Below are 137,458 nucleotides of genomic sequence, written 5' to 3'. Positions count from 1 at the left end.
TAACCCAGGGGTCCCCAAACTAGGACCCGTGCACGCATTTGGACCGGCCCTCTGAACAATGGCAGACTAAAAAATTATAATAATAATTAGTTCACACTGATTAATATGCTGAACTAAGTAAATGTTTTGATTTCATTAGCAATGAATATGATAAAAGGTAATTACAAGAACGATAGTAATAATGCTCTTTTAATAGGATATCCCTTGATATGTACGTATGTACGGTGCATAATCAAATGATAAACTAATCTATCATAATGAAAACATTTAAAATCATAATAAAATCTCCACAATAATACTGGTAGTCACCCCGGCCATGTAATGTTCTGTTACAGACCGACCCGGTCCCACATTAAAGAAAGGAAAAATTATCTGGCCCTCGCAGAAAAATGTTTGGAGACCCCTGGTCTAACCCCTCTCTCCCCCCCCCGCTCTTGTGTGCATCCTTGAGGGCTCATTCAACATTATATACAGATACAAAATACATAACGGTACACATACAGCGTATATATTAATGACCAACACATTTGTGGTTCTGCAGCTATTTTTAGCTTTCCACTCTGAAACAGATAAGGCTCTTCTGATCTCGGCTTCAGCCCAGCTCCCTCTACAACTCCCGGACACCGTTCTCCATCCCATCTCACCGGCAGAACCAACTGACATTCCATCATGCACTTGTCTAATGTTTCCCCCATTCCTCTTCCATCTCACACATCTGAGACCTGAGCCCCAGTCAGACAATACATCAGTCAGCCAGCAGGCCAGACAATCAGTCAGTAAACCAGTCAGTCAGTGATCCAGATTGTGGGTCAGTAGGTCAGATGGTAAACTAGTCAGTCAGTGAACCAGTCAGTCAGTGAGCCAGATGGTAAACCAGTCAGACAGTGATGGACAGCAGCAGACAGTAGGAACAATCCCAGCAGGACAGAAACAGGTCACAGGACGGAAGCACCTATGCATCTAGGAAGCATCACTTGTAGCCCAGCAGCGGTGATGATGATGACGGCGGTGAGGAAGGTGACCACGATGGTTCCTCCGATCAGTATCAGGTTCAGAAGGAGCTGGAGGGAGGGGCCAGTCGCCTGCCAATGTACACCCTGGGAAGACACCCCAAATCAAGGTCAAACACACACGGTTCTAGACATTATGGGGGGAGGCAGGGGAGTGTGGGGGAGGCAGGGGGGAGTATGGTAGGGTGAAGGGGGCGGGGCTCACCCCAGGCCGATGGCAAGGACGTGAGACAGGAGCAGGGAGGGCAGGAAGACCTTGACGAAGTCTGCTGAGAAGATCCCTCCTTTCTTCATCACACGCGTGTTCCTGATGCTCAGGGGCGTGGCGCGTTTAGGATGCTTCAACAGGAACTCTCTGGACACACACGCACACAGTACACCCAGAGACACACACACAGACACCCAGTCCACAGCACACATACAGGGTAAATATTTAAACCCACTCACACAACTGACAACACACTGGGCACAATGAACGAGAAATTGTTTGTTACTAAGCGACACTGACTTAGGTGGGAGATTTTCTGGCCGGCTGGACCAATCCCAGATCCAGTCTGCGTTCTTCTTCATCAGGTTCTCCACCTCACGCCTTCGGTCCAAGTAGTCTTCCTCAGACTGGAGCAGAAACACACTTGTTTAAAAGCAATCGAACTCCGAGGTGAGTGGTGTCTGTGTCTGTGTGTGTATGGGAAGGAGAGAGCAGCTCAGTGGTACAGCATTTGAAAGGTCACAGGTTCAAACCCCCCTGTACTGCTTGCCGCTCTGGATAAAAGTATCTTCTAGATAAATAGATTGGTATTATTATCATGTTTACCTGTGAGCTATTTTTCTCAGCAGAACTAGGCACCTCAGAGCCACGACGCAGGTGCAAAGGAGTCTGGGATCTTGGTGGACTGTTCATACATACATACATACATACATACTGGAACTTTCAGTAAATATACACACACAGGCCCACATTTCAATATATCGAGGTACCAACCAGTATATACACATACAGATGCACAGGCCTCTAAATCAAGATATTGAGGCAGTTTTAAGAGATACTGTACCTGTCACATGGCACACTACCCCTGGAGCTGCTCCGGCCAGACTCGTGCTGGGCTTCCAGCAACATCTTCTCCAGGTCCAGACCCTGGCTAGCAGCCTGGGTATCAGCCTGGTCCAACCCTGGAACCTGCTCTCCTCCCTGGATAGACCCAGAATCGTTTTCCCCGTCCAGTGTCAGGATAGACCCAGACGCTGGCTCCCCATCCAGGGGAGAACCAGGGACCCTCTCATCTGTTTCAGCAGACCCGGAGATGAGCTCCTCTCCCTGGGTAGACTCTGGAGCATCCTCCTTCTCTGCCTCCTGGCTGTTGGCTGGTTGTGTTGCGACGCCCCCGGCAGGGCTGCTGTTGAAGTGCAGCTCCACCCAGGAGCCTTCGGAGAGATGGGGAAGACACACACTGGACAGTTAGGGCTCCACTCTGACCAGAGCAAACAGCAGGTAGACAGACAGGGAGACAGATAGGGAGACAGACAGGGAGACAGACAGGGACACAGACAGGGAGACAGACAGGGAGACAGACAGGGAGACAGACAGGGAGACAGACAGGGACACAGACAGGGAGACAGATAGGGAGACAGATAGGGAGACAGACAGGGAGACAGACAGGGAGACAGACAGGGAGACAGACAGGGAGACAGACAGGGAGACAGATAGGGAGACAGATAGGGAGACAGACAGGGAGACAGATAGGGACACAGACAGGGAGACAGATAGGGAGACAGACAGGGAGACAGACAGGGAGACAGGCAGGTCGTCACAAAGAGAGAGGTAAAAGAGACAGACAGAATGACAGGTAGGAAAGTGGATAAACAGACAAACATGTAAACAAACAGTCCCATATGAATCTGCCTGAACCCAAATAAGTAGAATGACCGTATTATAGACCATGCAACCTAATCTTGTCAGTACGACACGTTTATGTGTGTGTGTGCGCGCGCGCACGTTCTTTGAATAGCAACTCTGACCAAGCTTGTCCTCTGTTCTTGGAAATGTATTTTTTCATGCAGTGAGAGTGTCCGCCCAATGAGAGAACGTGCTGCTTGGTCCCCTCCCCCTGTTGTGTTGCATAATATACCGAGCAGGAGCGCGCGTTCCGAAGCTTGTCTGGTCTCCTTATCATAACTGGAACGCTATAAATATACACAATGGGAAACATGCGTTTAGAGTTCTGAGGTATGACGGACCAAGGTCGGCTGTAGTGCACCGCGGCACCGTAGATGATTCATTGTTTAGACAGACTGGGCGGCCTGGCGTGGGACCCATTTCAGACCACTGGGTACTATCACCTACTAGGACAACCACTGTCACGTGAAAGTAGCTTTCCTAAAGTCTTGATTTGATAATACTGCATTTAAGCTACAATAATACTATAAGAATAGTACACCATGACCCAAAACATACGTCCATCTATCATAATAACCGACTACAATTACAACATTGAGACTTACCCTGTAAATTCTCCTCGCCACTTCTCTCTGACATGATCAGAGATGTAAACAACCAGAGATGGAGACCCACCCGCTAATGATCTGGGTCCAAATATGTGAAAGGTATAACGAGCACCGATTCATGTATAGGGTAACAATTGGAATCCAAAAGGTGTCGTTCCTCCCTGTTTTAGTTCTATTCCTAGTGGCGGACGGAAAATCCGCACTGTCGGCTATTTAAATTAAACACAAGGAAAAGGTTTGCATCTACAATAACCACGAGATACACAGTACGCAGACCAACAGTGTGATTTCTGTATCAAAACCTGGTCAGTGACGCGCTAGGATCTGTTGACCTAAAGTAACGTTGCGCGTGATTGGTCCAGCGCGATGCAGCTGAACAAAACAAGAGCACGCCGTCCTCCGGTTGCCGTGTTTCTTTGAAGCCTTTACGCCCGACCGTCTTGCTCGTTTCTACGTAAGGGAGGGGAAGGAAGGGCCAGTAGACTACAAGCGACTGCTCGTAGTCTACTGGCCCTCCCTTACTGTAATTTCACCCATACAGCTGGTGTCGCACTGAAGAACATCAAAAGGGAACAGCAATGGAAATATTGTAACTGGTATTAAATAGGCTACACAGCGTCAGTCTGTAATAGCCTACTATGAGTGCCATCACTACCTATGTAAACATTTCATCCAAGTGGCCAAACTTTCGCCGCGCAAGAAAATGTACAAAAATATACCCCAAATAACTACAGCCCACACGCACAGTGTAAGCGAAATGTTTTATTTATATTTACAAGGATATCAGAATATAAACAGTAGGCCTATACGGAGAACTGAAAAACCGATACTCTACTTAACGGCGGGGAACGGAGCTTGTCGAGCGGGGACCCCAAAGGGAAACGGAGGAGCAGACTGCCCGCTGACATGCAGGCACTAGGCACTGTGAAAGATGAGGCTGGTTGGAAAGTTTACAGCCCTCGGGTTATTTAGGGCATATCCTTAGTACATTAAGTCTGCTTAAATCAGGAGCTCATTTTAAATCTCAGTTGCTTTTCAATATCAATGGCCACGTTTAGACTCATACGGTGGCCAATATGTCTATGTGTCTGTCTCTGTGTTCAGTGTCCGTATTTTTGTTACTGTCCATCTGTCCGTCTGTGTCCGTAGTGTGTGTGCGCGCGCACGAGCGCGTGTGTGTATGACGCAGTATGAGGACATGCGTGGCTGGTAGTGTGTTCGTTTGTCCACTAGGGGAGCCCGTGCAGACAGCAGAGAGCCTCGCTGGGCGAACAGGGAGCAGCCGCGTCGCCTCACATCCGCACGCACGGCTCTTGACTCGGGGAAGCAGAGGCACGCACGCATGTGTGTGTGTCGTGTACGCGGGCTCATGCAGCGTCCTCCTCCTCCACCTCCTCCTCCTCCTCTGCTCCCTCTCTCCTGCCGGGCTTGATCCTGTCTTCAGCAGGGAGGGGGGTGTGTTCACGGTAAGCCCACCATCTCCTCCTCTCCTCCTCATCTCCTCTCCATCCCTCTTTTCCTCTCCGCTTCCCCATCCTTCCTTTTCGCGCTCGCTCCCATCCTTCCTGCTCTCTCCTTCCGTCTGCTCGCTGCTGTTTTGATGATTCATCCTGCCAGGCCTGCCGTTTCCCGGGCTAGTGGGTGCGTGCCGTGATGTTCCCAGCCAGGGCTGGGCGCAGCGGCAATGTTGTTACTTCAGGCTGAGGCTGCAGGAGCAGTATTACTGGGTAGGAGGAGGTGCACCAGGAGCAGTATTACTGGGTAGGAGGAGGTGCACCAGGAGCAGTATTACTGTGTTAGGAGGAGGTGCACCAGGAGCAGTATTACTGGGTTAGGAGGAGGTGCACCAGGAGCAGAATTACTGGGTTAGGAGGAGGTGCACCAGGAGCAGTATTACTGGGTTAGGAGGAGGTGCACCAGGAGCAGTATTACTGTGTTAGGAGGAGGTGCACCAGGAGCAGTATTACTGGGTTAGGAGGAGGTGCACCAGGAGCAGTATTACTGTGTTAGGAGGAGGTGCACCAGGAGCAGTATTAACAGTTTAGGAGGAGGTGCAGCAGGAGCAGTATTACCAGGTTAGGAGGAGGTGCAGTGAAGTATCTGTCTGGTGGGAGCTGCATTGTCAGTGGGAGCGTGGGGTGGGGGTGCGAGGAAGAGAGAAGGGGAGGATGTGAGGATGAGTGTGAGGATTGGAGGACATGTGGGTGGCAGGACGTGAGGAAGAGTTTGTGGATGGATACTGTTCAGCATAGAGCTGCACAGACAGACTGACAGGTTGGACCATGTTTACAAGGTTAGTGTTGTGTGTGGGTGGGTGGGGGGGTGGGTGGGGGGGTGGGTGGGGGGGTGGGTGGGTGGGGGGGTGGGTGGGTGGGTGGGGGGGTGGGTGGGTGGGTGGGAAGGTGGGTGGGTGGGTGGGTTCTGCAAAGACTGTATCGGTGTGTCCGACTACGGGAGCTGTTTATGGCCGCTAATCTGACTGGTGTGAAAGTTATTGAATAGACCTTTAGTCTGCTGACAAGTGTAATGTACGTGAGTGTGTGTGTGTGTGTGTGAGGGTTTAGCTGTAAGTTACGGTGGTCGATAGAAACAACAGCAGCTGCAGCACCTCTCGTCTAAACAACATGGAGTCAGTACTGCCTGTGTCTGCCTCCATACACACACACACACCATGATGTCAGTACTGGCCCGTGGAAGAACAAGCCTGTCATTTGTGTGCTAGCCTGGACCTACCACACTCTGAGACATCCACTGTGTACCAGTGTGCAGGGATGAGGTTCCTCTCTCTTGCAGTGATGATCCTGGAGACAGGTGGACATGTCCTCCAGAGTAGAGGCAGTGGGATATGTGTAGGACCAAGGTCATGAGGCAGTGGGAATTTACAGGAGAGGTAGGGTGTTTGTGAAGTCTTGAGGCAGTAGGACTAAGTACAGGAGAGGTCAAGTGTGTTATGTGGTCTTGAGGCAGTAGGACTAAGTACAGGAGAGGTAGGGTCTGTTATGTGGTCTTGAGGCAGTAGGACTAAGTACAGGAGAGGTAGGGTCTGTTATGTGGTCTTCAGGCAGTAGGACTAAGTACAGGAGAGGTAGGGTCTGTTATGTGGTCATGAGGCAGTGGGATATGTGTAGGACTATGTACGGTACAAAATGAAGTATTCGGTATGAGTAGAATGTTCCACGGTTTTCCTTGGAATGTAGGCTGAGCACCTGGTGGGCTGTCATTCGTCATTGCTGGTGAGGTTGGCGTGTGGTGATCCATATTGGTGACCAAAATTAGACCAATGAAGAGGCTTTGTGCATGTTTGTGTCTCTCGGTGTCTAAAGACGTCTAATAAAGGCCACTGGGACTGTGGGACATTGATCAGTTTGGGGACTGCTGTGAGTCCCTATTTACTACAACAACTATGGATTTATGGATCGGGAGCCCTTTTGGTAGATTCTGAAATCTATTCATTGGTTGATTACATTGCTGTGTCTTGTCATTCTTATGTTGTTGAAGAGCGTTGGGTTACTGTTGTTGATATTGCTTTGTGTTGGTATGTTATTTATTTTGTTGGTATGTTATTTATTTTGTCGACATTGCAGTGTGTTGTTACACTGTTGTTGTTGTTGTTTACGTTGTTGCATGTGTGTATGTTGTTGTTGACATTGTTGTATGTTCTCATTCTTATTGTTGTTGACGCTGCTGTGTGTTATTTAATGTTGTTGTTGTTGACATAACTGTGTTGTTATATTGTTGACGTTGCAGGTGTCAGAGGCGATGGAGCAGGAGCTGAGGTGGTGAAGGAGTACAAAGGCTGACACCAGTGAAGCTCAGGCTGTTCCCGTGGGGTTAGGGGTCAGGGGTCACCTCACCATGTCTAAGAAGGGACCCGGGGGTCGAGGCAGATCGGAGAAGGTTGACGCCATGGCAACACTCCAATCCGCTAACGAGGAGCTAAGGACTAAACTGACGGACATCCAGATTGAACTGCAGCAGGAGAAGACCAGGGCGAGTACACCACCTACACTACAGTACAGTAGAGACCACCTACTCTACAGTACAATAGAGACCACCTACACTACAGTACAGTAGAGACCACCTACACTACAGTACAGTAGAGACAACCTACACTACAGTACAATAGAGACCACCTACACTACAGTACAGTAGAGACCACCTACACTACAGTACAATAGAGACCACCTACACTACAGTACAGTAGAGACCACCTACACTACAGTACAGTAGAGATCACCTACACTAGAGTACAATAGAGACCACCTACACTAGAGTACAGTAGAGACCACCTACACTAGAGTACAATAGAGACCACCTACACTAGAGCACAGTAGAGACCACCTACACTAGAGTACAATAGAAACCACCCACACTAGAGCACAGTAGAGACCACCTACACTTAGAGTATAGTAATGCTTGCTGTAATTTGAAAGATACATAGAACAGTGCTAAGACCAGCACAACTCTAGATTCAATCACTGAAATCACAAAATGAAGTGTGTGTAACACAACATGTCCTGGTCCTGGTCCAGTCCTGGTCCAGTCCAGGTCAGGTCCAGTCCTGGTCTAACCCGGCTCTACCTGCCGTGGTCCCTGTCTTCCCCAGGTGAGCCGTCTGGAGCGTGAGAAGAGCCAGGAGGTGCGCCACGAGCAGAACCGCTCCACGGTCGCCGCCACGGAGCTGCGCGCCAAGCTCCACGAGGAGAAGCTCAAGGAGGTCCACGCCGTCCGCGAGTCCTTGCTGCGGCAACACGAGAGCGAGCTGCTGCGCGTCATCAAGGTGAAGGACGGAGAGATCGTGAGGCTGCAGGGGCTGGTGAGCGCGCTGCGCGACGGCGCCTCCGACAAGGAGAAGACGGCGCTGGTGCTGGAGGCGCGGGAGGAGGCGCGGAGGTGCTACGACGGGGAGAGGAGCCGGATGCAGCAGGAGCTCCTGGAGATGAAGGGGGCGCGGCGGCACATGGAGGAGGCCCTGGCCGTGGCCCTGCAGGCCGACAAGACCAAGGCGGCTGAGATCCGCAGCGTCCACCACTTCCACCAGGAGGAGATCACGCGCATCAAGAAGGAGTGTGAGAGGGAGATCCGCCGGCTGGTGAGACCCCCACGCTGCTGTCTCTCTCTCTGTCCCCCCCACGCGTCCCCCCCACGCCCCCCCCTTCAGGCCCACCCGGTCCACACACACACACACGTTACAACAAAATCACACGTTACGACATCGCACATAGGCACACACGCGTTACGTCGCGACAGTTTTGACACTCGCACACATGCCTTATTGTGTCAGGGTTTCGGTTTGAAAGCAGAGGAACAGGAAGGTGAGAGAGAGGAGGAGGAGGGGGAGAAGAGGAGGAGGGGGAGAAGAGGAGGAGGGGGGAGGAGAGGAGGAGGGGGGAGGAAGGGGGAGGTGGGGCGGGGTTGGGTGGATGGGTGGAGTGGGATGTGAGGAAGAGGACGGAACGACCGCATTGGAAATAACCCCTTTAGGGAAAGCACGCCAGGGAGACCATTCTGACGAGCTCATCGATAAGATGGGCGGGATTCACAGTTAGCCGGGTTTCCATGGTAACAAGGCAGCCGGGCAAGCGGACCTGTGCCCACACAGCAGTGTGTATCTCTGTGCGTGTGCGTGTGTGTGTATGTGTGTATGTGTCTCTTACTTGTGCGTCGCGTCCTTGCATCTGTGTTTGTCCCCTGCGTTTGCGTGCATGTGTGCGCGTGTGCGCGTGGGTGGTGTGTATGTGTGTCCTGTAGATGGATGAGATTAAGGTGAAAGACAGAGCAGTGTGTGTGCTGGACAAGGCGTTGGGGCTGCAGGCGGGCCACTCCCAGAGGCTCCAGCTGCAGAAGCAGGCGGTGGAGCAGCAGCTAGCCCAGCTCAGAGACACGGACAGGGGCCTGCAGAGCCCCAGAGCTGGCCAGGCCTCAGCAGAGCACCCCAACAGCCCTGTAAGAACATCTCCCTCCTCCTCCTGCCACAAATGATACAGAACTGTAGCTAGCTCCTAGTAGCCTACAGTTGCTTCTGCCTCCCTCCTTCCTTCCTTCCTCCCTCCTTTCTTTATTTCTCCCTGCCTCCCTCCCTCCATCTCTTCTTCCTTCCTCCTTCCATTCTCCTTCATCCCTCCCCTTCCTCCTCCCTCCCTGCCTCGTCTGCACTCCTCATCCTCCCACGTCCACAGTGCAGTCGCTTCTCCCTCTCTCCCTGAGTTTCTGCCTCCCTCCCTCCATTCTCCCTCCCTCCAACTTCCTTCCTGGCATTCTCCTCCCCCGCTTTCTCCATCCCTCGCTCCCTTCCTCCCTCTGCCCGACCAGGGAGGAAGTGGTAGTCAGGCGAGACAGGTGTAGCCAGAGGGCAGTGGTCTTTGCAGGTCACTGTTGTAGGATACGGCTGCTGTACAACCCCTGACTGTTGAGTTGCAATGTCTTTTTTGTTATGCACGCTGTTGGTTTTGGTCAAAACTGAGCATGACATGTTTTGCTTTGATGATGGGTGAGGCAGTGCCTGAAACCGCCCAATCACAGCCTGAGTTATATGTGTTTTCTCCAATCGCAGCCATTGGTGTTGGATGGTTTCTGTCTGCCTACTTTGTGTTCTGGCGTTGTGTGTGCCCTCTCTGTGGGACTAGTAGACTAGACCAGACCTGGAACCAGAGGAGACGTCTACCACGTAGCTATCCTCTCCTCTCAGCGCCACTCCACCCTCCTCCTAGAACGGGACACACACACAACCGTACCGACACACACAGACACACACACAGAACCATAAAGAACCCACACGCAAGACACTAGAGGACGGACACACACTGGAAAGTAGAGCAAATACACACACAGGAAGTGCAAGCCCACGCACATGCATGCATACACAAACACACCTGGCTCTCATTTGCATGGCACTCTATGAAATGAATGCTTTCGCGGTTATTTGTTAATTGTGAATGCGTCTGCTTGAATGTGCTGATATTCTTATGTATTTGAATAAAGTCTGCAATATCTTGGTACCTTAATTGGTAGGTCTCTGTGTATGTTGTGTATGAATCAGATCTAAACAGCCTCGGTCCTAAATAGGTCAGCAGTACAGAAGTTGTCACAGCTAATAATGCTAGGTCTATGGCAGTTGAATAGAAGGTGGTAGATTATAGTAATGTGTGGTAGGTCATGGTAACTGTGTGCCAGGCTATGGTAGGTTCCGGTAGGTTAAAGGAGGTGTGTGGTAGGTGTTTGGGAAGCAGCTCCCTGCTCATGTACGGATGGTTTGTGTTGGACCAGCAGTTGGATGAGAAGGACGTCCGGCGTTTCCAGCTGAAGATCGCCGAGCTCAGTGCCATCACACGCAAGCTGGAGGACCGCAACGCCCTGCTGTCTGAGGAACGCAACGAGCTGGTGAGGACTGCTGTGTCTGTGTGTGTGTGTGTGTGTGTACATTAAGGTTTGTTGTGTTTTTTTCTACTTGGACTATTTCCTCTTACTGCACCTAATTCCTCGGTTAATGACTTCAATAGACCACAGGAATTACCCTGCTGTTGTGAAAAACTCAGAGGACTGGCACACATTAGCTCAGTATTTCATTTCAAGTTGAGTTAGAAAATACAAAGTCAAAAGATTCATACAAATTCAAAAGGAGATAGAGATATCGAGGTCCAGTATTCTTTACTACATATCATTTTTAGACTCCATACTACAAGGCCCTCCCCAACCTCTTCGTCATGAGCACATGATTCTAGAACATTCTGTAATGTGTTTTGGAAAAACCCCACATCAGCATTTTCACTGTTACAGTAAGACCTCCCTTCTTCCCCAGGTACACTGTATCATTAATCCGAAGCCAGCCTTCCCTGTCTGCCAACAGAATACCCACTCCACCTCACAACTCTCTCCCCCCTCCACAGAATCACCTTCTGGTCTTTAACATTTCCTTGAGCGACCATGCTTCTACCCCAGCTTGCTCTGACTCTTGAGTTAGACTAACTAAAATCAGAATATTTCAGTTCCTTCTTAAGTCTTGGAGCCACTGTCAATCCTTTCTGACCCCGGTTGTGTGTGTGTGTGCATGTCTGTGTGTGTGTGTGTGCATGTCTATGTGTGTGTGTGTGCATGTCTCTGTGTGTGTGTGTGTGTGTGTGTGTGCGCCTGTCTGTGTGTGCATGTCTGTGTGTGTGTGTCTGTGTGTGCATGTCTGTCTGTGTGTGTGTGTACATGTATGTGTGTGTGCATGTCTGTGTGTGTGTGTGTGTGTGTGTGTGTGAGTGTGTGTGTGCATGTCTGTGTGTGTGTGTGTGCAGCTGAAGCGCCTGAGAGAGACAGAGAGCCAGTTCATGCCCCTGCTGGACAAGAACAAGAGACTGAGCAGGAAGAATGAGGAGCTGGCTCACGCCCTGCACCGCATGGAGAACAAGCTGCGCTTCGTCACCCAGGAGAACATGGAGATGGTACGACCCCTGACCCCTGACCCACCAACCCTCAGCCTGAACCAAAACAAAGTTTTGCCACCTGGGAAAAATACAAGTTAAATTGTAGAGGCCCTACACTATCAACCCTTTCATCGAGGCTGATTGGATTATATGTTTGGGTTTAACCCTTTAATCTCTTTACATGGTAGATTACAGGTTTATACAAATTTAACCCTTTAATTCCCAGACCGATTGAGTGCATACCTGTTTAACCCTTTAATACATAGACAGATTGAATGATATGTTCTCTGTGATTAACCCTTTCCTCTCTTGACTGTGTAGACATGTTTATACATGTTTAGCCATTCAATTCCTGGACAAATGATGGTCATGTGATTCCATGTTTAACCCTTTCCCCTCCAGAGGGAGAAGGCTGGGACCATTCGCAGACCCAGCTCTCTGAACGACCTGGACCAGAGCCAGGAGGAGAGGGAGATCGAGTTCCTCCGACTGCAGGTGCTGGAGCAGCAGAACATCATCGACGACCTGTCAAAGGTATCACCATCTCTCTCTCTCTCTCTCTCTCTCTCTCTCTCTCTCTCTCTCTCTCTCTCTCTCTCTCTCTCTCTCTCTGTTCCTCTCTCTCTCTGTCTCTGTTCCTCTCTCTCTCTCTCTCTCTCTCTCTCTGTCTCTGTTGCTCTCTCTCCCTCTCTCTCGCTCCCTTTCTGTCTCTGTCGATCACTTTCTGTCTGTCTCTCCCTTTCTCTGTCTCTCCCCCTCTCTGTCTCTCACTCTATGTCTCTTCTGTCACTCTCTCTTTGTCTATTTCTTTCTATCTCTCTCTGTCTCTTTCACTCTCACCCCCTCCTCCCCTCTCTCTTGATGTCTTAGTTGTTCACTGCCAGACAAACTCTCTCTCTGTTACTGATTGTTTCTCTCTGTCTTCTTGTCAGGTTCATTACTGTTATACAGGGCTGTATGGTTTGTGTGTTTGTGGATCTGATATGCCCCGTGTTTGTGATTGATTTCCAGGCACTGGAAACAGCTGGCTATGTGAAAAGTGTCATTGTAAGTTGGATCTCTTTGTCTCCATGCTCAGTGCAGAAACACACTCTCTGGAAAGTTCGACTTGAATTATGTATATGTAATGCATATGAACTGCTGCATTGATGAATATTCATGAGCTTATCTTTGTGTCCTCTTGTCATTCCACATATTCCCTTGTGGCTCCCTCCCTTTCTTTCTTTCTTTCTTTCTTTCTTCCTCTCTTCCTTCTTTTCTTCCTCCCTCTGTGCGGCTGTGCTCCAGGAGAGAGACATGTTATTGAGGTACAGACGGCAGGACTCTGGCCGCAGGAAGAAAGGCTTCCGAGCCTGTAAGGTGGGAGCTCACAGTAGACACACAGTAGAAACACAGTACAAAGCTGTAGAAACACAGGGACACTACATTAAAACCACAGGAGACCCCCAATAGAAACCTAGCAGAACCACAGGAGAAAGCCAGCAGAAACACAGTAGAAACAGAAGAGAAGACAGTAGAAAACACACATAGTGGAAAGAAACTATTCAACTAATATGAACAGGTGCTACAGAGTCAGGGGTGTGTCTGACCTGGGGTGTGTCTGACCAGGGGTGTGTCTGACCAGGGGTGTGTCTGACCAGGGGTGTGTCTAACCTGGGGTGTGTCTGACCTGGGGTGTGTCTGACCTGGGGTGTGTCTAACCTGGGGTGTGTCTAACCAGGGGTGTGTCTAACCTGGGGTGTGTCTAACCAGGGGTGTGTCTAACCTGGGGTGTGTCTGACCTGGGGTGTGTCTCCTAGCAGCCAGTGATCGAGACGTTCTTCGGTTATGACGAGGAAGCGTCTGTGGACTCTGACGGCTCGTCCGTCTCTGTCCACACCCCCTGCACCCCAGACGACGAGCCCGAGGAGGTGAGGAAGACGACCCCCTGACCTCTGACCTCCTGCCTCCATCACCCTCAAACCCCTCAACCCTGGTGCTGATGTGCATGTGTTTTTATGTGTGCGCGTGCGCCTGTGTGCGCATGCGTCTGTGCGTCTGTTTATGTGTGTGTGTGCCTGTGCGTTCCTCTGTGAGATGTGTCTGTGTGTGTGTGTGTATGTGTGTGTAAAGGTGTGTGTGTGTGCTGCAGGGTATGGTGCGTGAGGAGACCGAGCTGAGGTTCCGTCAGCTGACCATGGAGTACCAGGCTCTGCAGAGGGCCTACGCTCTACTGCAGGAGCAAGTCGGGGGAACCTTCGACGCCGAGAAGGAGCTGAAGGTGACGACCTGTCTGTCTGTTTATCTGTCTGTCTGTTTATCTGTCTGTCTGTCTCTGATCATGTCTCCTCTCTACTCCCCAGATCAGAGAACAGCTCCACGCACAGCTGCTGCGCTACCAAACCAGGATACAGGACATGGAATGTTCTCTCTCTCAGCAAGGCCTGGTCAGACCACACACACACACACACATAAACACACACATAAACACACACACGTAAACACACAGACACAGGCAAACACACCACAAACATACACACAAACCGCATGTACATACAGCTCACAGACAAACACAGGTCAAATATTCTAAGTTGTGTCTGCAGGATGTGAAATGGATCGAAGAGAAGCAGGCTTTGTATCAGAGGAACCAGGAACTGGTGGAGAAGGTGAGGAATGTAGATCTCTGGGAATGTAGATCTCTGCGTGAATGCATCTCCTAACACAAAGACGATTTGATTGGATACCGTAAGAGCCTTCGCTTTAACCATGGATACTGTTGCCACGTTGCGCAGGTCAAGCACATGGAGACGGAGGAGTCCCGGCTGAAGAACGACATCCAGGACGCCAGAGACCAGAACGAACTCTTAGAGTTCCGCATCCTGGAACTAGAAGTGACGTCTCCCTCCCCTTCACACACACACACACACACTCTTCAGACACCCCTCGCCCTCACACACCTCCCCACCCCCCCCCCCCCTCCCTCACACAGTGTGCGTATTGAAGTCAGTGTGTGAGTGTGTGTAGTGACGGTGGTGTGTGTTCTGCAGGAGAGAGAGCGCAGGTCTCCGGGCATCAGTTTCCAGCAGATCCACTTTCCTGAAGGCCTCAGTCCTCTGCAGCTCTACTGTGAGGCTGAGGGAGTCCATGTGAGTCCAGAGCTGCATCCAGCACACTAGACCACCAGACCACTACACACTGCATACTACACCCAGCACACTAGACCACCAGACCACTACACACTGCATACTACACCCAGCACACTAGACCACCAGACCACTACACACTGCATACTACACCCAGCACACTCGACCACTACACACTGCATACTACACCACTACACTCTACACCACTACCCTACCCTTGTCTCACCTCCTCCTCACTCTATCCCCCCCTCCTCCGCCTCTCTCTTTCTCCCCCCTCCTCCCCCTCTCCCCCCCTCCTCCCTCCCTCCCTCCCTCTCCTCCCCCCTCCTCCTCCAGGACATCATCATCTCTGAGCTGATGAAGAAGCTGGACATTCTGGGGGATAACGCCGTAAGTGTATGTTGCTTTTCCTAAGTACATGTGGCACCGTGTATGTGGACGTATGTGTATTAACATGTGTACATGTGGACACACTGATTCAAAAGACTGTCAAAGGAACCAAATCATCTCACATAAGAATCCTTCTGACTGAAGGTTACGGATAGACCTTAGAGTTCAGGTTGAAAAAACAAAACAATTAAGAGGTTCCAAATACAACCTTATGTATCTACAGGTTCCTAAATGGTTCCATGTGGAACCTCAGTGGTCAGTGTGTGTTTGATCCTGAACTCTGGTACTTTTCCCATGTGCCCTTGCACCAGAACCTGACCAATGACGAGCAAGTGGTGGTGATCCACGCCAGGACCGTGCTGACCCTGGCTGAGAAGGTAGCTCGCGGCAACATGTCACCATGCCAACCCTCCCCCTTGGCTCACGCTGTCCCTGCTTGTCGACACACTTACCGACAAATCTTCTCCTTTTAGTGGCTTATAAATAAACTATCTCCTCCTTTCAGTGGCTTATCGATAAAATATCTCCTCCTTTCAGTGGCTTGAGTCTATAGAAGTCACCAAGTCAGCTTTGCAACAGAAAATGCTGGACATTGAAAGTGAGAAGGTAATCTGGCTGTTGACTTCCTACAGCATGTGTTTACTTCCTGTTGGTGTTGCTACTTCCTTTATGTGGCTGAGCTCTTGTGCAGTCTCCTGATCTGTATTACACAGCCAGTAGAGGTCACATAACCCAGACATAACCGTAGTATGTGTGTGTGTGTCTTCACCAGCATCTATTTAGTAAGCAGAAAGGCTACTTGGATGAGGAACTGGACTACAGGAAACAGTCGATGGATCAAGCTCATAAGGTGTGACCCCCAACCCTTGACTCCTGACCCTTGACCCCTGAGCCTGATTACTCAAGAGGAGCTTTGACGACATAAAAAATCAATTTAAAATCCAGCTGGACAGAATATTTCTGCCCTCTGGTGGCAATACGAAGTAACTGGACTTTTTGCCACCCACTCATTCCTCATCCTCTCTTCCTCCTTCCACCTTCTGTACCAATCCTTTCCTCTTTCTTGATGCATTCTTATTCCACCCCACTTCCTCCCTATTGCCCTCCTCCTTTTCCTCTCTCCTCCTTTTTCCCCATCCTCCCATTCTCCTTCCTCTTCGTCCCCATCCTTCTTCCCCTTCCTCTTTTCCCTCCCTCCTCTTCCTCCCCATCCTTCTTCCCCTTCCTCTTCTCCCTCCCTCCTCTTCCTCCCCATCCTTCTTCCCCTTCCTCTTTCCCCCCCCTCCTCTTCCTCCCCATCCTTCTTCCCCTTCCTCTTCTCCCTCCCTCCTCTTCCATCCCATTCTTCCTTCCTCCCTCCCTCCTTCCATCCCTCCATCCATCATCTCCTTCCCTCCCCCTCCTCTCCCCTCCCTCCCCTCCCCTTCCTCTCCATCCTTCCCCCCCCCCCCCACCCCTCCGTCCCCTCCCAGAGGATCCTGGAGCTGGAGGCCATGCTGTTTGACGCCCTGCAGCATGACGCGGGGGCCAAGCTGGCCGCGGGCCTGTCGGAGGAGGAGAGGGAGGGTCTGCGCGGGGCCGTGGAGCAGTGGAAGAGGCAGGTGCTGAGCGAGCTGCGCGAGAAGGACTCCCAGATCCTCCGGGAGCGCATGGACCTGCTGCAGCACGCCCAGCAGGTGGGTCCTGGTCTGGATCACGCAGCCTCCATGGCTGCCTACCTGTCTGGAGCCTGGCCGCTGTCGATGATTTAGCTCTGTCTCTCTCTCTCTCTGTCTCTCTCTGTGTCTCTCTCTCTCTCCTGCTGTGTGTGTGGCTCTTTCTCTCTCTCTTTCTCCGTCTCTCTCATATCTCTCTTTCTTTCTCCTCTATCGCTCTGTGTGTCTGTATCTCTCTCTCTCTTTAGCTCTCTGTCACTCTTTAGCATTCTTTGTAGATCTCATTTAGCAGACGCTCTTATCCTCTCGGTGTATGTCTCTTCAATGGACTAATTTAATATGTGCTGATCCTTACAGAGAATCAAAGAGTTAGAGGAATGGATCGAAGCACAGAAGCGACAGATCAAAGAGCTGGAGGAGAAGGTACATCCTGACAGAACACAGTTTCCAGGCAGTGTGACACAGACGAGATGTTAAAGTCTCTACAGTGCTGCGATGTGAACCGAAAGCAATTGTGCTTGATCTGAACGCAATCCTGATGAAATCGCTCAGCCCTTTGACCGTTTTTTTTCTCTTTCTCTCTCTCATCATTTCTTTTTTGTTTCTGTCTCGGTTCAGTTTTTATTTTTATTTCTATTTTTCTCTCTAGCTTTTATCCTGTGGTCGTAGCTGTCCTTGTGAGTTCCTGTCAGGTGGGTGGGTTTAGGGCCTGTCAGCCTAGATACCTTCCAGTACTTTCTCTGAAGGTGTAACCAGCCATATCCCTCTCACTGTCATCCACAGCTCTCCAGAGATGTCTCGACACTTCCTCCCAGAAGACAGGATGTGACATCACTATTCTGCCAGCCATCGCCAGGACGACCAGCGATGGTGGCCGCCCGCTGGAGCGGGCTGATGTGTGTGTTTTTTTTCCTCCAAGACTGTGGACTGTGTTTCTACCACAGTGTGACCTCTGTGACCTCTGCCCGGCCTGTGTTGGAGTGGTGTGTGCGTGTGCGTGCGTGTGCGTGTGTGTCGCGTCTGTCTGTGGAAGACTTCCGTGGACGTTCAGGACATCAAAGTGTTTTTTTCTCCGTTTTCCCTGCTGAGCAGGTGGTGCTCTGCTTCCCTGTGGAAGCATGACGAACTGAGAGATAGACGTTTCCCCTCCCTTCCTCTCTTCCCCCTCTCCCTCCCTCCCTCCGTCCTGCCGATCCCCTTCCCTGACAGCAGGCGTCCGCTTCCTCCCTCCTTCTCCAGCCTTTCCCGCTCCCTCCCTCCCTCCCTCCTCCCTTCTTCTTCTTCTTCACTTCTGTCTTTGTCACTTTTCTCCCTCCCTCTCAATCTCTCCCTCCCTCTCAGCATTTCCCTTCTCTCTCAATCTCTCCCTCCCTCTCTGCATTTCCCTTCTCTCTCAATCTCTCCCTCCCTCTCAGCATTTCCCTTCTCTCTCAGTCTCTCCTTCGCTCTCAGTCTCTCACTCCCCCTCTCCTCACAGCCCTCTTCCCCCCCCCCCCCCCCCCCCTGAAGCCCCATGTCCCCCCGCCCCTCTCTCTCACCCGCTGGTGCTAACTCTGGCTGCCCGGGCTGTGACACACTACCCTAACCCTAACCCCCTATCTCCCGCTGCCCCATCTCCCCCTGGTGTTGACTCTGGCTGGCCAGGCTGTGGCCAGGCTGCAGGAACCACCAGCTCCCGACTGTTTCTCAACCCCACACAGCCGCCGACTCTGGCTTTACACTCGTCTTTTTGATGCAAAGGGGCAATATTTGGAATAAATGTTCTCAGAAGAGACATGCGGAGGATTGATCATTCTTTCTTTTCGTCGCCTTGTGCTTTTTGTGCCGGCCGCCGGAGGGCGAAGTGTGTTAGCGCAGCGCGCGCCGGTCATGCGTGACACGTTGGAAATAGATATGATGTGTGTTCATGGGTGCATGTGAACACGCCTGGTTTGTGGAAGGCTGGTTGCTTGTGGCCGTGTCCAGATCCAGGCCCTGGAGACAGGCCTGCACTGCTGGGTGAGGATGTGGTGGGTGTGACGGGATGTTTTCGCCAGCCAGACATGTCAGCCTGTCTCTTTGTTTACTTGTTGGAAGTACCAGTTTGGAACCCAGCCAAAGTGTATACTTCAGAAGGGTTGGGGAGGGTTAGATAGATTATACTTCCTAGGGCACTAAATGCTACTACACGACAATGTACCCTACATCCTAGGGCCCTACATGCTACTACACGACAATGTACCCTACATCCTAGGGCCCTACATGCTACTACACAACAATGTACCCTACATCCTAGGGCACTGCATGCTACTACACTACAATGTACCCTACATACTAGGGAACTACATGCTACTACACTACAATGTACCCTACATCCTACACATCTAAGGTTTTATACACTAAATCTATACACAAAGCCTTTCTGAGGATTTCCCACTAGAGAAAAGTGAAAGTTTCACCAGTGAAATGGGCACAAATCGCACCAGTCTAGTCAGGAGTGAAGACCTACTGTCAGGGTGGGGGTGGGGTAGTTCAATCTTGTGATAGTGACTGAAGGAAGCACATTTCATGCCAACGTGCACCCAGCCAGCCCCCGGGCCCCTGTCTCTCTCCGGTCCCTCTCCCTTTGCGAAGTCATGTGAAGGTTTCAGCACCACGCCCCACTGGACAGCTCCCGTTCACAGAACTGTCCTCGACTGAAGACCGAGGTCGACTTGGTTTGGAGAGCTGCCACCACGGAGATTAACTCAGTCTGAGGGTACGATAGTGCTTCTTAGGTTCGATTTAGGGTATTTTTTTATACATTTCTACATTTCTCACTGTCCTCTAAAAGAAGAACGTCTGGCGATGGCAGAGAGGAGACTGATGCCCCGTGATGATGACGAGGGTTCTTTGCTGTCCAAACTGGGGACCGATAGTCCAAAGCCCAGAGTCAAGTTCGGTGGAATGTTCTGTAACGTGGAGGGCGCCTACGAGAACAAAACATTAAATTTCGAGTCGTTCAGCCCAAACACCCAGAGACGGCATGTCCGGACTCGCCAGGAGGACAGGTGCCACTCGGACACTTTCAGCGACACCAGCAGCGTGAGCAACTTCTCGTCAGTCAGCGAGAAACCGAGTCGAGCATCCCGGTTCGACGCCGGCTCGTGTTCCCGGGGCCAGACCATCGTTTATCCCACTGGACACAACCGCACCCACAATGGCAAGCGAGAGGTAAATTGCATATGATGAAAGATTGTGTTTTCATTTTTTTATTAAAACTTTGTATATTCTAATAAAGTAGACATTTACAGCCCGTCAGATAATGACGTTTTGGGGGAATAAACTCATATTGAATGTTATTGATTTATTTTAACACCCGAGGCTGAAGCTTTGACAACAAAGAAGAGGATTAAAGAGTGTATTCACCCTCTAGAGTCCAAACAATACGGCTGAGTCTCCCTCCGGCGTGGATGGTGCGGGCTACTATCAAATCAGTGTTGAGAGCCCAGCCTTTTGAGTCGGTCCCGCCTCGCCCCCGGGACTCATGTAGAATATTAATGAGGCAGATGGTCAGCGGGGAGACACAACGGGAGGGAGGGGGCTCAGTAAGCGCGAGGACTGGTGGCACAGCGCATCCAAAATAAACGGAGAATACGGTAACGTTGTCTGTTGCTCTCGAGCTGAGTTCGCAATACTGTGAGAGACGTTTGACGTTAGCCGTAAATCCCACCACCAGCAGTGCACACGCGATACCGGGTAGCCATTCAATCTCGTGGCTCTAACGTTGGAAATCACAGGTTCCGCGCACCGGCCGGCATGTCTTTCCAAGGCAAGAAAAGCATCCCTCGATTGTCGGTAGGTAACCGTGCAACAGCTCATGTATGATTTAGAGGTTTCAGTGGTAGTGCAAATGGAGTGAATTATCAAACATCTCTGGCGGAATCTTTTGTCCCTATATCGAATAGGCTATTGCAACTGATCATGGCGGCACTCCTAAAAGAGCATTGTTCGTTCAGCGGCTCGTCAGTCATAGTCATTTGAATGGAATGCTTTTTTTTTTAAAACCTCTTTTAGCATATATGCTAGTCTAACATAGTGCAAACTGTAGTCGGAGGCTATTACAATGACACGCCTCTATTGAGTCTGAGCGACGCAGAGACAGCAGCACACACAGCGCTACTCCTCCAGCGTCTGAGTATCTCGTGGCCTAGACAGGCAGCACGGGGCCGTGCCGGCTATTAAGGGCTTGGCTAGTCTCGCAGACGCGCCGGTCCAGCCAAGCGGAGTACAGTAGTGTCTTGCCCGGGGACTGGGCGTAGTTATCACGGTGAGGCTCGTGAACCGATTCCCTTCCGCTCAATTTGGCACAGTGGCCTGCCCCGCTCATCTACCCGGGTGACCCACTTTCTTCTCTCCCGGAATAATTCTCTCTTTGTTCGTAGGACCGGGGTATATAGGCCTATTACCGTGCACTACCGAAACCACATCCGACCTACGTTGATGAAAAGGCCTAACCCCATCTTTAACCAATGAAAGAACTATAATGATGTGCAATGTAATTTAATGAATCTCTGGACGTTTTAAATCGTTGAATTTCAAATCCAGACATGTCCACTTAAAATTGTTCTCCAGAATACTTTGTTACAAAGTGAGCAAACCCCCAGAAATCCTGCTGTTGCACAGTGTGCAGACAGAGCTAAGCTAAGCTTCACCCATGCTTTAGAGCCCCCCCTGTAGCCCATCACATCACCCACCCACCCCCCCCCCCAGCTTCCAAAAACTGTCCGACCACATTCCTCCTGTTCTCCCTCTTCCGTGGGCGTCTGTCGCTCCTCCTCGCATCTTAACCCATCATCCTCTCATCCTCTCAGCATGGCCTCAGGAACCACAGCACAGCCCTGCCGCAGGACCACGGCCTTTTAAGGACTCAGCATCTTGCGCTGTCCGCAGCGAGTCCAGGAGAGAGCCTATACTCCTCTGATGGAGCAAACGGGTGTTTTACTGCATCGTCAACAGCCTCTTGTCTTTGCAGTGTGTCTCTTTATTAACACTACACATCTTCATGATCATGTGACCTCATACGGACACTCCCTCCCCCCCCGCCCAGGAATCACTCGCCACCAAGGGGATCAGCCTAGCTGTCGATCTCCATGACAACAGCCTCTCCTCTCCCCTGCTCCACCCTTCCTAACTCAGTCCAACTCTGTCCCCCCCCTCGCCCCCCCCTCTGTCTCCAGAACGATCGCCTCATCATTAAAGGAGGCAAGATCGTCAACGACGACCAGTCCTTCTACGCTGACATCTATGTGGAGGACGGTGTCATCAAGTAGGCGTCGCCCTTGTTTCACTCTCCAATCACGCTACACCTGGTGTTTACCTTCGCATACATACAAGAATACAGCTGTTGTAATAGACTCTAATACAACAGTTGTAATAGACTCTAATATGTCAGTTTTAATATACTATACATGAGTTGTAATATACTATAATACAACAGTTGCAATATACTTTAATACAGCAGTTGTAATAGACTCTATAACAGTAGTTGCAATAGACACAAATACGGCAGCTCTAATAAAATATAAGACAGCAATTACTACAGACTGTAACACAGCGGTGGTTCCACAGGCAGATAGGAGAGAACCTGATTGTCCCTGGGGGCGTGAAGACGGTCGATGCCTACGGACACATCGTCATCCCTGGTGGCATCGATGCCAACACCAGACTGCAGGCTCCACACCTGGGCATGAGCCCCGCGGACGACTTCTACCACGGCACCAAGGCAGCCCTGGCCGGAGGCACCACCATGATCCGTAAGACCCTACAGAGCCCTGACCTTGTGATAAAACCTAGCCATCAGCCTCGTCCCAGCATCCAACCTTATGGGTGTTCTAGGACTGTGTGGGTGACCATAGTGTACTTGAGCTTTGGGGTTGCTTGACCGGTGGTTCGACCGAGTTCGCATCAATGTACTAACTCGATCATTAGTGTGCTTGACCGGATTGTGTCCTCTCCTCTCTCCTGTCCTCTAGTCGATCACGTGCAGCCTGAGCCAGGCTCCAGCCTGCTGGTGGCCTACGACCAGTGTAGGGATATCGCTGACAAGAGGTCGTGCTGCGACTACTCCCTGCACATGGATATCACACGCTGGCACGAGGGGATGTTTGAGGAGTTGGAGAGTTTGGTCAAGGACCAAGGTGTGTGTGTGTATATGTGTGTATGCCTGTGTGTGTGTGCATGTGGGTATGCCTGTGTGTGTGTGCATGTTGGTACGCCTGTGTGTGTGCCTGTGTGTGTGGGTGTGCCTGTGTGTGTGTAGACGCAGGCTTCCCTGTGTGTAACGAGGGTGAGTGAGGCTGAAGGGACATCTCTGGGCCACACTAAAATGAAGCTCAGTCTCTCTAATCTACAGAGACAGGCTACCCAGCACAACATGGGCCGGCGTCTCTGCACCCTGGCCCTCATCTCTCCCTCTACCCTGCCTCCCTCGCTCTCTTTCTCTCTGCCACTCTCCCTTTCACTCCCTGCCTCCCTCGCTCTCTTTCTCTCTGCCACTCTCTCTCTTTCTCTCCCTGCCTCCCACTGTCTCTTTCTTACACTCTCTTTTTCTCTTTATTGTCCTTTCTCTTGCCCTATCTATCTTTCTCCCAGTGTGTTCCTCTTTCCCTCGCTTTCTCACTCTAATTGATCTATCTCTACTATCACGACCAGCAATAGCAGGGTTGTAGCATGTTATAGCAGTAAACAGAGCTTTAGGAACACACCCTGCAGCAATAACATTGATGACTAGCAAGGATTTTAAGGACCCACCTTTTTAGGAGGGACGGTTTTGAGACCTTGAAGAAGTGCATGCATCAAATAATACATTTCAGTGAAAAACATAACCTCCGTAAACCAACCGTAACCTCGGAACCATGATCTGTTGCAGGCGTCAATTCCTTCCTGGTCTTCATGACGTACAAGGACAAATACCAGAGCTCCGACTCCCAGGCAGGTTCAGCAAACACAACATAGACCTCTGTATGATACGACAGTAACGTACCATGTGATAAACAGCAGAGGACAATCGTCCTCACTGTTGCAGATGGAATAACAATAATATTTCATATTTAAACGGCACCATAGTCACACGCCCAAGGATGCTGTACAGAGGACTATAAAGAAAGGAAAGATGGATGATATGTTCAGCAGAATGACCTGTCCTCACTGTTGCAGATGTATGAGATGTTCAGCGTCATGCGTGATCTTGGTGCCATCGCTCAGGTCCACGCGGAGAACGGAGACATCGTTGATGAGGTGGGGATCAAGCTCCCCTATTATCTCACCCTTGACCCCAACACACTAGCTGCTGTCTGGATACAAAAGACTCTCTACAGTCTTTCCTCTAACCCATTTTCTCTCTCTCTCTCTCTCTCTCTCTCTCTCTCTCTCTCTCTCTCTCTCTCTCTCTCTCTCTCTCTCTCTCTCTCTCTCTCTCTCTCTCTCTCCACATAGGAGCAAAAGAAACTTCTGGAGCTGGGTATTACTGGGCCCGAGGGACACTCTCTGTCTCACCCAGAAGAGGTAAGAACACCCTGGCCACCCCTGACCCTTGAGTGCTTTACTTTGCCTCTAACTGATCCTGACGCTCTGATGATGCTGATATCCACTAGGTGGAGACAGAGGCTGTGTATCGTGCCATCACCATTGCCAAGCAGGCCAACTGCCCTCTCTACGTCACCAAGGTGATGAGCAAGAGTGCTGCTGATGTCATCGCCAAGGCCAGGAAGAAGGGTGAGACTGCTCGGCTGTTTATTACCCATAATCCACCTTGAGGTGTCAATGTGTGAAGTTCTTAGAATACCTAATCACCAAATTATAACTTTTAGTTTTGATCTCGTGTATTTCATTTGCTATGGAAATGAGCATTTGAGTATAACTTTGTTTGAGAAGGATTTGGAGTAATGAGAAGGTCTGCTCCCCTTGCCTTATTTCCAGGAATGGTTGTCTATGGGGAGCCAATCACAGCCAGTCTTGCAACAGACGGTTCTCACTATTGGTCTAAGAACTGGGCCAAAGCTGCTGCCTTTGTTATGTCCCCGCCCCTCAGTACTGACCCCAGCACCCCAGAATACCTCAATTCCCTCCTCTCCTGGTAAGAAACTCCACAACCCACAGTCTGTTGTTCATAACCCACAACCCTAACCTAAAACTCTGAGCCATACCCTTACCCTTGACCCACAACCCATTTCCCATAACCTACAACACTAACCCTAATCTACAATTCTAACACTAACCTATAACCCTAGCATCTACCCATAAACCTGTGTTTCTTTAACTTTTTACATCCAGCCCTTCTTTGAGAATGGAAACGAATCATCATGTCCCCTCCATTTACAGTCTAATCCGAGCCTCTGTCAATGCAAACTTTCCTTTCCACAGTTTGAGAACTACTTTCTCAACTTTCTAATTTCACCCTAACCTTCCACGAGCACATGGTGGACCAGCCCTGAGGCTGTGTCCTTGTGATGTCAGTCTGTAACCATGACATGACTGATAACACTTCCTGTGTGTCTGCTGGTTGCTAGCGGTGACCTCCAGGTGACGGCGAGCGCCCACAGCACCTTCTCCACGGCCCAGAAGGCCGTAGGCAAGGACAACTTCACCCTCATCCCGGAGGGAACCAACGGCATCGAGGAGAGACTGTCTGTGGTCTGGGACAAGGCTGTGGTATGCCGGCAGACACGCGCACGCACACCAAAACACACACACATACAGTTGTATCACTCAGTACTCACAAGTCAGTAGACATGTACAAATTGCTAGTAGTGACATGTGTTTCCTATCCAGGCAACAGGTAAAATGGATGAGAACGAGTTTGTGGCAGTGACGAGCACCAACGCCGCCAAGCTCTTCAACCTGTACCCCCGGAAGGGACGCATTGCTGTGGGCTCTGATGCCGACATCGTCATCTGGAACACCAAGGAGTCCAGGACCTTCTCTGCCACCACCCACAACCTGGTTAGTGTCTGGTTAGCCTAGCAGAACAACCTGGTTATTATAGCTTTTTTTTCTCTTCTTAGTAACCATTTTAGCTTTACTTCCATGTTGTTTTAGCAAGCAGTAGCTAGCACTTGGTTAGCTGAACAACCTGCTTTGTTTAACCTGCTTTTCAGATGAAGGTGAATCAATGTTATCATGACTCAAAGAAAATGATTACAAAAGTGTTTCGTGTTGTGTGTGTGTATTGAGCAGACGGTGGAGATGAATATCTTTGAGGGAATGGAGTGTCGGGGGGTGCCCGTGGTTGTCATCAGTGGGGGCCGGATTGTTCTGGAAGGTGGAAAGCTGAACGTCACTGAGGGCTATGGACGCTTCGTCCCCAGTAAGGCCTTCCCCGACTACGTTTACAAGAGGATCAAAGCCCGTAGCAAGGTACGACCTTCAACCCCTGACCCCTCACCATGACTCCTTCTCTGAAGTTGACCCTTTCACTGACTTCTAACCTTAACCCCTAAATCCTCATTCCTGATCTCTAAGTCTGACTCTTGTTGAACTTGACCCTTACCCCAAAACCCATACATTCTACCTCTGAACTTGACCCTGAACCTTGCTCCTCTCTCTTGACCCATGACCCTGAACCTCACTGCGAGTCTCCTCCACTCTGACCTGATGCCCTGTGTCTCTCTGACAGATGGCTGATGCCCGCGGTGTTCCCCGCGGTAACTACGATGGCCCGGTCCACGATGTCATCAGCATGACCAAGTCGGTGCCGCCCACCCCCACCACTAGGGGGCCCCAGGTCCCAGGGAAGGTCCCCACTGGCCCCAACAGGAACCTGCACCAGTCAGGGTTCACTCTATCTGGTAAGAGCTGCTGATTCTGAATGGCTTGGAGTGTTTATGAACTAAATATCTGTGCAAAATTCTTAGGCACCATATGATGGGCATTGATCATTCCCATATGAAGTGAATATTGTCTTGAATATTAATAATTTTTTGTCTTCTGTATTTGTGTGTATAAAAGTGAAAATGTTCTGTAGTTTATTAATTTCATAATTTATTAAAGCATTTTTGCTTATAAAATAGTGTGTATATAATATTATGAAAATATGTATTTTTAGTATGTAATTTTAGTTTATATACGCTCTTCATAGATGAGCCATGACCCTAGTTCTGAGCCTAACCTACTCTCATTCTGTCTCTGACCATAGCTCCAAATCTGTCCATAACCTTTGCCGTGACTTTAACTTTTTCATCCAGCTCCAATTTCCTGGCCTAACTCTTTGACTCCTCCTCTTCTTCTCATCTCCAGGAACTCAGATAGACGACCACATCCCACGGCGCTCCACCCAGCGCATCGTAGCTCCCCCTGGTGGCCGGTCCAACATCACGTCCCTGTCGTGAGTGGTGAACATGAGGGAGGCGAAGCAGAAACAGCCCTTCACACTTGGCTTCCTAAACCGTCCTCAAAGAAATGCAAAAAATCCCAGTTACACTCTAAAACTGTACATTCCAACAGGTTGAAAACATTAAAAAATAAATACAAATATGGTACTTTTCCGGCAAGTGATGGAAACATTACTATAACAATACCTACACCTATTGTACGCAGAACCCAAGTCCAACCAGATCTCATTGCAAAACAATAGATCCATCCACTAGATCCATTGAGTCCATCCTAAGACCATTCAACAGCTATAGTAGATCTCCATAGAGCTGTTCGACCTCCATATAACTGCTTGATGTACATTGCATGCAGCTTCAACCTCCAGAGTCCCCTCGTCCTCTGGTCATCTTGTGTCCAGCTTCAGTTACCTGGTGGTGACGATGAGCAGGAGATAGGAGGGTCGTCTTTAAGACCTCTGAATGCCTCTCACACTGTAGTAGTACTGCTTCCTGACTCTTTCTCCCTCTCTCTCTCTCTATCCTCTTCTGTTCTCTTCTCTCACTGTCTCTCTTCCACTTTCTCTCTCAATCTGTCTCTTTCACTTTCTCTCTTAATCTGTCTCTCCCTCACTTTCTCTCTCACTTCCTCTCCCTCTTTCCCATTCTTCTGGCACTTAGGCTGCCCCTCCCCCTCTGCCTCCCCTCCATGAATGTTCTCATTAGGTAGTACGAAGAACAACCATACTTGATAACCTCATACTTAAAGGACTTATGTCATTGCCACATGTGTATGTACCTTCCTGTTACCATAGAAACGTTAACCTGGAGAGAGACAGAGGCGTCATATGCTAGTGCTGTAACCTTGCCGTTGTCGTGTCAGTCAGAAGAAGAGTTTCATCAATGCTCCAACATGTCTGTAGAAATACTAGAGAGGCCTAAAACAGTGTTCTGGTCTTAGTCCCGATCCTGGGCCTTGACCCTAATCCTAGTTCTTAGTCCGAGTCATCGGCTTTTTCCCCACACTGTGTGTCTTAAACACCCAATCTCTGGTGCTCAGAACCCTCACGTTCTATCCAACCCCACCCCCTCTACCTAGTAACCACAGTGGACCACAGTGGTTCTAACACTTTTTTTAACAAGCTGTCTGTCTAGTTTGTAAGGATATCATTTGATAACATTTTCATGTTTGTACTTTGTACTTTTACCGGTTCAGAAAACGGCCATTATTTTGTAGCCCAGAAACCAACAGCATTAGTAGTGTACAGTTCTCCTGCAGTGTTGTTAGTGGAACCCTGTTTGAGTGTGTCTATAGTTATCACCTGAGACAAAATGGTCCAGTAACTGTCTTTTTCTATTGTCTCAGTGTAACATTGTAAATATTTAATTGTGTCCCGAAAGCATCATGAAGAGCATGTCCTGAATAAAGTTTGAGGGGAAATAAGTTCCTTGTCTTTATTGACGTTTAGTAATAACAAAACTGAATGGTGTTGCTCAACTTTTGGGGCCTGCAGTGTTTTGAAACGCTGCTAGTCTAGTTTCCTCCTAGCAGAGGGAGGGGCTAGGTGGAGGATATTGTTGGTCCCACAGGGATTGATAGCAGTGGGGGGGGGGGGGGGGGGGGGGGGTAGGGGTTGCTGGAAGGGCTGTTATTGAAAGGTTAAAAACACGTTTGCGTGCCAACATTCCATGGATCTAGAGGGAGGGAGGGAGGGAGGGAGGGGGAAAAGAGGAAGGGTATCTAGTTCCCTGGGGAAGGCCATGTGCTAAATGCAGTCTGGTGCAGATGGACAAATCGTTGACCAGAATGACAGTCAGAAAAGTGCATTTCAATGGGACTGCACATTTATTTATAGCGGTACATGAAATACAGTGTTTGAAACATTAGACATACAAAATCACAATTGATTCACTAAAGGAAAATATCTTCATGACTTTAAACTATTATGTACACAGCAAACGAGTAGCTCTGACCTCAAATCTGATTGGCTGACAGTCATGACATGAACTTATCAACAAATAAAACTTTCCCAGATCTGTATAAATATATCTCAGCCCCACCGGCTTGCTCGTTTGAATTCTAGTGCATGTTGTCTGTTACTAAGGCAGAGCTAGCTTGTAGAGATACCACATGCCTACATGTTTACAGGACATCTATACACATGAAACATCACTATAAGACACAGATTAATGGAAACAAATTGGATGAAAGCGTCTGCTAAATGCAAATGACAAATGCATTTATAATAATAATGGATTCATTTAGCAGACACTTTTATCCAAAGTCACATATAATACCGTTGGGTTTTTCTACTGTCCTTGGTATCTTTCCACATTTCTCCCAGGCACCCTGTCTGCTACTCTGCCGAGACGGACACCCTCCCAGCAGAGATGGTCAGAGGGTGTCGTCTGCAGCTGGTGGACAGGTAAGGGAACACCCTCCTGGTGAACCTGTGTTTGAACGAGTAGATGATGGAGTTATCGCTGGCGTCCGAGAAGGTGAGCCTGGCCCGTTCCCAGTCCAGATGCACCCTGACTCTCTGGGTCTTCCTCTTCAGGGTGAGGGGGGCGCCAGTAGGGCTGCAGGCCCGGTACTGCCCCCCGGTGAAGCAGACCACCCACAGGCCCTTCTCTGGGTCTGGGGGTAACCGCTCCTTCCTGGGGAAGTTGTCCTGGGCCACACCCAGGGCCCAGCAGCTGTTCTCCCCCACCTCCACCTCCCACTTGTGGGAGCCAGAGCTGTAGGCCTCGGAGCCCAGGACGCACTCGTGGTAGCGGAATCTCTCGCGGTTGTCTGGGAGATGGCGCCCCTCCTCCTCCTCCTCACTGTAGCGCACGCTGATCAGGTTGTCGGACACGCTCAGGCATGCGTCGGCTGTGTTCGGGTCCAGAGTCACCGGCGCTGGGGCATTGACAGAGAGGGAGTGAGGGAGGGATGGAGAAGGAGGAGCGAGGGAAAGAGAGGAGGGTGACAGAGTGTAGAGAGGGAGAAGCAGAGTGAGGGATAGAGACAAAGAAAGCAGACATGGTTTGTCAGAAAGAAAGAATAAAACAAGAATGAATAAACAAACAACCAATACTAGGAGAAATGACAACAGATGTCTATAAAATCAAATAAAAAGTAAACAAACAAGTGGCGTTGACGTAATCGTTCATCGCTGGGCCTGCACTTACTGTAGTGCACCAGGTTCTGCATGTTCTCCCAGGCATGGTACCGGATGTAGCCCAGGTGCTGGGCCAGGTCCAGCAGAGACCCAGACACCACCTCTGGTTCCTCCACGCTCAGCTGGGTCCTAGTGCACACAGGGTTAGTACGGCCAGCTTTAGTTCACACACCGTGGGTTAAGAATCATAGATAGCCTAGCTGACATGTCGGGTTGAAAGTAGTACTGAAAATGACTGTACACAGACAGGTTTTATCTCCAACTAGCTGAGTATGACTAGGTTTACATACAGAATAACCCAGAGATTGGCCTGAATGACACACCCACCTCTCAGAAGTCTTCTTGAAATTCTGTAAGGAAAAGAACATAATAGACAGTTGCAGGGTATCATTACAGGTAGACTGCTAACCCCTGTCTGGTTAGCATATCTCTCCCGATAACATGGGAGAGGTCATTGTACCTGTGAAGGTAGGGTACTATCCCTTTAAAAGGGGGACCACTGTCCCTTTAAAAGGGTGGGACTGTACCTTTAAGAAGATCACATCTTCAACAGCCATGGCCTCCTCTGTCACCCTGATGGCGTCTGTAAGACACGCGATGTCATCCATGATTCTCTCCATCCTCTCCTTCATCTTCCGGCTCTTCTCTTCCTCCTCCTCTTTTATCGAAGACATCAAAGCCGCCTCTTCGTCTCTGAGGAAATGGTGCAGCTTCTCAAACTCCTCCCCCACCACGCGCTCCGCATGCTCTGATTGGTTCTACAGGTGGGCGTGGAGACAAGGGGGAGTGGCACAGTATCCTAGGCGATCGAAACTGCCTCTGTGTGCCTAACCGCCAGGTGTGTTTTGGGAAGCCATCTTGTTTTCAGCAAATGGAAGGTGTTGTGTGATCCATGCCTTGAGGTACTGGGCTATGGTCTTGCTAGTGTGTGTTTACTCAGCTATTAAGAAACGTAACTGACCCATAACGTCCCAAACAGGCTGTGACATTCAGTACACTCTGTAAGACCTTAAGGAACGTTACAAATGTGTTAGGTACGTTTCTTGTACATCATGACATTTTATTTGAGGTCATCCTCATAACGTTACTTACAGAACCAATAGGGGATCTAAACGTGTGTACGTTCAGGCAACGTTTATAACATTACTAAAAGGACGACATTAGGACATTCAGAGGCCCCCACATATCTATGTCCTGAATAGACTTGGGGCGTAACTTTCACCAGCTGACACCACAGGTACGTAACCATGACTTTGTGGAGACTAAAATAACATACACGTCATGTCCTGGAACTTGATTTTTGTTAGCTGGGTAGTACCTTGATATGCTGGGCTATGGCCTGGCTGGTGTGCAGGGCAGTGTTCAGCGAATCCAGCTTGCTCTGGAGAGGCCTGAGAGATGACCGCAGCTCCCTCTGAGAAAAAAAGAAGAGAGGAGAGGGGATGACAGGAGAGGAGATGAGAGGAGATGAGGGGATGTAAGGAGAGGAGATGAGAGGAGATGAGGGGATGTAAGGAGAGGAGATGATGGGATGTAAGGAAAGGAGATGAGAGGAGATGATGGAATGTAAGGAGAGATGAGATGATGGGATGTAAGGAGAGATGAGATGAGAGGATGTAAGGAGAGGAGATGAGAGGAGATGATGGGATGTAAGGAGAGGAGATGACAGGAGAGGAGATGAGAGGAGCATGAGAGACAGGATTGAGAGGTCAAGACTGATCCTTTCGCTCATCCATCCATCCGTCTTTCTTTTCATCCATCCATCCACTGTCTTACCTTGCAGTCAAGTGCCGCCTCCTCTACAGAGCAGCATTCGTGCTCCTCGTGTTCCTCCCTCTGACACTCTGAGCACACCAGCTCCTCCTCCTCCATGCAGAACATGCTGAACATCTCCCCGTGCTCTGGACACTGCCCCCCAGCCTCCCCGGGCCCCCCGCCCCTCCCCGGCCTTCGGGACTGCCCCTGGAACAAGGAGTCCAGCAGGCGGTTGAGGACACAGTCCAGCAGGTTGCGTCCGTAGCACACGGTGCAGCCTCCCTGGCCTCCCAGCTCTCTCTGACACAGCTCCACGCAGACCTGGCAGAGACGGTGTCCGCAGGGGAGAACCAGGGCCCCTGCCGCCTGGCAGCCCGGGCACACGGACTCCGACACCTCCATCCCCTGCTCCTGGGGATCCAGCCCAGGCTCGGGCCCAATCTGCTCCCCTGGGTCAACATGCCCAGGCTGGGGCCCACTCTGCTCCCCTGGGTCAGCATGTCCAGGCTGGGGCCCACTCTGCTCCCCTGGGTCAGCATGTCCAGGCTGGGGCCCACTCTGCTCCCCTGGGTCAGCATGTCCAGGCTGGGGCCCACTCTGCTCCCCTGGGTCAGCATGTCCAGGCTGGGGCCCACTCTGCTCCCCTGGGTCAACATGCCCAGGCTGGGGCCCACTCTGCTCCTCTGGGTCAACATGCCCAGGCTGGGGCCCACTCTGCTCCTCTGGGTCAGCATGTCCAGGCTGGGGCCCACTCTGCTCCCCTGGGTCAGCATGTCCAGGCTGGGGCCCACTCTGCTCCCCTGGGTCAACATGCCCAGGCTGGGGCCCACTCTGCTCCTCTGGGTCAACATGCCCAGGCTCCTCACCGAGACCTCTCTGGTCTGCCTTCTCTGCCATGGACGCTGGATCTCTGGATTATGGAATTCTGAATTCTTAGTTCTGGAACTCTAAATTTCTGAATTCTGGATCTCTGTAATCTTGAAGTTTGATGCTGGATTCTACATCACTGGACCAAAATTAGTGGATAACCAACACAAATAATGATTAGATCACAGGCAATGGATTACCTCGTCTCTGGTGTGCCTGTCTTCTCACTTCTGTCAACTGGAGGTTAATTTCACAACCTCTAGTGCTGCCTGTCTGTCTATTTCTCTGCTAGCCTGTCTGCCTGTTTAAATGTCTGTCTGTCTGTCTGCCTCGATACAAGTCCGCCTGTGTTCCTGCCTGCCTGCCTGTCTGCCTGTCGGTCTGGCTCAATAAAAGCCTATTCTCCAACCTGCCTGTCTACAAGTCTGTCTGTCTAAATGTTTGCCTGTCTGCCTGTCTAAATGTTTGCCTATATGCCTGTCTAAACGTCTCCCTGCCTGTCTGCCTGGCAGCCTGACTGCTTTGCAAAGTCCCACCCTCTGCTGACTATTAATAGAAGTATGTTTACAGTCCAGCTCTGCTTGTACCTGCCAGAAAACAGGCTGAAAGTTGAGAGTTGATACTTACACACACTCGCACACACACACACACATTCATGGACAGTCTCATGGATACACACACAAAACCACAAGCACACACACACATGCCCTGAAAAATAAGAACAGGGACACAACGTTGTTTTGCACCACCGGGAATCAAACCGGCATCCTTCTGATTAATAGCATTCCCGATTCCATAACCACTCAGCCATCTGACTCCCTTTACATTATAGAAAACATACCTATCTGTTGGTGTTCTAACGGCTCATATCAGGTAAGACACTGCCAGTGCCTGACACAAATAGAGAGAAACACACACAGGAAAAGCTACTCTGAGTCATCCTCCTTGGAGATTCTTTCTCCTAGGGTGGGTGATTATGCTAGTTACCTAGCTGGTATCTCCAGGGGAGGTTTGCCAGGTCCTGGCCTCACATATGCCTCACCCTGCTGGGGCCCATGGCACTACCCGCTGCCTAGGACTACCTGGGCCTACAGGGACCACATTTGGTCTGCAGTCTCTATTTATAGAAAATCATAGTGATTTAGTGATATTCGTTAGCTTTTCCATAAATAAATACATACATAAATGTAAAATATATGTTTACTATACTATTGATTGACAATTGTGCATTAATTAATACATATATTCGTTTATTTCTGTCTAAGTGCATGGATGTGGACATTCATTTATTCATTTATTCATTTATTCATTTATTCATTCATTCATTCATTCATTGTTCCCAATATGATAATGAGAGGAGGCCAGTAGGCGTGGAAACTGACGTTCAGACATTGCAATCAATCCAGAGCCATAGATTCAATCTAGCTAACGCCTGGGACACACTGGCTGCGAAGCGGATATCGTTTTTATGGACAACATAGCCTACATGGCCAGGCTGGCCGACCTCGTTGAAAACAAAGATTTAATTCACCATATGATATTTGGATAAACAAACATGTTATAAAGAATTGACTACGTTAGTTGTGGGCTATCACTTAACACCCAACTTCACTACGCTGACCGGCCAACCATGTGTTTACCCCGATAAAAACGATATCCGATCAATTCTCAAAATGTAAACATTTAAAAATAAAAAATCCTTATTGTTGATTGTCAAACCAACATTTTTGTCCTGTGTGTAAGAGCGAGATAGACAATCTGTCATAGCCCCCAATCAAGCAGAAGATAAATTTGTGAAGATTGACGACACAAAGTTAATCATCAAAGATGAAATGTAGCTTAGTCCTACATGGAGTTGTATGCCCCACAGCACGTATTTTACAAAGACTACGGCAACAAAAGCCAAACATTGCCACGTTATGTTGGAAATGGGATGCTGTTGCGACGGTTGTTGGAGCAACAAGTGGCCTAATTAGCCTGTAGCCTATGCCATGTTTATGTACCATGTCAGCTTTACATGTATAAAAGGAAAGCTCAGAGAAGGTGAAAGGCTTGGTGAAAGGCTTGGTGAAAGGCTTGGTGACCGGCGTGGAGAAATGCGCGTCTAGTGTGAACAGCATCGCGTCATTCGTAGCAGATTGTGGCGCTTCAGGGCGCTTCTCAGCCAGTGTGTCCCAGGGGTTAGCTAGATTGAATCTATGGCTCTGGATTGATTGCAATGTCTGAACGTCAGTTTCCACGCCTACTGGCCTCCTCTCATTATCATATTGGGAACAATGAATGAATGAATGAATGAATAAATGAATAAATGAATACATAAATAAATAAATAAATAAATGAATGAATAAATGAATAAATAAATGAATAAATAAATGAATAAATAAAAGAATACAAAAATAAATACATACATAAATGTAAAATATATGTAACTATTGATTGACAATTGTGCATTAATTAGTACATATATTTGTTTATTTCTGTCTAAATGCATGGATGTGGACATTTATTTATTCATTCATTCATTTGTAAATATGGCAGGTTTGGTCCTCCATAGGTTTGGTCCTCCATAGTTTACGTGATACAAGCAACATAATTCATAAGCATATTTCTCTTCTGAACATGACCAAGGGTCACGTTCTCATGAGCTAATATAGCCGGGTATAGATCAAACATTGTTTATTTTATCCAGAACATTTAACACAATATAAAAGTAATAAAGTAATAATTTGTTGTAATCTTTAATTATTGTTAATTGATCATTGGTTAATGACAGACCTCTTCAACACACACAATGGAATGTAAAAACATAATAGACAAAAAAAATCTAACTTGTTTAATAACATCACTATAGTGTATGTCCAACAGTCAGCACACATAGGCAGACACTGTTTCTACAATGTAGAAATGGCAACATTATATATATATAAGGCAACATAAGGTGTACACACACTCTATCCACTGTATACATGCATACAGTTTATTCTTTACTACTGTATTGTTTTATATTTCTCTATGTTCTTACAAACAAGCAGACCTACAGTATAACAAGTCTTGTCAAATCAGGGAGCAATTAATAATTATAATTTCTTAATTGTATTTTATTTCACCTCACAGCCAAGGCAGTGACTCAGTCATTGTTTATAGTCCAGTCATTTTATGAAAAAAGGTAGGACAAATTGCAACAGAATCAAATTCAACTGATTTGTATCCTCAAAATGTCCTGAGTAAGGAAAAAAAAGCCCAGAAGAATCCCATTAGGGGAAAGTTTCGAAAAAGACCCAAATATAGCCTATTCATACACCTATTCATTTTCTCACATGAATAGGGTACACATTCAAACCTTTAGATATCACCATGAACATTACTGAGTTGATTACTTACATCAAGACAAACAAAAAATGTATTACAAGTTTTTTGAAATTCTTTGGTAACATGAGAAAACGGTGCATAATCTAATTAGATATGTACTAATTTGCACAAATACCACAACAGATCTAAACATTGGGTATAGCCAGGTGAAAATGTCTTGTTGAATCTTGTTGACAACAGTAGACTGACAGACATCTTGGTCTGATGGGGTCAAAATGCCACCCTTTTGAAAGTGACAACTTTGAAGCGTGTTCTGTATGATGATTACTGTATGAGTCTGTGTGTGTGCATGTGTAGAAGTGTATTCCCAAACAGAGCCCACTGTAGTTTACAGTGAGCGATCTGTCAAAGGCTACAGGCACTTGCATAATGGCAGAGAGTCCACAAGAAGACTTTTTGTGGAGAACGCACACTCCAGGAATGTAATTAGGAAAAGCTGTTCCTCCGCTCAATGCACAGCTCCTTCCACTACATGGAATATGCCGCATACATAACGACCTAAAATGTGTCTGTCTCCGACTGCACACCAGCTCTCTTTACCATTTCCTTATTTGATCCTGTGTTTTGGTTGCGTGTGAACTGTGTCATGTGAGACCTGTTGGTGTACTCAATGCCATGTTTACACAATGATTGAACAGGACAGGGTGGCGGTCGTGGATCCGTGTGTGCATGTGTGACACACTGTGCCCACATGGATGTTTAATGCTGTTTAAAGAAGACATGCTATATCAAGTTACAAGTAACATCTGTGGTGTTGTCGGTCAAATTTGACCGGGTAGTAATTATAGGTGGTTTAAGCAGGGAAATAAACAGTAAATGTTGCCAAATCATCATAAATAACTAAAAGGTCAACAACACATCAAAACTATGAATAAAAACCTAAAATAATAGTATATTAAATAGGGATGCACCGATACCCGATACCAAGCTCATATACTTGTATTAGTTCAGAGTTCCTGGTTCTTGTTGCTCCCGTGTTTTCTGTCTCCCTGGGTGTGTCCCTGGGTCTTGTCTTTCTCTCCCCTCGCTCCCTGCACCATCTGTGTCCCTTTTCTAATCACCCAGCTGTTGTCGCACAGCTGAATAGCAATTCAACATATATTTCCAACCAGATGCAAAATAAGGGAGTGAATGTGTCTTATTTCCCTATGAAAAACGATCTTAACTAGCATTAGGGTTAGCTTGTACAATTAATTGAACTATAATGCAGGTTATAATCAATATGTGTTGTCTCTAGCTGGTTGTACAATACCTTATCTTATCTTTTGCTGTACAAGTTCATAAAAAAACAGTGAGAACTACATGTCAACATGGTTCAACTGAGGACACATGGGGAGGGAGAATTATTGACTTATTAATATAATTTTATTTTATAAACACAGTCACTACACTTATATTTGAAACACTAATAAGGACCTATTCTTAATCTTTTTTAGTTTTCTGTTTCCTGCATAATTTGAAACAAAAAAAGCGGATAGATCCCACTGTAATGGTTGCCAACAGAAACAAAATAGCCAGTAGGAAACTGATCACATCAAGGGAATGATATGAGTACCAAGGCATCTTATAGGACTCTGTACGCAAGTGGGCAGCTCCTTTGTGCTTTATGACATATTCAATCCAATAGAGGGCAGTGTCTAAAGGATGCATAGGTTTATCCCGATGAAGACTAGAAAGACGCATCATGTTGTTCTTGTAGGAAGGGTCATGTTGGACATCTTGAATAGCTTCTAGAAAGTTCTGGCTAGTGAGCTTAGTGACTTCTAGCACCTTAGCAGCACCCCGTGTCTCCATTCTTAAGAGATTTTCAAACTGGTCAAACAGAAGTGGCAAGCCTACAATTGGTACTCCATGATACATGGATTCATAGACCCCATTGGTTCCACCGTGGGCCACAAAGACCTTGACCTTTGGGTGGCCCAGAAGGTCGTTTTGGGGAATCCACTTCATTAACATGGTGTTGTTACCTAATGTTGTCGGTCGCTCACCTTGATGCCTCCATATGACCTTCTGAGGAAGCTGGGCAAAAGCTGCAGCAATCTCATTGGTTATTTCCAAAGGCAAGCCTTTAACTAGTGTTCCCAGGGACATTAAGACAACCCCATGCTCACCTGAGCTCTGCACAAACTCCTCAAGTTCCTTTGGTAGAGGCTTGGAGTCCTTGCACTGAAAGCCACCGATGTACACTATATTAGGCATTGTAGGTCTGGGAAACTCAAAGACAAAGTCCAACCTCATGAGCCAGATGTCTGTGCCTTGCAGAAGATGGTAGAAGTTAGTTCCAGGCTCAAAGTACTTCTCCACCAGCCTATCATAATGAGGACTAACCACAAAACTATCGATGTACATGTTGAGGAAGTAGTGGAACATGTTCTTAACCCTCTGGCTGAAAGTCATTTTATCTGGGACTGCACATCCCGTGGTCGGCACATAGGATACTGGTGAGGGGGCCACCACAAAATGTCCCTCCCCACTAGTGATCCACCGCACATTAAAGACAGTGGGCAGCTTGAGCTTATGGGCTACTAGTACACCAATAGGTATACCAGGGTCCAAAAGAACCATATCATACTTGGTATCCCGAAGACTCTGCATCAGATCTTTGTTTTCAAACATCTGCACCACCAACTGGCTAGCTTCCTCATGCATCTTTGACAATGCAGTCAACATCTCAGAGTAGAAAGATAAGAACGCCGTCACTGATACTCCTTCCTTCTGGATCTCTAACATCTTAACCAGGAAGTTCACAAAGTAATCTTCCTTCTCAATGCTCATTGGTTCTGGCATGGCGATGGTGATGGAACTATAATGTGGTGAATCCTCATTGATGTACCAGCTAGTGGATGTGCGGACCACTGTGACCTTATGACCCCTGGCGTGAAGCACTTTAATCAGCAATTCCATGTTGATCCAGTGGCTACCATCCACAGGGAAGACCAGTATCTCACCTCCATGAACTCCAGGACCTCCCAGAAGAGCAAAGGTCACAGCCAGGACCACACAGGTTAGAGGAAGATACCTCATATTCCAACTCTAGAGAAATTATATACATGTCAATTAGTACGGAAATTATAAACTTTATTTGAAACCAATAATCGTTCACATACATTTGTTACTGACAGATTTTCTTAATACTTTTAATAAATAATTCAACTTAATTAAACCAACTTCTAGACATTAGAAAACTCCAGTTCCCTTCATCTTTCAATTAAAGAGGAATGTTTGGATGCATGGATTAGAACAGTTAAAAACTTCCCATTAAAATTCTAATCATTTATACTAAACACTAAATGTAGGTTAATCATTGCTGCAATTTTGCCTTGTCATTTCATCTGAAAGTCCAGAGACATGCATGGATCATGGCTCATCTCCAATAAAAAAGATTACTAAAAGTACTCTTGAAAGCATAGAGTCTGCTCTCAGTGTGAGAACACACACTTCAAACTACCACTGCCATTTGCATTAATTTCATGTAAATGCATGAATAAAAAAAACATATATTTAGGAAACATTTTCTGGACAGAGCTGTAACCAAACAACATTCCCAACTTCTCACATTCATACATAAAAACAAATGCTGCATTCACTTTCATGCAACATTGAAACCATTTAATGAATAGGAAAGGAACACAATTGTTTGTAGCGTTCTAATCTGTTCAATTTTGAGAGTTCTTGAAGCCTACCTCAAATCCCTGTGCAGCAACAAACTTTCAACAGACTGTGGTTTCCTAGAGTCTAGCTATTGAAGAATTAGAGTCCAAACTCCAAATCCAAGTGTTAGTCTTTATGTTGCATAATCTAGGAGAGGTTATTCAGAGTAAACGTTATGTTCAAATTGACAGCAGATGTGTGGGTATGTGTGTCTGCGTGATACAGAGAAAGAGACAGGAGTCAGGGTTGTAATCCAAACCTCTTGTTAGACTCTCTCCCCAGTACTGCCACAGCCCCTCACCCATTTTTAACTCCACCCCCTCAGTATTATTTTAAAACAAGGACTTTTCTCCAATCCTAGAGCACATACCGTAATTCTCATGCCTTCTTATTCACAACTTGGAGAACACTGAAGAAGTCTATTGTTTAGTCTTTAGATAGGGCTCCTAGATATGTCCTCGATGTTCCTTCTATTTTCCTCGTTCAAAGTTGCATGGCATTATACACTTTGGTAACATTTTGACCTTAGAGTTACTCTCTAGTGTCACAGACATTTCCTAGTTGCATCTTACAAAAAACAAACTTATGGCTATGCAGGCATAAGCAAGCTTCAGCAAACAGCAAGATGACAGTTTACGTGATACAAGTAACATAATTCTTAGATAGACATATTTCTTTTCTGAACATGACCAAGGGTTATGACCAAGGGTCAAGTTCTCATGAGCTAATATAGCAGGGTTTAGATCAAACATTGTTTATTATAATCAGAACATTCAAAACAGTATAAAAGTAATAAATCAATCATTTATTATAATCTTTAGTTATTCTGAATTGATCATTGGTTGATGACAGACCTCTTCAACACACACAATGGAATGCAAAGACATTATTGGTGAATGTAAAAAAAATTGAACTTGTCTAACAACATCCCTAGTGTATGTCCAACAGTCAGCACAAATAGGCAGAGACTGTTTCTACAATGTGCAAAGGCAACATTATATATACTGTATATATAAAAATATATATGATGCAACATAAAGTGTACACACACTGTATCCACTGTATACATGCATACAGTTTATTCTTTACTAATGTATTGTTTTATATTTCTATTTTTTCTTACAAACAAGCAGACCTACGGTATAACAATTCTTGTCAAATCAGGGAGCAATTCATAATTATAATTGCTTAATTGTATTTTATTTAACCTCACAGCCATGGCAGTGATCCAGTCATTGTTTAGTTCAGAGTTCCTGGTGTCTTTTACTGTATTAGCTAATAAAAAACCATAGAGAACTACATGTGAACATGGTTCAACTGAGGACACATGGGGAGGGAGGATTATTGACATACAGTAGCTTAATAAAATTTAATTTAATTTAATAAACACAGTCACTACAATTATATTTGAAACACTAATAATGCAACAAAGCATTTATGAATTCAAAGTCAAGTGTGCTTAATGTGAAAGTGAGAACTATCCAACTAAATTGTCTCATGACCCATTAAAAACATATTAACAAAGAATCTACCACATGAGGACGATTTAGTAGTGTTAAATAAGAACCTACTCTTAATCTTTTTTAGTTTTCTGTTTCCTGCATAATTTGAAACAAAAAAAGCGGATAGATCCCACTGTAATGGTTGCCAACAGAAACAAAATAGCCAGTAGGAAACTGATCACATCAAGGGAATGATATGAGTACCAAGGCATCTTATAGGACTCTGTACGCAAGTGGGCAGCTCCTTTGTGCTTTATGACATATTCAATCCAATAGAGGGCAGTGTCTAAAGGATGCATAGGTTTATCCCGATGAAGACTAGAAAGACGCATCATGTTGTTCTTGTAGGAAGGGTCATGTAGGACATCTTGAATAGCTTCTAGAAAGTTCTGGCTAGTGAGCTTAGTGACTTCTAGCACCTTAGCAGCACCCCGTGTCTCCATTCTTAAGAGATTTTCAAACTGGTCAAACAGAAGTGGCAAGCCTACAATTGGTACTCCATGATACATGGATTCATAGACCCCATTGGTTCCACCGTGGGCCACAAAGACCTTGACCTTTGGGTGGCCCAGAAGGTCGTTTTGGGGAATCCACTTCATTAACATGGTGTTGTTACCTAATGTCGTTGGTCGCTCACCTTGATGTCTCCATACGACCTTCTGAGGAAGCTGGGCAAAAGCTGCAGCAATCTCATTGGTTATTTCCAAAGGCAAGCCTTTAACTAGTGTTCCCAGGGACATTAAGACAACCCCATGCTCACCTGAGCTCTGCACAAACTCCTCAAGTTCCTTTGGTAGAGGCTTGGAGTCCTTGCACTGAAAGCCACCGATGTACACTATGTTAGGCATTGTAGGTCTGGGAAACTCAAAGACAAAGTCCATCCTCATGAGCCAGATGTCTGTGCCTTGCAGAAGATGGTAGAAGTTAGTTCCAGGCTCAAAGTACTTCTCCACCAGCCTATCATAATGAGGACTAACCACAAAACTATCAATGTACATGTTGAGGAAGTAGTGGAACATGTTCTTAGCCCTCTGGCTGAAAGTCATTTTATCTGGGACTGCACATCCCGAGGTCGGCACGTAGGATACTGGTGAGGGGGCCACCACAAAATGTCCCTCCCCACTAGTGATCCACCTCACATTAAAGACAGTGGGCAGCTTGAGCTCATGGGCTACTATTACCCCGACGGGTAAACCAGGGTCCAGAAGTACCACATCATACTGGGTATCCCGAAGACTCTGCATCAGATCTTTGTTTTCAAACATCTGCACCACCAACTGGCTAGCTTCCTCGTGCAACTTTGACAATCCAGTCAACATCTCAGAGTAGAAAGATAAGAACGCTGTCACTGATGCTCCTTCCTTCTGGATCTCTAACATCTTAACCAGGAAGGTCACAAAGAAGTCTTGCTTCTCAATGCTCATTGCTTCTGGCATGGTAATGGTGATGGAACTATAATGTGTTGAATCCTCATTGATGTACCAGCTAGTGGATGTGCGGATCACTGTGACATTGTGACCCCTGGCGTGAAGCCCCTCAATCAGCAGTTTCATGTTGACCCAGTGGCTACCCTCGACAGGGAAGACCAGTATCTCACCTCCATGAGCTCCAGGACCTCCCAGAAGAGCAAAGGTCACAGCCAGGACCACACAGGTTAGAGGAAGATACCTCATATTCAAACTCTAGAGAAATGACATACATGTCAGTTAGTACGGAAATTCTAAACTTCACTTGTTGGAAATAATAGTTCTCACTTCTATTAGAAAACATGAAACTAACACAAGGCATATTTCTAGTGTTACATTTCACCTTTCAGTTAAAGAGGAACGTTTTATGCTTGCATTAGAAGACTTCCCACCTAAATTCTAATCATTTAATCTACACACAAAATGTGGGTTATTCATTGCTGCAATTTTGTCTTATTTAATCTCAAAGTTCAGAGGAATGAATGAGACAAGGGTCATCTCCAAAAAAAACATAACAGAAACTGATCTATAGAGCATAGAGAATGCTCTCATGCATGTCCTCAGTGTGAGAACACAGACTTTTAACTACCACTGCCAGTTGCAATGATTTCATGTAAATACAGGACAACATTTCGATAATTATGTTAAAAGCAGGCTTTCCAAGTAACCAATACATGTTGTTAATATTTCCTCTTTGTTTACAGCGCTCTTACAAGAGCGCTGTAAACCAACACAATTCCCAAATTCTCACATTCATGCATAATAAACAAATGTTTTCATGCTAAATAGATCCATTCAACCATTTCGTTTTTGTGAATAGAAAAGCAAACACGTTAATAGTATTGTAATCTGTTCAAGTTTGAGATTTGTTGAAGCCTACCTCAAATCCCTGTGCAGCAACAAACGTTAAACCCACTGTGGTTTCCGAGAGTCTAGCTATTGAAGAAGTAGTCCAAACTCCAAATCCAAGTGTTAGTCTTGATGTTGCATAATCTAGGAGAGGTTATTCAGAGTAAACGTTATGTTCAAATTGACAGCAGATGTGTGGGTATGTGTGTCTGCGTGATACAGAGAAAGAGACAGGAGTCAGGGTTGTAATCCAAACCTCTTGTTAGACTCTCTCCCCAGTACTGCCACAGCCCCTCACCCATTTTTTAACTCCACCCCCTCAGTATTATTTCTATCTCAAAACAAAGAATTTCCTCCCACCCTAGAGCACAGAATTCTCATGCCTCCTCATTTATGACTTTTTAACTAACACAAAGACAAATGCCAGGACATTATGGATGAATATAACATTTGCTCAAATGTGTCTAGTAACATCACTATAGTGACATGTCAAACAGTCAATACAAATGAGCTTATACAAACTATTTATACAATGTATAAAAGGCAACAAACTATACATACATGTTACATAAAATGTACAAACACTTTATACATGCGTTCGTTTATTCTTTAATCACTGTATTCTTTTATTTTTCTATTTTTTCGTACAAACAAGCAGACCTCCTGGCCATTCATTTGATACTATATCTGGACAAAATGTCAGCCTTCTGGACACTGGCAATTCTTTTGATATGACAGCTCTGGGAAAAATTAAGAGAATACTGTATCTTTTTCTTTCCTTTCCAAAAACATTTAGAAGGAACATTTAGAGTGAAGAACAGAAGGGTTCAATTTAAAAGAGCCACTGCAAGTTGAACCCTTCTGCTCCTCACAAAGTTTGCTTTATTGGAAAGGAAAGAAGGTGCAAGGTAGTCTAACTTTTTCCAGAGCTGTATATCTGGACAAAATGTCAGCCTTCTGGACATGGCATATACACTGATTTTCAACTTCTACATCAAATGGGGTGGAAATGCCACTATGAGGCAAGCCTGTGTTATGAATATAAATCGTAGAAATAAAGTGGTAGTATTAAAAACAAATGTAGTTATACAAATGTCTGTATGTGCTTCATTAGATCATGGTTGAGGTTACATAAGGTTAGGTAAGGTTAGGAAAGGTTAGGTAAGGTTAAGGGTTCACATCTGGGTTAGGGTTGAATTATTAAAATAACCTGTATCCAGTCTGACAACCCGCCTTTACAACTCAGATCCTATATTCTTCTGTATTCTGGTGCCTCTAGTTCTTTGTTGTCTCTGAGTGGTTGATTTTGTCACCTCTTTGATTGTCCATATTTGTTATTTTAAACAGTTCAATAATCAACTGCGGTAGCACAAAACTACAGGACTAACCCTAACCTTAACTTTGCATATACACTGTAAATCTTGGGTCATCTTACGGTTAGGATATGTGGTGGAATTTTAGGACTTATAGGAATATCGTTACAATGTATGTGTTTTATAAGCAGTGATCTATAAGTTTCTTTGTTATAGACAGTGAATGTAGGATGTATGCTCTGTAGGATGGGTTTAGCAGTTGGTCTTAAGGTATTTATGATGCCTAACTAAGAAGCCAGAGGCATGAAGGTTGGGGGATTCTTGAGTTCCTGTGGCCTAAAGGGAGCTGACCTTTTGGCCAAGGAGATTGTGTCCTGTGTCCTGTTTGTGTTCCATTAACCATTTGTTTTAAGTTTATATAAGGTAGGGCTTTATGGTTGTTCTCCACCACTCTCTCGAACGACCTGTAGGTTACATCTGCATGTCTTTTGCTATGACGGGTCCAGAGTAGTCTGTTAATTCTTAAGTTGTACAAACTAAATAAATTGTATTGAAACCAAATGTTGACTATTCAGATCTACACAGTGCCACTTGAATTCTTCCATTACAGATATTATGTTGAGACAACCCTCACTCTGCTTATCATTCCTCTCTCAGTCCTCACTCCCTACATTCCTTTTCCTGTTGCCAACACAAGTTTGATAAACATATTTAACAGTGCATGTGCTACATTTAGCAGACGCTGTTATCCAGAGCGACTTACAGTAAGTACAGGGACATTCCCCCGAAGCAAGTAGGGTGAAGTGCCTTGCCCAAGGACACAACGTCATTTGGCACAGCCAAAATCGAACTGGCAACCTTCAGATTACTAGCCCGATTCCCTAACCGCTCAGCCACCTGATTTTTTGGGATAACCTAGAGCTTTCAATATTTTGATCCCAGTTTGGATTCCTTGTTTTTGTTCTCTCAGAGACCTGATTAAAATAACTCTTATTTTTGACATCCTCTGCATGTGAATCCTTCACTTTTTCTGTTGTGTTAAATGTAGACTTCTTATGTTTTCTTGAAACTCAGATTGAAAGACGGCAAACTTCCTCTTTCACTGAGAGTCACATGCCTTTAATAAGGAAGCAAAAGTAAAAGCAACAACAAAAAAACTTTGCGTCACAAGTGTCGTTCCTTCAATCTACATTGTGGCAGCGACAACATGCATCCTCGCTAAGTTACTACTGTAGTTCAGCATTAGATGGTTCATTGGACCTTGTGTCTTGAAAGTAGGGGAAAAATAAGGACCACACCATGGGTTTTACCCTTTTGACTTTGACATGTTTCTGGTCCTTGTGCCTAGCTGACGTTGGTGAGTTTACTCCATGTTTGCAGTTCTTCTACAAGTCCTGGCCACCAAAAGGGCTACAGGGGACCCCTATCTGCCAGCGCTATGAGAACATCTATCACTTTGCCACGCTGTACAGCCGACCACGCCGCTCACCTTGGTTCTCTGGCTACGTCTTCACCCAACCATATGGAAAGAGGCCTTCATCAAACTGGAAGTTTGAGCCGCAGGTAAGGAAAGCAAAACTGCTCAGCTCTATCGTAGCAAGATGTGGTAGCTTATATGACATGAGTAACATTACATCCAAACTAGCATTTTAACAAGCTGTAAAGCTGAACCTTATGATGGCAAATCCCTAATAACATTCTGCACCAAAGAACTTGTATATTACATTTTGTACAAAAGTACATATTGTACTTTTGTTTCAAGTAGTCCACTAGTAGTTGTAGTGTATGCTCATTACTGTAGTAGTAGTTAACGTGACTGTTTACTGTTGAATATTAACAACAAATTATTGCAATGGCGCAGTGGAGTTTATGTCATTATAATGGGGAAAAAAGTTTAAACTTCTTTTCAGCTGAAAAGAGGAAGTGTGCTTTAGAAAGAGACTAAAGAATAGTCAGCATGTTAACAACTCATTCAGATAATAAATGGAAATGGAAATAAAATAGTCGAGAACTATATATAGTATGTAGTACATATTCTGTATATTCATTGAAGAATTATATTATTACTTTATATTTGTCATGTAAGTGTGTTACATTTCACATTCGGAACTACAAGACATCGTACAGGTGTAGGATTTTACAGGTCCAACATTTCTCAGATTAAGATAAAGTCCAAAGACTGTTCAACTGAATTGGACATTGAGTTTACTGTTGACAAGCTTTGGGACCTGTTTATGATATCACTGAGTCCTCTCTCTGTTTAACCCCCTCAGCTAGCCTACAGTAAAGACAACGGTAACATGATACCCTTTCCTCCTGGGCCACTGGACCAGAACGTGGTGGAGAGCCAGGCGGTCGAGCATGACTACATCAATTCAAGTTACACACGTGGTCACCTCAACCCCTCCCTCCACCACCACGATCACGAGGACCGCTCTTCCACCTTCACCCTGACCAACACTGTACCACAGACCCACGGCTCCAACAGTGGGCCTTGGGCGGACCTGGAGAAACACGTCAACCATACAATGAGCTCCTACTGCCTGGGCGAGGCCTTCATCGTGACGGGCATCATCCCGTATCAGAAGGAGGAGCACTGGCTCAAGGATCATCGGGTGGCTGTGCCAGAGTACCTCTGGTCTGCCTACTGCTGCCTCGACTCCAGCAAAAGTCTGCCCGGGAACCTCACCGAGATGTTTCCGACCTATGCTGCCATTGGACGGAATGACCCGAACAGCACAGAGGAGATTGTGCCTGTCGATAGGGGAGCTCACAAAGACATATTGGGATATGATGTGAGGAGAATGCCATTGGATACATTGGAGATGTACTTGAAGGAAAGGTTTGGTTCTGTTGTGAGTGTCTTCTATGAGAAGTGTTCCAAGTTACATTTAGTCATTTAGCAGACGCTCTTATCCAGAGCGACTTACAGTAAGTACAGGGACATTCCCCCCGAGGCAAGTAGGGTGAAGTGCCTTGCCCAAGGACACAGTGTCATTTCTGCACGGCCGGGAATCGAACTGGCAACCTTCTGATTACTAGCCCGACTCCCTCACCGCTCAGCCACCTGACTCCCACCTGCCACCTGACTTGGAATGAAAATGTTCATATACTCAATATATTGTATTTAACTGAGGATTAATATTCCATACAGTTAAATTAAACTTAATTCAATTAAATTCACTTTATTATTAATATGTTCATTTTTATTTAGCGTTTTCTTTGTAAAATCATACACAAATGCATGTCAACTTATTCAATTGCTCAGACTCTATACTGTTGTTCACCACTAGAGTGCATCCTTCTGTTGTGCATGTAAAGGAAATTATACAGGATCTAAAAATGCACGTTTCACTTTCATCGTTCCTTTAATTTGTTGAGGAACGACTCAGAAAACAGAAGGAACTTAAAATGTAATCATTTGAAGAAGTACTGTCTAGTTTTTGATCCTTTTTTTACACATTTATATTGCACATTTTTCAGATGTTTTGTGTCACATTAGTATTCCAGATCTTATAATTTTTGTCCTAGATATTATTATACTCACTTTAATTTTTGTTTTTTGTCTTAAAATGAATGCCCAAAAACATTGTAATGTAAGACCATCTCTTTTTATTGTCAGTATGTTTGAAATTTAGACAAAAATAACAAATGAATCTCATCTTTCAGATTATGCAATAAAATATTCTTAACATTAGTGTCATAAGCGGTGCTTTTACATTGATGGTAATGTTTAAAGCGATTGCATTTAATACCAGTGATTAGTATTGTTGATTAAGTGAAGGGGTGAAGAGCTTGTCCCACACTTCCACCTTCATCATTGCTCTGCCCATAGGAGACATGGTGGCTTTGATGTCCAAGTAGTTGCCTTCATAGGTGATGCTTGAGCCTCGCGCCTCCTCCCTGACAAAGCCCTTCTGCTCCTTGTTGTAGTACATCTCTTTGTACAGAGCCTCGTTGCACTCTTTGCCTTTTCCGAAAATGCCGACGGCAAACCAGTTCTTGTACATGTTATAGTCGTAGGGCACGGAGAACATGATAGCCACGGTCTCGATGTAACCGTTCTGTGTCTTCTCAAAGAGGTCATAGGTCAGGACCCCCACGCTGCCTGTGGCCTTGGCACTGTCCTTGCTGAAGCTGCACACCTCGGTCTTCAGCGGTCGCACTGTGGGCTGTGGTGGGCTGTGAGTGCATCCATTCTCCAAGAAAACTCTTTTGGTAACAGGAAATACTTTTTGGATTAATAAGGGAATTCAATTGCCACGGGTGTTTGTTTGCACATTTCAAGTTATTTTTAGCTGAAGACTATGCAATTGTAAGACAAAATGCATTCCTAAACAATAGTTAACGATCATGGAAACGCAAAACAGGCTTCTACAAGAGAAAACTGGTTTATAAAAATGATTTTATCATCCCAGTATTTACTGTAGAAGTATTCACACAGTATTTCACAATGAGGCTGTGCTTACTTTGGGTTGAGCAGACAGTAGTTGTTGGTGAGGTTGGTAATTTCGATGGTAATGTTCCTGCGACTGGTCATATTGACAGCCACAGACTCCGCTGATTCACTCATGTTTGTAAGGAAGAGAGGACTAGGACGTGAAAGAAAGGGCACACAAATGAGCTTTCAACCTGCAGTAGAACAGCTTTGCTATGAACGCTATAAGATCTTGCTGTCTATTCTGACGTACAATGCTATAATGAATAGTCTGTTAAAACATAATTTGAAGTCCTGTAAAAGCCTGTAAAAGTTGCCCAGGTCAAAACACTGTTATTTAAACTGGAAAGTTGATTAACAGAGGTTAAACTCACCTGATCAGCCTTATTGGTATACTGCTCCCTGTTATACCGCTTTGAAATAGAGGAATCACTCCTCAAGTCAAGTATGATTTTCATTCCAAAACACCCAAAACACGCCTTCTCATCCTCTGCTACCCCTCCCTCCATTGCATAAGTACATACCTGTCACGCAGGTATGTCATTGTTTCTTTTGCATCAACCCACACACCACACCCAAACGTTTTTTGTTAGAAACCTCACGTAATAACAGATACATTGAGAATGGATGCCCATTACACACAAACTTAAACTCCAGAAATGAAGGCTTTGTTTGATTATTATTAGTCTAATTTTATTTTTTAAGCAAGAAATGATGTAAAATATATGATTTTATATGTACACATATACATAGGTACATATGCAACACATGCCATGTGGTAGAGTCATGAACTGAGATAAATATCATATACTTGTTTGTGCACAACATGAGGGCGTCATTTTTTTAATGTTATTTATGAATAGCTTTAAATGCTGCAAATACTTCTGGTTTGTGCAGGATTTCTACAGTAACGTTTATGGAGTAATTGAAACTTATGCAGCTTGTCTGTGTATTTTGGACTTTATTCAGATTTATTTGTCAAAACACAAGAAAACAAAGAATAAGATCACACAGGCATATGTTAGTTCCACCATATTTTTATTTGGAATACACAGAATTTTGACAGAATTAAGCAAAGTGCAATGCATTTGACAATCTAGCAAGACAAAACTTCTTGGCAACCCTGTAGGTCTGTATAACAAAATCTGTGTTGTTCAACATAATGATGACATCTGTGACATATTGTTTCTCACACCATTCACCTATTAACCCATCTTGTCGTACAGCTCCAGCTTGATGATAGCCTTGCCTATGTTGGACATGGTTGCCCTCATGTCCACCATCCTCCCTGCGTAGTGCACGCCCGAGCCAATGGCCTCGTAACGCTTGAAGTTGGTGAAGTCCTTCTCATAGTACATGTGTTTGTAGAGCTTCTCGTCACAGGCGCGCGTGTGCTCGAAGAAGCCCAAGCCCAGCCAGTTCTTGTAGATGTTGTAATCGTAGGGCACCGAAAACATGACGGACACAATCTCGTTGCAGCTGCGGGTGCGCATGTCGAACAGCTCGTAGGTGAGCACGCCCACGGCGCCGGTCGCTGTGTCGTCGTCCTTGGTGAAGGAGCAGACCTCGGTCTTCATGGTCCGAACGGTGGGCTGAGGGGGGTTGAAGGTGTAGCCACTGGACATGTAGACCCTGTGTGTGTGTGTGTGTGTGTGTGTGTGCGCGAAAGAGAGAGAGAGAGAGAGAGAGAGAGAGAGAGAGAGAGAGAGAGAGAGAGAGAGAGAGAGAGAGAGAGAGAGAGAGAGAGAGGGGGGGGGGGAATGACAGAAAGAGAAGGAAAAGTTACCAACATATTAACAACACTTACATTCACTGAAGCTAGTGAAGGAGAATAATAACAGAGATTATATTGAATCATAACTGTAAAATAGGTATGTCTTTTCCTTAAAGTAAGCATCATAGTCATACATTAAGCAGAAATGAGCTCTTACTTAGGGTTCACCAGACAGTAGCTTGAGCTAACATTGGTGATCTCAATGGTGCAGTTGCGGTTGGTGGTTAAAGTAGCAGAATGGGACTCTGCAGTTTCAGGCATGATGGTAGCAGTTGGTGTATGTAGCTACTGTGGACACATGCACACACACTTGTATATCAACCAAATGGTAAGGTCAAGATAAAGGAATTTACCACAATACTGAACTAGGCTGTCTATCAGCCTGGTGAAAGTAGCAAATACTGTACATAATGTTGTATTTATAGTAGTTTACCGTATGGGTGACAATCAGACAAAGATACATAATATATTAAACAACAACTAAATTATTCATGTTGGTTTGTGCCATTCAGCTTGAGAATGTTATCTTTAAATCTGTACATCAGTACACAGTACTTGCAGTATTATACATTACCACATATTTATTGTTAAATTGTTTCACAATGTCCAACAAACTGTTCTAAAATATTGTGGTTAAGCCACTGCAACAATCCAAAATGTCATAAAACAATCGCTAACACATCTACAAGAGACTTACCTTGCCAAAAATGTCTCTGAGATAATGCAGTCCTCTGAAAATATCCACAGGCGAGACCAACTCGTCAAGTCTACAGTCACACCCACACTTACAGAACACACCTATAACTGTGCTTCAACAGACATTTTAGATTTTAGAAGCCCACATACATACAGAATTCTATCTCGAATGCATTTTACAAGGTTACTACAGAAGTAAAGGTTCCTTGTTGCAATTGTCAGAAATTGTCTATTTTTATGTACTTTCCCTCAAAACCAACACATAAAACACATATACACATAAACAACAGTATATTTCTTTATTTCCTTAGCTCAAGGATGAACAATTCCATCAATAACAGTTTATTGGTTTGATTTGAGTATGCATATGGATTTTTACTGTAATTAATGAAGAGCTTCCCTCCAAATACTTGTTGTATGTTTTACAAATTCATAGTTCCAGGTAGTTGCAGAAGGAAGAGGCAAAACCTTTTAAGCAAGTATAAATTACCAAAATGTGAGACATTTTAAAAGTTATGCAATAAAGTGGAAAAATACTGCACCCAACCACAGACATGATGGATCTAGTGTATTGCAATGGTTGCCAGGGGATAAACCTGAAAACCTAGTTGCATATTTGTCCATTGCTTAACAAAACAAAAACGTGTTTTGTCAAGATAGGTTGTGGTCACTGTAGATTCCCTTGAGGGTGGGAAAATGAACCAGCCTTCATTCATCTAATGTGCTCGAAATAAAGGAACTGTTCTGAGAGGAGAAAAGTGTATGGTGTCGCCACATAATAGAAATGACACACACCTAACAGAGTGTGGTGTGTGTACTTTGGAGACAGTGGTAGTATCCACCCATAATTAAACGTTTTGAACAACAGTCCTGACTTAGCTGGTCCCTGTTCATGTTGTTTTCAGATCAACGAATTGCTAAGCAGGAAATAATCAGTTTAGCACCCTGTTAGGATACTCTGTGAAATGCAACATTTTGTAAAGTAAGTCACTTTAAGAGATTGACTGTCTCCCTGTGCTGTTCTCTTGAATTACTACAATAGAAATCTGCCTCTTACTCAACCGTAAACCCCGTCATCAGACAGCTGTCTTTCACTGCCCAACTGCCCTAAACATCCAAAAGAATAATCTCACACAGATGTAAGCATGCAGGATATAAACCTATCTTGATTGTTTGTGGGTGGGGTGGGGTGTTTGCTTAGGGACTACGTTATCCTTCTGGAATCCTCCTATCAACTCCCACGCGTCTCTGAGTCTCGTCAGGCCACCGTGTTGAGTCAACCACCGCTAGCTCCTCGCTGGGTCTCAAACTCCCTCCAGCGGCTGACACAGCCTTGCTTTTTGGTCCCGGAGCTGCAGAAACCAAGTCACTGTTTCTTTACTTACACAGCTAAGAGAAGTGAGAGATATGTCTAATCAAAGATGTGTCACACGAGATGACAGCATTTTGAGTTGGTTGTGTTGGTTTTGATTTTTACTGATGTTTCAGTCTCTGTGTGGCTTTTTGTCTTTTTGATGCATTTGAGATGTATATTGTTTGAACAGGATCTTTAGTATGCTATTACTATTATGAAATTACTTTCCCCTTTTGGGAGGCTCCCTAAAGGTTTAGTTAGGCTTTTCTTTGTCTACAAACCTCCTTTCCTCCTTTGGACATTGGCATTTATCTTGTTTCCTCTTTAATTCAGTCGGCCCTTTTGCCCCTCTCAGGCCTATTTATCAATCACTCACTCACTCACTCACTCACTCACTCACTCACTCACTCACTCTCTCTCTCTCTCTCTCTCTCTCTCTCTCTCTCTCTCTCTCTCTCTCTCTCTCTCTCACTGGTCATCCCACATTTGTCTTTAAGTTCCCTCACATAGCCAAAAACATGCAGGGTGTAAAGACATCTTCTTTTGTTTTTTTCTTCTGTAGATCGTTACTTTGCTGTCCTTACTTGGGTTAGTAAATACGGTCTTCTCCTCTTTCAAGAGCGGTTCCATTACATTTGGAGCACACTAGATGATTGAATGGTGGTTGGATACAAAAACCTAAAAAGGGAGTCTTCTGAGACTAACACCTCCCTCACTAAATATCCTTGTTCTATTATGCAACAAACACATATGTTTCCAGTCTTATCCCCTTTCTTGCCTGTGTATTCTCATTATCTCTCTCCTCCCCTCTAGCATGATGCTTCCTCCCTCCTTCCTCTCTCCTTCCTCCCTCCTTCCTCCCTCCTTCCCTCCCTCCAGTTGATGGTATTGTGCTCCCTTTCCCTTATCCTACAGATACCTTATGTTCTCCACTACATCAATATATTAAAGATATGTTTCATTGTAGTTGAAAATTATTTCGAATTCATTTTGGCCAATTTCCTTTTCATTGGAATATAAAACATGCAATGGCTAAATGTAATGGTATTTTTTACAAGCTGTACTAATGCACATACTAAGGCGATTCTAAGGCTTTAAAAACCTTCTTCAGGGAGAGGCAGTTTTAAATACAGAGCATTGTATTTCATTCAAAATCTGTACAGGACACACCAGTGTACTGGCTTGTTATACTGGGGGTTGGGTTTTGGACAGCATTGAAGGTTCCAGAAGGTTGCAGCTATGAGACAGACCACTGATCTCTGGCATTGCTCCAGTATAGTCTCACCCCAAATGTGCCCAATAACATGCAGCCCTTGACCTTGACCTCACTTAGAAACTTATTACAAAATGTGGTAACACTTTATTAGACTGCCCAGTTTTTGATTGTAATTACCAGCTATATAGATATGAATGGATAGTATTTATTGAATCATAATGATTACGTAAGTACTGAATAAGAGATAGGTATTTACTTGTACCTGTACTCCAAAAATAAATGTACTCTTGTACTGTGGATTTAGATCATAATTTTAATCTAAATCTAAAACAAAGCAAGCACTCGACACCTGATCCTTGAGTCTGGTAAACCAGAATGACTCCAATTCCAGCAGTGACTTTAAACTCATACTTCAGTATCTATCCTATTGACTGTGGATAGTCGTTCTTTGATTTGAATGTAGTAGACATAATAGAACAAAACCTGAGAAAAATAAAATCTTTATAAATTGCATGTCATTTCAAGAAGATGAGACAAAAAAAATCAAATAGCTACAAAAATGCTTACATCAGTTTGAAATGCGGTATGTCCCTGACACCCTATCAGTTTGAATGATGTCATTTGAACAGTGAAGGGTCACTTTACCCTGCTTGATTGGCTCCTTTTGATGATCGCATTTCAAATGTCTCCCCCTTCTCTCACTCTCTCTCTCTCTCTCTCTCTCTCTCTCTATTTCTTTCTCTCCCTCCCCGTCTTTCCTCACTCTCTCTTTTTCTTGCTTTCCCCCCATTCCTGAGTCATATGCATTCGAGTGAGGCAATAGTGCGAGCGCATGTTAGTCCTTCTCTCTTCTCTTGCATACTTCCTTTTTCTCTCTCTCTCTTGCTCACTCCACCACTCACCCACCCCCTCTCTCTCTCCTTCTGATCACTGTCTTCCCTGCCTTCCCTCCCTCTTTGCTCGTCTTCCACTTCCACACACACACATACAAACAAGCCCTGCACCCACTCACTCCATCACACAGCGCCCGCTCCTCTCTCTCTCCCCGCGTCTCTCCAGGCTCCTTTCGCGTGTCTCCTGATCACAGGTGGACATTGCAGCCACCCACTCCCAGCAGTCACCATTTCCGCCCCGGAGAGCTCCACGCTGGCAGCACAGCCCCTTCCCCGGCTGAGCATTGGGAGGAAGACCCTGGTGGCGGCCGCCGTGGGGGTCATGCTGGTCCTGATCCTTGTGGTCCTCATCCCGGTGTTGGTCAGCTCCGTGGGGACTGGCGTCGCTGATGCCAGCCACTATGAGATGTTGGGCACCTGCCGTATGGTCTGTGACCCCTTTCTGGACACAGGTACGGGGACCGGCACAGGTGCAGGAACCGCCACGGCCACCACAGACCTCCAGACTGAGAAGGCAGACAACAACGCCCTCGGCGACCACAGCATCGGACCTCCGTTGCCTACCTATGGAGCCAATGGGCCGCAGGGGAAGCCAGGACTACCGGGGAAACCAGGACCCCCAGGACCACCTGGAGAGCCAGGACCACCTGGACCCAAGGGCCCGCCAGGGGACGAGGTCAGGAAGGGGATACTCGGCCTAGGGGGCAAGGGGGCCATCAGCACAGCCACTTACAGCAACACGCCCCGGGTGGCGTTTTTTGCCGGACTGCGTAACCCGCAGGAAGGCTACGACGTCCTGCGCTTCGACGACGTGGTCACTAATCTGGGGGATAACTTTGTGGGCTCGACAGGCAAGTTCACCTGCAAGATTCCTGGCACCTACTTTTTCATCTACAATGTGCTAATGCGAGGAGGAGATGGCACCAGCATGTGGGCGGACCTGATAAAGAACGGCCTGGTGGGTGATATGTTCACTACAATGCACACATTTTATACTTGCGTTAAATTTGTTATCAAGCATTGATGTGTATCATTTTTTCACTTTTGTTTTGCACAAAAATGTACTTACAGAGCCAGACTACAGACATTACATATCCTAATTGAATCTATTAACCTTTAGTCAGTGCCATAGAAAACTTCTGACACAAGCTATTATATTAGGTCATGAGTCTGGTATCTCTACATTCTGGTTTGTGGATCAATTTCCTTTCCTTTCAATCAAGTCAAGAGGTTACCTAATTTGAATTCAGGTTATGAGTGGAAATCATGCTCCCTGGCCTTTCCCTCAACCTAATTTGAAAAAAACAATTATCTAATATGATTACCTATATTAGAAGTGACCTTCACCCTGAAACCCCTATTGAAAAGAATCAAAGCATTTGACAAGTACTGTATAATATTGTGGAATAGTGGCACTTTTCACATTCATCGGGTCGTAAACAAAACCATCCATGTCATGCTTCCGAGCTTGCCCGGAACTCCCTTACAGTTACATGCAATGACAGTGCACAGCGGCAAGCTGCCAACTCTCGCATCTCGATGTGTTTACACATGGATGAAGCTCACTAGTCACCATGAAGTGAATATCAACAGAGCGCTACTATCTCAGCTCCACACACATCAGAGAACCCCCCCAAGCACAGTTCAGTTCAGAGCAGGTGCTCTTTGAAATGAACCATAGTCAGCTGCACAAGCTGTTAAGGATTTGACCCGTGTCTTATAATATTTGCAACCTTTGATTTCCAGCCAGTGTGGTTCTCATCTTCCTCCACGAGTGCTCCTGAGTCGGCTACTGTACTCACAGACCTTGTGACTTTAAGACAGTCAGCTGTATGTAACCTGTATGATAATCACCTGACATTATAGTTAATTAACCATTGTGCACACAATGTCTCTTGTAAGTCACTTGTAAGGTAGGCTATTAGCCTACTGCAATTTCAGTCACAGCGTCGGGTTCAAAGGCAGTAGACAACCACAGAGGCAGGGGAAGTTGAGGCATCCCTCTTATCCCTCTGACATCCATCATCATCCATCATCATCCATCATCATCCATCATCATCCATCATCATCCATCATCATCCAGTCATCCTGACAACAGCCCCCTTAGCCCTCCAGGCCATGTGACATTTTACTTTCTTACTCACCCGGCACTAATTAAAATCCCATGCCGCCATTTTGCTTCTCACTTTGATGACACCCTAAGACTCTGGCTTGAGGGTAAATAACAGCTTCCTAAGAGTCCTGTGAAGTTACAATGTGGGACTTCTTAAAACCTGGAAGCCTAAATATTGCATTAGCCCAGACTTATGGATACTAGGTCTTTCGGTGCCTCTCTGGCTGGTTCAAGCTCCCTTCCAGTCAAAGTGTCACTTTTGTAGTCTCAAATGTGTGAAAGCAGTTAAGGCTCCCAGCTCTGGATTTAGCCTAGCTGTGATTTGAACTAATTAGACTACTTTTACACGTTCTCCTTCGTGTCAAAGTCGTTTTTTTCTCCTTCCAGATTTCCTAAGTTCAACCTTGAGACGTCTGACTGTAAGGAAACAGGATTAAGCAGAGGGGGCAAGTCCAATACAGCGGTCTGACTCAGTCTTGCGTTTTCAGTTGAGTCATAGGCATTATTCACCATGGAAGAAAAACATGGGATTTGCCATAGGGGACAGTTTTACACAAATATCCTTGTGCTTCAACTACATGTTCAGTCCACAACCCCCCAAAAATGGTTTATGCCAACAACAAAAAAATGCCATGCAAATGTGAGGGGTTGGTCATAAGAATGTAAGCAAACTGAACGATTATATTAGTGCTGAAGTTTCAAATTGCTTACTGCACGCATCATGCTTTTAAAACTGTTGCCATGTTTGATTGTATTCTTATTATTTGGATACTTTCCTTTTAAGGGTCTAAAAATGTTGCTTTACGTTGTGAATATCAACATAATAGAATAGGTTGTGGCTTTTTGTGTCTCGCCACCACCCCCCCACCCCCCCACCCCCCCAACCCGCAACCTTATCGCTCATCTCTTTTTTTCCAGGTCAGGGCCAGCGCCATTGCCCAAGACCAGGACCAGAGTTATGACTACGCCAGCAACAGTGTCATCCTGCATTTGGACGCCGGAGATGAGGTCTTCATCAAACTGGACGGGGGCAAAGCCCATGGGGGCAACAGCAACAAATACAGCACCTTCTCAGGGTTCATCCTCTTCGCTGACTGAAGACAGGAGGATGTGGGGGTCAAGGGTCAGGGCTGGAGGGCATTCACTTCCTGTCTCTCAGTTGTCGCCATCATGGGACAGGTAGATGTTGCCCCTAAGCACTGATACAGGGTCAGATTTATTTCAAACCACTACATGGATAAGATTAGGTAACTGGTCCTAGATCTGTGGTTAAAGGCAACCTCCTACCTCAAGCCAGTGTTATTTTTCTTCCATAACTGCATTTTGGAATGGGTCTGCATATTGTCATTGTGATGAATCAGGGATTCACTTAAGGAGGATGGTGTAATACTTATACCATATGTTGGCTGACATGACATTGCAAAGTGTAAAGAAGTACATGTTTTTGAAAGTTATGACGGAGGTCACTGCATTGTCTACCTGCCAGATGCTACTCTACAGTGTACATAATATTTCAACCTTGGCCGTTTTTTTAAGGTGATGTGCTTCAAGAACTCTAGACACAGTTTTTTGATTTGCCAATGTAGTGCTAAGTATGTTGTTTTTATCACTTGGAAAGAAAGACTTGATTTGAATCCGAGCCTGTTAATCCTATGTTGTCTGATGAATTTGAAATGTTGTTACATCCCATAGTACTTGGCTCATTATTAGTGTATAACCTTGTAAATTGAATATTTAATGTGGAAACACCATAAAAGCAATGTCTGTCTGTATGTTACTTGTTCAGTGTATATTGAAACTATAGCCATCAAGATATTGACGTACTAAGATGTTGTCACAAGTGAGTGAACCAAATTGATGTTCAAGCGATCCATCTCAAAAGCTTGTGATTGGCCCATGCATGTATGTTTATTTTCATCAGTGTTGTGCATCTCAACTATGTTGATGTCAGTAAATGAACAACCAATAGATGGTAGCAAGCGTCAAGGGGCATTTCTGTTTGTTTTTATAACTCGTGCTTTAATTGTCCATGCCTTTTGGCAATAAATCTGATTGGATTTTCATTTGTTAGCTAGTCCTCTCATGTGGCCGAGTTAATGTCACTCCTTTCATTCATGTGGTCCGACTTATCAATTCGTCGGACGGTCTCGTCGCTCAACCTCTGTGGTTGGCATTCACTCACTCACAACGAGGGGGATGATAAGAAAGCACAGCAAGGGGCAATCAAACTAAGAAATGGAGAGAGGAGAGAGGGAGCCTCACAGCTGTGTTAAATGCCAAATGACTAAAGAGATAATTGCTTCTCACAATCAAAGGGGAGGGTGTTTTTTGCTCTTAATAGCTGTGGAGAATACGTGTTGAGATGCAAGGAGTGAGACAGAGGGAGGGACGGTGGTTAACAAACATTATGGCACAGCTTAGATCCTCATTTATGTTATCTGAGATGGCAAATTAGACAGTGATACAACCTCGGAAATAATAGTTGAAGACAGGGGAGCTGCCTAAAGGCTCCAGTTGTAAACTATAATCTTTGGTGCTGTTCCATGGGCACTTTGCTTTCTGTGCCTTAGTGACAACTATAACTTGAAAGTGAGTGAACTCACACCATAGGTACAGTATATCAAGTATTGTTTGCCACATCCATTCAATGGGATGTGCAGTATTTCACTAATCCAGCTATTATCATGTGCACTTGTTTAAGTTTCATAATTTCAATCATTGTCACTTTACTCGTTCTAATACTAAAACTAAACTAAAATCGTAGGAAATCTCCATTCAAGTCTGAATGCAAAAACAAATTCTTAGAAAGAGAGTATAAGCATTCCATTTAAGACTAAGGCTCTGTTTGAATACTACATACATACTGCAGTATGAAGAGAGAGGCTAATCAGCCTCCAGCTCCAAGCTGCATCCTCAAAGTCTAAAGACAGCAGAATTCCTCTGGACACAATTAGGGCCGAGGTCCTTTTTCCATTGGAGAGGTCACATAACCCATAGGGGGACCCAAGACTGCAGAGACCTCTATCTTCTCACAGGGCATATGAGCACATCGTCAAATTAAAGACTTCATGTCACAATGTCAAAGGCAAATGCCCTGGGTCTGCCAGAGTAGCTTTTATCCCTGAAAGCATCAGAGCTGAACATTGGTGGCAAGCTGGCAACATCTGTACTTTTATGACTGCCTGCAGAACTTTGCTGATTCCACTACTCCAAACTGTGGGCTATTGTCAGAGAACGAATATGTCCAGCTACTTCACTATGCACACACACTATACATGTCACAGATTATCAATACAACAGACTACTGGCAGGTCTAACAGTAATAGAATGTTGTACGTAATCATAACACTGCAGTCTCCTCTTGCTGGCCCCGTACAGTAATTAGCAAGGTTACCAACAGCCTTAGCAGTTGCTGCAAAGTCTTTGCAACACTGTGACCAAGTCTGACTAATATGCCTGAGAGAGAGGAGAGAGCAGACAAATGTAATTCCCTTGGCAGGCACCATCTTGGTCTCCCCTCGCCAAAAAGGAGGATATTTAATTCTGACTGGCAATTGTTGATTACACAGCAAAAAGCTTCCCCTGAGCTTTTAGTGATTTTGGTCTGTAACATAGCTAAACCTACCCAAAGGCCATAGTTAAATTTATAATTAAACAAATCATGTTTGCGGTGGTTGAACTTTTGACTTTTATTTACTGTTTTAAAGTGTATCTAAATTGCCACCTGGTCCAGACCAATCGGCTTGCCAAAATTGGTTCATTGTTGAGTTGCTTTGTCCATGTAGTCATGGTTAAAACGATGAAATTGTTATTTGTTGGAGAATCTTCCTCCTTCCATAATCCATGCGAGATTAGGATGCTTAAATGTAATTCCCTCATTGAATGCAGGTAATCTCCTTTTACATGGAACGACACTAGTTAGATAGGAAACAGACATTTGTTCATTCCCACCCACTCCTTGTGTCTTTGGATGGGAATGGTTGGAGTTGACATTTACAACAGCAAAAAAGTCAAGCTTTGAGTCTTATCAGTATCAGCCAGACCCTGAAGTGTTAGTGGGGCTTCGTTTCCAGAAGGCAACTGGGTGCTGCGCTTGAAATCGTTCTGTTGCCATGTTAATAACCCCTTTTTGTGATACTATCTTTAGCATCCCTACTTAGCACACTAGGGGAGGAGGAATCACTGTTAAATGCAGATGTCTTCAACTCTCTCGTTTTTTGTCTCCCTCCCTCAACCTCACACAGATACAGATACTGTACATCGGCCCCCTGCTCAAACTCATATCCACAGCTGGGTGCACAGAGGACCATGCATGTGCACACACGTGCATGCATGCACATACAAACATCCGCGGAAACAGGAGCACACACATTCTTCCTTTATCTCAATCCCACTCTTCCCACCTGACACATGCACAACTTGATAGATACATACTTGAATAACAAACATCCCACACATCCCACCATCATACATGGTCTAGCATCTCTCCAGTGTGTCGGTGACTCAATAAAAACAGACCCCCCACATACACACACACATACACACACGCGTACATACAGCTGACTGATACCACGCTAACAGGCAAAGACAGGTTGAGTCATGCAGTGGGACTGTCTGCCATGTTGGCTGTCTTTTCACCTCTGCATAGTCTTGTGTATGCGGTCTGACAAAGGGCCTCCACACACTGCCTTTCACCCCTCCAACCTCCTTTCCTAAATGTTACATAACAGAAGCCTTAAAAAGACAACTTGGGGTTTCTAGTAGAGGTTGTTTCCGTAGTTCATTTGTTGTATCGCAGGTGCCCACTATTACAAGGACGTAAAAATGCTGCAAACATTATTCACCCCAGGAATCCAAAGTATGCAAAATATGAACTTAATCGTACCAGCTCATTTTTATAACCTTTACTTGCAATTAATTCCAGAAACGTGAGGTATATGCTACCGTCTGTCTTTGTTATTCCGAACAGCGTTACCTCCTCTGAGTACAGCGGGAGGCAGACGGATGAGAAACCACTCGGACGGGAGACTACAACATGTCTGTGCACTGTGCTGCCCATAGGCTACACTTTCAGAACAAGCTGCTGTGACTATCTAACTCCTTGCCCCCTGCTAGGATACAATTATCTGGTTTACTCGGAAATAGCCTGGCTGTGTGTGTGTGTGCGTGTGTGTGTGTGTGGCCCCTCTATGTACAGTACGGGTGTCTGGGTAATGTGAGTGTCTGCTTTGGTGTCACTCCCTCCAGGAAGTTTACCGGGGGGGGGGGGGGGGGGGGGGGGGAGATGCAGAGAAAATATGGCTAATTATACAAAAACAAATACTTTTATTTCCCTTGACTTCTAACAGGTTCACACTTTATAATCCATATATCATTCTCAGTCTGAACGTTGAGCATATCAAGTTACTGTTTCATAAACAGAAAGAAATGAAAAAGAGACACTTGGAATTTCTTCTAACCAGCTGGCTGGTCAGTACTGTCAGTAGGATGCCCTCTGGTTCGAGCTGAAAAAAATCATTACGAATAGACAGTTCCTTCCCATGGCAGCGGGCAATGAACAGCTCAGAGGTGATTTTGTGTTACAGTGTGTGAATGTGAGAAAAGATTGTGCATTATACATGTGTGTGACTGTGAGTAGCCAGCGTTCGTTAACTGCCCTCTGGCCCCCTTCACTCCACATTAATTCTGCAGTTTCTTGATAAAAGAGGAACTCGTACCAGCAGCTCCTTTGGACAGAGCCATGCAGGCCACCCCAGGTCTGCATGCCCAGGAAAATAGCAGCACGGTGCAGTTGTTCTCTGGTGCCACTCCCGCCAGCCCGAATCCTGCCAAGGAACTCCCACACAAAATGACAAGGGATCGCAAGATCATGCAATAAGGAGGGCACTCTCACAAGGCTGTGTCTCAAAAGTCAATCACAGCCGGGAAATGGCAATAAAGATCTGGAGATGGTTCCTTCATAAAATATTTCTCATGTGATGTGATTAGAAAAACGTCGCAACATACAGTATTGGAAGGCTGATCTGTGTTGGTAATACAAACAAAAACATGTAGTGTAGGGTGTAATTATTTTAATAAAAAACCGTTAATGTTCCATGTGACATATTGCAATTGTGTTGGATGACAAGTGAAATAGCAGCTGATCTAACAAGTAAACCGTTTTTTCCTCACGTACAGACCTTTAAAAAACTAGTTTTATTATTTACAGAAAACGGCTTCAAGTGTAAGAAAAGACACAGTGGCATGTTCAACATCTTCACATCAACATTCTGACAGCATGTAAGCTAACTTTTGTGTAAATTAGCATTGCTTGTGTGTTTAAAGTGGATTGTCAAATACGTTTCTTTACTAGATTCAACAGTGGCAAAATCCACCAAATCTAAAACATGAATAAAAGAGTAGAGATATTTAGTCTTTAGATATTCTACCAAAATTACAAATTCTGACTGTATTATGAATAGTACAGTTCCACCTAACCAACAAAATGATTTAAAACCATAGCAGTGTTTTTCTTTTTTGTAAATATAATTGCGATACTTTTTGCATTTTAAAATACTAATAATATATTTGTTTGCTATGATGTCAATACATTCATGAATTCTTCCAAATGTATCTGTTAGCTAGAGTATAATAAAATATATTTAAATTATAATTCAAACGTGATTGTGCCCAACACACATCAGATTTGTCCTATTCTTCTTCATTTAAATCACACAAACCAAGTTTAGTGATTTGGGGAAAATACTCTCACACTGTCAGTATCAGCAGATCAGAACACCTTCAGGTATGAACATTCTCTAAGTGCTAAGTCTTTCTCTTCACTGAAAGTGAATTAAAGTGAATTACAACAAGTAGTAAGCAGATATATCCCCTTCAATTCACTGTAAAATAAGGATAAAAAGTACTCTTTTTGTAGTACAAAATATTACAGTGAAGTACAAGTGGCAACTTTTTTTTAACTATTGTTATTTGTTAGCTTTGACTGCATAGAAAGCTGTTGGTATATATTGTCAACCGTTTGTTTTTAAACCAAAGTGGGGATCTAACCATTGGTAGACAATGGTAGACCACGCTGTCAGTGCAAATTGCCAGCGTCAAATTTGTAGCATCAAAAGTTATGAACATATTAACCAGAGCACATCTAACCACACTCTTATTGTAGCTGACCTGTGGTGCAATGATATCAATCTTCCATTTACTCAAACCCCCACAGCTCCTAGTGTTTCTCCTGCATGGGTTATGAAATCAACAGCTTAGTGGCGTAGAGAAGAAATCCACCGAAGCCGGCGGTGGCTGCTATGGCAATGACCCTGACCAGCAGGAACTCCATGGAGTCCTCCAGCTTCGTGTGCAGCCGCAGGACCTGTCTGTGGGTGTCCTCACGGCTGCCCGAGTTCTCGATGACGTGATTAGCCAGGCCGCGCTTCTCGTTGAGGGGCATCTGGGCGGCGATGCGCTGCTCGGCCTGCTCCTGGGTCAGCCCGTCCCTGTGCATCAGGCGGGAGAGCTGAGTGGCGGGGTCGCTGGAGAGGAACAGACAAAGGGAGCATAACGCTTATTTGGAGTCTTGGAAATGTTAAAAATAACCGTCTAGGAATAAACGGTTTGTCTTATTACACTTCAGAGAGGTGATGATAGGGGTGGAGCACGAGGGATAATCTATTTCTTTTGTTCGCCTTTAATTTGTTGAGGCATATCTCTACAAACAAAAAACACAGACAGGCATGCTGAAGACAAAAAAAGCTAATAACACAGGCTGCAAAACAGACAAGAAGCTGGAATTTCATTCAGAGAGGGTGACGAATGTGTGCGGGTCAGAGCCTTTACCAGTAGACAACCACGGTGTGGTTGAGGAAGCGTGTCAGGCGCCGGGTCTCAAAGAGCAGGGGCACGTCTAGCACCACGTAGCGATACCCTGGAGGGAAAAGAAGAACTGCACTCGAAAATAGAGTACCATCACTTTTGACTTTCGGTCGAGTTAAAAACAGTGTTAAAGGGATTTCAGTATACGAGTTTTCTTCACATCGGCCCTGTTGAGTTTATCCTCCAGAAACAAAACTACAGTTATTCTTGAGATTTAACCCTGGAAACGTAGGCCAATGGATTCACAGGTAGACTTGTCTTAAAGTGGCTAAAAACTTTTAAAATATATATTCAAATGAAATGCGCGATATAAATAGCACAATATCAAAACGTTTGATTTTATTTAATTCTAACAACTGTCAATAGAGAGGTTCATACACTGTGCTGATATGAAAGTAAGTGCATAGGTGTGTAAGCCCAATAGGCATACAGTACAGTGCTGAAACTGTACTGTATGTTCTCAAATTATAACAGAGGGAAACAGTTCACATGCAAATATGAATAATTAGTGTGAATAGTGATGCTTTACTGGGGGTTACACCAGTATTAATGTTGAACATAAATATATGTGATATACTAGGACAGAAAATAGAGGACAGTATTAAAAAGACATGCCAAAGCAGGGAACTGACTATTTGTTCTGATGAAAATAACAAGCCAACAGAACATCAATAGGCAACAGTGAGCTATTCTATGCAGAACTGGACCCAAAGGACTGACCCAATAACCGAGTCTCTAACCTCTGAGGAAGTAGAAGAGGATCTGTTTGAGCATAGCTTTGTGGATCTCAGGGTGGGTGATGGAATTAAGCAGTCGGCGCTTCTCCTCACTTGCGAAGATGAGCTGGCCCAGCTTCTGCCTGTCAATCTCCCCATTCTCTAGCAGGATCTCTGGCCCAAAATGGCGTACTATCTTGCAAAAGGCCGGACTGTGGGGCTCCACCACTGCAATAGAAATGGAATTTACAAATTAAGCAATGCAGTACCTTATTCATTTGTTCTCATTCTTATACCACACATATTATTGGTGAGTATAGTAACGCACATAGGCTAGGACTTCTTTATTCTAGGTTTGGATTATTTATTAGTGCTTTAGGCTACTAGTGTGGAAGAAGAGTTATGTCCGTCGCACACCAGGGATTCTCTTGTGGAGTAGGACCAAATAATAATGATAATACAAATAGCAATAGACTAAACAAATAAAATCTACCTCATGTTGAAAGTATATATCACCAGTATGCTGTTAAAGAGAAGGAAATCAAGGGAGAAAGATAATGATAAATAGAGCAGACCATTGTTGACCTCCCCATGTCAAACCCACATGCTGGAAGCCCACCTTTTCTAGCCACCACATCAGCATCGATGATAGGGCAGCCGAGCTCTCGCAGGATGGAAGACACAGTGCTCTTGCCTGAGGCGATTCCTCCAGTAAGTCCCACAAGAAACATTCTAGTCACAGAACAGAGTTGGTCAGTGTGGACTTGATTTGCCCTTCATTTTCATTCATTTATTTTGTTACATTGTCTTGAGTACAGTCAAAACAAATTCCATACCAAATTGTAAGCTGCAATACCAGTGCTCATCTGCATAACATATTTAATTGTATATGCTAGCCTACATGTCCTTCTGGGCATAACCAGTTATGAATTTGAATATATATTTTAGATTTTTGTATCAGCAATTTCTTCCTGTAAATTGAGTAGTCCATCTATATGTCAACGTAAGATCCGTAATATGTGATTTCAGTGTTATTGTTTTAAACGCCACTCCCCCTACTCCACGCACACAGAAACTGATGAAGCATGCAGCTGATGTTTCACCTTAAATGACAAAACATCTTACACGAACATTAGTTACACATTTATTGGCTATATGACATTAGCCACATGACATTAGCAAGCTGATGGCATAGCAATATACAGTGGCTTTAGGCGAAGGCTGACTACCTAGCTAGTATAGTACTTTCAACAATAACAATACATACACGGAAACATGTTGTCATCGTCATTCATACAAAAACATGTACTTAAACTAGCAAGTTAGTTAATGGGATATATACACGTCATCCTATACCTTTGTTTGGTTCAGTCAATTAAGTTCAGTCGACTAGATCTGACCCAAGAAAGATCACAACTACTAGCTTATCTGTGGGAAAGCTAGCGGGCCAGTAGCAAGCCTAACGTTGCAGTTAGAAATTGATCCCAGATATTTGCTAAAAGTACAAAGCAAAGCCAATGTTATCTAAGTCACAAACATTATGCATATATAATTAAGTGACTAACACAGTGCAGTGAAATTGCACATCCAAATACGTTATGTTATTGTCATTTAGCTAGCCAACTAGCTAAGAACTGACAAGTGCATCAAGAACAACCTTCCGGCAGACCTTCGTGATGGAAAAACGTTCCACATCAAGTTTAAATGCTTTACTCGTTAAAATTCTTAGGGAAGTACTGATTCCATAAGAACATCTTAAAATATAACCCTAACTATCAGATTAAAATAAAGAGAAAGTTCCAAATGACATCTTAAAATATATTTTTTAATTCAAAACAAAATGCTCTATAACACAAAAGCAAGGATAGTAATTAAGGCTTATTAAAGTATAATTTCCCTGGAAATTAATCCCGTTTGTCATTTGTGTCACCATTGGATGACACTTCCTTGACAACTGACATATGAGGGGAGTTGTGGGAAAGCTTTGACCTTTTGCCCCTGTGCACCAGTTCACCTCCATTTTCCCCTTCCTCGCGTTCAAGCCTGCCTCGTTTAACAAAATGTTCTATCCTGGACTCTAAGCTCTCGCAGCATGGACGTTCCAGTAAAGGTTTGTAATTCTTCTGTCTAGTCCCCTCCATCAGCCAGCAATGGGTAGATGGAACGCCCCCTGTGGATGGAGACAAAATGAGAGGACATGAGAGGTCAACAGCCATTACAGATTCTTACCCAATGCGAGTGTAGCAGAAGGATTGCAGATCCTAGAGAGATTTATTCCAGGCATGTGGGTACAGCAAGAAATGTACCCTCCGATCAATTTTGATTAGTTGCTAGTACTAGTGACACAGTGAGTCAACTCTTCTGACTTCCTTACCTGAGTGTCCAAGGCCTTGGACCATGCCATAGAGGACTTGGGTCTTAACGGCACTCTGTGTCCAGTGATGCTGCAAAGTCCCCAAGGTATGGCTCACCTCTTCAGCCTCATGAAGCCAGCTCAGACCCTCAAAATGGCAGTCATATAGCACCAGGGGGAAGTCCACTGCCATGCTGGAGGAGTAGCACAGGTAGGGATCATTCATAACTGCAGTACATCAGTACGACAGGAATGCCGTTGTGACATTTCATATTAATAGTAAATGTATCTGTGATATCCACCCAGATTTTAATTTTTTATAGAAAACATTTCTAGCAACTTCCCTGTAGATTTTTCTTCTGTTGAATTTGTTCTCGTCTGTTAAGACTGACCTGTACTGTGGTTTCCTGGGATTATTGTCAACATCCATGAGTTGATCTATTATATCTGGGTTCTCCAACTTTTGTCCAATCAGGAGCAGGATAGCCATCATACAACGCACCTGTTGGAGATCAATTCACCACCTAAGTTTAAAGCCACTTCTCAATTACCTATGCAGGCTGTTTCACAGCCACATTCTATCAAATCATCTTTGATTCAAAAATCTAACTTGTCTGTCACAAAGTGTAATTTAACACATAATTCCTTTTTTTAATTTTTATTAAACCCTATGATTAATACTCACAGATGGCTAAACTAATCAACCCTGGGCTTGATTCTGACAAAGGATTGTTTGGTGGTAAATCCTGGGTTTTATAGCCCCTAGTGGCCAACATTTTTAAAGAACTTTGTGACATATGAGTGCCTTTCCGAGGTATTCTGACATCACAAGGAGGAGTTAATTGGCCCATTGAAATGTGAAGAGGTGGGATAAGGCTGAAATTGGCAGGTTTAGTTCCACTTTAACTTACTGTAGAATGTGTGGTATTCAAATTTGATTTCTAGTGCCCTTATATTGTAAGCGCTACAACTCAAACCATCAAGATTCAACGTTCAGAAATGGTATCAAGTATTGCCACACCTGGTGATAGAGAAAGGCCAGCCCTTTGACCTCAAACACATAGAGGTCATGTGACCCGGTGCTGGACACACTGTGTGGCTGTACAGGCTGGATAGTTGCAGACAGGATGGTCCTTTGGAACTGCAGGACTCCGTTACCAACATCCATCTTGCAGATGTTGCGGAAGTCATGGGTACCCTCATAGCTGTGGGGTAAGGGGAGAGATTCAGTTAAACAGTTACTCTCACGGTGAAGCTAAAAATATTGACTGATTTACGCTTTACAATGTGTTGAGAATTCAAAGCAGTTTTTCTCTAATGTGGCAGAGTTCAGAGTACATAAACTCACCATTTGGCTGCCTCTGACATCAACGACACATTCAGAGCGCCGCAGGGAAAGTAGTACCGGTAAGTTCTTGATCGACAGTCAAAGCGTGCACTGAATTCCGCCGCCACAGGTGCCCAGTCAAGGATTCTGATGTCTTGAGGAAGGACTCTGTTCAGCATCTTTACATAAGGGAGTTCCACTGCATCTTCTTTGATCTTGGCACCAACACGAACATTAGCTGGGAGGGTCACCCCAAAGCCTCCACAAAACTGATTGGATCTCAAATCTATAGATATGACCTTGAGAAAAAACACAAATGGGGAAGGATGTGCGTGAATGTCTTATAACTGGTCCACCGTTTTCATGCTCCAATATTTTCATAGTGAAAATCCAAATTAAAGTATTTGAACATGGCGTGGAAAGACAAATCAGGGGGCGATTACTGCTTCTATATTTGAATATTTGTTTTGAATAACAGCAGTGTCAAAACTGACTTGAGAAAAGGCGCTGACTCCCTTGTCAGTGCGTCCACACCGGTGATAGTTGGAACTCTGGCGATCTTGGATCAACTTGGTCTTAAGAAAAGCCTCAAACAGCCTGGCTTCAACTGTGTTGTCTGTGTTCTCCTGGACAGCAAAGCCCTGATAGGACCAACCAAGGTAAGCCAAGCGTAGGGCTACATGGCGTCGAGGATGAGTGGAAAAGTCAAATGGTCTATCTTGACCCTTTTTCTTTCCCTTCTTCGTGCCCCCAGTAGTATCAGGGTGGTTTACTTTCTCAACCAGACTGGATTTGGTTGTGCCCTCCATCTTATTTGCAGGCATATCCTTCTCTCCAAGCTGTGTCTTCAGTCTCTGAACCTCAGCCTCCAGGTCCCTGACTCGCTGTAACAAATCCTCTGACATAGCTAACGAAGTTAGAGCATTGACGACGAAGACTGCTGGAAAACGTATCTGGGGATTTAGGAAAACAATCACCAAAATAGTTTAGAGTGATTCATTTTGACTGTGGAATACATCCAGCAAAGTGAATGATAATATTGATGTATTTCTGCATTATTCATTAAGAAACTATATGCACACAATTTGCTACCTAGCTTATAGCACCCATTGGGCGTCCGTGTCTAGCTAGCTAAACAATGTCTGATACACAGCTAGCGCTTTAGGTGCCACATTTCAGTAGTCACAAATGGGACTGCAACCCACATGTCAGTGTATCTTGCAGGTCCGTAGACTAGGCTCACCTTTGCTTTGACGTGTCTTGTAGGCGCAAACCAAAACTGCATTCCCAACTTCAGACTCAAAACTGTGTAGCTACATCTGACATGCTTGTTTTCTAGATTTTCAAAATAAAAGCACATAAAAACGATCAAACGTAACTTGGAATATCTTCCACGCTCTATTTGTTGAGTTGTAAGTGACATTTGTATAGTAATAATAATAATAATAATAAAATAATTAAAAAAACATTTTAAATAAAATTAATGCCAAGCACTTAATACAATGTACAGGTAAACCTGGCTGTGGAGATGTAAAAGGGATATTGAAATTTGTTTATAGTGATTAGCAAATTTAAGCTACACGTAAAATTAACTTGATATCCCTCTCTACTCGTAGAAATCCATTATTTATTTTTTACATTTATCAGCCAGTTTGTTCAGTGCTGTAGCGATGACACGGTGCGGTGGATGCATGTAGGATGCAATTTCAAGAGGAAACTATTGAAATTGTGATCTATAGAATGTGCACTGTGAAATACGACAGGACTTGCTATGCATTCATTGTTCATTCTTTAGAACACGTATTAGACCACTTTCAAACAAATGCAAACAGAATGTTTTTCAAATAGTTAAAACACCTTTATTTGGAAAAACTAAGCATAACCCGGAAGTATGTCCTAACTGTTCCTGTCAATTTGTGTGTCACGGTTTAATCTGACCGGGCTAACGCGCAATAGTTGGTTGCGCTGTGCAGAGTTCTTCAATGCCTGGATGGGCATAAAGACATGGGCTTTATCATTGTATTCAGATCGTATAATAGACGCACACACGGTGTTTGTAACAAACCGGATATCGCCACCGACACTGCAAGCATGGCCGACAAGACACCCACGGAGAAATCTGAGGCTGCTTTCGCGAAAAGGATAGATCCAACGAAAGACGACCTTTCAAATGAACAAACTTTCTTTATGAGACAAGTCGAACTTGCACAGTGGAAGAAGAAAACGACACATCTAAGAGGCCGAAATGTTGCAACGGGACTTGCTATTGGAGCTATAGTGATGGGCATATGTATCCTTACTTAACCTAAGCTAGTAGTACAGTGTCGCAAGGTGAACTATGTAATGTTAGCCACTTAGCTTGCAAGGTTTTAGCGGAAAGCCAGCGAAGTTTAAGCAGTCATTGCAATGTAAGGATAGCTGTAATAGACGGGATTGTAAGTGTTTTACAAATGCATTTGTCTATTTTTCATCGTTCACAATTTTTGTCGGGAATACCACACATATTTAGCTGGTTAGGTAGGTTACTAGCAAGATAATTGCATTTTTTAGCTGTGTTTCAGAATCATCCAGCTCCTGTAACCTTACGTTTGCCTTGACCTTAGTTCCTAGATGGCTACACATTTTACTCGGTGTCACAGGAGAAGATCATGGACGAGTTGGACGAAGAAGCCAAAGTTGCGCGACTGAAAAGGCCAAAGACGGGGGCTAACTGAAATGGACTTAAATGCTGGAGTGATGTTCCTCTTAGCCTGACTTGTCACTTGAACTGGAAAGGTACTCTTTCCTGACAATTATGGCACTATCATATTCCACAGCTAGCTACTATTGCTATAGATGCACTGTTGGACAGTCTAGAATTGGTTGTGTTTTGTGTTGCTGACAAAATTGTCCATATTATGATTGTCAGTGGAATGAGTGATCCATTGTTGCCCAAAACTGGCAAGTTTCAGTAAGCATTATACCATAATATTGCCATTAAAAAGGCACTGGTTCCAGTGTGTAAAATAATTTAACAGTATCATGGAAAATCCAGAAGATGAAGAGAAGTAATTCAACTACTTTATAACTCATTCTTTTTACAGTGGCCTTACTTGGCGTTATAAATAATAAAAATACATAAAAACGAATACATTATGAAACGTAAACAATTTATGATAGAATATTGAGTTGTACACAGTATTCTTTTTTCTTTTTAATACAAATTAAATCAATGTGAGGCATATATGTATCATTTGAGTCATGTAGATCAAATGTAAAATATGGATATTTATTGATAGTAAATGACCAAAAAAGGAATGAATCTGAATTTTATTATAATTTGTATTTATTGCATTTTTCAAAATAAGAATTACAGAGTGAGGGAATGTACAATGAAGCAACATAATGTAGCCCTATAGAGTAAAAATAGCAAATAAGACATTAGAAGGAAAAGGCACAGATTCACAGAGGAAGGACAGCAGCTTCATAAAGAAACAATCATATACATTCATACATTTTGGATTGTACTCACATTTTTATCAATATATTACACATTTGAACTTGTCATACATGAGTATCAATTTCTAGAGAATTCAGTGTGCATATATAAGGCAACTACTAAAGGTTCACAGTTTATTGATTCATAACACCATCCAGAGGAAATAACATCCTACTGTAGTTTACACTGTTAATGGTTGTGTGCAAATGTATAAAGCTCAGAGAAGGAGATTAACTTAAATATATAATTTCTTAGATGTGATCGATTGACAATTACTCTGCCAATGACAGACACCATTTATGGAGTATTGCATTTTTCAATGGTGAAAGAGCAAATAGTGTCAAATATGTCAACAGAATTTTCAAAGAGGAACTTACTGTTATTTTGTATTCCAAAATGAGTACTTAGGTAGACTTAACTAAAGTGCAGAGGGTGCCTAATTAGCGTCATAGAATATTACTTAAGTTTGCATATGATGAGTTGAGTTGCCAAAACAACATACTTGACTATCTGTAAACATCTAATGGTAAATGTAAATATTTACACATTTACAATAAAAGTTAAAGCCACTCAGTCAACTGTATAAAAAAGGTGTGAAATAATTAACCAGAAGTTTTTCAAAATCTAATGTGGCTGACCTTTTGGCAATACCTAACATACCACCAAAGTAGCTTGTGAAAGTGAATAATCCTACTGGTTTGTTTTTGTTCCCCACTTTCTGTTTGTACCTGTGTTATCATTTATGTTATGCAATTGACCAATAGTAATGATATGGCCACTCTGCAGATTGACATGGTTTAGTCAACAGGTGGGAGATACAGTGCAGAAGTAAATGAAAACAAGAACTGTCTAAGAAATACAAACATGAAGAAAACCCTGTTAACTTTCTGACATCTGTTGTCCCTCATGATGCCGGGTTCATTTACAGAAATATACATTTGAAAACAAGCATACAATAACTATGACAACACCTTTGGACTTCTGTAGTCATAGTGTGGAGGGCAGTGAATAGATATGTATCATGACCAGGGTTCTGACACATCAACACATGGCAGACATTGTGCAAATGAGTGACCAGTAGGAAATGCTGTCTCGTAAGTAGTACAAAACCAATAGATAAAGGTCACTTTTTTTTCCCTCCATGATATTATGACTGATCTGGCCCTCTGGCTATGAGGCTAGACCTAAGCACATCTCCGGAGTTATATTTAGGGCACTGCATAGCAGGGATTGGTGCAGTACTGTACCATCAACTATATGAACACTCTTCCCGGTGTATGATGTAACTTCCTCCAAAAGAACGGGCACGACCCACAGTCACACTTGAAATGAGGTAGTCTGGATGTTCAGCAAACATAGCTGAAGATTATTACTGTAAGACATAAAACAATACGTAATGTAAAAATAAGACTAACTTCTGAGAATGTTATCAGGGAGGATTGTAATGAGTTTATGTTGAGCGTGTGCAGGGTAACTCACCATTCTACTGTCCGTGGAAAACGTCACACCCTTGCTGCGCTTCTCCTGAGAGCTGCTGCTGCTGCCGCCCAGAGAGCTCCTCCGTATGATACCTGGAGTGGAAACCAAACGCACCCTTGTAGTTAGTTGCATTGTCAGCATTCACACTATGGACACAGCATCAGGGTTGGTACGACCCCGGTGGAGAGGTCTGTTTGGATCTTGCCACTTGAGGGCACCCTTGAGGTATGAAAAAGACTTCACCGCACTCAAATTGTTAGCTGATATTAGCATTTGTAATACAAAAAGTATTATGCTAGAATTTATTTTTTAAGCTGGACTCATTTTATGGATTATTATTTAGACACATATAGCATGATCAGTTGATGTACCATATGGTTCAAACTAACTTCTCTTAGAATTATGCATGGATAAAGAAAATTACCTTTGCAGCTGACACTTAAAATAATCATGTATCAATATGTATTTTTTTGCCCACATTAAATGTCTCCCTATTTGAGAGGTGCCACCTATGGCAAAAGACAGTGACGTCTCATAATGACACTGCGAGGTGTTCTCCATACCTTGGGGTGGCGCCATGTCCAGGCACTGCAGGCTGTTTCGGCGGGAGGAGCTGTAGCCCCCCCCTTTTGAGAGGCGGCGCTGACGGTTGGACAGCATGGCGGCTGGAGAGACGATGCCGGGAGGAGGAGCTTTACCCATCTTCTCATACAGCTCTTCTATCTCCTTCTTCTGAGTGTCTTGGAGACTCTGCACCTCTGTCATGTGTCTGAGTGAACAAGAGAGGCCTTTAGTCGGGAGGGAAGCACTTAACACGTACGCTTATGTGCTCCTGCATGTATTCTTTGAACGTTTTTTCATACGCCATCAACCTACCAGGGACTACAGGTGAAAATTGGCCCTTTATGGCTAAATAAGTCTATTTACATGATGGACCCAAGTGCTCATGTTAATTAAAGTTCATTGTCCCTTCTTAAATAAACATAATACAACCCAAGCTCCCCATGTATTTTCCTCCAAAAGCTGAAATTCTACGAACAAAAGTGGTCGCTCACTTCTCCCTCAGCTCCTGAAGCTCCTCCAGCATGTCCTCATCCTCGCCCTCTGATTCGTCGGTGCTAATGTAGGAGGAGCTACGGGTGTAGCTCATCATCCACAGGTGGTGGAGAGTGGAGCCGTACTGGGCGCCCGCCGACTGGGCTCCTTCCCGCAGCCTCACCTCTGGCCCGGCCGCCGTCACAGAGAGGCCGCCGTCCGCTGACGCCCCCACGATGCTGAGGCTGCACATTCGCCTCCGGATCCTCCTCCTCGCTCTCTCCTCCTTCCCTTTCTCCGACCCCTCTCCCTCCTCATTTTCCTGCTGAGTGTCCGGGTCTTGGAGGGCCCCCGCAGGAGGACCGTGGGGGAGGGGTGGGGACACGGCGAGGGAGGGGTTGCCCAGGCCGGCCTCCGACTCGGCCTGCTCCTGCTCCTCCGTGCTACTCTCCGAGGAGGTGCTGCTGCAGGACCCAGGCTTAGCCACGGTGGGCACCGGGATCTCCATGCTGGGTGTCACCTGGAAGCGTCCAACGGTGTGGGTGGAAGGGTGGGGCTCTGAGGAGAGATGTGTTTCAATGTCAAAATCACAACAACCACGCATGTAGCCGGAGCCAAACCCTGACAAACTAGGTACAGTCATCTTCCAACTTCAAATGTGTTTAGCTAGGCTGGAGTCTCCAGTCTTCAGTAGGCTACACTTAGTAGACTTACTAATGACATCTTTGTGTGGGCCTACTTATGGAGGCATGAGAGAGTGATCAATTAATCAGGGAACAACAGTACTCCAATCTACGGTTTATAGGATCTACAGCCCATCAATCTGATGGAATCTAGTGATTAATCAAAGAAAACCCAATCATCCCATTCATTCAGCTCAACAGGAACAGAGTTAGAAGCCCCTGCTCTATGGGCAGGGAGAACCCCTATGCTGCTCCGGAGCTTGTCCCACACAGTCGGTCTGCAATATGGAGCTTTCAGTGATGGGTGTGCAAGGGCCTAATCATGCAAGAATGTTTATGTCTCTTTTCAATAAAACAATAGAACCAGATTTGACATTATACAAAGGCTCCCATCCCGAGGCACTAAACATGGGTGAAAATGGCAGCCAAAACCAAGTTTGGTAAGAATCCAAAGTGAACTGAGACCGTTTTGATGAAGGCCAAGGGCATAACAAAACAAAGCATGGCTTTGTACGGTGTCTGTCTGTCTGTCAGAAATGTGTTTAGAAAGAACTCCCTCTGCAGAGCAACATTAATGTCTCTCTGTCCAGCCCACTGCAAATAAAAAGGAACAGCGGAATTCAAAACGCTTACCGGTGGAAGGTATATTCATCTTGGCAGAGCTGGAAGTCATCTCTGGCATCATGGGGCGTACCCTTGGTGAGCCGAATGATGACAGCTATTGGAAAGGTGAGACAACTGTGTCATTTTCATCATCAATCATGTTATTTACACATTACGACTAGCCGGGTATGTTTCGTGACTGTGGGATATTTATTATGAATGAATCGGTTCGCAACTGTTCAGGAGACTGTTGATGACTCACTGTGCTTTCCGGCGTGTCTGGGGGTGAGGGGGACAGCTCTGAGGACGGGCTGGAGCTGTATGATCGCTCACAGGCCTGGGAAGGGTAGCCATGAGACCGCTCCTGTGGTAGGCTGGGAGGACGGAAGGAGCCCGTCTGCTGGGTGGTCGTCTGGTGGCTCCGTGGAGGAGTAGAGGTCATCACAGGCAGAGGCATGTTGGAGGCGTGTTGGTGAGGCCAGCTGTGATGGTACCCGGATCCAGCCCCATCCCTCTGCATCTGGGATGGGCTTTCTGGGCTGTGGTAGAGGCTGTGCTGCCCAGGCATCCCCTCTGGGGAGTAGGAGCCATCCACTGGCTGGTATTGGGGGGAGTAGATGGAGGGGTAGCCTCCTGGGGGGACTAACTGGGGGTGGAAGCCAGCCATGGAAGCCATTCCCTGGGAGGCCAGGCTATTGGCTGGGATGAAGGAGTGGGCCATGCTCATCGCCATGGAGATGACGTTGGCCAGGGAGAAGAGAGGCTGGGTGTGGTGGGGCCACATGCCAGGGTGCTGGTTTGCAGGGGGGGACAGTGGGTGGCCCTCGCCGTTGCCTGGGCAGGGGGGATCCGTGTAGGGATTGGGGGAGCCTGGGGCTGGGGAGGGTACGGAGGGGAAAATAGGGGTGCTGGCCACTCGTGTTAGGGGTGGGTGTGTCCCAGCTGGTTTAGGGGAAGCAGGGTTGACCGGGTAAGGGAAGGGGAAGTGGGTGTGGCCCATGTAGGAAGGCAGGTGGTGGTAGTGCTGGGCATGGGGGGGCTTAGCCATCCGGGGGTCAGAGGCGTTCACCGAGACAGAGGGATGCTGCTGGTGGAAGTAGGGAGGCCCTGAGAGAGAAACAGGACAAAACATGTTTACACTTTGAAGAAATCTGAACTGACACTTACATGTCCAGTTTTTTGTTAATAGCAAAAATGCTCTACTGTAATTTCTGATGTCAACTGGTATGTCTGTAACATCAATACTGTGCTCATATATCTCAATATATGAACAAAATGCATATTATAAACTCCCATATTGGTTCCTAAGCTAACTATGAATATAATACTGAGGTAAAACATGTTCTTGGATAAAAGTAAATCAAGTAATTTAACAGTATGTAAGCAAAGGGGGGGAAAAATGGATGGAAATTTCAGACGTAATTGGAAGGTTTTACTCTAATCGGACTTATTTTACAGACAGGTAATTCCATCCCTTCTGAGCAATAAAAGACTGATAAATAGGCTGATGAGACAATCACATCACAACTCCCTGCTGGATTCTGAATTAACGTGAACATAAATCCCTCAGAAGAACAGCATGGTACACTAGGATGAAGTAATCATATAACCAATTGTGATAGCTGCCAAAGACAAGCAAAGCAAGTCCTGCTCAGGATTTAACCTCAATGGAGCAAGGAAGACTTTGTTTTCAAACTCAAAATAGCAGAAAATATGTGTTTTCAGAGTCCCCACTGTACGTGTTTCAAACGAGCGTTGTTGATAACTACTCAGGGAATAGCCAAAGACGACATAGCCCTACCCCTTCCACTGATTTGACGTTTCACTTAACAATGGGTCTACAGTTATAAACCAACACGCCTCCTGTCGATGAGGTAAACCAGCTACTTCCATTTCAGTGCAGATGGAAATATAGGCTGGGCAACACAAAAAAAGAGGCAGTGGGCCAAGAAGTACTGCGAAAGAAGCTGTCCTGTGCGTCTGTGTGTGTGCGGCAGAGATCAGAAAGAAGGGGAGGGGTTTGAGATGGCTAGCGATGTCTTCTAGCTTGGGGGAGGGGGGAGTCTGTAGGGGTGTGGTGTGTTTGTGTATGTGCGGGGGGGGGGGGGGGGGATTTCTTGGAAAGAGTTTGAGAATGCTGGCAAACAGATGTTGGAGAATTTTGAAAGTGCCTATGAGAAGTGTCTACGCTTGACAGTGACAGCATTCACGCCCCTGAAAAAGGTAGAATGTGTCCTTCAGGTGAGGTAATTACCCAAGAGGCCCTGTAGCAAGGCCAACACAGACCAGGGCTTTGAGGGACTGGAAAGGTGCTTGGCGCCACGCAAATTCCCTGACAATACTTAGAAAGAAGAAATGGGAAGGGGCGGGAAGGGGGTCCTCTGGGTTTTATGGGGTTTTGAGGTCGATAATGAGTTTTCTTCTCTGCCAAAAGACTGTACCGGTTTGCTGTGGTAGACAGTGAATGATACTAGTGTACAGTCGTTCTCAGTTTACTCTGTGAGAATGGGGAGGGGGGGCGTTGCATTTACCTGCGCCGCTGTGGAAAGACTGGGAGCGTAATAGAGGTCGCTCAGCTGAAGTAACGTCTGCGTTGAACCAGTCTTCTGTGAGGCCTGGGGGAAAGGCTTGCGTCCCCGCACCGGGCCCTGGCATACTGACGTCTGAGACACACAAACCAAGTCAGGCTCGGCATAGATGGACACAGGATGACGCATGCTGAGATAGTAGCCGACAGGGCGTGTTTACAGTATGAAATGCGGCAGGAACAGTAAGTGTATTTGCAATACAAACATGACAACAGTAACTTAAGATGAAGCCTAAAGGTGATTTGTAGTAGAGATGTCTTACCAGGAAGTGAAGAGGAAGAGTGTGTCCGAGCCAGGTTATGACTGTGGAGATTAGACTGTAAAAGAGACACATAGTACAGCTTGGTTTTATGGAGGCATTGTTTCAAAATAATGTGCTTGTTACAACTGAAGGTTGGTTTTATGGTGGTAACAAAACAGGCTTATTAGACTTGGAATACTGTACATTTGCTGATCTAGGACTTATGCTGCAATCAAGACCATTCACTGCAACCTATCTCAGTGTGTGAGTAACAGCCCAGGATGAGTTAGACCACTCCTGCTTCCAAAAGGGAGCAAAATATCAACATCTATCGACACACAAACAATTCATAGAACCAGCACAAGTCACAAGTAACAGGAACTGATAGGACACAGTGCCGTGGTCGCGTTCTTCCAGACTTCCCTCATTAGAAGCCTTTGAAAAGGGAAATAAATATAGCCAGAAAGCATAGCCATCGGGTGTCTTAGAGATGAGGTCGGCCGCCTGGTTTCAATTGATTCCTGATGTGTGTGCGGGGAGGGAGAGACAGATGCCTGCAGCAGCCTGAGGTAATTACGTACCTCGGGGAGAGCAGGCAGGAGGTACGAGAAGGGGGTGAGGAGGGGGATTTTGGGGCCTGGTTTAGTTTTCCGGTCTCCCATCCCACATGAAACAACACATTGTTCTAAGCCCTCGTATTCATGGCCATCTAAAGTCCTTTTCCTGGAGGGGAGCAGGAGATTGTGCTCTGTGGTGTGGTGTGGAACTGAATGGTTTACCCCCCTGCTCCCCCATCTGAATGGACTGAACCTCGACTGTGTGATTATTGGGCCATCTCTGTAGCTACTTTAGGGTTAGGGTGAGGAGAGAAGGACAAGTAGGATTGTGGGGTTATACAGGCAAGCGGTTTAGTACCGTTCTGCCCTATCTCTGCGCTCAAGTCTTTTTCCATGTGGTCTAAAGGCAAGGTTACCCTGTTTCCCCTATCTACTGTCAACCCCACCTTTCAGACTGACATATGAGCTGAACTCGGTAAGCACAGCCAGCCAGGGTTTTATTTACATGACTTCCGTCTGACTTGAAAACATGGTTGGGTGTTCAAGAGGAAATGTCTGGCATTTTAAGACATATTTCCCTGCTGTCCCGATGGACACTTGAAGCTGGTAGTGTGGCGGGTCTGGAAAGCGTGGCGTGACGACCAACCTGTGAGGCAGACATTGTGCTGGCGGCGCTGTGGTAGGCTGTCCTCGGGAGGCCCTGGCCCCCAGCATGGACGGAGGGCTCCTTTCCCATCAGAGCCTCAGCCCGCTTGATGATGTCACTCAGGCGGTGGATGAAGCCCTCCTTCTCTGACGGCAGGATGAACTCATTGTGCACCTGGGAAAAACACGACTCGTTAATATCTGTTCAATACGTGTCTGCATGCACAGGATGTTTGACTGTCCGACTAGCCATCTGTTCATCCATCCATCTTTCCATCAATCCATCCATCCATAATTTTCAACATATTACCCTTATTTATTGCTGAGTACTTTGCTTACTGTTTCAGAAATTGGACATCAAAAATATTAAACGATGGTTGCTTGTGCAACATATTCAGTATGATAATTTGTTGGGGAGGCTCGACTTGAGTACATATTCAGGCGGTTTCTGGGCTGTGAATTGGGTTTGGGTGGGTCTCCTTTCAGCATGTTTTAATTCAGCTCACATATTGCATTAATAACAACAGGGGCACTTATGAGAGTGAGGCCCCTACTGTGCCAAAACTGGATAAACAAAAGCCCACTGTATTTCACTGGTGAAATAAACAGCACACGCTCAATGAACGAAAACTGCACCCCGGAAAGCGGTACAAAATACAGCGCAACATCTCGTCTGCCGCCCGCCAGCTGTCCATATCCCTCTGAAGCACACACGTTTGTGAAGAACGCCACATGAGGTGCATGGAAACTTATCTGCATACACCACTTTCTGATAACTGTGATAAAAGGTCTATGAGACGTAGAAATGACAAACACATTTGTCACTGTATCTAGGACGCATAGTCTGTACTGCTGGGTAAGATAGGAGAGTCTGTGTGAAGATAAGTTGTAAGACCTCTATTGAGAGACCCCAAGCTCCTCAGAATGTTCTATGCCAGCACTGATAATGAATGCATATAAGCACGGGTTAAATAATGTCAACATAGTTAGATAAATACAACATATTTTCCATATGCATGCACAATTCCAGGAATTCAAAGACAGACTATCACTGTAAAACGTTCCTTAATTGATCAACCATGTGGGAGCAATGAGTGTTCAAGGTGACAAGTTACCATGACAGCAGAAATGTCCTCAGGGTTATCTCCATCCAGGTCAAACTTGAAAGTCACCATCTTGTCATTGTGAGTCTGCAGTTGACACTCCACCACGCGGTCAACTTTATCAGAGAGCTGCAGAGACAAAGTACATAAGCGTGCTGCAGACTAGGCCCAGTAACAGAACAGGGACATGACATTGGCCAGTTAACACAACAGGGACAAAAAACGTGTGTGTGTGTGCGCTCCTGTGTGCTCGTAGTGTGTGTGTTTGTGTGGGTGTAGTGTCTTGTACTTTCTGAGTGCATGTGGGTAAACACGGCCTGTTTGCTTCTGCTTCCAGTCTATACACACTCATTGCCGTGCAATGCCACGGTGTTCTGAACTCAAAGGAAGGAGGTTGGTATGGAAACATCATCCCACCTGTATGGACACTAATTAGTGGGTGTAACAAATCCCTATACTGAGAGACGTGTTTTACCCCAGTGATGCGCAGTCTTGAGCGAGTCCTTCTCCTGAACAGCTTCCCTGTCGTACGCCTGACGGGCGACTTGCCGCTCTTCTCTGATAGGCCCTCGTAGCCGTCACTCAAACCCGAGGTCACGTCAGAGGCGTAGCTGTGAAAATGAATAAACTGTCACAAAATCAGGGTCAAACTGTCAGGAAACAACCAATGTTGTTTGATTGGCAGGAAGAGCGCCAGTAACAGAAGGAAATGACAAACAGCTCAGGAGCTATTCCAACCCACTTACAAAGGCTTCATTATACGCCTGCTAACATTTGTGCTGAAATACATGTGAAGTCGTTGAGCAGCGATCCAAATCACCAGCTAAATAAATGGATACATAACCGCAGAAAGTAAACAGCATATCCATGTGATCAGCTCCGTTTGTCCACATGAGAATTGGCCAGATCCAAAGGTTAGGAAAGCATGCAGTACATTTATAAAAGCTCTGACTTGAGCTCTTTAAGCCTAATTTTTTGTGCCGTGGTCACATCAGCTTCTCCTTCGGGGCCAGCAAACATTTACAAGCCGTCTACCGGTTGGCAGTGTTGACTGTGTTTCCATGGTCTCCTTACCAATCTCAAAAGTAACTTTGTGTCACAGTAAAGCTTGTTTTTCTGTACTAGCAGGACATAAAAAGAATAACCAGGACAACCAGAATATATAAATAAGGCAACAATTTTGTTGTTTAGCTTGCTGTTTATCATATAACAGATAGGCATGTTTTTATTTGAATGTTTCTAGTGTCCACCACCCTGTGAAAGCTCCTCTAAGGATAGCGTGTTCTGTGTTGGAGATATTTGTTGGTTACAGGATGGTTCCGATGACTGGATCCGACACACCGGCCACCAACGCCTCCCCCACAGAGAGCAAAGCCATTCCCTTCACGTGCCACTGCATGGAAAACACAGCCTCTACCACATCTGATGCTTCAGGGTCCAGAGACCGAGAACCAGAGATCCGGCAATCTGAACGTTTCAAGTAATGGCTAGTCCCTCTTGGGCCACTCAGACAAATACACAACACAAAGAGGGGAGATTGGAGTATATTTTCAACAGTACTGGTCGACAGTCGATCGGGTTTGAGAGAGCAAAACCTCATTTTTGACCCGAGAGACAACATTGTGTCTCAATTCTCGTTGGAGCCCGACAGACAGGTGGAGTAGAGCTGAAGAGAGTTACCTGTCCACTGGAGAGTTAAACCCACTAGGAGATCCAGAGTGGTTGCCTTGCTCGGTGCTACTCGACACGGCAATACTCTGAAAAGATGAAACAGGTCTCTGCATGAGTACAGCAGGTCACCGCGAGACACATCAGCGCAGTTAGACATTCATCCTCAAGGTAGCCCATTTGCTGTGCTCCTCCGCTTCACGTTAACAACATCTGCAAGTCGGTTAGGCAGAACCCCCCACTGACTCACTGAAGGGAAGCGGAGGGCTGGGATGGGGAGGCTGTTGGTGGCTGGGTTGTGGGCGCGTGGGTTGGGAGGGCTGGAAGGCCCGCTGGGGGTGAGCCCCTCCAGGGTCTCCTGCATCCCAGAGGAGCTGAGATAGCCGTCCATCTCACAGTCAGCTGTTACAACAAAAAAGACGAGAGGCTTTAAACATGTGACTGACCCCAGACGGGCTGACTGACACACAGACACACAGAGAGCTTTCCATTGGATTAGCTCTGTGGGGCCAACGGGTGAGGAATTCAGCTTTGTGTATTTATAGAAGATTGATAGGAATTATTGGGATTTACATAGGCTCTTCATAGTCTCGCCTTGCGGTTACTAATAAACAAACATGCATTCACACCCAAACACACACATAGGGATCACCAGGAACTGAATTATTCAGTTCTCATGAGTTTCACATTTCACTGTTAGGCTTCTCTGTATTTTCCAGTCCTAACAGAGCCATTCCTTACCAATGGTTCTTATGAAACCAGCAAACATTTCCATGCACTGCATAGCTATGTTTTAGGAGTAAGTGGAAATGTCACACACTAAGCTCTCAATCTGACTGCAGTTTGCTTGAAGTTACCCAGAACCCTCACCCTATAAACGCGGCCATATGTTACAAACGACATTAGCGAGTTACTGTGGAAGGCTCACAGTTAACAGAAGAGCAGCTGGTGTGTCGGATGTGGAAGTGCTGGTGTTGGTCTGCTTCTGGCTCCTCCGGCTCAGCAGGGAAGCTGGCGTTGATGCCCGAGTCTATGGAAGTGTTTACGGGGGACAGGACCGGGCCTGGGGGGGGCTGCGGGGGCTGGGTGGGAATGGCGGCCGACACCCATGCTGCGTCATCGACCTTGGGAGAGGACGGGCCAACTGGCTCTTCCTCCACAGCTTCCACTTCCTCCTTCTTCTTCTTCTGCTGCTCCTCCGCTTGCCGCCGCAGCTTCTCTCGCTGGCGCTTGATGGCCGTCACCCTGTCCCGGATGGCCTTGGCCACCAGCTTGAAGTCGGCCTCGCAGACAAAACCCAGCACAACCTGGGTCGGAGCACAAAGTCATCCAGTCAAAGTGTGGCCTAATACAAACTGGTCAGCAGAACTGCAAACAAAAACCATAGTTAATGACATCATACTTATTACTAGGTTTACTGTGGCCAATTGATACTTATGCATTGACCGACTGCAGCGTGAGGGGTAAAGGTCTGACACAGTTAGAATATGGCGTTCCAGTCTGAAACAGTTAGAACATGGTGTTCTAGTCTGACACGGTAGAACATAGCCAGGAGTTACCCACATTCTAATCATTCTCTCAGCACATATTCGGCTTACTGGAAATAACCCAGACGAGATGTCCTGAGGATGATAAAAACATTTTTTTTAAGCCAGACGAGATGTCCTGTAGATGATAAATTTGATGGTGACGAAAAGGAGGTGGGAACAGGTAGAGGAATGCAGGAGAGATCTCTCATTAAAAGTGACCTCTGATGGGGCAGTCGGGGGCAATAGAGATCTGAGAGGGCCTTGAGAGACTACAGACTATAGATTCCTGCTGGACTTTGCCGTCCCTTTTCACCACCGACAATTCAAAGTTAAGTCCTGTCACTTTGCTTCCGTTTATAGTGCTGAGCATTTGCCGGTGTCCACGCTTCCAATGAAATCCTAAATTCTGTTCTCTAGGGGGGGACAGAGGGGGGTCAAGAGAGAGCCCCCCTCCTTCCCCCTCCACGTACAAACGCACAAACAGAAATGTTTTATGAACTTCAAGAAACATTGTCCCAACTAAATAAGTAGACAGTTTAGAGGGGCCAACGTGAAGTATGTATGCAAGCCACCCTTGCCAGCAAATAGCTAGCTTTTTGTTGGTGTAGCTGGTAAGGAGTGGCACTTGCAAGTCAGAGGTGCGGAGTTCGAGTACCAGTGAGGGGTGAGATGGGCAGGGCTCACGAGCAGGGAGACTCCTCCCCCTCCCCCCCGTCCCCCCCCCCCCCCCCCATTACATCCACAGCACACAGGCCTACCATTTCCTGGGCCACCTCCTCCGGCACGTCCTTGTACAGCTCGAACAGGAACTCGATGGCGTTGTTGTCCTTGTACTTCCCGTGCAGCTTCTTGGTGTCGTCCATGCGCAGCCACAGCTTCAGGCCCGACTTGACCGTGTCGTCCTCCTCGGCCAGCTCCACGTGGACGCCGCTGTTCTCCTGGAAGAAGGTGTGCTCCAGCAGGTCCCGGATGGTGTACCTGGACAGCATTTAGGGCTAAGGTTAGGAAGTCGGAACGTTTAGGAAAGGAGTATGATGGAAGGAAGTGTGCTGTTGAGGAGATGATATCAGGATGTGTTTTTGTGAAGGAAAAGGGTTGATTGAGGGGAAATGCACTGTTCAGGAAAGGAGATGATGGAAGAAGGAAGTGTATTGTTTAGGCACTTATACTTGTTTTCATGCGCAATGCCACCGATACCTTTCATCCTTATCCATCCGTATGCATCCTTCAATGATCTCTTTGAGCTCCGGAACTTTGACTTTGTAGAAGCTGTCTGGTTTCATCCCCTGGGAACAAAACATGATAGCAGATGAGCAGCTTTCACTGGAGCTGTCCTTTCAAGCCAAAATCCTGAAAGAGAAGCGTCTCGTGTCTAGTCGGCTTGTTTGACGACCACACATCTGAGGCTAGACAGACGGGCGTCTGATTGGAGGTGATCGCGCAGTGTGCTTTCCCATCTCCAGCACGACAGATCCATGGTCAACACTGAAACGCTCCGCCCATAACCTAAGTGTCAACGGAACCCATAACAGCCCTCCTCGGGGGTGGTGGAGTCTTGTGGCGACAGGTGACGTCTGCCGTCAGCCTGCATAGCACAGGGGCTCAGAGTCCACATCAACACAGGCGAAAGAACGCACAGGCAATGGAAAATACCAAGTCAACATTTGAAAGCACGGGTGGCTGTTTCCAAAGGAGCTGATTTGGGTCTTCGCTGTTCTCGTGTACTGTAACCCCCCTGTAACCCCCCCCCCCCACCTAACCTGTCCCCTATCCTGTCGCGCTACCGCTGTTGCTGAAGTAAGAGCTGGTCACGGTGCTAATACTCTCAACACTAATGGTACATTCGTCATTGATCATTTATGGCAGTATGTACTGTGAAGGAAAATATAAACATTCACCCTATTAAGATTCTTCCGTCCAACTTTGCAGGTGAACGTAGTGTTTCAACTACGTAGTGTTTCAACAGCGTAGAGTGTACTCTGTACTGCAAATCAAAACATATTTTTCTAATTGTCTTTTAATAGAAGTGCGCTCAAAAGACCTATTTACTTGCGTACGTTCTCTTGGCTTCAATATCTGTTGGTAAATATAATATCCCATTATTTCGGAGACACTTTATGAACAACAGCAGTGCCAGGTACAGGCCCAAGACAGCCTTAACTAACGAGGCCCCTTAAGCTCTAAATGGAACATTGACTTTATTGATGGCTTCTGATCTGAGACACGTATGCCAGTGTTCCCAGTGCGAGCTGGTGAGTCATCCACACCAAAACTCCCTGGTTTGGCTTTGCCCCTGTGCTTCACTCTACAGCCCCTTAGAAGCCCTCTGTTTTCTTTCTGTCTGTCTCTCCGGGGCAAAAGCAGCGGGCACTGTTTGGGGACTAGAGGGACGTCATTTCGAAAACACATAACTCTACCATCGCCTGGCCATGCCCGCAGTGGCGTCATCGCTCCTCTACAGCCCAAAGGCAGAAAACACAGGTCTCAATGTGGTGGCACCAGCCTTTTACTGGAATCGACTGGGTTGCTTCACTCTGGTCAGACTCTGGCCTGTACATTCTGTGAGGCTTACTCTAGATTTCTTATGATAAGGGTGTTCAAGGAAAAGTGATCTTATCCTGCTATCAAGTTCTTGGCTTTAAACTGAACTCTTACCACTAGATGTACAAAGAAGAGTGTCCTGTGTGGAAGGGAGAGGTCTCTTATGCCCAAGAACAGTGCATCTGTTTACAAATTTAACTGGGATTAAGTTAACTGTATACAGGAATGACCTGAAATTAGGGTGAATTTGTGAGCAATTTAGAAGGACATTTACAAAACGTCCCCTCTTTAATCTAACTAATTTTAAAAAGCCCATTGCCTTGCCTGGAGAATGTGGGAGCCTTCCAATAGATCTCAATCCAACCATGATCTTACAGAGGATGGGCCACAAGAATGACCAATCACTGAGTCAATCATCCCTTGAGATCATGTTGTGGCATGCATCTTGTAAAAAGACTGCAACTACAAAATAGTTTCCAATTTTATGCTTGAGATTTGATGTTATAGTTTCACGGACCTATCATCCTAACCACGTGAAATTGTAGTCGAAATTATGTTTTTGCTGCACCGTGTCTGATGAAAGTACATCACCGTTCCTTAGCACTAACCCTTGAAACACTTCTGTGAACCTCTAATTGACGAGATGGACTTTTAATCACATACAGGTGGCTCTCAGCTTCTTCCTCATTACATGACAGGAAGGAAAACACATGCTGACCATTACATGAAACCCAGGAAACGGAAGAGCACTCACACTGGTGACTTTGCGGTAGATCTGGGCTGCGTTTTGGCACTCGGAGTAGGGGTACTCCGAGGTGGCCATCTCCAGGATGCACATGCCGAAGGCGTAGACGTCCACCGCCTCGTCGTACTTCTCCTCGTACATCTCCGGGGCCATGAACTCTGGCGTCCCTGTCACACAGACACAGGGAAGGGGACAGTCAGACCCACGCACATATGACACTGGGGAAAATAACTAAAGTCACACATCTAATAGCAATTCAGTGCCGTAGCATCGGTATGAATGGGGTCTTTGGTGCGCTCCGTTAGATATGGGTTGGTCTCAGTACCCATGTATGCCAGTCTGTGGAAGCCTAAGAGAAGTCAAGACTATTTTCAACCATAAAGCCATTGGTTCACCTCCATGTCTGTCTTCTACGCCCAACCTACCCAACACAAGTGACTGAGTCTCACCCCTCCACTTTCCACCTCAGTGTTCATAATTTGATCGGATAAAGGCGGAATATGCTGGAATATGTGTATCATAATATATGTCATTTCGAATGAATGGGTTGTTATCAAGCGCTGTGGATGCCGGGTAATGACCATTCATTTGAATCAGGTGTGCTGGAGCAGGGAAACATCTAAAACATGCAGGAAAGCGGCCCTTGAGGACCAGGATTGGAGAACCCTGTCATATAGTATGAAGTCTTGTGTCCTACGGAGGTTTGCTGGCCCTGTTTCCTTGTATGCCCACACCCTTGCATTCCCGATTAGCCAGTTATGTTGACCTTTAACAATGCATCTGTCGCAAATGTTGTGTTTCTCCTTCCTGTTGTTGCACTATTCACCAGATTCCACTATGGGAGCTAGCCATGGGCAGTGTCTAGGTATCCTTCATGACACAACAAAAGTTGTTGAAACTTACTTTCCGAGCACTCATGGATTATACTAACAGGGGAACCGTAACCAAATGGTCAAATCTAGATGACAAGAGAAGGACACACAGTCACCTACCAATGACACTTTTTGCAAAGGAGGCACTTTTGAGCGTGGCCAGGCCCAGGTCCCCTATCTTGACAGATCCGGTGGGGCCAGTGATAAAGATGTTGTCGCACTTGAGGTCCCTGTGAATGATAGGAGGGGTGCGCGTGTGCAGGAAGTGGAGGCCTTTGAGGATCTGATGACTCCAGCGCTGGAGCAGTTTCAGCTTCATCTCCTTGAACCTCTTCAGGTACCTGGAAGCAAAAGGACACGACGATGAAATGAGGAAACCTGTGCGGGTTTCTCGGTATGTCAAAGTTAACCCCATCTATATGTTCAAACTGCAGATATGGTTCACGGGCAATGCAGGACGAGGGCAGCTGACTCACGCCCGACGACAACAACTCACGTTTTGAGGGTGCCCGAGGTCATGAGCTCAGTGACCAGGAGGATACACTTGTGTCCCTTCACCGTGGACTTCCAGGAGTCGTAGAAGCGGACGATGTTGGGGTGCTGCAAGCCTTTCAGCATCTCCACCTCCTCACTGAAGCGCTGCCGCTCCACTTTGGTCAGCTTGAGGGTCTGCGGGAACGAATAAACACGCAGTCAAACTGCTGCTGAAACAAATGGAAGCGTGACCAAACGCAGTGTCTGTGCAAGTGTTTCAGCAAAGAGTAATAGGGAAATGAGGTTCTCAATTTAATTTCTTTGTTTTTGTATCGTTTCTTGGCTAATAGAAGGAAACCACAGGGTCATCTCTGCGACCCAACGTTACATAAGCACATCTTTCCGTGGAGCGGAGCTGTGACTTGACACCTTCGTAAAGGAGGTTTCCGAAAGCTGTGCGAAATCGAACTACTGGTACACACAGCAATTACGTTGGGTGGACAAAGCCATTTCTGTGCTGCATGCAGCATGAATGTCTGGATTTATCCTCAGTCTCAGTAGCCTGGCGTGTTGTGGGTGGTGGGTGGAAAAGTCCCGGGAGACCTTCTAACCATGAATCATGCATTGAGGTCTTTCTGGGGGAAAAAGCACTGTGGATATGTTGATGTTTACAACTGGCTGACCACTACTCCTTCCCCTTTCTCCTGCTTTGCCCCTAGGCCATATCCACAAGGGGCGGGGAGTGTGTGTGTCTGTCTGTGTGTGTGTGTGTGTGTGTGTGTGTATCGGGAGGGGGGGGGTATAATGACGGTAAGGATGATTTATGTAAAGAATTGGAGTGAGAGAGATCAATTACAAGAGAGGCTTCACCCATATGTAGTTTTGCATTACGGCTATTGAAAGTCTTTGAAAGTCAGGTCTCGATAAATAACAATGCTGCTTTTATCTGATGTGGTGCATCCACAGACCTGTGCTTCACTAGCCTTTACTTCGAGCTACATGAGATAAAACACAGCAATAACGTACTGCACTGTGACTAGGGATGGGGATCGATACCCGGTTCTGTAAGGACCCGGTTCCAAATTTCTCAAAACACGGAGATCCGAAGTCCGAGCTTATCGATACCGCTATCGAGACTAGGTAGGCTAATATAATGTAACTTATGTCTCGAGAGATAAGTCATGTAATTTAAATCAAATCACTGGTGCACAAACATACATCGATTGTCTAATAGAATTACTAAATTTAATTTAATGGCCTGCCAACGTTTATGTGAATACTAGCCTCCCTCGCCCCGCTGCTGATCGATCAAAACATAGTCACCCGGAGCATGTCTCTGTGGGCTGCTTAAGCATCTTGTTAAACAATAACAGAGACAGAACAAAATAGGGATGAGATAAGGAAAGTTTGAGTTTGGTTAGCTGGTCATTTAGCTATATCAGGTGCCTTTTGTTGAAACGTGTTTAACTTTTAATAAAGTCTTGAACAATGACGGCTTGTCAATGTCACTTTTTGTCAACCAACCAATCACAGTGATTTATACTAGTTACTCATCCAGGTTGTGGATAGTACATCTGTAGTGGACAATTGTAGATTTAGCCAGAGCCAGGATCCATTGTGCCAATATGTGCTCCTTTTATCCAGCCTCCTCCTGAGAGCAACACGTTCCACTTGTTTTATTTGACATCTGTTTTACTTAAGTTATTGTTATAAAAGTTGTTCAGTAATCTTGTTTACATAAAGTGTGGCGTGGGTTGTGTGGGTGCTGCTATATGTTTAACATTTGCCAAATTCATTCATTCAGATGGTGGTTAGCTCAAGCTCACCCCAGAAAAGTATCGATAGTGGTATCAATAAAGACTCGGATCGAGTCTTTATTGTCTGGAAGTCTCGAAAATGGTATCGATAAAAATTAACGATCCCCATCCCTATCTAACTGCGACCATAACAGATTGCTGCACAGGCTAAATAAATAAAAATAAATAACAAAAATATGTTTGTGTGTGTGTGTTAGTGAGTGTGTGTGTGTGTGTGTGTGTTTTGAGGCATGTCTCTAATCAGAGCCCCCTGTGAGGGCCCATCCCTCCTGATAGAGGATCTGACAGGGCTGGTTCTGAGCAGGCCGTTAGCAGCAGAGGACAGGACATGCTTCTGGCTTCTGGCATGGCTCTCACCCATGGCAGGACACCCCCATTTAACATTTACATTGTTAAATGAGAGGTTGTGTGAACGTACTGCACAGAGAACTGACCAATACAGACATGACTGGACCAGTAAAAGTGAGAATACAATGTGAGGCTTCCAAAAGCTTTCTCCAAAGTGTGGCTGATATAAGTTAACTAAGGTTGACCATTTCAAGTCTGCATTATATAAAGTGCTACGGTTGGGTAATTCATTCAGGAATGCAATGCAGGGCTGATTTGAGAATTATTAACATAGTAGGTTGACAAATATCCAACATTACAATTGCTTTCTTGTGATACGTGTCAATTTTATCTGAGGGTGATTTAATGTATCTAACCATATACATTTAAGTTGTGGCTAATTTCTGTGATGATTTTTAAGTACATGAACGGATGGGGCATTCTTAATAAACCTTTTCTACTCATCTTTACTGTAGACTGGCAAAGTCATCACTGGTAAATGATCACATGCAGCATGTTATTTAGTAATGCACAACCTTGGCCAGTGTCACTCTCGTGTAGCCTCTGGAATTTCCTTGGGAAAGATTACAGCATTGAAAGAGAATCTCCATGGTCTTGTTTGCCATTCCAGTACGTGTTTAAACAAACCTTCACTCATTTAACAGAGACAAACCGTTAGCAAAACACTTTGGACAAGAAATAAAAAAGTTTCAAAAGGTTTTGTCTGTTTCCTCCTTTCTTCCACTCCTGAATACTAGTAACACCAAACAAGCATATAGCACATATCCCAATTGAACGCATTGTTGCACCACTTCACTGTAAATGTGTCTGTTTTGACATGGTAGAGGACTTCATTCCTTCCTGCACATCACCCTCTCCTATTTTTAGGCACTGGAAGATTAGGGGATCTGCAAAGCCTATCTGAATTATATTGGGCCCGGTGCCACAGATGAGGAGTTGCATAAACAGTGTTGAGGGTAGGAGCGCTGATATTAAGTACTGCCTGTCAGCACCCCTATTATGACAACAGGGAGACGGACAAGGCGTGCCGGACTACATAACAAGCCACGTGGCTTTGCTTAGGGTGAGTTCTGTAACCCTTATACCGCCAGATCCATGTAGCAACCAGACAAAAACATTTCTGTTACACTTTTGTTATGATCCTCGAGCCATATTGTGGAAGTGGTGAAAATAGAGATATCGAGCCTGGGGTAGCAGAGAACATTATTCCCAAATCATGCACTGACCTTGTGCTTAATAAGGTTAAAACAATTCTTGATTTGTCTACCGGTCAACAATGATGTGATTACTGGGGAAAGAAGAAGGATGAATCACCATGTCTGTGGAAAAGAGCAGAGTATGACAGTGGGTTAGTGGGGGTTAAATGTTGCTCTATTGTATATCTGAAACAGTGACGTCAAGGATGGTAGATATAACGATTTGTGTAAAAAAAAGAAAGAAAAAGAAGCAGTTTGACCTCAGGTTCCGTGCCTCTGATGCCAGTTCAGGCTGAGTTCAGATCAAGTAGTGAAAGTCTCCAAACATACACTTAGTAAACATATGCAGCAGAACACACGCACACACAGTACAAAAACACACATATACACTTACACACAGCATAGCATTCAGGCTCAGAGTTCAGAACTAAGGTATTAGTGTGCCCATTCCAAGAAAAACCTTGGTCTCTAAACATGGTAGCGTGTAGAGGTTAGCCAGTCATCTAATAAGGAACCACCAGTGAAGCCACCCTCTCAGGCTGCTAGCATTCTGACCAACGCCTGGCGCCTATGTCATTAACTGCACCAGCAGTTTATTTTGTAATTTCACTATACCTTTGAGTTACATTTCATGAAAGAACATCTTAATCTTTTCTGGACAATCCTTTGGAAAGACTGCATGTGTAGAATCCTGGTTGTCCTTGGAACTGAATTGAGTTGTTTCTAAAAAAGAAAGACATGTATCAGCTCAACTCTTTCCCTGAGCCATGCCACCTGAGCCATGCCACTAGAGACACGGCTATTTCTGCTTTCATTCTGGAGCAACACTGATTGTACGGTGTCACGTGGATCATGTCAACATTTTATGCAAAACGCAACCGCGCAAAAAGTGGTTTCTCAAAAACGTACCTGTCATTTATCCACGCTGGTTAACTTAGACATTCTTTGTTTCACATTGCAAAGTAAAGTATACTGTGATGTAGCAACCTATTCTCTGTAAGAGTATTTCAAGACACTGATAATGCTGACCACTCTTCAGACAGCAGGTCAGACCCAAGGTTATCTCTGGCAGGACGTGAAATGACATTCTGCCTTTCATCGAGGTCCGATAGCACATACAAGTGAGGAAGTCCCACAAGTAAAATCCATCTGATTTATCCCCAGAAGACAGCAGGTTTCCATTACAAACAGTCATGCATTTTATGAGTCGACACAGTGCATGTGTTGTGCTGCAGCACTCAGAACAGGTATCAATGTTCAAGTAAAGTTGGAACTGGCTTGTTTTCTCAAAGTTTGAGAGAATATGGGAGATAAAAAAGCACAAAACAGAGGTTTTAAGATGCTGAGAATACCTACAGCCAGCAGAGGCTTCCTTCAAAAAGAATTGGTTGCGGTTCAGAAATAAATGTTGTGTGCTCCAAATCAAACTTAATTAACCAAAACTTAAATATAACATTAATTCATTAAGTGCATTTCAGGCTCAAAAAGTGAGTTTCGTCTCCAGCTTTCCTGTACTGAGGAGTGCTACTCAAAGTTCTGAAATCTGACATGAGTCAATACTTGGCCAAACGGGAGGAAAATTCAAGCAAATAAACTATTTTACAACCCTAATATCCATTGTGTGCGACTTATGGTTGGTAAAATATTTCCACTTGCCTGAATAACACATTTAATGAAGCAAATGTGTCGCAAACAAGTAGTGTGTCAGTAATATGTAATGTGTTATAGTATAAGGTGTACGGCACGCTGCCAAGGAACACTTAACACGTTGTCATGTTTCTTTGGCGGTAATGTGAGTTTTAAAGGACTCTACAGGCCTGTACTGGCCAAGTACACTTACACACAGGTTCTTTTTTCAAATGCAGTTTATTTCTGTCCATACTGTATTATGGAGAATAATTCTTACTAACATTATGTAATACACCCGTATTCCTCAGATTGTGATCATTTGATTATCATGTGATCATCATTATGCATTCATTTAAAAAACATGCTTCAACAGCCTTTTAGTCAGACCCCAAAGTAATAGTTTTTTAGAATGTCCAAAGAGCAATGCAAACAGAAGCCTTCGTGTGCATCAGGGTAATAAGAACCAATTAGAATGTCCAACTGTCTTCCTGGAAATCAATGTCTTATCATGTCTTATCTCCAGCTCACTACTGATTCAGACAAACATGTCTCGGGAGCTACAATATGCACTACTCAACAACAATCTTCAAGGTATTTGTCAATGTCCCTCTAATCTTCTGCACTACACTGGCTGCCTGTGCCATTTCGGCCAAATTATACTCTTGACTTTTCAAGCAGTGCATGATCAGATCCTTTTGACGAGGCACACGCCATTTCAGAACCAGAGCGGTGCTCTGTTGTCAGGGAGTTGGTGTAAAGAACCTGAGAGTGGAGCATTCTCTGGTCATGCTCCCCTGTTGAAGAACTAATGGTTCTGTCCGGCGAGAGGAACCAACCGAAAAACAGTTGTACAACTTTGTACACCTAAGACGTTTAAAGGTCTTTTGAAAAACAACAAAAAACAGTATACTGTATATATATTTGTTAACACTGTTAAGCAACACATACACATTATATTAAGATGTCAAGTCATATCTGGGACAAACGTAATGTCAGCCACACCAAAGAGCAATACATGGATAGATTTACATGGCTACTTAAAGCCTATTTACAGTCCCAACACCTTCAATTTGCTTCCCCTACAAAACATCCATCCAGAACCAAGGGTTAAATAACAGCCTTGTGTTATGCCTTACTCTGTTCTGGCCGTGTGGCCTCAACATCAAGGATCATTGGGTTTGTTAAGGAAGTGATACCTCCAAAATGACCAATCAGTTCTGCCAAAAGACACATTGTAAATTAATTATAATTCCAAATTGATTTGTACACTCATGACCAATGGAAGAATGGACACAGGATTAGATTTATTAGATAACATAACTTGCAAAGTGATTGTTTAAAAATTAATAAAATAACAAAACCTTGCTTTCCAGAGCTCTCAAGCATGAACTAAGACACATTTGAAAATTAGCAGTATTAATCACTCAATAAAATGTAAGTGACTGAAAGACACTATTCTAATACAATTATAGGCTGGAAGCCAATGGAGTCCTGGCATGTTTAGTAAAACCTCTCACAAAACGTTTTTATACAGTTTCCTGTAATGGAAGTGAGTCTTGGGACATAACTATGCCAATGGAACAGTGTGTAAAGTATGATACTGTAGCTCAATACTTGCAACTGGCAGATGGAGATTTCTGAACTGTTATTTCCATTAATTAATGCATCCTGCTCTGTGTGGTTGTGCTGGCATGAATGAGGCTCTATCTTCAAGGGAGAAGCATTACACCAACATGTGGGATTAGATCAGTAAGTTCACAGCATGGTTTCTCCATTTTCTTGTTCTATTAAACAGAACTGGAAAACTTAGCATTCAAGACTACATAATGAATCATTCAAAAATGCTTTAATGGGATATGAGCTATTATTTACTTTTCACAGTTGTATAATTAAAAAATGTATACCATGAGAAGAGGGTGTTTCCGATTAGCAGCAGCAATGAAACAGCAAATAATTGTTCAATCGAATACATTGAAAAAAATATATATAAACCAACAGCATATATCTTCATGGCTAAATGCTAAAAAAATATATTGCCCAAAAAGTCTGAGACAGTAAATATTCTACTCTATAGCAAGTGAGCATGTCGGCTCATGCACCCTACCCTCTCAACCGCTTAAAAGGAACAAATAACAAACAAGGTGGCCCCACATTATCATGACATGCTGAAATCTGCTGTGTGGCCTATCACTGAGGGCCCCTACACTTTCCCCTGAGAGGGAATGCATCCATGAGGCTGTGGCTGATAAGCTTGGTCCAGCAGGAGTGTGGGCTTTCAGAAGAAAACCAGTGTGGATGTTGGCAGCACAGAAACCACTATGAGAACTGTATCTTGTGTTTGGACACTGAGGTTAGTTAAAGAATATGGGATTTTGGTGCCGACTTTGTCTAATGTTGAAAAGGCTTTAGGAAACTGACCTCTTTGGGCCCCTCCCCAACAATGTTTTTGAACCCTTCACTATTGAGTCCAGCACAGGTGACGTAAGCCCTTCTCCTCATTGCTCAACACACTCATTTGCTTCAATTGAAATAAAACAATGTAATGGTACACACATCCATGTTAACACACACAAGTCTATTTGCAATCAAGTATTAATTAAAACCCACTTAAAAAAAGGTTTTAAGATTCAGAACTGCCTGTGTTTCTAAAGCATAACAAATGAGCTGGTGTGCTGGTTCCAGATAAAGGTGCAACAGGAGAGCACAGCTGTTACCATTATCAATTTATAATGAAGGTGGGGTGGAACTCTACTCTAAAATAAAAAAAATACTTCAAAAGTGTGTTATTCAAGCCCATGTTTTAAAAAAGAAAATTGCATCTGAATAACTGTTATTATTATTATTATTAAAAGGCACACCACAGTTAAAAAAATGCCAAAGTTATATAACTTCTTTGAACCACTTCAACTTCTTTGTTATTACTGTCAACAAAATGAAAAAATGTACAATATATTTAGCTATAGAGTATTTGGATAACTGTATAGCATCCAAACAGACTCTTTGTAAATTATGTTGCAACACACTGGTTAACCATTTCCTGAAGCAATGAAAGGGGATCATACCGGAAGTCCTTCATTATTAACAACACAGACAATTCCTCACATACTCACTTCACAATAGCATAATCTAGTCTACTTGTAGCGGAAAGCTGTATCCCTCCCCCTCCCCCCAATGCAATTTCCTCCAACAGAACAGTGTTTCCAAACACAAACCTTTGACATTTTGTTATGTAGGCAATTGGTGTTTGTCAGTATAACCTCATAGATTACACTTTCACATTTCGTATTTATGCTCTAGATGAAATGTGGTCTTTGTTTGTGAGTTAAAGAACAAGGCCATGGCCTGAAACAAGGTGCAGGCTGGGTCGCAATGCAACACGGGAAGTCCACAACAGTGCCATTAGAACACAACCGACCTTCCTGGCTAGTGCCACGTTAAAGACGTTTTGGAAATAGCCTCGCAAGATCTAGTCTGGCTGACCAGCTGCCATTTGAATCCTCCTCACGTTCTGTGCAATGGTTCTTAACAGCCTCCAGATTACAGCTCAGGTCCTATAATACATAGTTAATTGGATTTAGTATTCTCTGTCTGGATTTCTAATGATGCTGCATCAAGGGATTTTTGTTGCCTATTATCGGCTTCGTACTATTAAGCTACGAGGAGCTACATTTGCAAAAAAGAACAGAAAAAGATAGTTACTGATGAACTGCAGCAAGATAAAAACCTGACAGTGTTTAACATCAGCCTGACTGAGTCTGAGGTCAGTAACCACATCAACCACTTTTTAAGCTCATTAAAGGGCGATTAAAAGACTTAAAGCCCATGAAACCAGTGACAGAAAGCCAAGGAGGGGTAACAGCACTCTGGCCTTCTAACCTAGATATAGGCCTGTTAGTACTTAAGCAGGAATCGGTCAAAACTCTTTAGAGCTCATCACGGAACCAGGTAAAACGAGTGTGTAGGCTGTAATGACCGGGGTTAGTACAGGGGTCAATGTGACATCAGGGTCTCTCAGAGCCTTAGAGAACCAGAGTTTCTGTGTCCCCCGACGGGACACCTGTCGTGGATCGACAGCTGGAAGCCAGTGTCACACCTGCTGCTAGAGCTTGGGGGTAGATTCACTTCTCCCAGGTAATCCTTTCTCTTTTGCTGGGGTTCTCAGAAAGCCACACAGGCACTGCTCAGATCTGAGGATGATCTTTCATTGTGTGGTGCGACACAGAGGATGGCTGCTACCCTGGCTGGTTAACAACAGCTAGATCAGAGGAGAATAAAATGTTAAGGATGGATTATTGTCCAAAAAGGTGGAAATGTTCATTAGGCAGCCATAGCAATAGTTTAAGGCTTCTGCAAGTCATCGTTGCAGGCACTGCCCACGGGACGTGGTGCCAAAGGGAATCCACTGTCCTCTCAGTTTTAATCCCAGAGTTTCCAGTGACACCTATGGCATGTGTGTAGCTACTCCAATGTGACATCATACAAGTTCACGTAAGTGCTCACTAAGTCCCTCAAAGACAATGATTCAAGACCTTTATACTGTATAATTCTTGCATATCATTTAGTACAGTTTAGTTTAGTTAACTCAACTTCAAGTTGAGTAAACATCCATTGGAGGAGTTGCCTTTAATTTATTGGTTAACAGTAACAACCACTGGTTGAAAGTGAAAGAGTATATAGGGCACACAGACTCTTGGTCACAAGATGACCCCACACACTGGGCCTGACACAATCCATGTCAAGGTCAAAAAAAGTAAGGACAGCCAACTTCACAAGAGTGTGACTAAAGCCAGAGGTGGATAGGTATAGGTGTAAGTTTAATCAGGCTTAGAAATTCAAACACACTGAATAAGCCTTCTCTTGACTGAAGGTTTTGTACTTGACTGCCATTGAGAACAAGCCACAGCTGTTGAGATACTATGGTTATCGAGAATCAAATGATCAAACTCACAATAATCCACATGCAGAGGTATCCACTTTTAGGCAGTCAACACACATATTGCTATCAGAAGTAACCTTAGAACCACTTCCAAAAGATAACAATGGTCTTTGATCCTGGATATTTATAGAGGATCAACAGTAAAAACATTGCATACATCTGTTTGATTTGTTTGACCTTTCCCTACTCAACATTTGATCTGAGAAAATTAAGTGTGCGAGGAGGTCTTACGGTGTTAAGTACAGTACGATTAGGCCTATTTGTGTGAGAATAAATACAAGCTGACTGAAAGGCAACGAACTCACCTGTAGCTCGCACCATGCCACCTCAACGGTCGTTTCTGTATCCAGTCCTTTGTAAACAGTCTTGAACGACCCTCTCCCAATCTCGATGTTGAATTTCAGATATCTTCCATCAGGGGAAGTTGCCACAGCTTTCGTCTCAATGTCCTCTTTCTCCTCCTGTTCCCATTTGCTTTCAAATGGAATGCGTGACAACACTTTGTGCTGCTTAGTTTGAACCTGTTCATTTTCGGAGTCCGAGCTGGCATCCTGTGTGTTTGGGACAGTGCCCCACTTCTGTGTTGGAGAAGCTGGTTCTGCGTCTTGGGTGCATGGGGACGTGTTGGTGCTTGAGCCAGGGCTTGAGACGGGAGATGGAGACGACGGAGAGTAGGTTTTCTCCTCCTCAACAGATAAACTTAAAATATTCTCAGCGGACCACGATAAAGCCTTTGAAATTGTTCCACTGTAAAGCTGTGTGTCAATACCCATATTAATCTTATGAAGTCCATAGGAGTTTCTTCTTGCACTCAAGGTATTGGTTCGCAACATAGATGGAACATGAGGAGATAAGCAGTCATCGTCCATAGGAAGACCTGGAAAGCCGCGTCCAGCTATTTCCACTTCTGCGTTTGACATCATGTAGTCTGTTTAGTCTTGGATTGGAAAACTAAAATGTATTAAATTAAAACGCTTTCACAACTTTGATTGCCATGCTTTGACATGCCTCGTAGCTGTTGTGTTCAAAAGGAACTGGCATGAATAGGTGTACAAATTGCATTATTAAATACAACTTGAAAGAATAGCACTTTATGCCACAAACGCAAATGTACAGAAAGTAGCCTTTTTCAGCTTTTACCTCAAAAAGTGTTCCAAAAAAGCATAGTGCTGCTGCAGTAGTACTTGTGCACGTTCCTCGAGCTAGGTGGTCAGTATGAAAGTCGCCAGCGATAGCCTCTAGTGGGCAGAAGCAAATAGTCCATAATAGACTGCATTCTGTGGGTGCGCTCATTTACTGCGTGCTTCTAACTCCGCCCCACACTCCCTACTGTAGGTTACAACTGATTTGAAAATAACTAGATTGTTTTAACAACGTTTTTCCATGCCTGATCTGCTGTAGTCTAAATGATAGAGTAGAAAAGAAGTAACAGAACATTTCCCTTCTACGGATTGATTGCCCATCAACACTTAACATGGTGTTGTATAGTGTAGATAGGTAGGTACTTAGTGTTCTTTAGTAGCCATAATAATGTGCGTAACCAATGAAACACAACTGTGGAAATAATCCATCAGGGAAGATAATGTCACAGGGACACAACACAATTTCCCAGAAAAACATTAACTGGATTTTTCCCATGTTCTATCATTGTTCAGTCCGGCACAATCTGAAATTGATGTATTGGCAAAAACAAGTGAAATGCCAGTATTTTTATGAAAATTCTACATTTGTGTTCATGTTTTGTAATATATTAGTCCTTATGCAATGCTGTAATTGAAGAGGGCAGTGCCTGCTCTAGGTACGTAGCGTTAGACATTCTTGTGCAGAGGTCAAGGCAGCAAAGTGGGGACCTCTAGAGGGCACATTTCTGCCACAAGCTGACGCAGAATGCTTGTTATCTCCAAGGCCACAGTCAGCCCCACCTCACTTACTCACCTCACATACTCACTGCCAGTTATCAGCTGGCTGCACTAGCCCTGCAAAGACGTGCCACATGTTTAGTGTGTAAACTATCAGCTCATCGTACCACATGATTAGTTAGTAAACTAGCAGCTCATTATCCAGGTTTGCGTATGAACCTCATTCGCCCAGCTGCATACTGTAACTAGGTCACACACCATTATCCCAAATAGCATGCCTGGGGATTCTAAGAAAAGAGGCACTACTAATACTGCTACTGCATCTCTCTCCTACTGTCTTCCCATCGCCCATCATACATCGATTGAACTGTCTGAACAGAACTGAGGCATTTACACAAGACTGCAATGTGTCCAAGGGACCACAACTACATTATGTTGGTTAACAAGCATACAACTGAATACTGAATAATACAATTGGGAGTACATTTTTTCCAAATGGACTCAAACTGCATAAAGGCTGTTCAAGTACTCAAAAGGAAAAGACAAAATAGGTAGCAAATTTCTCTCCGTTTATTCTTTTTTCACTGGTAAAAAAAAGGAGGTTGAATACAGAGAGACAGAATGACAGGAGTGTCACAGGTACTGTAAGAAGAGGTCCACCACCACAATTACAGTTGAACTAAACAATGATTTCTCTTTAAGAAGCATTTCAAACCCACACAGTGTCTCTAGGATGTCATTTCTGAGGTTTTCTTTGGGATTTCAAGTGGTAAAGAGGAACACCCATACAGCAGAGAGGTATGCACACTACATGTTATCAGGTGGACTTGTTAATTCAGAGAAAACAAAAGGATAAAACATAGTCATATGTACAAAACAGAAAGTGTATCTAGTCAAAGTTAAGGATTTAGGGAGAGGTATTTTTTCTCAAAGAAAACCTAGTAAGAATGGTTGTGATTCCCTTGAATGATGGCATCAGATGCCTAAAGCAAACTTTTACTTATTAGGTATAAGATGGAATTGGTTCCCTTCTAATAACAAAAGGCTCAACATTTGGGTAAACCAAACAAGGCAACTTTCTAACCAGACAATGACTATAACCAAACACTTTGCTGGATGCTGAGGTGCCAGAGACAAATTGAAACAGCACACTTTTACAGCCTATTATAATAAGGTTTCCAAGCTTAAGCCAACATCTCACTCCATTAGTCTCTCAGAAGAACTTGACTCCCTTCCCGTCATCTATAGTGATGATCTCTGCCTTGCCGTCTGTCTGCAGGGCCTGCAGTGACCGCAGAAGCATCCACTCTTCTAGACCATGGAACTCTGAGGACGATAATGACATGTATTTAGAAAGAAGTATGTGCAAATGCCTTTGTTTGTTGATACTCCAAACACAAGCCAGCTGGTGCCCGTCCTATACCTTTCTGTTTGTTTACCATACACATCCACACAATGTTCGATGTTTCCATACCTTCGCTTTCCGTATCCTCGCCATTGCACAGCTCGTAGAGTGTAAACACTGAGTTGACCATACCGCTTTTAGAGACCTGGTCAAATGTAAAGAGAGGATGAAAGGTTCTCGTTGTGTCATCAATGTTTTAACAGAGGAACCGATGCTACAGAGAAGTACACTTTAATTACAAGAATTATACTTAAACTACATTCCAATTTACTGTTTCTAACAACTACAGCATTGTTTTCTTTGTAATTGTAAAAAACAAACTAACATATATAATGTTTATGTATACATATTTATGAATACTGTGAATATTTGATCTCTTTAAATATACTGGACTGTATATCTATACTGTACTATTTTCACAATTAGGATGAAACATTATATATCTTGCTGAGCTAAATCAACCACATTGATAGACAAAATGAGTAAACGCATGTTTATAACTAGTTGTCACTAATCGTGTATATGAAGAAACTGCAGTAAAGAAAAAAGTTGAAAAGCCTTCAGTATTCAAAGTAGGGAGATATACAGTACACTCACCCAATGGTATATCAGCTTGCCCCATTCCTCTGGTCGCCTCCACATGACCAGACATCGTGTCTTATTCTTGTCCAACCATTCCAGGTTGCCTTTAGATACAAGTTCAACATAATGGCAATGTTGTTGTGAAGACAATCACAACTATATATACTTTAATTGCATGTATTACATGTATATTTATACACATACTAAAAAATTCTGGCAAAACCTGCGCCTGACAAAAAATGTTTTAATAAGTCTTATTACCTTTTTTTCTCAATTCCTCAAATATAACTTGAATGGCTTCCGTTGACAGTTTTCCTAAATACCCAGTTAAGGTATAATGCTGATAGAAATATACACATACTGTCCATAATTTCCACTTTATTTATGGTCTAAATTAAGTTTAATGCATAGTAACTTGCCTGACAAAGAAGTACGACTGAGTTTGACTACTTGATGATAGCTTCCGTTGTACAAAGACTCTGGAAAGCTAAGAAAGTCTTATTAAAAAGAATGTATTATTAAAATATTGAACATTCAGGTATAGCAATAAGGATACTTTCTATTTTCTTGTTGTTGAACACAGGGCTCTCCTGGGCTTCCATGACGTCCAATGTATAGACCTTGTGATGACGGCAAAAGGACAGTGCAAGGGAACACCATGCCGCAAGTTGTTTCTGTCTTGTGTCAACATTGGGCTGTAACCTGTCAACACATTTTTAAGTATCTACAGTAATATGGAACTTTGGAAATATTCAAAGTTTATTAGCAAGAGGTAGCTAAGCAGTTACCTATAGCTACAGACATCAATTTCCCTAGCGGGACAGTTAGCTAGCTAGCAATCAAACCAGCTTGTAAGTAGATTGTTCTAAACTATTTCAGCACACTGTATGAAAACGTTAATTACTTTAAGTACACTAGTATTTGTAGATGTGAAAAAGCCATGACTTACGTAAAAAACGGTGGGAAATTATATTGCCAGGGCCACTCAAAACTCATTGCAAAATTTTGACAGCTGACGGTTTCCGGAAGTACAACATCCAAATAGTTCCCCCAATCCTATGCTCTCTGAAAGTGTCCACTTTCGACGCAAATGAAACACAAGAGCTGCCCTATAAACGTATTATTTTCCTGTAAAAAAAATATGATTACTGTCCATTTCCGATGGGAATACATTTAGGATCTAGTCTGATGTCTTACAGAGTGGAATGAGCAACGTGTGTGTTTGTTGGCGAAGATCGAGGCAAGAATTGTCCCTGTCACAGTGTTTTTAAATAAGTCTAATTGAATTTACTGTAACAAGTTAAATTAATGCCTTTGTAATTATCTAGGTTTAGGAGTCAAACACTGGGATTATGACAACATTTTTGTTCAATGTATTTTCAATGACAATTTCAATTTATCTATTAATAAAAAATGCCAGCTATGATTAAATGTTAAGCTTGAATGGATGTAGTTTGCCTAAATTGTCGCATTAGAAATATTGGAATTCAACTTCCTACTTGAAAAGCTTAAAGAATAAAAAAAACTGTTGACTGGTCAGTAGTAGCCTACTAAATGTACAACTTCCCAACACAGAGTGAAATTACATTTTTACAAAGTTATTTTATTAAAGGATGTACTTTTCAGTAATATACAGCATAAATATATGCTATCTATTTCTATGTACAGGTCATAATCTCAGAACCAACCACCTTCATTTTGGTCTTGTTGTTAGGGTCTAGACTATTAATGCTAAGAAGAAATATTACAGAGATCAATTTCATTCATTATTGCCACAAAATGTGCCTCTTGGAAAAGTGCCGTCTTTGTAAACTGTACAAGGATGTCACATGTCTAACTCACAGCAGGTTGTTGGTATTATTCTCTTTTGTACAATTCTATATTACAGTAACAGGCTGTGTGGTTAATCTTAAAACGGAGTCAAACATTTGCATGAACACAGAACTTCATTGTGTCAATGTATTTAACAAAACATAAACATTCAAATACTTATTTTATCGTTTATAAAATATACCAGCAATGATAAATCCAGGTCTGCCTTTCTGGCGAGAGAGGTTAGGATGATATCTAACAATTGTAATGTGAATGTAATCTAAATGATAGTCAAGATCTACAAGAATGCATTCAAACACGTTAAACTGCAGTAAGTCACACTGCCGCTTCAACAGCAGGATGTGACAGAAATCTGAGAGTCCTCCCTACTGTGGCTAGCTAGCTCACTCAGACTACATCTCCTGTGTACAATCTGTGCTTTCTGATCCTTGCAATGCAAGCTTTGTTGTGTGATCCTGCCTCTGAGGGGAGCGTCTGATTCGTTTAGCTTGAGTGGAAGATCTGCTCATATTTGTTCAGGATGAGCTCCACGATCTGGTTCTGGAACACCATGTGCATGGTGATGTTGGCCGACTCCATCTCAGGCCTTAGCAGTGTGGGTCCAAATACGATGGCCACGTTCTGCACAGTCATCCTGTTCTCTTCCCCAAACTCGATCACCCTGGAAATGACAAACCGGAGTTGGACCACACATCCATTAGGCTGGATCATCCTAGTTGCACCTATAGTGTTCTCAATTTCCTATCTTTAACATGTAAGAAGAGTGGTTTAACTAGTATTTACATATCGTTATTAGGATGTGAGAATTATGTACAGGACATACTTCCGTAAATGTCCAAACAGAATTTCCATGGTGTCATGGTTGGCTGGAGGAAGAGACTTGACGAGATCACACATATAAGACACTTTCAAGTTATAATCAGCGGTTCCTGAAACGGGAAAGAGAAATATGCAAGGTTACACATGTTTTGTCGTACGCTTTGCCAAATGATTTGCATGTCACATCAGTAGTAACTGATTCACGACCAGAACGGCCAACAATGTTGGTCGTTGGTCATCGTAAGACTATGACCAGGATGTGTCAGTAGGAACACTGAGGTGATGACTCGCTGCTCACTGATGGCTGCGATGAAGCTGTTGAAGTGGCTGTAGGGGAACAGGGGCTCAGGAAGCTCCCGGAAGAACAACTTGAGGGCCCCTGTGATGACGTGGATGTCCTCCCACTGGCCATCCTCCAGGTCCAGCTCCTCTGCACACCAGAAACACATCAACAACTGTCAAGGAGCTGAGGGGGACCATTGGCACAATAAACATAATCAGACAGCTAACGTGACATATCAGAGTATGCTCATTTTTAGATTCTATTGTAGATGCATTGTATTTAAAGCACATACTGTCAGACTGTTCCTGTTCCTAACCATAGTAATACTGTTTGAACGATGCACTTCTGGTCTTTGATTAGTTGCTGTCCTTGCTTTATGCTTTTTTTGTTTATTTCTTTGGGTAAAAGCATCTGTTACGTTAATAAATGTTCGTGTTTAGATGGCACTGAGTGTGGCATCACCGTGATCTGCCTTGAAGCGTAGTTTCTGAATGACAGCCAGGTTTCCACTGACCCTGTAGATCCCATCGATGTCCAAACCTGTCAATACATCCACCAGCAGAGTGCTCAGATTCTCAGAGTACTCCATTACTGCATGTTTTACAGCGTCAAGGGACATTTTATTTGGATGAGTAATAAACTATGAATGTACCTCTCCTCTCAACTGCCCTGATGCATTTCTCAACAAAGCTGGGAACTGTATTCCGTTCCTGAGCGCAGAGTGTAGCCAGATGACATCCAAATACGTTGTCTGAGGCGGGGGGGGGGGGGGGGGGGGGGGGGGGGGGGTATTTTTGTTAGTATATGAAGACCAAAACAACATACATTTACAGGGTTTAATAGAACCTCTTGGAATTCATTTTGAAATGTCATTGCAGAACCACAAAAGGCAACTGGTGCCTGGTGCACAGCAGAGAGGGCCGTCGGCACACCTCGGAAGTATCCTTTCTCCTTGACAGACTGCAGCGTGGGCCGTTTCATGAGGAACTTGATCAGCTTGGTGCGCACCTTCTTTTGGTCCGTCTCGCCGTGGGCCCTGACCTCAACAGACTTGGCTGGGGAGAGAGGATGGAGAGGATGAGTTCTCCAAACGTTACCGACACGCAGTGGTTCATTTTCCCGGGGGCCGCGGGCGAGACCTCGAGGCTCTTACTTACACATCCTCCTCTTGTCCAGGGCGCCCGGGGATCGGTCCTCTCTGTCCGTGCTGGACGACTTCTCGCTGGCTTCCCCTTCCTCCTCCTCCGAGTGCTGCTCCTGTTGCTCCTGATGCAAAATGAACAAAGGTAAACAATGGTACCCAGCTCATCGGCACAGTGGACAGCTTTCAATGATGAGAGAGGCTTTTTCACTTGGTGGATGCCATCTTTAAAAGCATGAAAGTATCGCGTTTTGGCTTTGGTGTCAGCATGCTGTACATTGCCACGCGCGCAGTCAATTCAAGGGACTTACCAGCTGTCGGATGGTGTCGCCAAGAACTTTGTGCCAGTCACTGATGATGCTCTCTGTGTCATACTGGATCAGGAACTCAACACCGTTTCGGCTTTTCAGCTGTAGAAATAAAACATATATAATCTAATATGTATGCTTCCAACTTTGGAACACGTTTTTAGTTCCAGACTTAATCTCTCAAAATAACATAGCATGACATGCACTGTAACAATAAAAGAAAACTCAAACCTAAGGTACTTTAACCCATAGGAAATACATTTGAGGTGCTTACACACTGCATGCAATAGTAACACATTCTTCACACCTCTAAAACGTTCTTTTTGCTGGATTTGTCCTTGGGGGCCCAGCCAATCACAGCCCCTCGAAGCTCCACTGTGACCTCTGGGACAATCTGATTGATTTTATTCTTTTGAGAAAAGCATGGTTGTTATATAATATAAAACTGACAGCAATGAATTCCAAAGAAAACATTTGAACAAAGCACTGGCTGTTTTGTTAGACTGAAGGTTTGTCAATGGTACATTGCATTGTACAAACACACACCAAAGGCATAGAATTCTACAAGTCAAGTATGACAATATGAATGATTATACATAGGCTTTTAGTCGATCCACTTTGAAACTAGGGTGCAAGTAAATGGTGCAATCCTCATTCCTCCCCTCAGAAATGTTCACTTTTACATATGACGTTTACATATGGCGGAATGTACAGTCCACAAATGCAGTCAGGTGAGTGAGTTGCCTTGGTGATCAGTGCAGGTGGAGTTCCTACCAGAGCTACCGGAGCTGCAGACTTTGGGTCTTTGTGAAATGTTAGAACTCCTCCGTGCAGAACAGTCCAACACTGGGCCCAGTTCTTCCTGAATCAGAATCAGAAAGGGTTTTAATCGCCATGAAAGTTTGCTCAGACAAGGAATTTACTTTGGCAGGAAGGTCCTAGAGGCCACATGAGTATGTATGGAAAACATGATGATTTAGAGAGCCACGGGGACATGGAGGACAAACTGGGCCTTGTATTTGAATAAGTAGGAAGAATTCCATGGCTGTCATGTGCCAAGTGAAGGGATGAGGTCCGAATTACCTTACTCTTTTGCCGTTCTCGGACACTTTTGTTTTGTTGAGGATGCCAGCTTTTTCTAAATTCTGCACCTAAAGAAAAGGATCCAAATACAAACTTGTTTTCAGCATGTTTTCTTTAGAATACCTTTACTTAAGGTAAAGCATGCTCCTCTTAGCGTAACAGTTAAGCAAAGCTAAGCAAGTTTCCGGTAAACGCGCCACAATATTTTACAATACAATACACCCAATGGACCACACGAGGACAGTGTTTGACAAATCACAACATGGAAGGATTTTGTGTGGTCCGATCTATCAACGTATGATTGTAGACGTGTACAGTTTTGTGCAGCCATGTACTGCCGCATACTATAAAAACGTCATGTTTTCTTTCTAAATTCAATTGATACTTAACAACGCTGTGAATGTTTCACAGAACGGGATGTCCTTTTTGCGACACAAGGCTCAACAGGGAAAATCCCACCACACCAGGAAATATACTGTTGGCCAGGGGATATTTGATTTGCACTGACTCAGCCCCAAAGCAAACATACCAGAAGTGCACACACTTCTTAGAGGAATACAATATCAGCCTGTGAATTCACATGAGCAGCCTTGTCTCACTATATATTGTACTTATCAACCCCATAGATAACATGAACCATGTATCTATCAGGTTGGTGTTCTAAACATTAAAAACTAACAGTGTTCTGCAAGAACGTTGGGGTCAAACAGTAAGGGTTTCTCCAGACCTTCAGAGAGAGAGAGAGAGAGAGAGAGAGAGAGAGACACAGAGACACAGAACACCATTGAAAGAGGCACAGGACAGTTCACACACAGTATTCTGGGCCTTCATCACAGACAGTGCTGGAACAGAGCTGTCATTTTCAGCTCTGGGGCTGATCCAGTGTAATCAGTATCAGGAGACCGGGCACTCACGTGGTGCTGAGTCTCTGGGGAGTTGCCGGCGCTGGAGCCCTCACTGTCGAGGTCCGAGGCGTTCCTCCTGTGTGTTGGGAAGAAGAACTTCTGCTCGAAAAAACAGGAGACATAGTTGAGTACGGTCATTATTTGTATTCGTACCCAGTCAAATAAAGAAATGATGTACACGATAGTTCTCTTGGCCACAAATATGACATGTGATACAATCGTGAATGCAAAACCAACTAGGCTTTGCATGCAGGCTAGGATGTGTTTTTTCACAACAACAAAGGGTTAATAGAGAACCATAACTGAAAATGCCTGAGTTGCTTCTATTTCTTGTTTTTGGAACCAGGAGCCTCAGTATGAGAGCTGTCAGGTATTCTAGACTGGCTCCCAGGCTCTCCTTTCTGCCTGACAAACCCCTCTGTTACAGCCAGATGCTGCAGAGCCGTCACTCATTATACCCCCACCCCACCCCCCCCCCCACCCCACCCTACCACATCAGGTTCAAGTTCAGGTTACTTTATTTGTACCCGTAAGTAGATTTGGTCTACGGTGGACCAGTTTATACACAAACAGTGAACATTCAATCTGATAAAAGATTTACCACATCATATTAACACAGATCTGATGAGGTGTGTGTGTGTATATGCACATGGATACATTTACATTTAGTCATTTTTCAGACGCTCTTATCCAGAGCGACTTACAGTTAGTACAGGGACATTCCCCCTGAGGCAAGTAGGGTGAAGTGCCTTTCCCAAGGACACAACATCGTTTGTCACAGGCAGGAATCGAACCGGTAACCTTTAGATTACTAGCCCGACTTCCTAACCGCTCAGCCGCTCAGCCACCTGACTCCCCAGATACTGAAGTGCAGCACTCACCCCATCCTCCTGGGCTCTGCTGAGCTGAGCAGGGCACATGGTGTGTCTCCAGTTCACCTCGACGCCATTCCCCACATTGGAATGGCCTGAGGCTACAGGGGCCTAAGAGGGTCAAATCATAAGGGGTGACTGAAACTGGATTAACAAAGAGCTTTGATCTAAAAGTCTAACAATAGGGTTAGTGTCTTTCATACAGGAAATGCTACCTTAACAGCTTGATACTAGTAAAAGAAGTGATCTGGCTGTCTATACACTGTGGAGGAGGAAGTCAGCTAAACAGAGGGGTCATGCTTATGTAGCAGTAGATAGAGCTGCACATCCAGTGTCTCGCACATTCAGCAGTAGCAGAGGTTGTCCGTACCTCAGGCAGGTTCCACTGGGATCTGGAACCATCTTTAAGGTAGTAGTAGGTCTTCCCTCGGTCATCCAATGACTTGATCCACTGTCGCAAACCACACAATACAAAACATGTCTTACTCAGCCTCAATACGTTTTTGCCTAAGGGGAGGAGGAAACCTCTTTGAAATGTAGTTACGTAGAAACATTAAGTATTGTCTGTTCATGTTTGTAACAACCTCATAACATACAGCTTAATTGTCAACAGCAAAGCGTGGCTTCCAGCTCGCTTTCAACACAGACAGGACGAGAACGCCAAGTCACAACCCACTACTCGCTAAAACCATGTACCCAGACTGGCCTCTCTGACCAGCTCCAAGTACCTGCTCTTGGGAGTGTTCACAAGTAAACACCCACGTTCCATCGGGTTCCACCAGGAGGCTCCAGCCCGGTGGGGCGCTCCGGTCCAGATTGGCCCTGGGGAGGGGCGCCCGGGCCACAGGGTTGAGGGCGTAGTCCGGGGAGAAGTTGACTGGAGACGGGGGCTCGTGCTGGACCTCGGCATAGTCTGCTGATGAGGAGTACTCCTCCGCTGGGTAATCTTCTACTGGTAAGGGAGGCTGGAGAGAGAGACACAAACCCACACACGGGGTGTGCATGCACACACACACACATATATACACACACACGTGTGTGAGCACAAAGTCACATCCATATAAATACACATGGCGGAAGTGGTGGATACTAGCATACGTAGACATCAGACTGCGTGTCAAAGCTACTCATATTTGCGGAAAACTTGCAGGGTTGGACACGTGCAAGTATCAATTGGACGTCGACATTGTGTCATTTAAATCACGATCGGGGGCATTGTGAAACCACAAAGAATGAGGCAAGTGCATTGTTAATGATGGGCTCAGACAGCTATGTAGGTGCAAGGGATTTCAATCCATTAAGAGCACACCATAAGAGTGTCGTATTTACAGACCTCCCCTGGGTGGAAACTAAATTAGGAGCCGAAGCGGCAGTAAGTGGAGCATCCAGCCCTTACCGGCATGTCCTCTCGTGGCGTGTGCCCACCCAGAGGCTCCATCGGAGGGGGAGACGGGCTCAGCTGCTCCGGGGGCTCCCAAGATGTTGCTCCCGACGCTGGGTTGTAGAAGTACAGACGGCCGCTGGTCTCATCCACTAACTGTTCCCAGTCTGACGCCCAGGCAACAGGGGGGGAGGCAGCGATGGAAGACAGGCCGGGGGACTGGGAGAGCGAGAGCGAAACGAGGTCCTCCATCGGTGCTTCAGGGTCCATGGGGGGGTCTAAGGGGTTGTCCCAGGTGGTGCGCCCCGTGGCGGGGTGGTAGTAGTACTCCTGTCCGCTCTCTTGGTCAGTATGGACCTCCCATCCCTCTGGATCCAGATACGGAGAGCAAGGAGGGGACTCGGAGATGCTCTGGCGGAGGGCTGCTACATTGGCGTACACGGCGTCGTTGGCACTGTCATCGTCCGACTTTGGAACAACCAGAGACATCGGGTTTCAGATGTGAGTCAGCAAGTACTGTGGATAGTGTGACAACTGCTTCCAAGACCAATGCAGGTTGAAAGAATGCTGATATGCACCAAACGAGTCAGGCCTCAAAGCATAAATACTTTTTTGTGTCACCACTCAGTTCAAGGGTAGGTACAGTAGAAGTAGTTACTTCATGTACTATATATATATATAAATAGTTTACACATATATATACGTATCAGAAAGAGTAATAGAGTCTTTCTTCCGGAGCACTGTTAGCACAGGAAGTTACCTAAAGCTTTTTTTATTTATGCTTGCACTCCAGACCACAGACAGGTTCCTCCTACTTTTACAAACATCGCCCACACTCCTATTGGTCGTTGGTGGTTGACAGTAACTGTTGTTAACTGTTGTAACTGAATGTTACTGATGCCACAATATCGAGATGAGTATAGTCAAAAGGGCAAGGATTATTTCTAAAATTGCACAAAGGAACTTTAAAACACTGCAGTCTTCAAATACACAGAGCCTTACAGCAACACTAGCTTTCTTCAACTGCAATATGATCTCATTATAACAATCCTTTCTTGATTCCCTGTTACTTTCAACACATAAAACACGCTCAGAGAACTCTAAAAAGTGTGGTACAACTGTGATACACTTGGTCACTGCATTTTTTTAAAGAGATGGATTCCTAATGTCCCAGAAGCAAAACATTGAATCGTACCTGCATCCCGAAACGGCTTTTCCCTCTGAATTGAAGACTCCTGGGACATATAACCGACAGCCCTGCATATCCAGCCATCCTGTGCACTGGGAGACAGACGCTACTGCCTCTCTCTCACTCTGAAGAACACCACCTTCATGTAGGTCTTCTCACCACTCTATAGCAGCCAGGTTATATTTAACAATGCGCCGTGGGTGTGGTGGTTGAGAGCACGAGCCACTCTGAGAGAGACTTATGTCCTTTATGGTAATCCGCGATTATGATCGTCGTAGCTAATGCCTGATCATCGCTCCATGGTAATCAATGCACACGACCAGACAACTGACCCCGGCAATGGCTTTATTGTAAAGACAAGAGAGACTAGAGCATGATGGAGATCAATAAATCCAACTCGCATTTCGTTCGAGTAGATGTAGGTTGAATGCCCCTGGCCCCTGGAGAGACTCACCAAAGGGACCACACACAAACCATCAGGGAGAACTCGAAAAGAAGCGGATTTCACGTGGAGGAATACCAACGTCAATGAGCCACAAGGAGACGTTTTACGGTTTAAGCTCGTCTAATACCCACTGAGGTGTGTGCTGCTTGTAATGATCACGCTTCAGTTAATGCAGCCATACACTCTACAGCTGAGTTCATATCCGTGTGTGGCCAAGCAGGAAGCTGCAAGTGTGAACAAAACTAGGCACAAAAGACCCCAGTTGTCCAACTATCGATGTATAACCTGTATTCTCATCATGCACACTGTCCTATTTACAGCTAAGCACAAGAATAGTTGTGGATCTACCTGAGTTGCCACTGGCAGAGTCAATTCCCTCCTTGAGCCAAAACCGGGCCGGATTTTGGAGTAGAGATCCACCATGTTGATGTAATTCCAATTATAGCCATATAGCTAACTAGAAAACAGCTGCACTGCCCAACATACTAAGCTGGGTTTACTGTCTAAAGATAAGGCAAGCCGACACATCCTAGCACACACAATACCCCTTCAGCAGCACATCCTCTCAAACAGCGGCTGCTGGCAGCTAAGGACAGATACAGAAACTCAGAAAGGAGAACTGCCTACTTGGTTACATTGACAAGGGTTGTGTGTGTGTGTGTGTGTGTGTGTGTGTGTGTGTGTGTGTGTGTGTGCGCGTGTGTATGTGTAAGAAAGAGAGTGAGAAAGCATGAGACGGGGAGGAGAATTTTTTTTGCGTACAGGTCATTTTCTCCTACTTCATGTCTGCCTTGACAACAATGAAAAAGTAAAAGTCGACATCGATGTTTCAAAGAACATTTACTTGAGTGATAAATTAACTAGCAAGGAAGCTGTGGCAGAGCAAGATGCATATAATGGCCATAGAGCATATGTTCAGTTTCCATAATCGATTGTATGAAAGTCATAGTCAAGTTAAATAGTCAAATATCAAGTATGCATTTGTGTGTGTGTCAGTAAAATGACAACTTCGTCAAATGACCGGAATGATTGTTAAATCTGTTTAATTCTGTAGAACTGCTACTGCATATTGCTACAGCACTGTTTTGCTCATTTCGGATAAGGAAGGATGATGATGTAAAACAATTGCAAATGTCCAAAAGAATCTAGAAAAACATATCACAAAAATGTTGATGCAATCCATTTACCTGTTAATCCTCACTGCTCAAATTCACAAAGACAATAAAAAAGGTACACAACGTTGAAGTACATTTTACAGTAAAGACTTATGAGGAAAGGTTCGCTGGGCTTCAAACAGCAGAGTTGGTAAATGCCTCAGACAGGAAGCTTTGAGAGTGGATAATTGCTCAACCATCTCTTCCTTCCAGATGCTGTACCCTTCTGGCTCTGAAAACTTAACTAACCCTTGAACAGTCTGACCTTTCATAGAGCCTCATGGAAATGGCACTTTGGTAGGCGTTAACTACAGGTTGTGGGAAAACGCAATTTCCCTGTTGACTAGATTGCAAAATAGCCTGTTTTTCTCATTTGCTGTGACAGTGTTCTAATGCATCTGATCATGAACTGTGGTGTCAAACACGGGGAATGATTACACTTTTTCTTTGGTACATGTTTTTTCACTGAATGTTATTTCTTATAATCATTTCCAAGTGGAAACTATGTTTGACAACATGTCCAAGTTTACAACAATAACTAAGGGTGGGTCTGTCAGAATGAAAATAAATTCAACATGCTGGAATGCGAACTAATGGGTGACATGGTTGTCACCAGAAACTGGGTTTTGAAAGAAAGTAGTTGGGAGTTCTACTTTGCATATTGTTTATTTGGATACATGCTCCTGTGGCTGGAGTGTTTTTGCCTAAAGGTGAACATGTTGTCTATCCTCTTTACATGGTCATGTTATTCAGTTCCTGGAACAGCCTAAAAATGTCCCTTTCAAAAAATATTTTGTTATTCAATGAGTCTGGGAATACTATGGGCTTTATGTTACTACGACATACGTGGTGTATTCTGGTACAGAAGGCCACGGAGATTTGACCCTTTGCTCCAGCCTTTTCCAACAGGTCCTGAATTTTTCTCAGTTAATACATTTACATTTATGCAATTAGCAGACGCTTTTATCCAAAGCGACTTCCAAGAGAGAGCTTTACAAAAGTGCATAGGTCACTGATCATAACAACAAGATAGCACCAAACATTGCAGGCAGCCAAAACATGAAGCATACAGTGTGGAAAACCAAATAAGTGCCAAAGGGACATTGCTACCACACCAGAAGCACCGATGGTATATGTTACTAAAGGGTACCGGATTGATCTAAAGAGACGGAACTGAACTGAAGTGGAGATTTCTTTACACACAGGTGAAACTAAAGACCAAAAACTAAAATGCTTACATCTGGTAACATCTGTGGGTACTTTTTATTGAGTAGTGGATCTGAAATTAAAAGAGGTGGAGGTACATACTTTCATGAATAGCCCTCTCCTGAGGTACTGTTCACCCTGACTCACTAGCTGGAGGCTGGGGTGCCAAGACAAGCTCAGACACCCAGTACGAAACTAACCCACTAGTTTCTAACACTAGCTGTGTACATGTCAGTGCACCAGTCATATTATCCACCAAGGACTTACTTACACACTTACTTAGTTTGCAAATATGTACAGTTCCCTGACAATTTCTCGATTTAAATCACTTGCGACACAATTAACAGGATTAAATTAAAACATTACAGATATATCTTAATCTATAGATTTCTTCCATTTTGAAGCCTATCACTCGAAATGGAATAGACATCCCCCACTGCATAGACCAAAACTCTAGTTGATTACTTAACCACATTAGCAACCATCCAATCAAACAATGGGGGAGCCAATTGGGGCCCAAATCACGCCACAAAATACACAGTCGGGCTATTGAAAGAGTCAGGCTCCACCCCCTATTACATAACTCCTCATGGCCCAGAATCGAGTAATACCCAGAGAATGCATCCAGAGGTATTCTACTTATTCCATACTTACCTAGGGCTTCTGTTTTCATACTTTTCTGCATCCCAAGTTGCTAATCTAATATCAACAGACCATAAGAGCTCTCAGTCTTCAAGGACATGAACCACATCCAAAGTCCAATCCTTCAAAAAAAGATCAGGGTCAAACTATTTGGATCTAAATGTGTTAAGTGTTTTATGAAAACAGAAAGGAAAACCAATCTTAGACATCATTGCAAAATGATAATAATCGTATAATACACTTGAGACTGTCAGGTTTATCAGAAGTACGAGGAGACATGCGGGACCCCCTAGAGAAGATAACTAACAAACCTGTCGAGCACCTTGGAAAAATGTAGGCTTTCCACCTCCTACTGTCAATGGTATGTAAAATACTTAATATGTACTTAAAAGTATTTTATTGTCAAACCGCACAGACTAGCACAGGGTCAGACTGGGCACGGACATTCTTAGGACAAAACAACGCAAAGCAACCTGGCATAACATGACATATAAGTACTCAGAACAAGTTTACACCTATGACAAGTTAACATGTAATACAATAGACCTTCAAGCAGAAGCATGATTATTCGACTCCTCTCATTCATTACTGCAACTAGCTTCATGAAGCTACACCACATCCCATGTCCGCACAGATTCCACGGCAGCCAAAAGATGTGAAGCGCACACAGCGCTGAGGGGGAACCAGGTAGATAACATGCCACGCAACTCACCTGTCAATCGATGCAACTGTCATGTTCCATCAGAGCGCAAACAGAGAGCCTCAGTGTTGCAACTGCCGCAACCTCTCAAACGACCTGTTTGAGCAGTTTCCCAGCACCTGATTTGGTTATAAACTCCATAGAGCTGCTTGCTCCTCTACGTGATGTCACCAGGCAGGGACCGTGTCTCTCTAGTGCCTCGTCTGATTACAGCATGGCAGAACAGAACGGACACTGTTAGCTGAATTGTAAAACTTGCCAAAATATGAAGGGGTTGAACCACAAAACGAAGATCGGCCCCTCTCTATTCTCTTTGTTAGTTCTTGGGGACATGGGACTGGCTGAAGCATTTGGACGAAATGTATGGGGATTACCCAAACAGTTCTAAATACTGGGATAATGCAGACAATTTGTGAACGCACAAACAACAGATGCATGTCACTCCTATAAAATTGTTTGCAATCCAATAAAAAAGCATATTAGTTTAGTAGAAGTAGAAATAATGTTAATAGAAAAACAATTTACCAGTTCAAAGTCAAATACAACAACTACAATCTGTTAGCACTCACGTTTCCAGGGCTCAAAAATGTTTGCCTTTCTCAGGAATTTGTAGCACATGGCAGATCATTAAGGATCCAGAAAACATGGATGTCTTGTGTCACTCAGTATAACACTGTACAACCTCTGTTTTAGTCTGACACAATTAGTCTCAGGAATTTGGCAATTTACAGATTTGTCAAGAATTAAGGAACACAATTAGTTGCCGTTCATTAATGTCATAATAACGTCATAATACACAGTGGTGTTCAGTGCCAGGAAGACCAGAACAGCCTAAATCTGAGGATGCCATATCTAGGGGCTGTTCAATCACCAGTGATTACAACTCCAATGCCAGACATTAGTGGAGTCAAACACACCTAGGGGGTTTCAGAGAACAACTGTGCCATGTACATGCACACTTGATAGAGTGACCTATATATGGGCTAACTACTAGTAAAGACATTGTAGAACCCACACTGTGCCTCTCAGTTAAACCCCCACACGTCACCATGGAGACCTCCTCTCCATTGTAGGGAAGTAGGGCTCCACTTGAGGGGTCCTGGCACGTCCAAATAAGGCTCAGCTCTATCCTGACAGTTAAAAGAAATAAAGGACCGAAAATTCCCAAGAGAACAGGAAGTAACAAGTCCTGATTTAAGTAAGTTAAAATACAGTTATAAGATTAATAATACGCTTATTATTATTATTATTATTATTATTATTACTACACATAATGATTTAACGTGCTCTTCTTCCGTAAATTTCAATGCCCTACAGTTGCCCTACTGAATTGAAATTAGCACTAACTAATATCGCTAAAATATCAATAAGGCCCTAGCCGAAATAAAGTTTGTAAATGTTTGGCCTGACGTCACTCACTTTACCTTGTAACAGGTGAAAGGCAGCTGTAGAGGTCTCAGGTTTCTCCCTTTTAATTTTTTTGCTATGGTGAAAAAACAACGCTTTCGTTAGCAAAACTTCATAAGGCATTTGCCATGGTTTTGTTTCTCTGCGCAGACATAACATGCTCGACGTCATTGGTGCTCTGGCAACCAGGTAGCAGCTGGAGTCAGTCGTTTGGGAGTGGTTGAAGTTTCAGATTAACTCCTTCATTTCTGTGTCGACTCGCATCAGCGGGTGAAACCTGTTTAAAACCTGTTTTGTTGGGCTCATCAAGGTTCCACTGGCCTGAAAGTTTTCCAAAATGTTACATCACGGTAAATAGTTTGGTATTTTTCAGAAAACGTTGTAATGTGCTCGCATGTGCAAAGTAGACCACAATAAAATCCATACACACCAACAAACGAGTCCCTCTGAGCCTTGTTTTAGAGCCTTCTGTAAGTTCCACCGGTCTGAGAGAACACCAGCTGCACTATGTGCAGTATTCAAGGGGCACTCTTGCCTGGCAAGCACAAAAGGACGACAGGGCATTCATACGTAGATGAGCTGGAACCGCTCCACCATGGTGTCCAGATATCTCAAATGCCAATTTTAGGAATTTGTCTATTAGATTCACAAGAACTTCTCTGTATTCATCTCTAAAAAGTGATGTTGCGGATACTGTAACCACAGTGTGGCTTTCAGTGACTGTCATACATAAGTACATACCTTTCAATTCACATCATACAGGCTAAATCACACAAGTGACATACATCTTTAATCCAGATCACAAGCCTCACTCAAAGCATCTTTTGCCTCATATATTTACGATTCCGCCAACAGTTTCCCAAATGTGATATGGTTTGGTTGGGGTTCTTTTTGCCTGAGTCATACTGAACACAAAACCTGACAGAAGTACAGCTCATACTTTTCCTCCTTAACTATTTGGGTTGTTCTGTGAATCAGGGAAAATATCAGACCTCTCCAATCTGTAAATAAACACCAGTGAGTCTAGCATAATGGAGGCTATGATGGTAGTTCCCCTCTCTCCCGTTCTATTTATGTTTTTTTTCTCCATCTTGTACTGTTTTTACACACATTTTTGTTGGCCCAGAGACTCTCAAAACTTCACAAAAGGGGACAATTCATATTTAGGGGTTTTCATACTTATCTAGCACAACCAATAACTTTTGTATTCAACTCAGCTATTCAAGTATTCCCTTAAAGCTAAAATGTGGCTTATTTGTTTCTGTGGCTTAAAAAGGGTGATAATAAGGATGCAAATACCTTCTCCCCAATCCATCAAGGAGTGTCTGATACTAGAGGTCTCTCTTTTGATATACCAAAATGATTGATACAAGGAAATCACACAAGTGCAATAGTTCGGAGCGACTCTTTCCACTTGATTGGTTAAAACTTATTATTTGATTTGCATGTTTCCCCCATCTTTATTGTACTGTACTAATGTGTATATATGTTGTACTACACATATACACTGTTTATACATATTTTTCATAGGGTTGTAAAAATAACAAGGGGAGTCAAAATGACTAAATAGCACCCTCTGGTGCCCCATTATAATAATATCAACAGAGACAATGACCACGTTTCAATGTATTCAAAAACAGACTCAATAAAATGTGAATGGTATGTATGTAAGAAATGCACCGAATTGTGATAATGTTACCTGTGCTTTTGGAAGGGGTACTGTGGCAGGATTCATGTTTTGAAACTCGCTCAGCTGCTGGAACACTTCTGTTCCAGTTGAAGCCAGAGATGTAGGAAACACTGGAGGTGGAAGATCCATCAACTCTGGGGTCTTTCTATCTGATATGGTCTCATAGATGTCTGAATCTTGGTATTCGGAGGGCTGCCCACTAGGATCTCCCTGCGTCGTATGCCCTTCAGAACTTCCCAGTTCCACGATCAAAAGGGGTTTGCTAACTGACATCACCTGGGGAACTTCACTTGGGTCTTTGGATACAATATGAGGTGACAGGTAGGGTTGCTGTGAGTCACTGACTCCAGAAGGTTCTGAAGTGAAGGAGAAACCTGCAGCCACACTGTATCTCTTTGGATGATGTTGGACATCCCTGGATTTGGCTGATGCCAGTTGTCCAAGCACAGGCTGTGTGTGATCCGATGTTTTAATGCCATTGCATTCTCCACGGCAACCAAACGTGGACATTGTGAGAGAATCATTCGTAAATGCCTGAACCCTTGTACTAGCTGATGTTGTGCATGGTTTATTTTCTGGTTCTCCGCCAGACAATAGGTCAGAGGATGTCTGGCTTTTAGCGGTAGAGTCTATGATTGACTGAGCAGCTGAAGGGAGCTCTCTCACATACTTGACAGGAATGTAAAAGGGCTTTGTCTGGAGGTCCTTGCGAACATGCCACCAGATTTCGTTGGTTTTGGCAACCAGGATGTACCTCTCATTGGGCTTAATGGACACCTGCCTCCCATTTCGTGCAATGTACTCAAATTCATAATCCACCAATACAAGGTTCATCTTTTCAATGCAGCCACTGTCGGGTCTGTGTGGGAGGCAGTTAGCACAAAAGAATGGTAATTGGAGAGCTGGAAATAGAGGAAACACTTAGTGAACTACATGGAAGATGTATATGTATTTAACTTCATATCAAAACACATTTCTGAGCCAGAGTCACAGGATTCAGTTGTATCCAATTCAATCCGAATTTGTTTGGTTTGCGACCTGTTACTCATGACAGTAATAATTTCCGACCCCAGTTATTTGGGGTATGTTATTTGAAGGAAGAACTAATGAAGAGGTTGAAGAGGTAAACTTTGTGACATTCAATGTGCATCTGCTTGTTATCACCAACTTCCACTTTTTATTTTTATAGCAGCATTTTTAACTTCTGCCTGACATTATCTACAAAAGGAAGGCAGGCTGGCCAGAATATAATATAGACTTCAGTTCATGCAACCTGCAACAATGCAAAGGCACCTGCAAATGTTCTGCCATACACTCAAACAAGACTGTGCCCACAGAACAGGAAACCTGCACAATCCTGAGGTAAACATCACCCTGGCTTTGTGTTGCACTCTCAGTTTCCCATGAAAGGACCTGTGAGACCCCTGCTTCGCAGAATCACTTCCCCATTCCAACTTCAAGTATAACACATTTAACACGAGAAGCAATACTCAAAGCTTGTCACTCTATAATGGAGAATATGGTTATGTAAGGCTTGAAAAAAGTTTTTTCATGCAATTGAAAATGGCAATTACTGTCCATCTCAATGCTGCAAACCAAGTAAATGGAACTTTCGTGCTTACAGTTAACAGTTACTAGATTCAACAACTGATTCAACTACATTATGTTTTGTTAAGTATTTGAGAAACTTGAAAGAGACAATGATAAAAAACCTAGATCCAAAGATTAAGAGACTAGATAGACAATGACACATGATGTGTAAGCCTGTAATATGACTAACATCACTGGAGAGGAAGTCTATTGTCAGATATATTATATTACAACTCACACACTGACATTATTTTCATCATTAGACACTCAATATTTACATTCAAGACGTAATTAAAGACGGATTGTACCTTCAGTTCGGAATTTAGAAGAACCAACTGTTTTCAGTGGAGGTCAGGGCTTCAGCTTCAAATACAAATTCAGACTCTCCTTCATTGTCTCCTGTATAATACAATTCCCTTCTTCTAAATAACACCAGTACCTGAAGTCCAGTTAAACTCGACTATCATCCACTAAATGGGTCTTCTCATGTGCCTCTCTCATTTCCTGTTATACTCTGTCGTGCAACTATATGCAAAGTGGTGTTGACATGGAGACAGGAAGATGAGTAGTGCTGAGCTATGAGACATGGGAGGCTTGACTGGAATCTTCTCTAAACCTCCCCCACAGCACACACATAAACAACTTCCTTAATACTGAAATAATGACTTGATGCATGCATATTGAGACTGACAGCAGTGAGTTTAAAAACTGTGAGTTTATGTGATCTTTAAGGATTGTTTCAGCCATAATAATAATAGAAAAGAATACAACCGTACACGAAAGGGTGAATATAGTTTTGGGATGAAGATTTGGGACCAACTAGGATTAAGGTATGGTTAGATTCAGTGTTAAAATAAATTCACTGGTAGTTGGCCCGTCCATTTTCAAGTTTATTTGCTTTTAGTGCAGGGTTTCCTATTTGTGATTTGATCAGTGATCATTGATCATTTTTAACATGACATTGCCCAAGGTCTGCATTAATTAAAGACTGAAAACTATTTAGCGCTCATATTCATAACTTTTGAAATTGACTGTCAAACTAAAAACAATTCTATTAATTTGTAAGCCCATCCTCATATGTTGTAGCCTACACATAACTGACCTAGGCCCAGTCATTTTGGTAGCCATGCACAAGAATATTGCTCAGTGAATGAATAAAATATGAATGAGTGAATATTCAACACGCCCCATTGTCATCTAAATGACGCAATCACGCACTTTTACGTAAAGCTGGCGCTCCGGTTTCCTGGCGGAGAAGATGGCGGCTCCTGGACCGGGGGAGTATTTCAGCGTCGGGAGCCATGTCTCTTGCCTTACCTGTTTGGGCCAGCGTCTGCAAGGAGAGGTGGTGGCTTTTGACTACCAGTCCAAGATGTTGACTTTGAGTATCCTTTCTCAGTGTTTGAGAGCTATTGAATCTTCGGCCTCTTGTCTCTGGCTGGAAGGCCCTGTAGGGTAGCCAACCGAAATATGTCAAATAGTGATCCGCGCAGGCGTAATTGGCAGTAGCCGAGTTGTGGAGCTATCTTTGTCCCATTTAAATATTTTTTATTCGTCCATTTAAATTGCCGTTGAGCCATTAGGTTTCTAGTTGATCCACAATTGGGTATACATCGTTGTAAATGTACTAAAATCTTAGTTTCAGGCTTCCATGTGTTGAGATTCCACATTGTATTGCTAGTCCTCGGCTAGGATCACTATTTGGCAGAACCCTGTAGTAAATGGCATCATGGCAGTTTCACGGACTTGCTGCTAACAAGCAAACTGGCTAGCTAGCTGCCTAAAGCCACAGACAAGTGTCACAGTGACATTTAGGTTTTAAGTAATGTCTGTCACATAATCGGTTGATGCAAACTACGTGTATGTATTGTTGTAGCTCCCTAAACTTTGAGAATTTGCTAGTTATACAGATGGGCAGTCCTTTTTTTTCTCTCGTTACAGTAGTCGTTAGTTAGCTAGCTAGCAGATATTTAGTAGCTGCTATTACAATAGCTCGGCCTATGGTTTAATCAAGCAGTAAAATAATTCAGTTGGAACGGTTAACATTCTCGCCATCTACGGTAGCAAGCTATAGCTATACTAGTATTTTTTGTCCCGAGTCTCGTGATGGAAGACCACCATCATCTGACATGTATCTAAATAAGAAAAACTAGCTATCAATACATAATTATTTGTTTATGCAGACAACCCTGCCCATGCATATTATTTAAAATCGAATTAGACATGTTAACAAGTTTAATGAAGAAAAAAAAATGTCCATCAAGATTAGGGTGTCACTCATTCATTGGACTGTCATGGCAGTAAATCCCATGTGATTGTCATTTCGAATTTTAAGGTACTCAGCAATCAGAAGCATATATTTTGTCCACATCTCACCCTCTGTTCTCCGGGACTTGTAAGGTACAGGTGCACTTTATCAAATGGATGTGTGTAAATGGATGTGTGTTTCTGGGCAGGTCAACGCTAACCTTTCAATGTTTCCTTTTCCTGATTTGTAATCGATGTCTTTTATAAACTTGGCCTGAGCTACTCATTTAACATTTTATTAATTTAGCATGCTGTTAACCAAAGCAACAGAAGAGAAAGGCGGCATTCCTAAATATATTAGTATTAGATTTACCTTTGTGAGCCTGGCAATATGGTGCTCTATTGGTGCTTTGCTTACCCATGGTTACAATAGGTGGCAGCATTGACCCCTGGTTGTGACTGCTGGTTGCTGCATGCGTTGTCTGTCTTAATGGTTGGTAACAGAGGAAAGGGTTTCCAAAGAAGGGTGCCTTGTCTGTTTTCTGTGATGTCAGGTGCCACCATGTATTTGGATGTTCACCTTGACTTCAGATCCTTCCAGAATGCGCTCCTTCCAGTGGAAAGCCGAACCTCCATGACGTCATCCTGATCAACTTAGCGTATGTTTCTGAAGTGGACATAATAAACGATCGCACTGAAACTCCTCCTCCTCTAGCATCTCTGAATGTTAGCAAGGTAACGCCATTTCCATTCCCCGACCTTCACCTTGCATGTGCAAAGTCGCCCACTAGAACACATCTCATAGAACAGGAATTGTCTTGAACTCGCTCTGCCGGTTTATTCAAACATAACCAAAATGGTCAGAACTGGTAGGAGTTGACCAAGGCACATGGAAAGGGGTTGAAAACCTCTCTTATCTACACTACATCCACTGGAGATCTTCAGCCATATTGTGTGCCTTTTTTGTTTTGGTTTGTTATTGTGATTGCGGCTAGTGCATCGGGTTAGGTGTGATGGGACTAACACGAGGTGGGAGGGTGCAAGGAAAGAGGGTTTGAGTCAGGACACGGTACTCTATGTTGTATGTACTTCAGTTCACAATTGCTTAAGTGGTTTTCTGTTTGTGGTGAATTGACACTTGTTGGAATACCCCTATATCTTAAACCTTTTTCTTTTTCATCTCCTAAAAGCTTGCCAATCGGGCAAGGACGGAAAAGGAAGACAAGCTGTCCCAAGCCTATGCAATCAGTGCTGGGGTTTCTGTGGAAGGCCAACAGCTATTCCAGACTATTCACAAAACGTAAGCATTTCCACCAATGGTACATAACTGTCAGTAGCCTGACTAAGGGTTTCCAATAAAAGTCATGGTTTATTTTTGATTGATTTATGTTTCTGAAGCAAGCTTTGCAAAGACCCAACTGTAAATATGCATGTAGAGTGGCAGTGTTTAAATGAGATGGCAGCTGTCCGATGTTTCAGGACTCTTTCTAACGATTTCTTCTTGTTGAAGCATCAAAGACTGTAAATGGCAGGAGAAGAACATCATTGTGATGGACGACGTCGTCATCTCGCCGCCTTATCAGGTTGAGAATTGCAAAGGCAAAGAGGGAAGCGCTTTAAGTCATGTACGCAAAATAGTAAGTATCCAGGCCCACAGAGTTGTCTGTTTGTGTTGTGGATAGTCCTGTCTAGAGCTGTCTGTAGGTGCTCAAACTACAGAATGCAGCAATTGGGTTGTATTAATGAGGTATTTCTGACAGCAATTTACGATGGGTTGAAAATGTATTGATTTTGTCATCGGTGTTTGTGTGTATATATACCAACTTCAAATGGATGATCCAAATTGTGTTACTGTATATATCTCAAACTTGACCTTCTCCTTGTAGGTTGAGAAACATTTTAGAGATGTGGAAAGTCAGAAGTCCATGCAACGTTCACAAGCACAGCAAACACAGAAGGACTCCACTTTATCTTCTTGAGTCGCCTGTGTGGGTTGACTGGGGAAGGCGACGCGGGCAGTTTGGTCCCACTGCCAGATGAGGTCGGCATTCCTTGCCCTCAGTCCCAAGACCATGAGGAGGAGCGCTGAGGGCCCTGGGTCCGGAAGATCAAAAAACATTTAAGAAAAAGACAAAAAAGAACGAGGAAAGAGTAAATCTTAAATTAGACTTTATAAAGATAATTTAAACATGAACCATAAAGCATCCATAGTTTCCTTAACTAACTTGTTTCATTCTCCCCACCCTACCTGAACCCTTCCAAACAGCTTCTTTTTCCTCCCTTCTCCCTTTGCCTTCAATTCCATTTTCTTCAAAAAGAAAAAAACTCAAGCAGTCAGAAAGGCTTGTTAGCTTTATTTTCTGTCATTTTTTTCCTTTTTGCTGTATCCATGTTCTACAAGTGTCTGTATTTTCTGTATTTTAAACAAAATGTGACTTGAAATGCCACACTTTAAAAAGGACATTTTCTAAAATAAAAGAAACAAAAATTCTGACTGTAATACTGTAATTTCCACACCTTTTTGTGGCGTGTTCATAGCCCACAATGTTTATTTGAAAAGGATGTGGTCTCATGGATTAATATTTATTATGTTCCTTGTTTCATTCAGTAGGTTAACCTTCGGTAGGTTATGCTGTCTACATCATGGTCGTTACTGCCATTTCAATGGATTTTGCTAATAATTTCATTGACAATTGTCTTGATACCTGATGTGATATCTAGTTGATATTCTTGGCAAGACAAAATAGTTGAAAGAACATCTATATTGGACTGCAGTGTAATTGATTTATTTACAATTCTGTTTTGAGAAGCAGAAGTGCTTACAGGTCATTAATGAAGTTGCAAACCTCTCCTTTCAATGAGTTATTTACATGAGGAAGGCTTCCTGTTTCTTTCACGCAGGTTGCCAACATTTACACTGTACTGATGGCTCTCTGGGAACACCTGCGAAGCGACTGTTGACTAGCCCTATTAAAATTAATTTATAAATTTGACGGCAAATGAATATTTTGGTGCATTAAAGGTATATTGACCACTTGCTCTAGGAAGAATCAGTGGATTGGTGAAGCTTGTGATGGTGACCTTCAAGTGAATTAAGGTATGTCTTCCAAAACAAAAGTTGTGTTACTGTGGGCATGTGACATTCAATGCTTAATTCTCACTGAGTGGTCTACAATTGGAGGGGGCTAGGATAATGTTCTAAACTATCATTGCAAACATAAATACTTGGTTTTGGTGTTCTTCTGGAAATGTCAGGATTTGATCCCAAAATGTTGTTGCTAGATGTGCTTTTGGTCTTCTTTTAATCAGGTATATTCCATGCCTACTGTTAAAGAATAGTAAAAAAAAAATCTGCACAAGCTTATTCCAGTGCTGCTCTGCAATTTCATTTCAAAATAGAATGAGCTACGTTATGGGGATTCAACTTCTGAAGATGAGGCAAGCCGTCTCCCAATGCCATGCCAGATGCCCAGACCACTACGGCAACCGGCACAGCTTCTAGAAAACAACACAGATTTTTCAACATGCCCTCTGTTATTGCCCTGGCCATGCTTTCTGACCTATCACTAATCAGCTGTATGACTGGGGGTTTCAAACTGTTTCCACGCCACTGCCTCTGCTACGAGCATTCTGACTTGGTGGACTGTAATTCTCATGGATTAACTCACATTTCCCCCCCCCCCCCCCCCCCCCCATGGTACCTGGCTGCTGGACCTGAGTGGGAATAGGGTTATGGAGCTATGGAGCAGCTCTTTTACAGGGCTGTGGTCACTAAGGATCCTGATACTGGCCTACAACAGCCTGCAGGCTCTCAGGCGCAGGTACCCACCAACCCCATTCACATGCTCTACTTAATTGTGCATTTGTATTATCGCTCCTTTATTGAGGTGGATCTGTAATAGTTATTTCTGTATATACATATGAACACACACATTACGCTGTAATGGTAGTTTTATATATATGCGTTACGCCACAAGTAATTGTATCTTCCAGGCACTGTCATCCCTGACGTTTCTGGAAAGATTGGACCTCAGTTACAATCAACTGAGATGCTTCCCCCCCCCAGACTTCCCCCAAAGCCTGTCATCCCTCCAGGAGCTGCAGCTGGACCACAACCTCATGGAGCACCTCGACCTTCCTACCCTGGCACAATTCGACAACCCGAGGAAGCTGGACCTCAGCTGGAATTCTTTATTACACTTAATGTATTTGTACTTGCTGTTATGTGTCTTAGTCAAATTGTGAAATACAGTATATTAAACTAATAAAGGGATTATGGATATTTCTGCAATATTTTCTGCCAGCATGCATTACAGAATAGATTGGCCGAGTATTTGTAAATAATTTTTTTTCACTAATATTTAGTTACTTAAAGGCAGAGTAGGTCATGTTGAGAAGCACTCATATTTGGTTATATACAATTCACATATTAAAGAATCTACTAAAAGAACATTAACAAATGTGTACAGCTCTTTTTACTTGCCATGTCATAAAGGGCTTTAAAGATGTCAACACCCAAGAGCAAACCTACACCCCCAGAGAAGACAAGGAAAACATAATGTCAACAAGTATAAAAGTGAAAATACATGTAATACAAAATGTTTTTTTTTATTATTACGTTAAATGACAACCTACATATAGGATTGCATGAAACATAAAACAAAAGTATACAAAACAACCGTACATTTGAAATATTGGGTCTGAAATAATCCTATTTCTGGATTATTATTCAGTGGTACAGATGGCAAATTTCAAGTTACTCTGACAATATATTGTAATAGGTATTCAATGACCATTCAATGATAAAACCTTAACATTTTCTTACCAAATACTTTGCGACAATCTACTAGTGTTACATCTTAGTTAAGAGTCAAGTTTCAGAGCAAAACGTTAAATAGAAAGAAAAGAAAGAAATGTAAACATAATCCTAGAAGTTATTAAAACCTCAAATGGAGCGCATTTATCTGCGGAAGCAAAATAAGAGTTTGTTAAGGACAAAGACGACCGAGACAGCATTCAGGTACCAGCATCCAGACATGACCCACTGGATGTGTGCATCCTTCCTGAGGGGCCATCGTAGACCATGTCGAAATATCCTAAAATCTCATTCCAAATACAAGTAGTATTTGTATTTGGGGCAGCTGACAAAAAGTCCTGTGTGTGTGTGTTCAGCCATCTGTGGCCAGGATCAGCACAGCCCCAAATATGCCCACGTTATGCCCAATCAGTTTCAATTGGTTCCAGAACTCCACCCGGCAGTTGTTGTGCCAGTAGCCCAAGTTCCCATCGATGAAAAGGAGGACCAGGGGCAGGACTACGGCCAGGACCTGGGCAGCCAGGCGGATGTAGCATCCAGAGAGGAAGGCCAGGGCTAGCACCCCATACATCACCACCAGAAGCATCAGAGTGATCTCGCCACCAGGAATGTGGTTCAGATAGGCCATTCTGTCCTCTTTACTGTGTTGCAGTGAGTACACCTGGTGGTAGGAAGAGAATACTGCATTTAGATGCAGTGCTTTTTCGCTTGGCAGTCTAGACTCTAGACCAGGCTCTACTATATTTCCATGATGTACAATCGATAGGACATAGAACACTTTTGAGGAGCAGACAGGAAACCTAAGCCTTATATATATCCCAACTGAAAGGATTAAACTTGGCTAATGAATTGCTCTAGTCTGATGGATTCTATATACACACACACACATGTATGTTCTCATCTTCTATATTTCAGGTTAATTGACTCCAAGTAGGTCTATTGCACCATGGGTGGGGGAGGGGGATTCAGACCACAGTCTCCTTTTCTAGGTCGCACTTCAGTAAAGAGGAAGGTCTTACCACACAGATCAGGTAGACACCGAGGAAAACTTGTCCAGTAGATTGCAAGGATCTGGTACGAGGTTTCTGTCTGTAAACTTCACCTGCACCACTGGCCATAATCAAAAAACCTCCAATAATGGCCAGAACTCTGGAATACATCCGTACCTGCAGAAAAGTCCACAATAAAAGTCCTTGTATAATAACCAACAGATAAGCATTAGTTCACAGGATGATATCTTAACAAAGTTACTCACCTTTAGCCAGTCAGTGTAGTGCACTTGTTCACCTATATAGGAGACATAGGTGCTAATGGCCAGCTGCATGGCAGCTGCCAGAGCAAACCACCTCCTCTTCACCCCAAATGACATGAAACTGGCACAAAGCACTGCTGCTCCCATGTCGATATACAAGTAGGGCACCTGTATGTCAGGCTTCCTGGAAACAATAGGACTTTTATTTCTACAAAATTTACCTGACACGTATCTACTGTAGAGTAAATGCAGTAGTAGTTATTTGTCAAAAGTGCCATCAAGTCTTAATTGGCAAGCGTGATCAAAGGGATATAGCAAGCGAGCTCATCATGGACTCCTGTTAAATTACAAGGAAGTCGCTTGCTTCAAATTAAAGACGACGAAAATAACTTTCATCTTGCTATTTAACTAACTCAATCCAGATGACTCGCTTGTAATGCCCAGATAACAGCGAGTAAGTTTACAATACCGGAAACTGAGACAGTATACAACCAAGTACATTTTTAAACACATTTAAGATGCACTAGTTCCCTAAAACGTGATGTTAAACTACAATATACAGTATACAATTACAACACTTTACAGGTTATATTCGATAGCTAGCTAGGTACTAATTGCAAATAGAAGGTAAAGCATTCAGGTAGAACTTACCGTTTAGCATCAGCGCGCTCTGCAAAAAGCATTAACATGCTGAAGCAGTTCCAAAACCCAAATCGGGTTAGAATAAAGGCACCGAATTGGGAGAGAAACCTCAAAACTTGCTTTCTGCTAGGGGCAGCCATGATTGCTGGAGTGACAGATCAGCAGCAAAACGTAAAGTAATGTCAGCTTCCTGTGTCGACGCCTGTTAAAAATGTCAAAGTAAAAGCTTTCTGTGTGAAGTGAAATGACCACACTGCTGTACCAATAAGGACACCAAGGAATAGTATACTAGTAACGTATTTATATTTTGTATATGGTATTACCTTTACCAGGAAATTAAACCAATAACTATAGTTAACTTTTGTCATTATTGTTTAGAGTCTTTAATTCTGGTGACAGGTTTTTAAAGCTTCTGGGCGCAACCTCGTTCAGATTGTCTATAAAAGGTGTCCTACTGCCACCTACTGGATACAAGTTTGAAGTACATACAGTACAAACAAATTACATTGCATTTATACATTTGATTAATTTAGAGGCTTTCTCCTAATATAAATAGCATGTAGAGAGTACAGAATAAAAGTCGAGGATCAGAAGGTCATAGTTACAAAGAATTGTCTGTAGTTACAGCCAAGGAACAGTATTTATTTCACCAGACGCAGTGCAACAATATAACATTATTATAAACTTATTACGAAAGTGATTTCGTACTATTTATGCTGTGCTACAACAAGTATTCAAATACAACATGCAGAAGAGGAAATTAAATTAATTACTGTAATCCCCCCAAAGATTTCAGTATTCACACTTTAGGCACACGGTTAATGTGCCTAAAGTGGTTAAAGAGGTCAACCTAAAAAGATTCTCAGCACATTTGCACCAAACTGTTATTGAGAGGGGAAACAAATTATCAGTGATTAGAATAACTACAAATACATGTAAAGACGGTAAGGTAGACAAAAGACGTATGATAGATAGATGATAGATAGATAGGCTACATATATACATAGATGGATACATAGATACATAGATTGATTGAAGCAGGGTTTAACAAAACAAAGAGCTGAGCCTGAATTGAATCCTTATGTTCACCCATTAAAATGAGACTAGACTCAATTATGCTCATCTGAGAGTCTTAATGCAGGATACCAGTAATGCCCTATTATCTAATGCGTGTGTTTGGTTGTCTGCATGAAATCAAGTGTTTGTGCACGTGACTGCTGTGTGTGACGTGTGTGATGTGTGTGATGTGTGATGTGTGAGGGAGTCAGGTGACTGAGCAGTGAGGGAGTCGGGCTAGTAATCTGAAGGTTGCCAGTTTGATTCCCGGCCGTGCCAAATGACGTTGGGTCCTTGGGCAAGGCACTTCACCCTACTTGCCTCGGGGGAATGTCCCTGTACTTACTGTAAGTCGCTCTGGATAAGAGCGTCTGCTAAATGACTAAATGTATGTAAATGTATGTAAATGTGTGTGACGTGTGTGACGTGAGTGACGTGAGTGACGTGAGTGACGTGAGTGACGTGAGTGACGTGACCCCCACTGAGTTTGGCCACTCATGCAGGACTCATTCATAACTACTAGAGTTTTTATTAACCTCTGTCAAAAAAGTTTTGGAATCATTTAAAACATCCCAACCAGAATGCATTGAACATTGTAATGTTAAAATCGATGTTCTCTACAATCAATAGCCAGCGCTAGGAGCTGTCAGATTATCTTGGTTGTTCACCACTTACTGAGGCTGATCTAGAAGTTTCCAAGGAGACACTTGTTAATCTTGGGTGATGCGTCTCTTTGGCTAATCTACATTGGATGAGACTAACCTAGATTCTGGGAATGGCTTACGGGTAAAACAATTCCATGTGAAGGATTATCCAGGGATCAATGACCATCCTGTCTCAACCCTGGCCTTTAACTTTGAGTGAGCTCTCAACAAAACTAGGGTATTGGAACCTAGGTTACAAATATTATGTCTGTGACCCCGGCAGAATATGGAACCTTCAAATTATAGAAAGTGTCAGTATTGCACATTGACTTTTGATTCAAACACATACTAAGAAAGTTATTCAGCTTTCTGTCCATACAGAACATTGCCTCTTGAGATATGAGGGCTGTTTATCTGGGGCTCTCTTTCTGCATTTAAACTACAGTTTGCTGCAGGAATGCAATTGCTTACTAAAGTGAATGGTTCAGGGGAATACGTTTCTGACACTGCATGATAACAATTAAGCCATGGGTTGTGCTATTATGTAAATGTTCAACTGATTATTATTCAACTATCCTTTTATTTGTGTGGTACTGTTTGATGCTACAAGCTTTGGACCGTTAACTGAATGACGTGAAAGATTGGATCACCTTAGTGCTGGCCAGTGTCCTTGGCATGGGAAGCAAGTGAAAACAAGATTCTGATGCAGGGATCAAGGATTTGCAACTCGTACCCTCTTGGTGTGGCGTGCTTTGCACCCGCTGTCCTTTATGTATGACTTTACACTGAGAAATATGGCAGAGGAACATATACAGGAGATTAACAGGCTTGAAACCATTACAAAATAAATACTGACAAAATAAAGTACTTGCTTACACAATTTATCTGAGGTTCTTTGTCTTGTGCAAATACATAAATAGACAGACAGATAACTTTGGCTTTGTATGATTAGTTCAATTTATTCCTGGACTAATTTATATCTGTCCATCTTGTTCTGTTAATCTCAGTGGTGGTAGTACGATAACTGTCACAGTTGCATTTTAATAGTTTAAAATAGTGTTTTATCTAAAGTTTAATAGTAGAACAGGGAATGGTGGGGGGGAGTCAGTTACCAACCAGCAGGCAGTAGCACCACCCACGGCTACAAACAGGATTAGGTTTAGGTGGAATTGTTTTGTCAAAGTTACTAGGTTACAAGGTTAACACATTTTGGCCCAAATATGGACACTTCAACAAGCCCCTTCATGGGATATTTCTCTTCAATACCAAACTTGGCCCTTCGAGTGAGTGTATGTATAGTACACGGATGTTCAGGTGTGTATGGGTGTGCATGGGTATACATACAGCAATGCATACAGGACAGGGTATACACATGTTTCAGTCCCCTCAGTTGCCAGAAGGACAGGACCTCTGTTCTGCTCTATGCCTGTGCTTCTTCCAGATTTTTAAAGAAACTTGAACGTATTAACAGGCCCCTTCTCTTCCTGCTCAAGGAGAGAGGGTTTGTGGGTTTACACCTCCTGATTGCTTAATAAGATCAGGACGGATTGGTGACATCACTCCCAAAGCCTGCTGGGTCACAGCAAAAGAGGGGCTGTGGGATGCAGCTTCAGCTGTCAGTGCAGAGAGAGAGATTCTAGCTGAAAGCAGCCCTAGATGAGCTCTTAGGAGCTAAAAACTTTTCTCTGACTGTTGGACGTCCCACTATTCAACAGGTAAGACCTGGAAGATTTCTGAATTTGTGTTATCAGTTTGCTTCACTGATAATGTTATTATCTGGGAAGATGACATTTTCTTTTGCTTCGAAAATGTTATTACCAAAATGTTATACGATGTTGCAGTAAAAATATTTTACTGCAATATTGCAGATAATTTCCTTACAGTGTTCTAGGAATCTCAACTATAGACAATTTAGATTGTATTATTGTTTCATCAGTGTCATTATCTATCAGTGTCATTGATAATGTGTCATTATATATCTATCTAAGTATTTGTGCAAACCTGTGTGACATGAGCAGTGCCTTGTCCCTTCTTTGTAGAACTTTTAGCCATAAATCTTTTTGTTGTCACTTTAGCCAAGATGGCTCGGGACATGTCAGATAAAGAGATCCTGAAAATGGAGCTTGATCAGCTGAAGAAGGAAGTTAACACTCCTCGAACCCCGGTGAGAACCTGGCATACACTGCACCTTTAAAAGGTTACAATATAAGATAACAGTTGTGTAAGAAAGCTCTTTTGGTAGGGATCAGTCTGTCCTTGACTTATCGCTATGAAAGGAAAATTATTTTCCTACCGTCAGTGAAATACATTCCAAAGGGACTTTGTTGAACATGCATAAAAGTCATGATGTCAATGAATGCTCATTCTCCTTCCTTTGCTAATCTTCCCTCATTTTTTTTGTTCCTCCTCTTCCTACTCCTCCTCCTCCTCTTCCTCCTCTTCTTCTACTTCTTTTTCTTTTATTGTTAAATCTTTCCTTGGCAGGTTGGAGTAAATGTCAAGGAAACAATTGACTTTGTTGAGGCCCTGGGACCTGAAGACCCTCTGATCAAGGGCGTGCCTGAGGACAAGAACCCGTTCAAAGAGAAGGGTGGCTGTATAATTACCTAGCACAGACATCCAGAAGAAGTAACCACGTTTTTTATGAGACAGTGTGTATATATTCCAACCACATACCTGGCACTGTGTGAATGGATCTTCTAGAGATTCATTCTAGACAGACAGTACGGAAAGAAGGCACATCAAATGTGTCATGATGTCATTATTTCAAGGCAGGCTTCCACTTCCTATTTATGGATGATACGTGTTGCTGTAATTATGTACTGTATCTGTGTCAATTTGTAATTAAACACAAATAGCTGTACAGAGATTTGACCTTTTCCTGTTTTGCGATTTTATTTACTTGTAGGATGACCTTGTGACTTGTGACATATTTTCAGTGTTTTATCTGCAACATCTAATTTTTGTTGTAGAATGTATCAATTTTAAAAGCTTCAAGTTACATTCTTTCTAAGAGTACATTTAAAGTGGGCCATTAATCAGCATTTGAACATTTGTACATTGCACATTTGGTAAACGTGGCAATATTCCTACCCCTGATTAGCAACATAACTTCTCTGTCTCCTTCATCTTGAGATCTGTGGTTTGACAAAACCATTGCCGTCATGTCAGTCTTACAGTAATTTATAATAGGATTTCTGGGTTAGAAGAAGCTGGGCCTTTTGGCCTTTTGATAAAGTACACAGCTGCTTCCTGTGTCAAAGTCCTTAAGCTCATTCCTGAGACTTGAGTTTAGGATCCAATTCCAGTACATGTACAGCCCTCCCCTTCCCATAACACATGATATGATATTTCTATGACAAGTTTCAGAATTGGCAGAAGGATGAACATAAACTCATTTTCTAAATGAGAGCTGCAGACATTCTTGTAGTCCACGTCTATCCTGAAAGATTAGAACGCAGAGTTAAAGCTTCAAGTTGAGAGTGTTTTCAAAAGGTGACAAAACAGTCCTCAAGTCAAAGTCTTCATTCTTCGTAAATATTCTGGAACAGAATTGTCTCTACTGGCGTGTGTACTTGTCCTTTTGAGATAACATAGCTCATCATGGAATCGCTGGACTAAACATTAACAAGTAGTTAGCTCCTTATATAACATGAATGAAAGAGAATCTTGCAGAAAGGCGTGAAGTGAAGCTGCTTCGGTTTAACCAGGCATAGAGAGCAGCCCGCCACAACCAGAATCCCAGACGTAGATTGGCTATAGGCGACAGCTCACCTGCTGATAAAAAAACTCAATTATTATAAATAGGAAACACCTGTTCTGTTCAGGGGGCATACCCCAACGGAGGGCGGGTTTTAGCATTTCATGTTTGCATTACATGTGTTCAGATTCAGATAACCGCAGTTTCTAATTAGACTGAAAATATTGTTTTCGTGAAGGATTGGATTTCGTCCAAAGAGAGAACTGTCTGTGTTGTCCTTGAAACAAGGTGAAGTGGACATAATAACTGCCTAAACATGAATGTTTACTTCTTATTGTAATGTTCAAAC

At 44.1% G+C, this 137,458-nt stretch overlaps 18 protein-coding genes, 1 long non-coding RNA gene and 1 pseudogene across 37 annotated transcripts in view; 7 read left to right on the top strand and 13 right to left on the bottom strand.

Annotated features, from left to right (window-relative positions):
* Positions 1-3,859, bottom strand: part of LOC136950179 (BCL2/adenovirus E1B 19 kDa protein-interacting protein 3-like) — a 4,001-nt gene extending 142 nt beyond the window's left edge. The window contains exons 1-6 of the mRNA XM_067244335.1: positions 3,510-3,859; positions 2,063-2,432; positions 1,825-1,903; positions 1,519-1,625; positions 1,216-1,365; positions 1-1,097 (exon numbers count right to left, since the gene is read on the bottom strand). The exon at positions 1-1,097 is cut by the window's left edge and continues 142 nt beyond it. Coding sequence (XP_067100436.1) covers positions 1,052-1,097; positions 1,216-1,365; positions 1,519-1,625; positions 1,825-1,903; positions 2,063-2,432; positions 3,510-3,543 — 786 coding nt within the window. The 5' untranslated portion in view covers positions 3,544-3,859 and the 3' untranslated portion in view covers positions 1-1,051. The remainder of the gene's footprint in view (positions 1,098-1,215; positions 1,366-1,518; positions 1,626-1,824; positions 1,904-2,062; positions 2,433-3,509) is intronic.
* A 3,508-nt stretch (positions 3,860-7,367) lies between these two features.
* Positions 7,368-17,756, top strand: jakmip3 (Janus kinase and microtubule interacting protein 3). Of its 15 annotated transcripts, none has more exons than XM_067245348.1 (21): positions 7,368-7,502; positions 8,119-8,604; positions 9,264-9,457; positions 10,772-10,892; positions 11,792-11,938; positions 12,323-12,454; positions 12,932-12,967; positions 13,208-13,279; positions 13,720-13,830; positions 14,052-14,180; positions 14,263-14,346; positions 14,503-14,565; positions 14,692-14,790; positions 14,947-15,045; positions 15,379-15,432; positions 15,744-15,809; positions 15,970-16,038; positions 16,205-16,282; positions 16,905-17,108; positions 17,445-17,510; positions 17,706-17,756. In XM_067245348.1, the coding sequence occupies exons 1-21, from the start codon at positions 7,368-7,370 to the stop codon at positions 17,754-17,756; spliced, it is 2,496 nt and encodes an 831-aa protein (XP_067101449.1). The 15 variants fall into 15 exon arrangements, with proteins under 15 accessions (XP_067101449.1, XP_067101452.1, XP_067101453.1 ...); XM_067245351.1 differs by having other exon boundaries at positions 15,379-15,438; XM_067245352.1 differs by having other exon boundaries at positions 15,379-15,438; positions 15,744-15,860; positions 16,947-17,108.
* A 2,157-nt stretch (positions 17,757-19,913) lies between these two features.
* Positions 19,914-28,841, top strand: dpysl4 (dihydropyrimidinase like 4). 3 transcript variants are annotated; one of them, XM_067244215.1, is made up of 15 exons: positions 19,932-20,093; positions 20,178-20,279; positions 22,286-22,374; positions 22,677-22,861; positions 23,081-23,245; positions 23,977-24,038; positions 24,264-24,344; positions 24,543-24,611; positions 24,701-24,821; positions 25,026-25,182; positions 25,616-25,757; positions 25,878-26,048; positions 26,283-26,462; positions 26,722-26,893; positions 27,342-28,841. In XM_067244215.1, exons 1-15 carry the CDS (start codon positions 19,932-19,934, stop codon positions 27,431-27,433), a joined length of 1,950 nt encoding a protein of 649 aa, XP_067100316.1. In that variant the 3' UTR covers positions 27,434-28,841. The 3 variants fall into 3 exon arrangements, with proteins under 3 accessions (XP_067100315.1, XP_067100316.1, XP_067100317.1); XM_067244214.1 differs by having other exon boundaries at positions 19,914-20,279; XM_067244216.1 differs by lacking the exons at positions 19,932-20,093; positions 20,178-20,279 and adding an exon at positions 20,865-20,903.
* A 379-nt stretch (positions 28,842-29,220) lies between these two features.
* On the bottom strand, positions 29,221-33,681 carry LOC136950504 (E3 ubiquitin-protein ligase TRIM35). The gene is made up of 6 exons (XM_067244884.1): positions 32,353-33,681; positions 31,895-31,990; positions 31,104-31,334; positions 30,904-30,926; positions 30,587-30,705; positions 29,221-30,314 (listed from the first exon to the last, which is right to left on the bottom strand). The coding sequence occupies exons 1-6, from the start codon at positions 33,226-33,228 to the stop codon at positions 29,770-29,772; spliced, it is 1,890 nt and encodes a 629-aa protein (XP_067100985.1). The 5' UTR covers positions 33,229-33,681; the 3' UTR covers positions 29,221-29,769.
* A 4,308-nt stretch (positions 33,682-37,989) lies between these two features.
* On the bottom strand, positions 37,990-39,591 carry LOC136950114 (UDP-glucuronosyltransferase 2B20-like). Its single transcript, XM_067244218.1, has one exon. The coding sequence runs from the start codon at positions 39,589-39,591 to the stop codon at positions 37,990-37,992; it is 1,602 nt and encodes a 533-aa protein (XP_067100319.1).
* A 1,453-nt stretch (positions 39,592-41,044) lies between these two features.
* LOC136950366 (UDP-glucuronosyltransferase 2A3 pseudogene) lies at positions 41,045-44,291 on the bottom strand (annotated as a pseudogene).
* Positions 44,292-46,501: 2,210 nt separating this feature from the next.
* On the top strand, positions 46,502-49,045 carry LOC136951001 (endonuclease domain-containing 1 protein-like). Its single transcript, XM_067245563.1, has 2 exons — positions 46,502-46,911; positions 47,622-49,045. Exons 1-2 carry the CDS (start codon positions 46,648-46,650, stop codon positions 48,249-48,251), a joined length of 894 nt encoding a protein of 297 aa, XP_067101664.1. The 5' UTR covers positions 46,502-46,647; the 3' UTR covers positions 48,252-49,045.
* Positions 48,944-50,242, bottom strand: LOC136951002 (DELTA-stichotoxin-Hcr4a-like). Its single transcript, XM_067245565.1, has 3 exons — positions 50,161-50,242; positions 49,818-49,940; positions 48,944-49,560 (listed from the first exon to the last, which is right to left on the bottom strand). Exons 2-3 carry the CDS (start codon positions 49,919-49,921, stop codon positions 49,110-49,112), a joined length of 555 nt encoding a protein of 184 aa, XP_067101666.1. The 5' UTR covers positions 49,922-49,940; positions 50,161-50,242; the 3' UTR covers positions 48,944-49,109.
* A 565-nt stretch (positions 50,243-50,807) lies between these two features.
* LOC136950774 (DELTA-sagatoxin-Srs1a-like) lies at positions 50,808-52,340 on the bottom strand. The gene is made up of 3 exons (XM_067245233.1): positions 52,258-52,340; positions 51,718-51,848; positions 50,808-51,418 (listed from the first exon to the last, which is right to left on the bottom strand). The coding sequence occupies exons 2-3, from the start codon at positions 51,819-51,821 to the stop codon at positions 50,992-50,994; spliced, it is 531 nt and encodes a 176-aa protein (XP_067101334.1). The 5' UTR covers positions 51,822-51,848; positions 52,258-52,340; the 3' UTR covers positions 50,808-50,991.
* A 3,698-nt stretch (positions 52,341-56,038) lies between these two features.
* Positions 56,039-58,930, top strand: LOC136950658 (C1q-related factor-like). The gene is made up of 2 exons (XM_067245101.1): positions 56,039-56,677; positions 58,751-58,930. The coding sequence occupies exons 1-2, from the start codon at positions 56,042-56,044 to the stop codon at positions 58,928-58,930; spliced, it is 816 nt and encodes a 271-aa protein (XP_067101202.1). The 5' UTR covers positions 56,039-56,041.
* A 5,995-nt stretch (positions 58,931-64,925) lies between these two features.
* Positions 64,926-68,030, bottom strand: dcakd (dephospho-CoA kinase domain containing). 2 transcript variants are annotated; one of them, XM_067245022.1, is made up of 5 exons: positions 67,768-68,030; positions 67,031-67,143; positions 66,436-66,639; positions 65,660-65,747; positions 64,926-65,355 (listed from the first exon to the last, which is right to left on the bottom strand). In XM_067245022.1, exons 2-5 carry the CDS (start codon positions 67,140-67,142, stop codon positions 65,070-65,072), a joined length of 690 nt encoding a protein of 229 aa, XP_067101123.1. In that variant the 5' UTR covers position 67,143; positions 67,768-68,030; the 3' UTR covers positions 64,926-65,069. The 2 variants fall into 2 exon arrangements, with proteins under 2 accessions (XP_067101123.1, XP_067101124.1); XM_067245023.1 differs by having other exon boundaries at positions 66,526-66,639; positions 67,768-67,891.
* Positions 68,031-68,217: 187 nt separating this feature from the next.
* Positions 68,218-71,409, bottom strand: pus3 (pseudouridylate synthase 3). 2 transcript variants are annotated; one of them, XM_067245231.1, is made up of 7 exons: positions 71,335-71,409; positions 70,586-71,044; positions 70,113-70,390; positions 69,786-69,969; positions 69,157-69,266; positions 68,786-68,958; positions 68,218-68,581 (listed from the first exon to the last, which is right to left on the bottom strand). In XM_067245231.1, the coding sequence occupies exons 1-7, from the start codon at positions 71,374-71,376 to the stop codon at positions 68,316-68,318; spliced, it is 1,512 nt and encodes a 503-aa protein (XP_067101332.1). In that variant the 5' UTR covers positions 71,377-71,409; the 3' UTR covers positions 68,218-68,315. The 2 variants fall into 2 exon arrangements, with proteins under 2 accessions (XP_067101332.1, XP_067101333.1); XM_067245232.1 differs by having other exon boundaries at positions 70,586-70,989; positions 71,335-71,375.
* A 686-nt stretch (positions 71,410-72,095) lies between these two features.
* Positions 72,096-73,388, top strand: coa3a (cytochrome C oxidase assembly factor 3a). Its single transcript, XM_067244811.1, has 2 exons — positions 72,096-72,381; positions 72,702-73,388. Exons 1-2 carry the CDS (start codon positions 72,096-72,098, stop codon positions 72,803-72,805), a joined length of 390 nt encoding a protein of 129 aa, XP_067100912.1. The 3' UTR covers positions 72,806-73,388.
* Positions 73,389-74,132: 744 nt separating this feature from the next.
* On the bottom strand, positions 74,133-101,436 carry wnk4a (WNK lysine deficient protein kinase 4a). Its single transcript, XM_067244810.1, has 20 exons — positions 100,564-101,436; positions 90,355-90,527; positions 89,979-90,199; positions 88,996-89,153; positions 86,898-86,986; positions 86,459-86,678; positions 85,100-85,478; positions 84,422-84,573; positions 84,184-84,260; positions 82,979-83,114; positions 82,516-82,632; positions 81,402-81,575; positions 80,220-80,274; positions 79,901-80,032; positions 77,632-78,476; positions 77,400-77,484; positions 76,104-76,641; positions 75,612-75,817; positions 75,049-75,140; positions 74,133-74,941 (listed from the first exon to the last, which is right to left on the bottom strand). Exons 1-20 carry the CDS (start codon positions 101,179-101,181, stop codon positions 74,939-74,941), a joined length of 4,470 nt encoding a protein of 1,489 aa, XP_067100911.1. The 5' UTR covers positions 101,182-101,436; the 3' UTR covers positions 74,133-74,938.
* Positions 101,437-102,673: 1,237 nt separating this feature from the next.
* On the bottom strand, positions 102,674-105,128 carry vps25 (vacuolar protein sorting 25 homolog). The gene is made up of 6 exons (XM_067245025.1): positions 105,054-105,128; positions 104,661-104,806; positions 104,366-104,419; positions 104,120-104,208; positions 103,592-103,667; positions 102,674-103,443 (listed from the first exon to the last, which is right to left on the bottom strand). The coding sequence occupies exons 1-6, from the start codon at positions 105,098-105,100 to the stop codon at positions 103,331-103,333; spliced, it is 525 nt and encodes a 174-aa protein (XP_067101126.1). The 5' UTR covers positions 105,101-105,128; the 3' UTR covers positions 102,674-103,330.
* A 559-nt stretch (positions 105,129-105,687) lies between these two features.
* Positions 105,688-123,243, bottom strand: LOC136950125 (rho GTPase-activating protein 27-like). Its single transcript, XM_067244240.1, has 18 exons — positions 123,061-123,243; positions 121,172-122,064; positions 112,745-113,197; positions 112,077-112,313; positions 111,719-111,799; positions 111,358-111,459; positions 110,486-110,575; positions 109,572-109,639; positions 109,263-109,350; positions 108,796-108,897; positions 108,492-108,590; positions 108,197-108,305; positions 107,972-108,094; positions 107,692-107,790; positions 107,502-107,579; positions 107,055-107,186; positions 106,761-106,866; positions 105,688-106,598 (listed from the first exon to the last, which is right to left on the bottom strand). Exons 2-18 carry the CDS (start codon positions 121,994-121,996, stop codon positions 106,421-106,423), a joined length of 2,970 nt encoding a protein of 989 aa, XP_067100341.1. The 5' UTR covers positions 121,997-122,064; positions 123,061-123,243; the 3' UTR covers positions 105,688-106,420.
* LOC136950127 (uncharacterized) lies at positions 117,244-119,638 on the bottom strand. Its single transcript, XR_010877473.1, has 3 exons — positions 119,490-119,638; positions 118,078-118,268; positions 117,244-117,487 (listed from the first exon to the last, which is right to left on the bottom strand). It is a non-coding gene; the product is annotated as an uncharacterized lncRNA (long non-coding RNA).
* A 751-nt stretch (positions 123,244-123,994) lies between the features above and the next one.
* On the top strand, positions 123,995-127,490 carry lsm12b (LSM12 homolog b). The gene is made up of 5 exons (XM_067244241.1): positions 123,995-124,137; positions 125,601-125,734; positions 126,190-126,299; positions 126,510-126,636; positions 126,886-127,490. Exons 1-5 carry the CDS (start codon positions 124,011-124,013, stop codon positions 126,976-126,978), a joined length of 591 nt encoding a protein of 196 aa, XP_067100342.1. The 5' UTR covers positions 123,995-124,010; the 3' UTR covers positions 126,979-127,490.
* Positions 127,491-129,655: 2,165 nt separating this feature from the next.
* tmem101 (transmembrane protein 101) lies at positions 129,656-131,849 on the bottom strand. Its single transcript, XM_067245277.1, has 4 exons — positions 131,719-131,849; positions 131,071-131,251; positions 130,835-130,981; positions 129,656-130,476 (listed from the first exon to the last, which is right to left on the bottom strand). The coding sequence occupies exons 1-4, from the start codon at positions 131,847-131,849 to the stop codon at positions 130,168-130,170; spliced, it is 768 nt and encodes a 255-aa protein (XP_067101378.1). The 3' UTR covers positions 129,656-130,167.
* A 3,639-nt stretch (positions 131,850-135,488) lies between these two features.
* Positions 135,489-136,253, top strand: gngt2b (guanine nucleotide binding protein (G protein), gamma transducing activity polypeptide 2b). Its single transcript, XM_067245391.1, has 2 exons — positions 135,489-135,573; positions 135,894-136,253. The coding sequence occupies exons 1-2, from the start codon at positions 135,490-135,492 to the stop codon at positions 136,017-136,019; spliced, it is 210 nt and encodes a 69-aa protein (XP_067101492.1). The 5' UTR covers position 135,489; the 3' UTR covers positions 136,020-136,253.
* Positions 136,254-137,458: the final 1,205 nt, after the last annotated feature.

Source organism: Osmerus mordax, chromosome 10 (assembly GCF_038355195.1).
Source record: "Osmerus mordax isolate fOsmMor3 chromosome 10, fOsmMor3.pri, whole genome shotgun sequence".
In the NCBI taxonomy this organism is placed as follows: domain Eukaryota; kingdom Metazoa; phylum Chordata; class Actinopteri; order Osmeriformes; family Osmeridae; genus Osmerus; species Osmerus mordax.
Note: the sequence above shows the minus strand (reverse complement) of the source record. Positions and strands in the feature narration are given on the sequence as shown.

Coding starts and splice junctions, on each gene's coding strand:
- jakmip3 (XM_067245347.1), top strand. CDS start 7,368: ATGTCTAAGAAGGGACCCGGGGGTCGAGGCAGATCGGAGAAGGTTGAC. Junction 8,605..9,263: donor AGAGGGAGATCCGCCGGCTG/GTGAGACCCCCA, acceptor TGTGTCCTGTAG/ATGGATGAGATTAAGGTGAA. Junction 16,039..16,204: donor TGGACATTGAAAGTGAGAAG/GTAATCTGGCTG, acceptor TGTCTTCACCAG/CATCTATTTAGTAAGCAGAA.
- dpysl4 (XM_067244214.1), top strand. CDS start 19,914: ATGGCAGAGAGGAGACTGATGCCCCGTGATGATGACGAGGGTTCTTTG. Junction 20,280..22,285: donor CCCACAATGGCAAGCGAGAG/GTAAATTGCATA, acceptor CTCTGTCTCCAG/AACGATCGCCTCATCATTAA. Junction 26,049..26,282: donor CTGCCACCACCCACAACCTG/GTTAGTGTCTGG, acceptor TGTATTGAGCAG/ACGGTGGAGATGAATATCTT.
- LOC136950504 (XM_067244884.1), bottom strand. CDS start 33,228: ATGGCAGAGAAGGCAGACCAGAGAGGTCTCGGTGAGGAGCCTGGGCAT. Junction 31,335..31,894: donor CCATAGCCCAGCATATCAAG/GTACTACCCAGC, acceptor GCCCACCTGTAG/AACCAATCAGAGCATGCGGA. Junction 30,315..30,586: donor GCAGAACCTGGTGCACTACA/GTAAGTGCAGGC, acceptor TCAATGCCCCAG/CGCCGGTGACTCTGGACCCG.
- LOC136950114 (XM_067244218.1), bottom strand. CDS start 39,591: ATGAGGTATCTTCCTCTAACCTGTGTGGTCCTGGCTGTGACCTTTGCT.
- LOC136951001 (XM_067245563.1), top strand. CDS start 46,648: ATGGGTTTTACCCTTTTGACTTTGACATGTTTCTGGTCCTTGTGCCTA. Junction 46,912..47,621: donor ACTGGAAGTTTGAGCCGCAG/GTAAGGAAAGCA, acceptor TAACCCCCTCAG/CTAGCCTACAGTAAAGACAA.
- LOC136951002 (XM_067245565.1), bottom strand. CDS start 49,921: ATGAGTGAATCAGCGGAGTCTGTGGCTGTCAATATGACCAGTCGCAGG. Junction 49,561..49,817: donor TACTGTCTGCTCAACCCAAA/GTAAGCACAGCC, acceptor TGTTACCAAAAG/AGTTTTCTTGGAGAATGGAT.
- LOC136950774 (XM_067245233.1), bottom strand. CDS start 51,821: ATGCCTGAAACTGCAGAGTCCCATTCTGCTACTTTAACCACCAACCGC. Junction 51,419..51,717: donor TACTGTCTGGTGAACCCTAA/GTAAGAGCTCAT, acceptor ACACACACACAG/GGTCTACATGTCCAGTGGCT.
- LOC136950658 (XM_067245101.1), top strand. CDS start 56,042: ATGCTGGTCCTGATCCTTGTGGTCCTCATCCCGGTGTTGGTCAGCTCC. Junction 56,678..58,750: donor ACCTGATAAAGAACGGCCTG/GTGGGTGATATG, acceptor CTTTTTTTCCAG/GTCAGGGCCAGCGCCATTGC.
- dcakd (XM_067245022.1), bottom strand. CDS start 67,142: ATGTTTCTTGTGGGACTTACTGGAGGAATCGCCTCAGGCAAGAGCACT. Junction 66,640..67,030: donor TGATGTGGTGGCTAGAAAAG/GTGGGCTTCCAG, acceptor TTTCTATTGCAG/TGGTGGAGCCCCACAGTCCG. Junction 65,748..66,435: donor CCTCTTCTACTTCCTCAGAG/GTTAGAGACTCG, acceptor TTTTCCCTCCAG/GGTATCGCTACGTGGTGCTA.
- pus3 (XM_067245231.1), bottom strand. CDS start 71,376: ATGCAGTTTTGGTTTGCGCCTACAAGACACGTCAAAGCAAAG. Junction 69,970..70,112: donor ATGTCAGAGGCAGCCAAATG/GTGAGTTTATGT, acceptor CTTACCCCACAG/CTATGAGGGTACCCATGACT. Junction 68,582..68,785: donor CCAAGGCCTTGGACACTCAG/GTAAGGAAGTCA, acceptor CTCCATCCACAG/GGGGCGTTCCATCTACCCAT.
- coa3a (XM_067244811.1), top strand. CDS start 72,096: ATGGGCTTTATCATTGTATTCAGATCGTATAATAGACGCACACACGGT. Junction 72,382..72,701: donor AGCTATAGTGATGGGCATAT/GTATCCTTACTT, acceptor CTTAGTTCCTAG/ATGGCTACACATTTTACTCG.
- wnk4a (XM_067244810.1), bottom strand. CDS start 101,181: ATGATGTCAAACGCAGAAGTGGAAATAGCTGGACGCGGCTTTCCAGGT. Junction 86,987..88,995: donor TCTACCGCAAAGTCACCAGT/GTGAGTGCTCTT, acceptor TTTTGTTCCCAG/GGGATGAAACCAGACAGCTT. Junction 85,479..86,458: donor AGGAGGTGGCCCAGGAAATG/GTAGGCCTGTGT, acceptor GCTCCGACCCAG/GTTGTGCTGGGTTTTGTCTG.
- vps25 (XM_067245025.1), bottom strand. CDS start 105,100: ATGAGTTTTGAGTGGCCCTGGCAATATAATTTCCCACCGTTTTTTAC. Junction 104,209..104,365: donor TGAGGAATTGAGAAAAAAAG/GTAATAAGACTT, acceptor TTGTATCTAAAG/GCAACCTGGAATGGTTGGAC. Junction 103,668..104,119: donor GCAAGCTGATATACCATTGG/GTGAGTGTACTG, acceptor ACATTTGACCAG/GTCTCTAAAAGCGGTATGGT.
- LOC136950125 (XM_067244240.1), bottom strand. CDS start 121,996: ATGAACCTTGTATTGGTGGATTATGAATTTGAGTACATTGCACGAAAT. Junction 112,314..112,744: donor CGCCACGAGAGGACATGCCG/GTAAGGGCTGGA, acceptor CTCTCTCTCCAG/CCTCCCTTACCAGTAGAAGA. Junction 108,898..109,262: donor CTGCAGCTCCGGTAGCTCTG/GTAGGAACTCCA, acceptor TTTTCTCAAAAG/AATAAAATCAATCAGATTGT.
- lsm12b (XM_067244241.1), top strand. CDS start 124,011: ATGGCGGCTCCTGGACCGGGGGAGTATTTCAGCGTCGGGAGCCATGTC. Junction 124,138..125,600: donor GTCCAAGATGTTGACTTTGA/GTATCCTTTCTC, acceptor AGATCCTTCCAG/AATGCGCTCCTTCCAGTGGA. Junction 126,637..126,885: donor TAAGTCATGTACGCAAAATA/GTAAGTATCCAG, acceptor TTCTCCTTGTAG/GTTGAGAAACATTTTAGAGA.
- tmem101 (XM_067245277.1), bottom strand. CDS start 131,849: ATGGCTGCCCCTAGCAGAAAGCAAGTTTTGAGGTTTCTCTCCCAATTC. Junction 130,982..131,070: donor ACTACACTGACTGGCTAAAG/GTGAGTAACTTT, acceptor ACTTTTCTGCAG/GTACGGATGTATTCCAGAGT. Junction 130,477..130,834: donor GTGTCTACCTGATCTGTGTG/GTAAGACCTTCC, acceptor TCCTACCACCAG/GTGTACTCACTGCAACACAG.
- gngt2b (XM_067245391.1), top strand. CDS start 135,490: ATGGCTCGGGACATGTCAGATAAAGAGATCCTGAAAATGGAGCTTGAT. Junction 135,574..135,893: donor TTAACACTCCTCGAACCCCG/GTGAGAACCTGG, acceptor TTTCCTTGGCAG/GTTGGAGTAAATGTCAAGGA.